The sequence below is a fragment of the Lipophrys pholis genome (genome assembly GCF_963383615.2).
Source record: "Lipophrys pholis genome assembly, chromosome: 2".
In the NCBI taxonomy this organism is placed as follows: Eukaryota; Metazoa; Chordata; class Actinopteri; order Blenniiformes; family Blenniidae; genus Lipophrys; species Lipophrys pholis.
This window is the reverse complement of record NC_137636.1, coordinates 10,101,212-10,242,731: the sequence shown is the minus strand read 5'-3', so window position 1 is coordinate 10,242,731 and position 141,520 is coordinate 10,101,212. Positions and strand designations below refer to the sequence as shown.

The following is a 141,520-nucleotide window of genomic DNA, read 5'->3' as shown; positions in this document are numbered from 1 at the left end:
ATTTTGATCTAAATGTCAGTTTTTTGTAAACTTTCAGTAAAAAAACTGAAAATTCTTTGACCCGACACAGTGTTCAAACAGGACGGGGAAACCCGTCAAACATTTTGCCTGGAAAATGTCAGGTTTTAATTCTAATCCTGTGTATTGTTGCTGCAAAATGAAGCCAAAAAAAACCCCCAGCAAGTATTTAAACCTTCAGGTATGAATAATAAAATGCAATATTAAAGTCAAAACAAGTACTTTCAACCCAAGAAGATTTGAAGAATGCACCCAGGGAAACAAACCATGTGCAACTGTAATGTGTAAAAACATAATTTGTTGAGCTTTACAGGCATTTCACCTTTTTTTTTTTTTTTTCAATTCTACTCTAATTAAAAGTGTCTTGAAGCTCACAATTCATCCAACGTGAACACTGAAGCAAAGTGTTTGTTTTCCCAAAAACAGAATATTGCCAATATGGCCCGAAGGACGTTTATGATTTCAGCTTCAGCATCTTGCCAAGCCAATATATTCTGGCATATCAGTCCGTTAACTTATGGTGTAATAAGTTGGGACTGTAGTTCTCTGGACTAAAACAAAAGAACAGAAGCAAATGGGTGTAAGAGACAAAGGATGTCATACATTAACGGAGGACACAGTCCAGCTTCAATCGGAACCAGAAAAGAGTTACACTTCAGGGACGTTTAATGAAAAGGCAAAAGCAAGGAAGCGAGTGCACCTGGCATCACGTCCTCTGCGATTTCATTTTAAATTTCCCCATTTGAACGTGTCATTTGAGTTGTTCTGCATGCGTATAAGCTAAAAGTCCCTGATTTGGCACAAGTGCGACCCAGTATGACGTTGGGTCCCGATGAGGCACTGATAAAGAGATTAACAGAGAACAAGAGCCACTCACAGCTTTCTTGCCATACTCGCTCTTGGGCACACTCAGAGAGCCTGACAGATAGCATCCTGGACTTGTCCCCTTAGGGATCCTGACATAGTGGGACAGTGCAGGGAAAGAAAAAGCAACATAGAAAATAAGGACAAACGTCACACAGTCTTAGACATCAAGATAGAACTATACAACATTTAAAACATCAACAAGTTTTTTCGTTTGATAAACAAAGATTTTCAGCTAAATTCCTTTTTACACACATAATCAAACTGTTTTACATTTCATCAGCAAGCAAACTTTCTATTATATTCTATCTCAAAGTAAATGTAATTTATGTAATGTAATGTAATCTCCTGTAGATCATTGAGAACCTGAATAGATCAACAAATTAAAAATGAATTGAAATTTCATATTTTCTGAAATTCAGAGAAAAAATGTTCTACTATTCTTTTGTAAAAACTATTCCAGACAGATTGACTCACTTGTCGTCTGGCAGAGTTGTGATGTAGAAAGGATGCGTGGCACCCGGACACAAGGTGATAGAGTTCGCCTTCTTTTTGGCCATGAGGGCAGCGCGGTGCGTCTCGTACACGTCCAGATTGAGGGTGGTGGACAGACGGTGGGAAACCACAAACGGCAGGTCCTTAAGGCGCTCCAGCTCGCTGGACTGCTCGTGGCGGACCTGCAGGCGTACAGTGTAGTCGCCCTTTTCCAGCTTCAGAGAATACTGGAGAAGAAAAACAAAACCAAAGGAAAAAAGCGTTTTGTTATCTGGCTTTCTGCACACCTTGATGGCGAGTATGACATTTTATAGGTGTGTTCCTGCATTTACAACATTTAAGTCTGTGGCCATCCACTGTGTTAGCCAATAAGATTCACACCAGACGCTTTCTCTGCTTCTGCATTTACAACTCCACCTTCTGAGAGCAGCTACAAAAGACAGATGTGTATGAACATGTAGAAAGGAAAAGACATCTGTATACCTGGTGTGGATAGGCATCGCCTGAGCCCAGCAGTCTCTTGTTTTGATCGAACAGCATCCAGAGCTGACTGTCGAACTCCGATTCGTAGAGCAGTTCACAAAGTGTCGGGCAGCTTGGTGTAACCTCTCCACTCTTGGGCTGGAGACGCAGAGCAAAACAGCTTTGTACACACATGCAAACATTGAAAATCGTGCTTTTTTTTTTAAAAATTTCTCATGTGTGTTTGGCTGTACCTGATGAAAACTGTAGGTGAGGACAATCTCATAGAGTTGTCTGTTATTAGGTAAGACATCTCGCACTCCCAAGGCTTTTATCTTTGAATTTAAAGGCCTACAACAACAACAACAACAACAACAATCAAACTAAAATCCACACTGTTATCAAAGACCAAAGTTTGTATGCGTGCTCTACTCACCTCAAGGGCTGCACCCACGACTTGAGAGTTACAGTCGGGGATACCTCCTCATATCTTAGAGGAGAGGACACGTCGAAACTCGTCACTCCTTCAGATGCGTGCTGGTTTAGAACAAATATCAGTCAAAGACAGAAAAGGAACGGAACTGTCCAAACACCTTTTCTAGTTTGTGTTGTTCTTACTATGTGCAGGGGGGACGGAGAAGTGTGGAGTCCGTGAAATGAGATATTGTAGTCCACCGTGACGTCTCCCAGGCTAGCCCACCAGCGAGCAATGCAGAACTCCACCACTCTACCAGACTGGAGAGGATATACACAACACGAAAAAGTTCAATCACCACTGTCTCAACTTTAAACACACACAGCATCAGTTAGTGCCTTCTATTCAACATGGTGGTGGATGGTATCAGCCCAGAAGTAATAATGACAAGATTTTACTAATGACTCGTCTTCAGATAAGTAAAATCAACAAAACATATGTACCAGAACAGGGAAAGCCTCAGTCAGTGAGCCTCTTTCCAACAGTGAGGAGAACTTGTAGAACTCATTCGCTCTGTAGGCTCTCTGTTTAACCAAGTGCACCGCGTGAAGAACAAACTTTGACGAAACATCGCCTGAGTGGGAGGTCAGCGTGATCTCTGCAGAAAAGGAAGAGAAGAAAAACTGAAGATTAAGAGAAACAAACCTTGTGAAATAGGTAAAGACATTTTGATAATATACAGCCATACTATTAAAAAAAAAAAAAAAAACAACATTCCAGTTTTTCAAGGTTTCCACCAATAAGTCCGTTTTAGTAACACACCGCTTAAGGTGACCTACATCTTCACTCATTAGATCAACATAGAAAGAACTAACGCTACCTGATACAAATTAGAAGATCACAGTGTGATTTTATTGGAATCCCTATGAAGAGAACATGCAAATCCAAACAGAAAGACCCCGGGCCTATTTGAACCCACGATCTTCCCGCTGTGAGACTAGTGCGCTAACCACTGCACCACCGTGCAACCTTTTTAAATGAAATCCACTCTGTATCAGATATCCTGTGGAAACTACCTATTCACTTTTATTTATTTTTAATTATCAAGAATAATTTCTAAATGATGGCTCTTTTTTGGAAGGAAACGCATTTAAAGATTTAACTGCAAAAGTAAATTATTGTATTTTAATTGGAGGCTACACACAGAGGTTTTGCAAATCTGCATTACATTTAATTTTTTCCCCAAACTGTACATATTGAACACGAACACACACTGACTATGATGTTACTGGCTAAACAAATACGGAAATATAAACATTGTTTCAGCTGTCGACGGTCCTGTAATACAGAGTGACACTAACCTGCCCAGGAGGCTCCCTGAGGAACAGTGATGAAGTGGCGTCTAATCTGGCCGGGCCTAAAGTGGACGTCTGTGAAAGAAATCTCCTGATTACGGCTATCTGTCACTCTGTCAGAAGAGAAGAGGAGAAGTGTCAACACCGGCACCTTTACAAACTTCTACTAAAGAGTTATTGTAACATGAACACTTACTTGGCCGGGATGATAACTGTGATTGGGACTCGGAATAACGGACCACAAGTGGGCGCCGCTGTATCGTACCCACACACCTGAAAAACATTCACAAACACATTAATGCACATGGAAATAACATCCACACACTGTTTAGGGACTACTCTTTGCCTCATTCCCACCTCCGTGTAGTGCACGCCTTCCCTCAGCCCCATAGGATCGATGCGGACGTTGACATGACGACACTGGTTCATCAGCTCTAAATGGGAGGGGCACTGGACCCAGGGAGCGGCACACGTGAGCGCCAAATGCAGCTGCAAGGAGATCCGCTCAGAGTTTCCTGTGATTGGTGAAGAAGTGAGGCTCAAAAACACCCAAGAAAAAAAAAGCCAACAGTGCAGTGAGGATGCTGTAATGTGACGTACCCGTGTTCTCTGGGAAGATGGGTTCAATTCCCACTCCGTGATCTGAGGGTGATAGAATCTGGGTTGGATCCCTGAGGTAGATGCCTCTCTGCGTTCCCACAGTTACTGAGAAGCCGAGTTGGCTTGTGGGTAAACAGGCGTGCTGAGTGAGGTAGTCTAATGCCCGGTCCACCTGAGAAAAGGAAAAGAAGCACATTACTAGATTATAAACACAAGAGCTTTTATCTATTTTTAAATGGCTATATAGGAGTGAATCTGAGAGCAAATGGACAGTCGTATAGTCGACTTACCTGGATTATTCCGTGGCCCTGTGCAAACACCTCAATGTCATCAACCTTCAGTGCTGCGTTTTCCAGCGCCCTCCTCACAGCAGGGACAGTGGGCTGAATCCCATTTTGTTTCATCCCTTGATCCGACAGAAATCTCATGAGTTGAAATGTACATTCACACTTTCACATCACATATTCCTTTACTGAACAGCAGCGGTGAAACTAAACTTACCTGCAAGTCTACAGGTTAAAGATATTTATCGACAAGTGATTAGTGCCTATTGTAATTCCCGTAAGTGACATCTATCGGAACATTTGTGATATTTTAATGTCTTTTCACACAAGAGGTTTTTGGATAACAAAAATAGAGAATGAGGAGGCATTCATAACATGTGGGTTTTTTATGTTTGTTTTTTTAATTCACAATAACTTTGAAAACAGGCACACAGCTACAATAAATCTTTTTTTTTTTTTTTTTAAACAGCTACTGTGGCTACACATTAAGAGAAATGGACAACGGGTCTGATTTTATGAATGCATTGTGTAAATAATGCTCATATAAAAAAACCTGGTGGCAAATACACTAAATCTAGATCGATAAAGGAAGACAAATATTGTGTTACTTCATTTTGTATCCTTATCTTTTGTATCCTATGAACCTTTCACAATTATAAAAGTTGATTGCATTAATTGTGCAGTCATTTGAAATGAATGAATGAATGAAATGTCATGATATTTATCTAAGTACTACAAAACCCAAAGTTTTTCTCTTTGAGACAGACTGTTGCATGAGAAATTTCATGACACCCAGACCCACCTGAGAGGACGAGTGCGATGCCTCCACAGGCATTGGGGGATGACATTGATGTGCCGTTCATCAGCTGGGTACCGCGGAGGGTCCAGTTGGGGACAGATGCAATGGCTCCGCCGGGGGCACTGATACTGACCCCCAGAGCCCCGTCGGTGCTGGGGCCCCTGGACGACCAGGTGTACTGGTTAGGAGGCAGCTTCTCCCTCAGGGAATACTCTGCTACCATCATGTCTGGCGTCACGTACGCTCCCACTCCTGCGGAGAGAGGATAGATGAGACTAGGCAGATGGATCTCAAAATTACATTTACAGTCGATAATCATATCACTTCAAAAATCAGAAGGCCTTTATTTGTGGCTGTATATAAACAACACAGTCAACTGTAAACCTTGTGTGATGTGGACAATGTTAGAAACTCCCAAAAACACATCAGTACTAAGTGCAGCAAGGTGCTAATGCATTACAAATTAGTCGTAGTAAATACTTATTGGTTTATTTTATGTATTAAAAAAAACCCCATCTGTACCTTGCATCGCTGTATGTTGTGAGCTACTAAACTACACAACCATCTTAGATAAAGTGTGACTACAGCTGATAATTAAATATAGATGTTCGTTTTAAAAGGTTTAAAATTTTAAATAGCATAAAGTTCAAAAGCCACATTTCTGCGCAGTTCATCCGAGCACGGCTAAACAGATGTGTTCAACTGAAGTGTGTACCTATGACACTGCTGGTGGTTCCTCCTGGGCAGCCAACAGTGGAGAGGCAGGGGCCGTTATTTCCTGCACTCGAAACAAAAATGACATTGTGCTTCTGCACGGCTTCTGTGATCACATCACAGATCCTCCTGAAAGACACAAGCGGCGACAATATTCAGTAACCATGCAGAACAAGGAGTAACCAAGACAGCTTTTTCAACCACTGCCTCATTTTACTCACCCAGTATTGGGCCAGTGGGTGGCTTCACCATAGCTGTAGTTAACCAGATCACACTTGTAGTTGATGACTTCAATCATCTTTTAGTGAGAGATAAAGAGAAGAAGAATAATCAGTTGTAAGAAAAACGTTGCACAATAATGGTCCCAGTTTGTTTACGTCTTATATATCCGTGAGGGCAAATACCGCTCGGATGAGTCCTGTTCCTGTTTCCATGGTGCTGAGGCGTGTGTCACCGATCTTCAGGGCCAGAATCTGGGCACCCGGGGCCACACCGTTGCGTTCTGGTTCTTCTGGGAAGTAACCTGCTGCTATGCTCGCCACATGTGTCCCATGAGCCCCTTTAAAAGTGAACAATGAGATCAGACTAAAAAAAAATACTCTGCAGACTTCTACACACTAAGCAGGTTCTATTGCATGAAATCCATTTTTGCCCAACACCCCTCCCATAAAATGTTTTTTGCTGAAGAACCTAATCATAATAGAAAATATATTGAAACAAACAAAAAAGAACAGTCTGAATCTACAGCTAAAGGACAGATATATTACAATTACAAACTAATATAATTTAATGTTGGTAACCAAGCAATTTACTTTTGGTTTAGCTTCTAGAGGCGACTACTTGAACATATCCAGGCTGTTAGGGTACATCACATAGAATAAATCAGTTTTCTCTAAAAGCCATATAATAAGTGTCCCCAATGATCCAATGGGCTCCTGATTCTACAACGATTGGGCTAAAAGCAGAACTTTACTTTTTCTAATGTATTTGATGTATTCACCATTATCGTTTTCACACATGACATACTGTGTAAAGATTTAGGCTTTCACAAAGCAGTCTTGAAGATTTTTCTTTTTTTTTTTTTTTAAATTGCAAAGTGCAGAATGAATTGGGAGGAGAGAAATCAGTATTTGGTGGGATCACTCCTTCAAGCAGCATCACTTCTTCTTAACACACGTGCAGACAGTTTTTGCAGGAACTTGCAAATTGTTTTGGTAGGTTAAAAAGATCTTAAGAGAATAAAGCACAGATGTAGTCTGAATCAGAAACTTCTGTCTCGTCATGGAAACCCAAATGGCCTTGATCATGTTAAACGTCGGGGCTCAGGGTGACTCACACATTACTTCCACTTATACTGAAGTAGTTCTTTATACGTGTGGGGTTGCTTTCCTCTGCTTCAGGATGAATTTGGAGCCAATCAGACGCGTGAGCAACATTTCATTACACTTGCCTAAGATTTTTGTACAATACTGTGCACGTCCAGAGCTGCATGGAGATGTAATGGGTAATACTGCCAGAGAGAGACAAATGACATTCTTTCTTTCTTTGAAATCACTCACCTCCACTAGTGACAATGCAGAGTGTGTTCCCTTCGTCATAAATGTTCACAGAGTAGTTCAGCATCTCAGCATTTCCTAACGTCGCATACTGTTGTGTCTCTCGGTATGAGCCAAGCACAGTGCACTGGGACAGCTCTCCACACTCTGAAGTGTCGACTACAGCCCTGGAAAGAACAAACATCAACAGGCAGTGAATGATAAATATAGTGTTGGCAAACAGAAGCAGACTGTGCGGAGGAAGGGTGAAACAATCGTATAAGTTTAGCTTACTTCCATGCGGTGTCGTCATGCCAAAGCACACAGTCATACACAGGACCAGGATCACTGTACTTCTTTTCTAGTGATGCCAGAAGTTCTGACTGACTCTGAAGCTCTTCTTTCTGCAGCTTCTCCATCTGGAGAGGAGGAAGGATTCATGTGGGAAAAAACAGAAGGTTTTTTTTTTTAGGAAACAGAACGTAACTGAGAAGAAACACTGTATGAAGACACTGGCCAGTTAGAGCTGGAGCGTTCACCTGTGAGGGTGTTGGATGAGCAAGGTCAAATTCTTCTGTTTTACGGCTGACCTCTGCCAGTGCAGCTCTGTGGGGCGGGTCCCACACTTTCTCCTTTCGCTCTTTCTGCAGCACAAACAAAACAGAATGGCAAAGGATGCCTAAAACCATTGAAGATGGCAGCATATTTCATCTCATTGCATCCATCTGATGCTGTCACTCTTCACAAGTGCTTGTTTGATTAGTCTGAAATTAATGGATGCACTATTAAAAGTGCTTAGAAACTATGGCAAGGATGTGAAATACCACTACACTCAAGCATGTTATCACTGCAATTGCTCTGATTTCATATTTTTGTATAGTAAATTAAATACAAAGAACAAAAAAGGCATATCAGACACCATCAAACTTTTTAACTTTGAGGACTGCCCGTCTATGTTTGGGCTAAGGCTGCAACATACTTTGGCTGTCTCAGACAATCATGACTTAAAATCTGTAGTCTTATGTCACACAGTGAAAATAGTTTGTGGAATGCTGTTGTCACTCTTGTCACAGACAACATTACAACAACCAATAAAAAAACAACAACAGAAAATGATGATCAGAAAGTAACAGAAACACTACAGAAAAACAGCAGTTTGCATATTCACAAGAAAGTACAAGGCTGGGCCATGTACACACCCTCCTATTCGCATACCGAGTACATAAATGCTATTTCAGTTTACTTTCTGAAGATGCGCCGTACAGGATGACATTGGTAATCTGTCATAGTTAATACACTGCTATGATCATCAGCTTCAATTCAGAGGAAAGCAGCATCATTATTTTAAACTCACTGTTTTACCTGGGTTTATGAAATCCTCATCACACAGTGTAGCACAGAAGTGTTAATTCATTTCAAGTCAAGGAGCACATGAAGCTCAGTTCGATCTCAAGTGGGCTGAACCAGTAAAATGACAACAATAATCGCTCCAAGTGATTTACCTTTGCTTTGGTGCAAAGAAATACATGTGCATTAAATTTAATTTTAAAATGATTTTAGAAATCCATTAAACGTTGACATTTAAAAAAAAAAAAAGTAAAATCTCAATATTATGCAGTTTAAACAATGTCCTGTGGTGTAAAATTCCACAAAACAATGCAACAACTGAATAACTGATTTTTAAGTTTTTCTTCGTAAAGTGTACATTTTACAGGGTCCTCTGACAGGCTGGTTTTGACACATGGGTTGTATGTTTGAATCCCCTAATGCAGCAGCTCATTAACTTAAAAGAATGTAAAAAACATTTGTCTGAAGGAGCCCTTATTTGTCACCATGCATGTATCAGCACAGCATTGAGCTATTAACACACAGCAAAAGTAGTTTGAAATCTATAAAAAGTCTCGTACAGTAACCGCGTCACACACCCCTACCTGTATTCTTTCTTTTAGAGCCTTAGGGAAGAACTCGTAACCATTTTTAACTCCAATGCGAAACTTCCCTGATGGATTGACCCAGGAAGGAGGGATCTGGAAGACATAAAAAGACACAGCGAGAGGCAGAGAATACGTTAGCATAAAATGACTTCAGATGTAGGACAATACCTGTTATGGGTTATTCCCTATGTGAGAGCTTTTCATCATTCACCTCATATTAATCTGAGTAACAAAAAGCTGTCTGCTGACCTTAAGCGTTCTACCAGAGAGGCCAGCGATTGTCCCATCTTTAGGCTCGGCCACTGTGGTCATGTTCACGTCACCGCTGCCTGTCGTGTCAATGATGTCGACGATCTTTGGCTTCCCCTCGGTGGTGACCTGACGAGACGGGAATCAAGGACATGATCATTAATGATTTGGTAAACATTTTATTACATTGCAATACTAGACTAAATATGACCCTACATTTCACAATTGTCATGAGTGTCTTATTTTCTTTTCAATTCCAGTACAATAAACAGAACTCATTTCAATGAACTTGAATGAGTATTTGATCTATTATTTGCATATACCAGCCCGACGGTATTCACATTACAAATGAAGATGCAGACAAAAACCTTTTTGAGTAGAATGAATAAAATCAACACTACTCTTAACAGCAGTTCTAAAGATTTGTGGTATTCGTCATTACACATTGCATCCTTTTCTACAAGTCACAATATCCAGACGTGTCAAAGACTTTAAATACACGAGGCGACCTGAATCAACCCTTTGCATATGTACCAAAAGGGCTGTGTATTCAAATAACTCAACTGCATAACATTAACTTTATGGCTACACTGTCCTAAGGTTTGGGCTTCCTCTTTACTGTGCATCTTCCTGCAGGTATATTTCAAATGCAACCTCATAATATGCAGCAGTAGATGGGCCCAGTTTAAATTTATTGTTTGTGTTTTCAGTGATTTAGCTTCTCCGATCCCAATCTGCCTGCTTCATCAAAAGTTTCTTTATTTTTGAAGGGATATTCACTCCACCAATGCTGCTAATGTGAAAATGGATCAATGTTGGGTATTTTTTCATACATGAGGATGACGCCTGATAATATTATGCATCCTAAGGCACTGTATTTCTAATTGTATTAACCATAACCGGCCAGGTTCAATCAATAGTGACGTACAAACCAAAAACCAGCCTGCAGAGTGAAGAGAGTGTTTGGTATCAGCAGAGTTCCGTCCTCCATGATTTTGTTTACTCACAATGAAGGAGTCGGATTCAGAATCTGCCCTTTACTGCATGACTAATGCAAGGGTGGCGGGTATAAAAATAAATGTCGGGGCTTAAATTAGCATGGAGCCAACAAGCATCGCCACATAACACATGTGAATGTAAAGTGTGGCGGTTTAAGCAAGCCACTATAGTTTTGTGTTGCTCTCTAACTGAAGTTTACTCCAGTGTGACTTAGCAGTAAACGCGCAGTTTCCGCCTCCACAAACTGATATATAATGTAAATACATGCGTTTACAGTTCGCCATTGTCAACCACAAAAGGACGCAATATCTGTCCTCAAACTAAACAAGACGAAATCACGTGTAAACACAGACAGAAGGAAAACACTAAGAAATTCACCTATTAGCTCCCAAGCTATCACGTTAGCACGCGAGCTGACTGACTCGCTAACGTCAAGTTGGTTAACTGCACACGCGCCGACATTGGGGAGATAATTTAACAGCATAGGATCTCATCTGTTATTAAATACTTTACGCTGATCTAGTTGTCATTGACGCTTTATGCCTGATTGTCACAGCTATTGTGTGTTTCGGTGGCCGTTAGCATGCTGGCTCGCCGCAGCCGTTGTGTCACTGTGTGTTCGGACGGCTCGGGCCTTTAGCCCCGGCTCGCCGCTATCACGAGGCAGCCGGCTGGATTTTACCTGCATGCCGGGGGCCCCGGGGTCCACGCCGGTGTCCAGGATGGCGATGAGCACCCCTCTGCCGTCATATTCGGGGAACCGGGTGAGGTAAGAGGCGGCGCCGGTTTCCTTCTTGGGGAGCAGCCCGTGGAAAGGGAACGGTTCCTCGGTAGAGTGAGCAGCCATGATCATAAAGAGCGACAATGAAAACAAAGCAGCGAAATGGGGAAGAAAAGCAACACGGTGGGAGAGAGACGGACGAGGAGGAGAGCTGGTTAAAGGGCCAGTGCCTGCACCTCTACACTTCTACACACACACACACACACACTTCCAAGCTTACAGTACTGTGCAAAGGATTTGAGAAAATAAAATAGCGTCCATTCATTTTTTTTTTTATTCAACAATGGTAAAAGTGAATGAAAAGAAAAACACAGTACACAGTCTGCCTTCTTACTTTGCACAGATGTTTTGAAATCAGCCTAAATCTTTTACTTTGTATTTTTGTTTTGATCACAGCCAAAACAATTCATTCAATCATAATAATATATTAGGCAGACCTAATCCAAAAATACCTTTAATCCTGTGTTGGGAGCTTATTGGAATACATTTGAGATAGGGAATTGTAACCCTTGAGTTTCATAATAAAAAATTCCTTTTGATGCTACAACTGTTATTTTAAGCCATCTAAATGAAAAGTGTGTAAAGCTTACCAAAATGACACTTATCTCAGAAATCACACAGATAAAATGTCACACTTTGCACAGACGTTTTGAAATCAGTCTAATATTTTGCTTCATATTTTGTTTTGATAACTTTGATGCTCTGCATGACATTTTCTTTTCATTTTGCACAGCATTTTGTGCTGGATATTTGTGAAGTTATTGAGATATTAATGTAAAGTAAGTTATTGCTATTTACAATTTTTTTTTTAATATGCATGTGATAAAATATTTCAACATTTTTCCATTAAAAAAAAAAAGAATTACTTTGTCAAAACAAAGGGTGAAATACATCTATATTCAAGTGATTTTGAGAAGCTTAAAGCTTGAGTGCCATAATTTATCATCAATTCCATCACGTCTGAAAACTCCTATCAAAGCTTTACCTTCTCAAAATGTGGCACAACTATTTAATCATGCCTTCATTGATTGTTATTAACTTGCCGTTGTTGCTGCTGTTTTCGAAAGAAAGAAAGCTTACTTTATTGATCCCCTTGGGGAAATCATATACTCGGAGCAGTGGGCTTCCATGATGTGGGCCCCGGGGAGCTCTGGGGTCAGGGGTCATGTCCAGGGACCCACAGTGGTGACCTGTCCATAGCAGGATTCAAACCTGCAAACTTCTAGGCCGCCACTACCACAAATGAAAGAAATGTGAAAAAAAAATGTGAAAGTACAAAATATGGTTATTTATCAAATAAAGGATTAATGTTACTTCTAATAGTTGACTGTAAAAACCACAATAAACCAGTGTGTGTGTGTGTGTGTGTGTGTGTGTGTGTGTGTGTGTGTGTGTGTGTGTGTGTGTGTGTGTGTGTGTGTGTGTGTGTGTGTGTGTGTGTGTGTGTGTGTCAGCATCAAAGTTTTATAAAAAGCTTGAGAACAAGCAAGTTGTTGAAGTTAGGCGTGTCTACGGAGCTCTCTGAGGACTAAAGAGAGAAGGTCAGGGGCTTCCCTAAAACAGGGGAGGGATTTACAAAGATGTCCAAATGCTTTGAAATAATCTATTCCAGGGTGAGAAAGTGTTTCTACAAGCAGTGCAGATTTGAAACAGCTGTCCAGAACTAACCCAAAATATTTAGCCTGATAAAAGACTATTAGAGATAACGTCACATTTGCTGATAGACACATCTGATAACATCCCACAGAATGTTCCACTGTCGGTAACACTAGTACAATTGTATTCTATTGAAATGGATATTAGCCAAAACTGATGGTGTACCCACAGTCTTGTGCATCATTAATAAGATCAGATTAAATCTGAACTTCTGTGACTTTTCTGAGGAGGCATCAGTGTGCATGCACCCATAATCCCTTGTTGTTATTTTTTTTAACAGTAGCTATTATACGTCCTGGCAGTGACCAGTGGACAATCATGTTATGGTTTTTGAACAAGAGTTGATCCAGTCTACAATGGGGAAAATAAAAGAGCCGACAGAGTCTATAAAGTTCAAGATGAGGCTCTGAAAAATAAAAAAAAGTTATCCGACGCCATGACTTCAAATGTAATACATTGGGAAGAGTACACTCATGTTGTCCCTTCATCATTTACAAAATTCTGTCAATCCAGCTGCATGCAGCACAAATGACGAGTCTCTCTGCCTGATGCCTTTTCCCCATGTTGGCCGATTTAAAGTCATCTGTGGGTGAGGTGGAGGTAAAGTAAAACAAAGACACATGGTTACACAATATGATCTGTGCGAATGTGGGGGTCGCTCTTAAACTAAATCCTAGTCAAGGCCTTTTTGGCAGCAATTGTCAATATTTCTAATGAATTAGTAACTTTAAGTCATCAAAACATGTTTCTGTGATCCAAATGTTCATATTTTCTATTCATCATAGAATTATAACCATGACATATTGGCTGTTTCACACTCTCGTAGATAATACCTGGCTGTTTGGTGATATAGTGGTTAGCACTTTCCGCACAGTGAGTTAATCCCCAGTTCAATTCTGTGATTGGTGGCAATTATGTGTTTGTTCCATGCAGAATCTGGTTTCTTCCCACAGCCTAAATACATGTGTTTGAGGCTGAGATTTTAAAATGACATGTCGATGTGGATATGAGTTCTTTGTGTGCTTACACTCTGATGGATTGCTTATCGGTTCAGGGTGTACTCTGCCTTCACTCAGCTGGGGTCGGCTCCAGCCCCCGTCTGCAACCTTGAATTGGATTAAGTGGTGTATCAAGCACCAAGAGGAAGAGCAGATGTTCACTTTTAGCTTTGTTGTTAGACAAAAACCTTCCGGCTTGTCGTCTGGGCCATACACTAAATGGCACATCAGGATATCTGGAATGTGGCTAACTATCCAGCTTTAAAACAGGGGAAAAGATACTGGATCAACATTTCTGGATTGGGTTGCATTGTCCTTTTCTCTGCATACATCCAACAAATTAAAGTGGAACAGAGTTCTATCAGCAGGTGTCAGTAGAAGTACAGGGTCTGTAACATTTCTCCTATACTCTCAGGTTCGCTGCATAAGTGCACACTTGGTGGTGCTATAATACCAACAGTTGAGTCTATACTGAAGTCAGTCATAGCTCTGCAGTGATGCAGGTCCAATTCAAGTTGATGGTTTTGTTCAAAATCATATCTCCTGTCAACCAAAAAGAAACAAAACAAAAACGACAAGAGTGTGAAATCTTCATGCAAATAGTCATTCTTGTAAACGGTAGCGTACACTTCATGACTCTTTTGCCTGTGAGAACCCTCTGAGCCATCTGAACGATAAAGCATGCATGTGCAGACATGGATGTTTTGAGAAAAAGTTGAAATCTTTCAGCCAGATTTATCAAAGCAATGATCTGTAATTTGTGACTTGATCTTTTGGCGTATGCTATTGCTTGGTTGACCTCTGTCTCAGGCCGGCTCTGCTCAGAACACACACCTTATCAACTGCTCATTGTTTGTTCCCCGACTGTGTTTATCTAAACTACAGATCACTTCTGACTGTGGTTTTTCCCCATAATCCCATGACACAGATTTGTTTATTTATAATCAGAATAAATGCTTGTGTCTGGATTTTTAATTCAACTGTACGGGCTGTAAATATTCCTGTGTGTGCTGCTTGTTAGTCACTTTCTATAACCTCACTCTTAGCCAATCATACGGAACAGTTTCTCTGTTGCAAGATGCGACATTGATACAGTATGGAGATCATAACAAACACAAAGAAATCTGTTCAATAGTAAAAGTTGAAGGCATGTGAGCAGGGTATGTTACGTGTACGTTTGTATGAGAGACAGTGAAGTTTTATTGGTCTTTGCCTCACCTACCATACTACATTCTGCTTTGATTTATGCTCCATTCACAGAGCTTTTATTTGTCTTGTCCATAATACCGGGATTAACTTTGCACATGTCAATCGCCATCTGTTCGACTCAATATTCAGAATCTCTCACATACAGTATGTCATATCCGTACACATATGTGCCTCATAGGTTAAAGAGTTGGGTTGTTGTACAGAAAAAGAACAAGCCACAGCTGGGAGGGTTCCATGTACTTGTACAGTTATTTTAAGTGTGCCAACACCCTCAAACCCCGTTCTGGTGGCTGGTTTGTGCTCAATAAACCAACAGTGAGCATCCTTTCACTAATCTTCTTACAATCAGCATCTGCCTTCTCTTCCCCTTTCTGTTTGTGGCTCATTGTCACGTATACACAAGCAGATACATGCACACTCCTCCCGCATGTTTGATGTGACACCAACATGGTACAATTTAATCCCTTTGTGTTTTCATGAAATATAACAGACGTCTGTTTTTCTGAGGGTTTTTTCACCATAGACACACACACACACACACACACACACACACACACTCACACACACGCACGCTCTTTCGGTTACACTCATGTACACCCACACTTGTACACTTGTGGTTTACCACAGGGCGTAGCCTTTTCAGCCAAACTGAACTGAATGCATGTCATAAACCTCTTTAAAGCGTCATTATCCCGTGTAATGCAGCTGCAGAAAACGGTATTTTCTTCTTTCTGACTGTGCCTATGCATGCATTGTTCTTTTGTTGCAATGTAACAAATGTTGTATTGCAGTCTTGCATTATGGGGCTTTATTATTATTCAGCAGAAATGTTTTTTTTTTTTCAATTATTCTGCTAAATCAGCTATAAATCAAGTTACAGCCCAAGTCACTGCTCGCCCCTTTTGCTACAAGCTGCACAAGCAAGCAGCTGACAGGATGTGGCCACCGTAAAGGAGCTATATTTTACCAACATTTGCAAGGCTTTCAGCATTTTCGTTTATTGAAAAATTGATTTTAAGAAGATGTTTACAGGAATGCCAGGGTTGCTATCTATGAAAATGGTCCCACAACTCTGGTGGAGATGGTGAAACACACAAACTGTTGTTAAATGTGTCTCTGATGTTCACTCATCTACACACAATGTGCACTTTGAATGGTGTTAGGCAAAATAAATCGTTGTAAAGTTAGCTAATAATGTATAAACTATGAAGAAATATCCATATGAAATTAAAAGTACATCTGCTCCTTAGACAGAGTAGCCAATTTTGATATATTTTTCAAATGACAAAAACTGTTATAAACATAATTTTCATTTTGCAGCCCAGTCTGTTTTTTGTTTTTGTTTTTTTGTTAAACCACTTTAGGCATTTTTGGGTAGTTTAGTGTGTTTGAGATTGTATCACACCATAAGCGTTAATTCTATTTACAATAATTATCGAAGGTTCTCTGGTTGGAGTCCAGTCTTGGGAGCCTGTCTGATTTGAGCTTGTATGTTCTGCCTACACTTCAGTCCTTTACTTACTTGAAACTGCGGAAAAATAGCTCCAGGGGTCCTATTATTATTATCACAGCTTTTTCCTATAGTCTGCCAACTTAGAAAGAATTTTATGGGTTTGACATTTACAGTTGAGCTTGCAACTTTCAATCTCGGTTCCCTTGTAAAGGTAACGACAGAAAAGTGAAAAGAATACATGGCATTGATGTTCCTGTTAAGCAAAGATCCATATGTTTAACTCCCCTTCTTGGCAGGGGTCGAACTCACAAACAGGGGCACTAAAGCATATAGTCTAATTAGATTTACAGCTATTCTAAAGGAGTCCCAGCTAATCCCACTGCGCTGGTCATGGTAAGAATACTGCAGCAGCAAACTAAAGACACTGTGACCAACTGTTCTTCAGCCCCACATCTCAGCTGGGCTGGGCTGCTGCAGGGTTTGTAGAGGTTCCAGACCAGACTGGGGCTATTTTGAGGAACGTGGTCATCGTGATCTCAGAGGCGTGGCCCAATAGGCTAGAGTGTGGCCTGATGATGCGTCTTGCACCTGAATGGCTTTTAAATCCTGTGCAGACAGCACTCCTGCTCCGCAGGCCAGCACCTTGCAGTCTCCCATCTGTTAAATTTGGCACAAGATCAGAGTCGACAGGACAACAGGGATCACTTACTCTTCCCAGGCTATTGCTGTCATGTTGTGACTCTCTTTAAGGACATTTGTCCAGCTCTTAATATTAACCTGGTCAGATTATTTGCTGTCATTTGGAGCTACTGCTATACCTGTGTGACTTTTAATCAGACCGAGACGGAGGATAACTCCTCTCCGTTCAATGGACATTTTTCACACTTGGCTCTTCTTCCTGAATAGAACAGTTTGAATTAAAGCACATGTAATGATTGCAGCAAAGGACATTAAGATAACTAAATGTCATGATAAGCTGATTTTGTTTATTTTAGGATAAGAAAGACAAATAAATGATGAGTTACTGACAAAGACAGGTGTAGCAGGTTGAGGATTAAGCTGTTGAGGACATTTGTTATTTTTATCTTATTTTCTGTGTCCTTTTTGTTACTACAGAGAAACTTGGAAAGGTAAAAAGATATTCAAACAAAACATAAATAAATTCATAAACTCCACTGTTTACTTAATTGTACAGTATACACTTGCTATACTGAGGAATACGTATACTAACAGATGATACATTCACAAAACTCAAAGGAGATGGATCACAACAAACAATAATGTGCTGGAACATTATGACTGAGCTTTGCCTGCAGCAGTGATTTCAATTATTTAATCATTCATTGAGTGAGCTTTTGACTGTTCAGTTCACCCATTCTTATAAAGCTGGAATAAGTGTATGAGGGGAGACTAATGCCACGGGGCAATGGAAAGAGGAAGAAAGGGCTCACTTGTTTTTCTTTCACATTAACAGAGCCTGCAAAAATATACATTCATCACGAATGCCTAAACACCAACACGTGTTTATAATGCTGTTAAAAGTAGAAATAATAAGAACTAAAGTACAGGATCTCCAATGCACCCAAGGTAAAGAATTAGTCCCATATTTGATGGACATTTCTAGCAACTGTTTTTGTTTCTTAGGTCAATACTTTTAGATATCCATCCATTCGTCATTATCATTTTATCCAATATCAGGCTTTCAAGGGGCTTTAGCTGATCCTTGCTGATTATATGCAAAAGCAGTAAACACCCTGGAGACGTCGCAGTCCATTACAGGGCAAATACAGAGAGATACACAGTCACAAACACAGAATCACTCCGATGGCCAATTTAGAGAGAGCAACTTGTGACCGGCGGCGAGTCCAGTGTCCCAAATTTGGGAGCGGAGAGGATGGGACAGTCTGCCAGCAATCCTGATCTCACCACCATTGAAGACTTGTGGGATCAGTCTGAACGTGCCCTTTGTGCCAGAGTGACCAACACAACCACAATGGCTGACGTTTGACAAATGCTGGTTGAAGGATGAGTAAGCGGGCTGAAGACCAACATGAGATGAAGGTGCCACTCTGTTGTGACTGGGCTTGGTTCACCCACACACTGTGGTTTATTAACTCAACACAGTGTTTAATCGCCAATATGTATTCGGAAAGTAGCTGCTGCGCCTCTCTCTCTCTCTTTTCTCACTTCATATTGTTTTCTTTCAATGAAGGGAACACTCAATTCTGGCATAAAGTTTCATCAAAAGCACTAAGTGACGTGGTGACAAAGCCCTTGTAAGATTACCAGCCATCGATGGAGCAACTGTAGCCCAGTGGCAGAATGTTGGGGTTTAAATCTTGGTCAATGTGACAGGTTTTTTTTTCAAGAATTCATTGAAAATATGTTCAACTGATTTATTATTATTATTATTATTATTATTATTATTATTATTATTATTATTATTATTATTATTATTATTATTATTATAATTATTATTATTATTATTATTATTATTATTTTCGATTGGCTATCTATCCCTGCATCCTTTTTAGTGGGATCGCCACCCATGGTGATGTTTATAAGATACGATAAGATAAGATAAGATAAGATAAGATAAGATATCCTTTATTTATCTCACATGTGGAGAAATTTGCAGTGGTACAACAGGAGAGTAAAGAGAAAGAAGTACACATAGCAGAAACTAAAAAAGCAGATAAAAATACAATATAATAAAAATATGCACACGGTGCCTATAAGTTTACACATATTAAAGCATGTGTGTCTATTCATGTGTATCTGCTGAGCACAAATGCGTCTTTACATTTAAGGTTTTTTGTATCTTCAATCCAAATGAATATTATTTTCCCTGGTGAGACACTATTATCGGTAGTAGCTCACAGCGCCGCTGCCGGGCACTGATCGGCCTTCATACCAGGAGTGGGCGGTGCAGTTCGGGGCCACGCCTCCTCTGGCGGTGCTGCTGCTGCTGCTGCTGCTGCTGCAGGAGGAGGAGGAGGAGGAGGACCGACTGAAGCTGAATCCGCTTGATGTGAAGCAGCTAAGCAGCAGCAGTGCTCGGGCCGGAGTATGAGCGCCGTCCGGAGCGCATAGATGTGCAAAGCCCCCTGGAATATCCGCGCGCTGGAGAGGCCAAAACACACCGCCGTGGAGGACTGTCTTCATCTGGTCGTCAGAAGGGAAAGAGCCCCGGTGGAAGCATGGCGGTAGAAGAGGAAGGTCTCCGGGTTTTCCAGAGCGTTAAAATAAAAATAGGTAAGAGGAGAGAAAAAAAACAAAACAAAACAAAAAAATCCCTACCCCCAGTGTGTGCGCCTGAATGGATGACTGTTCATCAGACAGGCATTGGGGGCTGGAGGAGACCAGGGGGACCCAGATCTGTCTTGTTCTGCCTGCTATTGTAATTCAAATCACACGCTTCCACTCTGAAGATCCAAACCGCAAACTGTAAAACTGAAAATGTAAGAAACGGGAGAGGAAAAGAAAAAAAAGAAAAATGGAGAAGCCTTGTGGGGAGATTGTGGGAATTTGGCAGCTGGTATTTGGATACAGATCATGTGTGTCCATGAAGACTTGAAGCGACCTGAGCAGGCTGTGCGACTGAAAGGCGTCAAATATCCAGATGTGTGTGTGTTTTATTATGTACATTTCTGATCAAACAAGCCTTGATAACACCTCTACTGCAGCCAGACGTTCATGTTAGCGCATCTTCTCTTTCGACCCCCCCCCCCCCCCCCCCCCCCTCTCTAACCCCCTCCACCCACCCCCCTTAAAGCTTGATGCATGACTGTCTCGCTATTGATTGTTCGCCCAGATTTCTATATTTAGATATCTAGCTGGTCTCCAGTGGGAACTCCTAGTTTGCAGGAGGCATGTGGTGCATGCATATCTTTGTGAATGGATCCACGAGGAGTCTGAGGGCAGATTACAAGTCAAGGCTTTAGTGGAGGGGGGGGGGGGGGGGGGGGGCAGTACCTGTACAATAAAACCATTAAGTCAGTCATCTCAACATTGTGAAACTGTTGTAATCACACAGTGACTGTTGCGTGAATGACAGTAAATAATGGCTGGGAATGTTGTTTATTACCATGGAACAGGCGGAAATGTCACTTTCAAGTTAAACAGACAATCATGCCAGTGTTTATAGTTTCATTACTATTTAATCTCCAGACTCTTATCTTGATTAATAATTAATTTGATGTGCAGTGAACAGTTGTGGTTTTCTCAGAGCCCAATGAAGTATTAAAATATATTTCTTGGCTCGTGTGTAGAATATTCTATGTGCTCCTTCAATAAAATCATCAAATCCTGCAAGTTGAGAAGTTGTATTTTTAGTTTTAAAAATACTTGTTTAGGCGTAATGAGAGTAGTGTTTTGTAAGGAGAAACAGTGTGAAATGCTGCTGCCTGCCCTGTTTGACAACACGTTCACGGTTTTCGCCTGTTTAATACAAAACTATTGCGAGCAGACAATAATTTCTAGCCGTTATCTTGGGTCAACATGGGAACTGTTTCCTCTCCTTTTTGCTGACATCTGGCACCCAGTTCATCCCGGCTGGGCTGTCCAGATTGTTTTGACTCCAAACAGGCGACAGAAGGGACAAGCCGAATGAGAGAAAACAAAAAAATGACAACAAACACACATCTGTGGGGCTGCGCGGCGGTGCCAGCCAGCACTGGAGAGCAAACCGTCGCCCTCCACTCTGCTGGGCAGACACACAAAGTTAGGCCGTATTTTTAAGCTACTTACGTGCCGTAAACAAATTGGCCGCAGAGTCACTGGAAAACAGCCGGAGAGAAAACCACCCCGTGTTGACTTTATCAAATAGTCCAGCAGCTGCGAGATAACATGGCCCAGACTCCAGGGAGAGTTGTAATATTTAAATCACAAAAGGCCCCATTAGTTTGCTGCACTTTCTGAATGAATGTTCAATCACCCCGCTGCTTTGAGTTCCTGTGAATGAAAAGCCAGTGACTCCTGGGCCTCTTTGCGTCACAGATGTATTTCCTAGATACAAACCTGTTGACCCGGCGGGTCCTTTTCTGCAGTGAGAAGTACATTAGGTCACATGGACAAGCACATTTCAGGAAAAAATACAAACATGTTTTATTGTTTTAAGAAAGGCTGAAATGAAGAGCTTGTGTGTTATCATACAGAATCCTATATTTTGATAGATAGTCATTTCAAACATATCAGATATAGCTGTGTTGCCAAGGGTTTTTTTTTTTTCATCATCATATTTTTCCTGTCTGCAGTATTATGCATGAATCCTTATTTGAACAAAAGGACAACTGAAGAAGCAGAACTGGACATTTTTTTGTCCTTACCTAAATTTTGATAAGGATTAGTTAATAAACAGTTAATTGCGTCGTTGTTGTTTTCTTTTGCAAAACACCAGTAGAGTGCTGAGAAAAAATGGATTATGTAGAGTTGCTCTGGCTTATTATTTACAGTATTTTGGCATTCATGAAAGCTTTCATGTTGTCGTCACTTCCAGGCCCCGACTTTCCAGACTTTCTGTAATCTCATGCAGTGACGGCAGTCGAGTTTACACTGTGTTGTTACCTAGCAGCAGTCATCGCCGCTGTCAGTGTGATCCCCCTGGCGCTGTGCTCCCAGTAATGTCGTTGTAACGCTTGCATCACATTGTTTTCATCCAAGTCTCGTCCTTTGGCATGAGACTGCGGTTGTGCTGATGACTCAGAGCTGAGGATCTGCCACATGTTTGGAGACGAGAAAGCGAGAGAGAGGACTTATTATGGTTACTCCCCGCCAGGTGATGACTCTTCTCAATTTCCTGGAGAAACACAGGAATATCGGAAAACTGAACGGTGGCTACATGGGGCCTGAGTACGCACTGTCTGGAGAATCCAGGAAACCGGAAACTACCCCCCCATTCACTTCCCGATTGGCTGGAAAAGACTACAAAAGAATTGTTTTTTCCTGCATGGCAACAAGCTAATACAAAGCAGATGTAGAGGGACGCATAGCGAGGGACAGAGGTTGTGTCTTACATACAGGAGCGGGCTGTGCTTCGTCCGTCAGCGGCCGAGTCTCGGTGCAGAGAGACGGGATGTCTCAGTGGGACAGCTGGAGTCGGGACTGTGCGCTAATTAACAACAACGACATATGTGCATTCAGCCTCACGTGTGGCAAACGCCGGAAAATACATCCTTTCCATCGCTCTCTGCAAATTAGAGTGTCCTCTTTTTAAAGAAATGTGGAAAATGAAATACCATTGGCGTGTTTAACACCACTAACCTATATCCTCTAAACTTAAAGGCACTCCGTGCAGTATTTAATCACTAGAAGCTCTCCGGTACGAACCTTTTAGAAAAGACACCTATGTTTTCATGAGTTCCAGCTTTCAACCACAACCTGCTGGCTTTACAGTTCATACGAAAGCAAAGCTCTGAAAAACCGTAAACAAGAGGAATTCCATTTGATTTAAGTTATTCCACAATGTATTCATCTAAACTCGAGACATCGGGGGGAATTTTGGAAGTTTGTGTGTTAGCTAATGACTTGCAGCACTGTAACTGTTAACAAGTGAGCCGAACAAGGCTTTGTAGAGCATTTGCAGTATGCTGCATTTACAAAATATTTCCTAACATTTATTGGAGTTTATATGATTGATTGTTATCTGCCACTTTCACTCAAAGAAAAGCCCAAATTCTGCCATATTTACTCTTTTCATGTCAATGTGATCATGTATAGGGTTTCACATTATGGCAGATTTGTCACCATCACAGTGTCTACATTGGTATATACATGTCACAAAAGGCAGACTGAACTACCCCACCCCCCACCTCAAAAAAAACCCCCAAACTTTATCAAGATATCAACATATATCAGGTGGAGCCCTACTACACGAGTTTTTGTTGCCCATAAATTGTATTTCACTTCATTATTCCAACTTTACATTATTTCGGGTGAGAACAAGTTAGGATCACAGAAATCAAGACAAAATAATAATAAACAAATGCAATGCAGTTTTGTAGGATTAAATGAAGAGAAAGACCACTGTTATTTGGAACCACGAATCCCAAGCAAAAACAAAGACATCCGCATCACTGCAGTAATTGACAACCACATATTGCCTATTTAATTCATATAGTGACGCCCTAGTCGTTAACACTTAAACGTTTCACCATATTGTTGTATGAAGACGATAGAATCAAAATGTTTTCCAATGAGTCACAAAGCAGGTGAGCGCTCTCTATAGGACAAACATGTTTCCCCACTGAAATACTGGGGATAAGATTTTGAATTAAACAAAGTCTTTCTTTGATATATTGTTGACATTTGTTGTTGCACTGGTCTAAAACACGGTCATCTGTGGAAATCGCTTCCTGCTTCTCTCACCAGCTGTCCACGACTTTGCTGTTACAGCTCAAATAATGCTAATGTGAACAGCGAAACTGAAACATGGTTGGGGGTTGTGAAATCACCCAGTATCACTTGACAAGTCATCACACCACAGAAATGCCCCGCAGGGTTCAGCTCAGGGGGAGCTACAACGCTCACATTGGGGCCGTCACTTGCAGTCGCCCGTTACCGATTGCACAGTAATTTTTAAAGCAATTGTAAATGCAAAAATGTGACTGCACCAGCTTCCAAAGCTATTTATGGGGAAAATGAAAGAGGAAACCACACATTCAGAGGTTAAAGGAAGTGCATTTGGTTTGCTTCGATCCGAAATTAGATACGTGTGTTGAACAATGGCATGGAAAATTAAAAAATGTTGTTTTTGTCATTGCAAACATTTAAACTTGACTGTTGGCAGCGTTGTCTCTTTGTATTTGCACTTGGTTGTTTTGTCGCAGGTGAAAGATTTAGTCGTTTTCAGAGTTCAGTCGGGGCCTGATTCTTTGGTTGACGTGGCCAAAAATAAATCGTCAGGTTCGCATCGCTCTGGCTTCAATTTTCCCCATAAGCTTCTCGGCCCTAACAGTTTTTATGGGCTTTGTGGTGTTGGCGCAGCGCAGCGTTCTTGCCATTTAATGACGTTGTAACAAAACAAGTGTAATTTTAGATGGAGTGAATACAGTGTTTTGACTCTGTGAGGACCACAGTGGAGGAAAAAAAAACTAGATTACACGTTGAGTCGAGGAGCATGTTGGAGGTCCAGGAAGCAGGAGTGGGCGGCTGAATTCAGGCGGCACAGGATGGATGACTCGAGTTGGGGGGGCTGAGTGGGTGGGAAAAGTCAATTTGAAATGACGGAGGCCCCCGTCCTTCCCCTGATAGCTGGCCAGCAGAGGTTCCCGGACTTCCTCCCGTCCAGACTGAATAGTAGACGCGAAGTGACGTGGAGGGAGGGTAGAAACACTTCATCAACGTTGAGGACTTCCATTCCTGTTTCACTGAAGGGGTTGGAGCCGATTTAGCTTGTTTGGAAAAAAGAAATACCTCTCATTCGAAGCCGGTGTTACATCACGTTCAAATACATTTATAAATATTGCTGGGGTTTTCCATTTTGTCCTAGAAGGCAAGCTTTCCTGGAAGCAGTTTGCTATAAACATGCGTGTTGACTGTTTGACGAAGACTGCGTTTCGGTCCAGGCAGCTTTAGGATGGTGGAACAACCCCGGTTGGTTGGCAACAACAGCTCTTCCTGCACTCAGTACCAGGAAAAAGTATGAGCGCTATCGCTCCCCCCCCCCCCCGATCCAGCATGCAGGGTCGGCAGGGGTAAATAAAGGTTTGAAGAGCTCACCCGCTCCTTCCCCGTGTCCTTCAGATGCCCCGTGGGAGAAGTCGACTGCGACGACCTCTAACTGTTAACAATGACATAAGTATGAAAACATTCAGCAGACTGTACCGTGGAACGAGGAGCTCGAGTTTCAAGACGTGTTAGAAGTTGCTTACGGTTCTTATGTTGTTCAGCATTTGTGTCGCAAATGAATAAACTAATCTTCAACATGCATGCTGTTTTTATAGCTCATCGTGACAAAAGAGTAACTTACTATACTGTAGCTACGAGCCGTATACATCTTAAACTCACCTTCAGCTAAACAATCCTAACCATAGCTAACAAAAGTATTGAAATAAAGACAGACACGTGTTAATGTTGTTAAAGTTTAGTGGCTATAGAACAACGTTTGGGTCTTGGGTCGCAAGGGGCATACACACACACACACACACACACATGCACGCCTTTTGGGGACAGTAAATTCACTTATATTCATTTCCTGCAGACGAAGCTCAGCGCAAACTACTATTTCACTACTCCTAACCTTAATGTTACCAGAGCCTGACCCTAAAACATGTTATCACCTGTTATTGACTCCCCAAGTCCCCATGGCTTATTGTGCGATCAGCATTGAAGGACACACACACACACACACACACACACACACACACACACACACACACACACACACACACACACACGTACAGATTAAATCAAGTTTCAGAATAGTGTTTTCCTCCTCCAGCAACACCCACAGTGTCAACTTGCCACACACGGAGACTCACAGCCACCACGCTCTCCCTTTCCTGTGCACACAAAACATTACCTATCTCTTCACCATTTTGTGTGCCAGGCCTGTTTGTGTCTGCTGCGGAAAATGTGTGGCGGTGAACTCTGAACACACTTCGTTTCACGTTCTCTTAAAGTCAGAAACTTCAGCGTAGAGCGTCGGGTGAAATATGTGAATGGACAAAAAAGCCTGGAGGAAATGTTGAGGTCAAACTGTTGTCCTGACCAGGATGTGGAGGTCATACTGAGCCATGAAAGCAGATCGCCATTCAGCCTTTTCTTCCCCTAACTGCACTCCGCTATCAGACCACACTGCTGCCAAACACTCTCACCACATCCTGAATGAACACACCAGTTTCGTGAAGCTGCTGCGAGCCAATTTCAAGCAGCCTTTTCCGACACTGTGTAACTATTGCTCACAGAGGTGTGTGTTTGTGTGCCTGTTTTTGTGTTCTTTACTCTACCCAAGTTTTCCATTGAGACTACCAAGTCCGTGTGAACATTAGCTCCGAGGTGTACCGCACGCAGAGCGAGTTTGATCAGTAACTGAACGCTGGCTTATCACAGAGGCGGCACTGTGCAGCCCAGCGAGTCTCTGAACATGAACTACTTTTCTTCCCACGTTGTTCCTCCTCATGCTGCTCCGAACGCCGTTGTGGCGACGCGGAAACCTCAGGACCGAAAAGCTCAGCTGGTTTTCACGAGGGGTCAGTTTGTCACGGAGGACAATTAGTGACGAGCAGCATGGCATGTAAAGGCGTTTGGTTGGAACAGTCGGCAGTAGGTGCTGATGCTGCCGTGACCAGCGAACAAACTGGATGCTGAATAAAAGAAATAAGCCTCGGCAGAGACACCATGTCAGTTTTTTTATTCTAAAAAAAACCCCACACACCTGAAATGTGACTTCCTCACTGAACAATTCACATTTTGTTATTTTCCTCACATCAAATATGCTAACATGGTGCATCGGGTCAAGTTTTGATTTGAGTTTGAACCTGCTTTAAGTCCTGGTTGCATCACGGAGGGCAAAACTATCAAAGTGCAAGTTGTCCTTTATGTTAGTGTTGTGGAAATTAAAGAAACAAGATACAAATAAAACTCCAAAGTATCTGTGATGTTTGGTACATGCAAGTGTCTTCATAAAAAAAGAAAAAAAAAGCAGTTACTTCTTGAATGAGACTGTATGAGACTGAAATGGATTTTATTCTCATTAGTTAAAATTGTAAGCTGAACACAGAATAGAAGTAAAACAAGTTAAATCTGCTCCTAGTGGATTAGGAGTGTTATCGCACCCAGATTATGGCTTTGACATTCGAGGTTCTTATCTGGCCTCTGTTTTTTCAAAGCTGCATCACAATCATGCATGTGCATGTCCAGACTGATCCGTTTTGACTTTAATTAGATATTTCGAGTTTCGCCTCACTTATGATTCATTTTTGTTTCTATTATTTTTGCAAATAATTTAGTTATTAGCGCCATCTCATCTTGCAGCGTAGACTTCCATATACTGAAACATGCTTCATTTGAAAGTGTGGCTCAGGGTCCGTGAAGTCAGTTCTTCTTAAACTCAGTTAAACAAACTCAGTGTTTACATTTATTGTTTCTAGTTGTCGTATCGTGGTGTCAGACTTCGGTGGGCTTTATTTCATATCTGATGGTATTTTCTTGAAAGCGTGGCTCCTTTCCCAAACATTTCCGAAATGGCAATTTTTTGGGGGGTTCAAAAAAACACAGCTGCTTCAGAGAATCTCTGAAATGTGGCGAAGCAAATCATGCTGCAGTTGTGCTCGTGTTTAGGTGTCCTCATTTAGAGCCTTTTTAGTGGGTGATGTTTAGCCACAAAGAAAAAAAAAATGTGGGGTAGAGGTTTAAACGTGAAACTCGATGCTTCGATGCTCACAGATTTTTTTTATTCTTTTTTATTGATTGTCGGTTTCACCGTGAGGTAGAGCAAGTTGAAAGTGGTAAATGTGGCTAACAGATGCTGATAGTGTGGCCTTTTCTCTTCACCGTAATGTCGTGTTTTTTCTTTTTTGTACACTAGTTTCGCATTATTGAACAAACTATTGCAGGAATCGCCTTTTGTTGCTGTAAAAGTCTCAAGAAGTCTACAAAAAAAGATGACCTTGACCATAACTTGGGATCTGATATTATAAAGTGTCATCCTGAGTTTTTCCGTTTCCTTTTTGTAAAACGTTTTGGGGAAAGTTTGTGCGTCAGCAGCTGGGATTAACAGCTCGGTGGTGAACTGAGGTGTTTTGAGAATCAAAAAGATAAGATGGACTGCCGTTTATTTTAATGAAACTTACTCCCTGCGCACGTGTACTGTGGAAAGTTTCCAGACTTTTTGCATTACAGATGCTTATTTTCTTTTTCTCATATGAATGGGGATTTCTTTGGGGGGGGTGGGGGGGGGCACGATGTCACCTGACCTGTAAATCAAGACTTTGGCCATTATGATAGAATTTTACTCTCAGTCCAGTGCTGATTTGGCGTTAGAGAGCCGTGGTGGTCTGCACATAGTCTGGGTCATTCTTGAATGAAGAAGACTGCAAAGATCTGAACAATGTTTGACATTTTACAGAAAAAATAAGAATAAGAATTTTTTTTTTTTTAAATATTAGCTTGTGTGTGTGTGTGTGTGTGTGTGTGTGTGTGTGTGTGTGTGTGTGTGTGTGTGTGTGTGTGTGTGTGTGTGTGCGCGAGCGTGCGCGCGTGTGTTTCGGGCCTTTTCAGAAGTGACATGCTTTATAGTTTTCTTTCTTTCTTTCAGTTCTTGTTTTTCTTCCTGAAAACATCAAAAGCCCCGAGAATGTACAGTGGCATCATATAAATGAGTTTCACTCCCTCTTTCCATTCTCACAGTCTCTCTCTTGCTCTCTCTCTCTCTCTCTCTCTCTCTCTCTCTCTCTCTCTCTCTCCATCCTCCGCACTCACTCTCTGGGGTAACTGGGTTGTTCGCTGCTTTTAAACCTCGTGTTGGATCCAGTTGAAATTCCTTTCTCGTCATCTCATTTCCTGTTGTAGCTTTTCTCCAAAGCTAACTACTCTCCAGTTTTCTATCTGGCTGACTTCTCTCTCTCTCTCTCTCTCTCTCTCTCTCTCTCTCTCTCTCTCTCTCTCTCTCTCTCTCTCTCTCTCTCTCACTCACCCTTGATTGAGTACACTGCTTGTATTTTTCTCAGTAACAGCCCCCCCCCCCGCCTCTTGTCTTTTCTTAAAGCCTGTGTTTCTGTTTCCCGGGCCTGCTAGTTTCAGCACACAGCCGCTGAAAGCATTCACGCGTTGTGTCTCCTGAATGTGTTCATGTCAGAGAGGATCAGAATAACGAGTCCAGCGGCGCGTCTGGAACTGTACACGCGTCTGTGGCCCACTCAAACGAGTTAGCGCAGTGGGTGGAGGAACAAAGCTGCACGTTCACTTTGCATTATGTTCCTTCAATCACTTGTGTTTCCTCATTTCTTCTGCTCCGGCTTCTTTTTCTTCACTTTCCTCCGCAATGAGGACTCCTTTTTTTTTTTTTTCTTCTTCTTCTTTTTTTTTTTTTTTGAGGTGTCGATTTACATGAATGTGCTCTTCCAGCTGTCTTTGGGGTCTTCTATCTTCCCGTCTCAGTATTTCATGCTATTTTGCTCAACCCCCCCCCCCCCCCCCACCCACCTCCACAAATGTTTTGCATGCACACAGACGCGTGCCGAGTGTGTGGATTTTCTTGTTATGCTCGGATGCGGGGGCAAGATATTCTCCAGGGGCAACAATGCTTGATGAAAAGAAAAGGCTGTGGCTGTTGTTGTTTTGTGTGTGTGTTTTTTTTTGTTTTTTCATTTGGGGGGGGGGGGGGGGGGGGGGGGGGGTCGGGGTGCTTATTTTGAGTATTGAGGAGAGAAAACACTCAGATCTGATGAAGGTGAAAGAAAGAGGGTTGAAAAAGGGGAACCGACACGAAATACAGGAAACTGAAATTAAGTTAAAGTTTATCATGCAAACAGAAAAATGAAAGCAGCTAAGCAGGATGAGTCCAACACACATCAAAAGCCAATAAGTCGGCTTCAGTCCAAGAGAGAAAGAGAAAGGATAAAAGAAGGCGGATGATGGGCAGGCTGAGACAGACGATTACACAGTGGATTTGTTATGAAGTCTTTTAATCTCACGTGTTGAATTGCAGGTTACTGGGAGGCTCGGCTTTTCCACTCGCTTCACATCAAATTGACGCGCTGGGCCGAAAAAACTTGCACCCACAAATTGGCTGATTTTACTGACCGCTGCTTATCAGCTCAAACAGAAATATGCGACACTCCATCACTTCCTTTTTCACTGAGCAGGAAAACAGGAAATGTCCTACTGTATTTGGAAATGTGGTAATGACTTGCATGTGTTTTGCACTGCCAGACTCCGTTTTCCAATGACTTGGTCTGAAGTTTGACAGACTGCAAGTTTCGGTTCATCCACTAATCGATCTTCTTTACCACTTCCACACAGAGAAGCCACCGAGCAAAGATTTGAACCAAGGTTTTTTTTCTCACTGTGAGGTGAGAGCGCGAACCGCAGCTCAGTTTTCAACTTCGGTGTCGTTCCGAAACGAAAACACTTTCAGAAAATGTGTGAACATTCGTAAGATTTCCTCTTATTTTTGCTCATGCATTGTGTAATAAGGAAGGCCGTTACTACAATTGAGCAATCGTACATCATTAAAACAGTCATTAAAACTGTGTCGAAGGCAGAAAAAATTGATTTAATAAACAGTAACAGCAACCTCTTTGTTGTTTTGTAAGATGTTGCTGTCCTGGAAGCGTGTTCCACATATTCTGTGCAGAGTAATGCAGAATCTGGGACTTTCCAGGTGAAGCATGCGGCTGCTCCAGTGGACTAAACATACTGTTAAGACTTAATTTCATCCACTCTTTGCTCACTTCTTCAGATGATTTGGAACCTACTGGCTTTGTTCGGAAAGTGGAGGCGGGGGAGTGAAAGGAAACACAACCCCTGGTCGTTTTGAGCGTGCTAACGTTTGCTACGGGCACATTGAGGTGTCACTTTACACAGTCGGCAGATGTGTGATCCCTGCAGCTGCGTGGAGGCCGGGCTAACAAGCAGACTTCCCTCCAGATTTTATAGGACTGATCTTTTTTTTTTTTTTTTTTCTGTTTTAAATAAAGAAAGTTCAAATTTGAGAATGTTGAAGTTTGTTTTTAAGCCACGCCTCGTAAGCGTTTCATTTCTTTTGTTCTCTTTGGTTAAGCAACCAAATTGCTTCTTCGGTGATCCGTGTGCTGAGTGGTGAATAAACATTATAACATGACACTTATTTTAAATAATTAAACTGCTTGTTTTTGTTTTGTACATCAGTTAAGTCATAAAACTACACATCAAGTGAAAAAAAAACATAAACAAGATTGAGGTGACTTCACACTTAAAAAGAGCTTTGAGTCTCGACAAGTTGATTTTCCCGCCGGACTGAAATGAACCGAAAACTCCGGCTGCTGTTAAAATCCACTCATCAGTCCATGAAGGTTTGGAGAAAGGATTGCAGTAATTTTAAACAAACACTATCTTGAGTAAAACATGCTTTAAACCTCCTGAACGGTCTCAGGAATGTATATGTGATGTACTGCGATGCCTTAAGGTATGAAGGTTGGGCTAACCGTGCGGCCAACTCCTTTTTTTTCGTAGACGTTTTCTGCTCTCCAGTAGCTCAGATTTTGTTTTCACATTGTAAGTTGAGTCTTTAAACACACACAGAGCTCAGAAAGCTGTGGTAATCCCATGATGTTTTGGTTACTGGGGATGGCCCGGATGGTGCAATCCAATCAAGGGACCTCAAGGGTCATGAATGAGTGCGGGAGGAAAACGGAGATTGGAGGGAATTCGGTCGAGCGGGGTGAATGAGGGGGATTAGAGGACGGAGATAAAATAGATACGAGAGAATAAACGAGAGGGAGGCAGAGGAGAAGAGGAGACCTGGGGGAGATCTAATAACAGTGGGAAGTGAAGGGATAAAGGCAGCGATAAGAGAGGATTACGTCATCTCACTCGAAAAACGCAGACATATCCTCGATCTGCAGCGAGTCAACGCGGTGGAGCGTGTGCCGTGTTGTGGTGCTCAGGTGTCTGCTTCGTTTGTGAATGAAGGTCTTTTGCTGTTGTGAATTGTTACGTAGTGATTCACACCTTCCATGAATCAGGCTGCAGTCTTGCAGTTATGACATTGTGTTGCGGTACAAACCCCACAGGGAGCACTTTATCCAAATTAGGTTGTGAAAAGAAAACCAAGATAAGACATTTTTGTGATCTAGAGCAGAACTGAATAAACTGCTGATTCCTTTTCTGTTTTGAACACTACAGTTTTTCGTGTCTTTGCGAGAGTGGTTGTGTTCGGCTTCACTGTGATGTTTTGGCAAATCGGAGATTAGAACGGGGGTTCACAACCAGGGGCAAGCTTGGAAGTTCTTCAAGGAAAGAAAAACATGTTTGGGAACCATTGTTGTAAGAGATCACAGCTCAGTTTTGTGTTCTATGCACGGTCCAGACAGGATTTGTTTTTATTTTTTTCTTGATCTGCTCAAGAATTTAATTCATGGCTCACAACGTTGATACTGCTTTACAACCCATTAAACCCCTAATATTAACCTTTAAAGACTCGTGGGAATGTTTGCACGTATCCCTTTGTGGTCGGGTGCGACGTTTGTGAGGTTCTCCCCTTTTCCAAGTGGAAATGATGTGATTCTCTTGCCTTTTTCTCAATGCTTTTTCAGCCAGCAACAGCCAGAGCCAAACCAGTGTGTAAATAAACCACAAGTTCTAACCAAACAGTTTAATTGCCTGCTGTGCTTTGTGAGTAATGTCATTACTCACTCCTTCTCCAGAGATGGCATGTAATGCAGTTTGGTTTGCTGCAGCGCCAACGTTGCTTCCTGATATATGCAATAACACTGGTTCTGTGATAAGATTCAGTTTAATTGTGTTCATCGAACATAGCATGTCAGAGACAGATGATCTCTTGGGTTTTGCACTCTCAAATCTTAGAGCTGTTCAGAAAAAAAAAGGTTTGCACCAGGTTTGCATGTTCTCCCTGTGTAGGGATGGACTGTTACTATAGGAAAAGATACTACTGTAATCTGACAGTAGATATTTGTTTTGCTGTTTCACAGCTTCTTATTCAGAGTCAAATGTCAACTTTCTACCATATTTTTGGTCTGATACAATCAGCATGTTTATTTATTTTATTTTTTTTTTGTTGCAGGTTTTCAAAATGAGAAATTGTGTCTTTAATAAATGCACGAACATGAAAGACAGTGGTGATGTAGTTTCATATAATGTTGAGATTGTCATGGTGAAAGATGAGGATGTGGGGAACGATTGTGTTCGGGAGAAAGTGACACTTTGCAAACAGCAGCATCCACCCAACCACGCAATCGGTCCCTGTGAAGAAGTCACTCATTTAAAGCCAGAAATAACAGTGCGAGTAATGCTCAGCAGCTTCAGGTTCCCCAATGGAGCGTTACTGGAGCAAACACTGACAATGTTGCTTAACACATGTGTAACTATAGACTACAGAGTCCGTTGGGTCCCTGGGGGAGAAGAGAAACAGAAGAAGCAACAGAGAACCGACTAATGTGGATTCACGACTTCATAGAGGCGAACATATTGGTCCTGTGGGGCCGGAGCACCACCTTTGTGGTTTGTGTGCGTGTGTGTGCGTGTGTGTGCGTGTGTGTGCGTGTGTGTGCGTGTGTGTGCGTGTGTGTGTGTGTGTGTGTGTGTGTGTGTGTGTGTGTGTGTGTGTGTGTGTGTGTGTGTGCGTGTGTGTGCGTGTGTGTATCTCGGTGGGTGGTTGGACTACATTCTTGTGAAAGGGAGTGCTATCTGTCACACATGTCCGATGAACAGATTGAGCTACAGCAGTCGGCTGAAAGTCCCACACAGATTCTTCCATTCACAGATCTGACAACGCAGACCCAGCGCACAAGAGCTGTTATCCCGTCTCGCCATGTTGTTTGCGCGTCTCCTCCCGAGACCACAGCCCGATATTTGTGTGTGTGTGTGTGTGTGTGTGTGTCCTAAAGTAGTCACCCTGGCAGACCTAAGCTCATTATAGGTGCTGTCGGATTTGGTGATGTAATGACAATGAAAGTGCGTGTTAAAGAGTGATACACCCTGATGCCCCCCCCCCCCCCCCCCCCCCCCCCCCCCCCCTCGATACACTCAAAGCTAAAACAGGTGTGAACTTACATAATGCTTTGTGTGCTTTCGGTGTTCTTAAATAAGTAATCACTTATAGCTTGTTTTTGCTGCAGCAGCACTCCTAAATAATAACTTGCTCACTCTCGCTCCTTCCTGCTCTTTTTTTTTTTCCTCCATTGTGCAGGAGAAGCAAAAAACATCCCTCCGTACCCGGGGCCAAACAGGATGAGGGACTGCTACTGCACTGTCAACCTGGACCAAGAGGAGGTTTTCAGGACCAAGATAGTGGAGAAGTCACTTTGGTATGTTTCAGGTTCTCTCTCATTCTCTCTCTCTCTCTTTTTTTTTTTATTTCTCTCTTTTTCTCTGCGTAAAACAATTTGCATGTGTGTTGCAATTGAATCAAAGAAAAAGCAAAAAACACTTTCACAGATCAGACACATTTTGACAAAAAAGGATTTGACAGGACTCATCAAAACTGTAAACCCTCAAACAAGTCAGGGGACACCTGGTCGTTTTCTTCACCACCTCAAGTAGTTTTAAAAGAAACTGACTGGGTTTTTAGGAAAGAGCGTTCAGAACTAAAAGGGTGAATCAAAAAGAAAACAGACCGTGGGCCCTTGGCCTGCTTCATGACCTGATGGTTTTGATTTCGGCGTGCCTCCACATGTGGTTGAAAATGGGGTAGAGAATGCAGGAGCTAAGACAATAGATTAAGTCAATAGAGTGCTTTAAAATGGGGAAGATCAAGGCAGAAAAGGCATCTAATTGCTGGTTAATAAAAATAAGTCGCACGAACCTTGACTCAATGTGCACAGAAAGTAATTTAGAATTAACGACTCAAATATCAAGTCAAACCAGGATGAAAAGATTAATCTAGAATTAAGTCCCAAGCAGACTGCAGATTGTCACACTAATACTTTAAGATTAAATGGTACAATACATATTGAAATCTATTCCCTAAGTTCGAGAGAATTTCAGCGATTGCTTCTGTTCACCCGTCCATCGTCTGCTCTGCACTCTGTCTTTAAATCTGCTGAGTAACTGAAGAAGCTGGTAATTATTAGCAGCAGCTCTGAGCTCACAAGATTCGCATTCCTGTGATTTCGTTGCTCGTCATTTAGGTGAAGCAGAAGGCGGAAGATGATGTTCAAAACGGCCAGCGGTCTCAAGCAGGCTTCTTGTTGCGGGCGAACAATCTGTCGGGTCTTGATCCACACGGTTTAGGAAACCAGGCTTCTAATGTCCGTGTTTAAAGGGACCTACCTTATGGAATCATTTGAAGAGGGAAGAATTGTTGTTCTTACACGAAGGAGAAAGTAGACCTGTTAGTTTGGTGAACATGGACATGCCTACTCAGACTACCTTATTCCAAAAAGAAAAGGGTATTTCAATTAATACACTTTTCATCTATTTATTGAAGTGGCAATATATAAAGAAACTATTTTCTGTGGTTCTCTGCAACAAAATATCTGAATATAGCTGATCTGTTAGTTGGATCTGTTCCAACTGTTTTGTCTCTTCAAGTTCCATTGGTGGCTGCTGATTGGTCGCCTCTGTTCTGAGTCACATATATGTAAGCTAATTATAGGTTTCCCTCTATCTTGTAACTGGTTGACTCTGTATTTGTGTGACAGCGAGCCCGGCTAAGACTGGGCCGATGGTATATTTGTGTCCGTGTGACATCACAAGCTTACATTAAACCAAACAGCTCTTTGTCATTTACAGTCTCTCTGTACAGATTGTTTTCACTTGTCCTTATCGCAAGTGTAATGAGACTTATCGGCAGATTTGGTCGTAGCTCATTGAGCTTATTAGCTTGTCCTTTTAATGTGTGCTTAAATAAATCAGATGACAGAGCGTTTCAGAACACACCGTGGAAACCTCCAGGGCAGATTTCGTATGGGAAAATATTGCATTGCATTGAAAAGATTTTTTCCGAACTTTGATTTAGTTCCTCAGAAAAAATGTAAATAGTATCTTACATACATGTGAACTCCCTCCTCTATTCCCCTACAATGTATTACGGTGCACCCTGTTCTCATCCTTCAACAATAAATATTCTCAATTGATGGATCTGAGTTTTACTCCCGTCTCCTCTCTCCTGCAGTCCGTTCTACGGAGAGGACTTCTACTGCGAGATCCCACGTAGCTTCAGACACCTCTCCTTTTACATCTTTGACAGGGACGTCTTCAGGAGGGACTCTAGTATCGGTGAGTAAACTCCAGAAAACCCCTCGTTTCATCCCCAACCACAACCCGGCTTAGAAAGTGAATCATTTGGAGCCGCAACAAAGTTGACTGCGGAATCCCTTCTGGTGACTTTTTTACATTTGTGTCCCAGCAGAAGCAGCCAGTATTGCAATGAAAACATCATGACTTTTTATTGGGCGGGGGGATTTATGCTGCATGTTATGTTTAAAGTCTCCTCAGCTTGTCTCTTTACATACTGACTAGAAATCTTTAAATCTGCTAACATATAAAGCCTCCAGTCTAAAGTCAAGCAACACAAGTCAACTTTGTCGGTTGTTGTCCATCTCTTCATCAACGCCAAGCGCTTCAACGTCTGTGGACGTCAACGGTGTGACAAATTCCGAACAGAAGACACAGTAGAATAACTAAGTGATAATTAAAATTTGAAAACGAGTTGAATAAGTCTTTACGCGCATAATATCTTGTGTGTAATTTATAGCATTTGTAACCACAGAAACGTCGTATCTCCTCATACATTTACCTGCCGAGTATTTGTTTGAGTTGTGGTCACAGGTTTGGGTTTTGTCACGTGTCACTACTTCCCTCAAACCAATCAAGCCAGGGGATGACGGTGGCCAAGAGGGTAATTACTCACGCTGTGCTTGACTTGGGTGCATGGCTGTCACCATTAACTGATTCTACTTGTTTACATCCCGACGGCCTCTGATTGGCTGGCAGTCTCTGTCTCCACGGCAACATGCTGAGTCAGTGGTGGTCCGTAGTAGAATTCGACTAAAAATAAAATCCCCGGCCAGCAGCATTGTGGCTTCTGGATGATTAAGCGTGGTACCCCCACCCGGGGCCCACTTAGGACCTTTTCTGAACAGCGGAGTCACCACCTTTTCTGACTACTTATCGAGAAATCACAAAACCCTCCTGGCATTTACTCATTTTCTCTGACTGAGCATGACTTGTAATTTCTTTAAAAAAAAATTTAATAAAAAATAAGGCCCCACTTACTAGCTCCCTGTTCTCCCCTATGTTGTTTCAAAGCCATTAATTACAAGTCACGTTGGCCATCGAAAAATGCAAGAATTCCAAATTAGGTATTTCTTTCTTTGTCGGTCTCCCGGGAACACGTTCTCCAAAATGCAGAGTCAGCAGGTTGGCACAGAACAGAAGACAGGTGCTGCAGATCTCACTGCAAGGTTTTATTTTTGCTCTAAAGAAAGCGATAGTTAAAGCTTCTTTCTGCCTCATTGTACATGTTAAACTGAATTAATGTTGTCTGGGATCACAGTCTATTCATGGGCATTTTTAGGATTTTGTTATAATTGTGCAAATTTTATCAACAGTTAACTGAATATTCACTTCATTTTTGACAAACTGTATAATGGCTGCTGTGTTATGACTAGATAGAAATGGTGGAAAGGTGTGTGTGTTGGTTTGCATGAGCGGATGCTTCTGCAAAGGGTGTGTGAGTATGAAACTTGGTGGTTTTCGATGTCTGTTTGATCACCAACCACAAACTGAAAAGTCCTGCATTTTTACAACAGCAGCTGTTTGTGTGTGTGTGTGACTGCCTTTGGGTGTGGCAAGGCACAGATTAACTGATTACGGTAGATTGGAAGAAGAAATGAAACAGGGGTCATCTCCAGGTCACTGTCATGCACACTGTGCACCACAGGCCTTACCGCCATTAAAAAGAGATCGGCGTGTGGATTTGCTGTACATGAGCAGACATGTGAGCGCGAGCGTCGCTGTTTGCCGATTCGCTCGCTGCAGATCACATCTGAACATGCAGGGGTTTTGGGGGGAGGAATGTAAAGTGCATTGTGTTCTGAGCTCATTTGTCTCCTGCGTGAATGTGTGCGTAGGCAAAGTGGCTGTAAAGAAAGAAGACCTGCAGAAGTATCACGGGAAAGACACCTGGTTCCAACTGCAACCTGTCAGCGCTGACTCAGAGGTGCAGGTCAGTACGGAGAGAACACACTATAACACTTCTTAAACACCAAGCTGCACCCCCCCCCCCCCCCCCCTGTTTAATATCAACTTGCTTCACTTTGTTCTGGGTTGAATACTTCTTGCTATATAACAACAGCATTAACATTTCAAGCACATCTGTGAATCATCAGGAGTTATCTCAGTGGTAATTTGGCACATAATAAAGTTACAGGTATACACGCTCTTCCAATTTCATCAATAAATACCCCAGAGTTTTTTTTTGTTTTTTTTTACCCTTAAAAATGTTATGCTTTCTTCTCTCGTTCAGAAAATTAGTTTTATTGTTGATGCTGAAATTCAGAGGATTTACATGGAAAAAAAAAAAGAATTGAACAAACCCCTGTGTTCATCCTGCATACAGGATATGGAGATGTACTGTATGTTTGATAAAGAATCTTCATGTCGAGGTCTGAATCGGGGCATAACCCAAACAAACACGCTTGTGTGTGCACCTGACACATTGGGCCTGCAGGGTCAAAGTCATCTGACTCATTGTTGACCGCAAAACAAAACAGTAGTTTCACCTCTGGTGCAGCTCCGTTTATGACCAACAGTGAACACACAGCCAATATTTTATGTTTCTCATGAATGATTAATGATTAAACGGCAGGTGGCTGTGTTAGTGAATGAAACACGTTTCAACTGTAGTTTTGATTTGCTGTCCAACTTATTAATAAGATCTCGGAAAGAAGTTATTCTTTGAATGAAGACGTAAGCAGACAAAGCGTATTTCTTCCCACCTTTCTGAGAAAGAATTAGAGACAGTGAAACGTTGATTTAAAAATTCACATTATGAATTTTTATAATTCACAATTAGGATGGCGCTTTGTTTGCGGCGGCTTTTTTGACGGTCGCATCTGTTTGCTTAAATTTCAAGCGTCATTATAAACAGTGGAAACCGCTGAAATGCTGCATAATTCATTTTCTTGCCAACTAGGGCGCACTGATCTCTGACACAGACAAGCACTTTTTGTTTGTGACGCAAGTGGAGAGAAACATTAAAAAGTTTGTCAAGCTTCAGTGATGTTTCATTGATTTTACTCTGACAAACACTAGTTTTACCTGCCACGTACCGCCTCCAATTGGAGACAAAAACAAACAAGCAAATGAGCGTTATTGATAAAAGAAAATGTGTTGTTGGAGTTTTGATCCACTAATTTCTTTGTGGAATTCCCAAATCTGCCGGTGATCAAATATGAAGTGCATTTTTGGCGTTGCTTCAACGCGCTTCTTCAACACATGTGCAACATTTTCTACAATTCACAATTCAGCAGTGTCACTCACCCACACACAGACGCGCACAGAGCGGGAGACACAGTGAACAGTAACATCTGCAGACAGATGGGTGTGTGTAGCCCCGGAGCGGCAATGTGAAACAGAGACACATTCATCCGGGGAGCCGGGGAGAGGAAGGATGTGTGTGAGAATGAGAGAAGAGAGAGAAAAAGCGAAGGAGAAGGATCAAATGAAGTAGGAAGATAGAGTGTCACTCTTCTCTTTTCAATAGAGGACACATTGTTTGGCCTGTGCGCACATGTATGTGTGTGTGCGTGCGTGTGTGTGTGTGCGTGTGTGTGCGTGTGTGCGCGTGTGTGTGTGTGTGTGTGTGTGTGTGTGTCCCCTCTGCTTGAATTGCTCAGAAAGAGCAACGCCTGTGAGTTTGCATACTGATGCTGTTAATTAATGAAGCTTTTCTTGACAGCTGCAGCACGACACTGTCATTATGTCATTAATCCAATCACTTCAGAGGCAAAATAACTTTGGCGTGACGTTCCTGCTCACAGCTATTTTTTCACAGTGTGTCTCTGTTGACGGAGGAATGCCACTTGTTTGTGTGTTTTTTTTCTCTGCTGTGCTGGGACTTATCATGTTCCTGTGCATAAATCAGGCCTTTTCAGAAAAAGCACTTCCAGCTGTTGTGCCCTAGTTAAAATCCACAATGTTGTTTCTGTATCTCTTGGGATTAAATGAAGTAAGGCGTGTGGTCGAACCTGTTGACAAGTTGCCAAACAAGGTTTGAGATTGAATTAGGTTGCGTGTCGTTTTGCAGAAGCCGCAAACAATTCACCACACGAGCTGACTCCGTTTCACGTGCATCCAGAACTAAAGCGAACACCTACGGTTTCCAGCTGACAGCTCCTGAACCTTTAATGCCTGTGCGCTCATTATGGAAAACAACGGATGCAGGAAAAAATAAATGTAAAAAAAAATGTCTGTGTTTGTGTATCCTGCAGGGAAAAGTGCACCTGGAGCTGCGTCTGAGTGAAGTCATCACAGACAGCGGAGTCATCAACCATAAACTGGCCACACGGTGAGGCTACACACACACACACACACACACACACACACACACACACACACACACACACACACACAGAGACGCGCGTATGCTTACGTCATATCGTTCTTTCTGCTATTTATTACTGAGTGAAACAGCAAAACAATAATTAGCAATTGTAGGGACGATAACAACAAAAAAATTGGATTTTCATGACTTGTTTCCCTAAAAAGAAAACAATGGGCGTGCTTGTCTTTAACTCACATCTTAGTGCGTTACAGGTTGGTGGAGGGGAAAAAAAGCAATCGTAACACATCTTACTTGCTCATCTGGAAGTGCGAAGACATTTTTCCTAGTGTGCTAACTCCAATTGATTAATAATCATTTATCTCTTTCTGAAAAAAAGAATTGAGGTCAACACTATGCTTATTGTGCTCAGACGCAAAACTTGAATTGCGAAGTATCACAAAACCTTTTGCTGGGTACTGACCGGCAGCGAGAGGTGAATTTCTGTGTATTTTGTCTCATTTGTAAACTAAAAATCTTAATCTGTGTTGTTGTTTTTTTGTAAAATAGGATTCAATAGACCATGTGCTAATTTCCGTGGTAATTCATAAAGTGTGCAGGGATGGTTTTGTGTGTGTGCGTGCTTGTTGGCTTTCCAGCTTCTGTAACTCGCAGCACTAAAGTCCGATGATGAGCCAGTGTGGCTTCGTTCCCAGAGCACATTGTGGGTAAGGAGCTTAAAGCGGAGAGCAGCAGGTCAGCTCGTCAGATTTCTCTAGAAAGACACGTGTGTGTGTGTGTGTGTGTGTGTGTGTGTGTGTGTGTGTGTGTGTGTGTGTGTGTGTGTGTGTGTGTGTGTGTGTGTGTGTGTGTGTGTGTGTGTGTGTGTGTGTGTGTGTGTGTGTGTGTGTGTGTGTGTGTGTGTGTGTGTGTGTGTGTGAGAGAGAGAGAGAGAAAACTGTGTCCATTCATCTCCGTTGGCCGAAGAGATCATACACTTCAGTCAGTCAAAGTTAAGCTGGTGTGAACTGCAGACTCGGCCTTATTCACATCTCAAACACCTGCTGAGTCACGTTCTGCTTCAACACAACACCTGAGTTATGAGTGCCGATGGGCCGCACAGTGGTCGGCACTCTCGCCTCATAGCAAGAATCTCCAGGGTTCAATTGTAAATCAGTAATCTCACATCCTCCGCGTTATTAAAAGACAAACAAAACAATAAAATGAAGTCCATTCCTAATGCCTCTCTCTAAGGACAGCTTTGGTTGATATACTAAGCGTCTCATCACTAAGATTGTAGGTTTTATTGCTTGTGGTTATAAAAAAAAAAGGCAGTGATTGACATTAAAATAGATATGCAACTACTTTTTTTGAAGGGAGCTCATGAGAAACTAGGACTGCTGTGGAGGACTGAGCCGTATGTTCTACCTAACTGCTCATTATGAAGATACCTCTTAGTAAAAAGCAGTACGTTGCACTAAAGCAAAAAGTCAATGTCTATTCCGACACATTTCCCTCCTGTACAATGGGCGGAAGAGCTTCTTTTATGTGTATGCACTGACTAAAGGTGAGAGATGAGTTGTGGTCTCGAAACCGACTTCTCAGTAAAAGTCGACACCCTCAGATTATATTCTAACCACGCACAATCCTGACTCACAACTGACTTCCTATCAGGATGTGTATCAGCATTCACGCCTTGCCTTGTCTTTATATATTCATTATGAAAATATAGGTTTCTTCTGTAGATATTTGACGGGGATATTTGATATTTATTTCAGATGTTAGAGAAGTTTTAAATTTTTTTAGATATCATCTGAGGAAAAGAAGTATTTTAACAAAACACTCATCTTCCTGTGGTAAGTTACAGTAGTGTTCAGCCGTCAATGACACTGACTCATAAGCACATCCTCTTCGTTTGTGTGTGAATGTTTCACGGCTGGGAGGGGGCCGCTGATGTAATTCATTCTCTTTCTATCTGAGTGAAATTGTTTTTGGCAGGAAAACGTGGGCGCAGAAGAGAGGCACATTAACCTAATATGAGTAACGTCAACTAAAACAAATAAGTCTGCCTCAGCACCACTGTCTGGCATGTCAGGGCTCAGAGCGCTGATGTGAGAGAGGAAAGAGAGAGGAGAGACCGGACGGACGGACGGACGGACGGACGGGGGTGCTGCATTGTAGGCCAAGCAGGGGTTATATAAACAAGCTTACTGGACAGGAAGTGCTCTGGCATTAGTGATGCTTAACCCAACCCTCTCCTTATTCCTTATTAGGGACCTGTGTGTGTGTGTGTGTGCGCGCGTGTGCGTGTGTGCGCGCGTGTGTGTGTGTGTGTGTGTGTGTGTGTGTGTGTGTGTGTGTGTGTGTGTGTGTGTGTGTGTGTGTGTGTGTGTGTGTGTGTGTGCGCGCGCGTGTGTGTGTGTGTGTGTGTGTGTGTGTGTGTGTGTGTGTGTGTGTGTGTGTGTGTGTGTGTGTGTGTGTGTGTGTGTGTGTGTGTGTGTCACTACAGTTTTGGGCAGTGCGGTGATTTGCTGTGTAATTCATCATGTGGTATGACCAGTGGTGCATCATCATGACACACAGGAAGTGTCCTGTTTGGGTGCTAATCCCCTTACAGTATGATGTCATGCGGCTTCGGGACACTGGGGACACTTGGATAGATAGATAGATAGATCGATAGATAGATAGATAGATAGATAGATAGATAGATAGATAGATAGATAGATAGATAGATAGATAGATAGATAGATAGATAGATAGACATTGTGGTTGTTTTCGTCCATCATTTTGGATATTTGGCCTCACTTTGTTGTTATTTTGTGGTCGGATTTGTTTGTTTATTTGTTTCCTTATTGGTCGCTTTATGTATTTATGGTCTTTTTAATGCCCGGTCATTTTTGCATAATTTCTCTTCTTTTGTTTATTCTGAGTCCTAATCATTTTTTCTGTCTTTTCATGGATTAAACGACCGTTTCGGGTTACCAAGTCTGCGGCAGGCTTGTTAATGTCGGTCCGTGATCTACTACTCGTTACACTGTTACACAAAAATAAAGACTCACTTAATCTAAGCTTGAAAAGTAAACAACAGTCTCTCTCGAGGCTGATTCTGACCCGTGATCTGTGTTTCCATAGTAACACGAAGTCACCTGTGAACAAATAGGGGGAAATGGTGAGAGTTTTGTCCTGCCGGAATGAAAGAAAGTCATGTGTTTGGTCTGTCAACTCTGTGCAAGAGTTTCATTTCGACACTTAACTACTGAGGAAAATGTTCCCACATTAGATCTGTCGTGCACAAGCACTTGTACAAAAGTTATCATATATAATAAGCGTGGAATAATGCGAGACAATGTTGAGACAGAGCTTCTTTTTTTTGTCTAAGAGGACACTGGGATGTTACGGAGGAACCACATTAGAGCAGGTCGTCGTTTCTCTTGAAGATATGGCACCCTTTGTGTTTTATTTTGTTTTGGCTCTCAGATTATCTGTGTGCTGCCGTGTGTGTTGTTTCTGGATCATGCCGGATTTAAAACTGGCGCAGGCATTCGCCAAAAAGCTCAAAGGGAATTACTTCCCTCTCTCCCTTCGTCTCTTCTCATGGGTCCGTGTTGTTGTTTTTGCCTTTCCTACAGTCGGACCCACACAGACGATTCACACAGGATGCCTCATTCACAGGGAGACCTGTGACAGAGCTCCTCACATGTACATGCCATAACATACCATACACAACGATCAGCTTCTATCTCACAGAGGAGCGGTAGATGAGATCGCTGAGTCTCATACTGGCTGTGCGTGCGGATGAAGCTAAAAGCTTTGCAGAGATGTCAGATTGGGTATCAACTCCCAGTGGTCTTGACAATATTCCTGACCCTTTCACGTTAGTCATTTGATTACATGGTAATAGAGTGTAAAGAGTCCCCTGAGAGCATCGTCCGTTGTCGTTGTTTGTTTTTTTTTTGCCCTTTGTATACAGTGTTTAGAGATGTGATTTTCATTTGAAATTGCAAAAATAAAACCGTGTGAGCTTGTGCTTTGAAATTGTCTGCACAGTTCAGCTTGTAATATTCTCGGAGAAACCTGGATTAACTCCCACCTATACCCATGCTTGGTTCACTTAATCCAGTGTTGCTCTGATAGAGATATTAGCATATAAGCTCGTGCAATAATGTGTCTGATTTGTGTTTCTGCAGAGTGTTGGAGTGCCAAGGTCTGCCAATCGTCAACGGCCAGTGTGATCCGTACGCTGCCGTGTCTTTATTAGGTCCTTCAAGGTCAGCTTTACTACATCAGTAAATACAAGCTTTTACCAGTTACCATATGGTGCTTTGCTTATGACATGTTTGCATTTCTTTGTTCTTCCCCCGTCTCAGGTCAGAAGCCAAAAAGACCAAAGTGAAAAGAAAAACCAACAATCCACAGTTTGAGGAGGTTTTCTATTTCGAGGTAATTTACCGTTAATTTAAAGATAAATGCCTATTCTTCATTAAAGGAGAAAGTACAACCTCATCCAGTTATTGACACAGAAGGATGTTTTATTTATTCATTATAGTCAAGGCACGAATGTGTTAGTATAATGTTCTAATGATATTATTTTTTGTTTTTATAATACTTTATTTGTACATTTTTAAAAATAGGAACAAAAACAAAGCACAAAATTACAACAAAAAAGACTTAGACATGTCTGGATAAATTAGATGATAGATGTAATGTTCACAGAGTCACAATGTCAAATTAATTTTCAATCATTCACCACAGATTTGTTTTTCAACCCATGAAAGTGATTTCAAATATTTTATTTATTTATTTATTTTTTTAATTTGGAGTCACTTAACAACAAATACAAAACTTTAATCTTAAAATTGACATTAGAAGTGATGATTTCAAATATTTTCACTGATTTCTGACAGGATAAATAATAGTTCTCTCCAGCAAATTATTTTTAGGAGTTTAATTCTTCATTCCTTTTTTTTCTATATATACTATATTTTTTTCTATATACTTTTCTATATATTCTCCCTGTACAAAATATCTATTGATTGTTATTATAATTAACTAAATACAATTGAACAAATCCACTTAGAAGCAAGGTCGAATTAGCAGGGGACAATTAAAATGTCTGACAGGAACGTTTTTCACAGTTCCAAATGGAAATTGATTGTTCGTTCCTTTAATGTTGAACACTGTTATATTTAACTAGATATAACTTTGAAAAACCAAACAATAGCTTGGGCTCACAAATGATCGATATTATGGAGTAGTTGATGAAGCCAGGTGGTGAAAATCTATGAATAGGAACGCTAATTCACTGAGAAAACCACGACATTTCTATTCAATATTTTATTGAACAAAGAAATATATATTACAGATTTTGATTGTTGACACTCAACACTTGATCAGCAGAGCTTCTTTTCTTGGAATGTCCTTCTGAAAGCAAGTCACACTTTGCATTTACCCTAATTAATATTTATTAGTTTATATTTATAGAAGTATCTCAGACACACACGCACACACACACACACACACACACACACACACACTTCCTTTCAGAGTGCCCCTGTTAACCGTCTCTCACAGCAGCAATGCCGTGACATTTTTGTTAGGCTCCGCCCCCAGGCCTCCTCGCTGCAGCACCAGCAGACAGCGGGACAAGAGTATGATTGATTCAGACAAACCAAACAATCTGGCCCATTGATTTCTGAGCGACAAGACCGTCTTATTTATTCCCAACCACCACATGAACTCGACTGGGCATAGCTTGTGGTGCTCTTCTGCCTGCAGCCCAGCGATCGTCACACAAATGCAGCCCCGTCCATTTGAGTCCTGTCATGTGATGCTTCTTTTTCTTTTTTTCTTTTTTTCTTTTTTTAACTAGTTTGAAATTTATTGTCTGGTTGTTCCAAGCTCACATGGACTGATTTCATTAAGACCCAAATTGGCTAGATAGTGAGCATCAAAGCAAAGCATTTGCAATTTTCCAACAAAACCGTTATTCAGTCTTCTGCTGTGCTCACTTTCTCCACGCTGAGGGCAACTGGAGTCTTTCCCAGCTGACATTTGGTGAAGTTCAGCGTACGGGCAGTCCATCGCATCCTAACAAGCAAGTGTATGGATTGTCTGAAGAAGCTAGAGTCGAATCGTCCGTCCATATTCAATCCTTCTTTTATTAAGCTGAGGGTGTAGGGGGGCTGGAGCCGATCCCAGCTGATGGGTGGGCCCGTCCATCACAGGGAAAGCAGAGAGCAGTTGGTTACCCCCAACTGCATGTCTTTTGACTATAGGAAGAAAAAAAAAAAAAAAGAAGAAAACTGCTGATCTATATTCAAACTGTGAGCTGACAGTGTAAACCTCTGCACACATGTCCCATGATGAATATTTATAGTAGATCCATTTTTTTCCTCATAGCAAAATGTCATATTGCCAACGGTTCGATTTTATCTCCGCTCTTAACTCCGCAAATCAATTCTAGGTGACGCGGCCACTGAGCTACACAAAGCGGCAGTTTGAAGTTGAAGAAGAGGACGTTGACAAACTGGCGCTGAGGTGAGTAACTAATTGATTCAACTATGTCCAGGGTCGGGACGAGAACGTCACTGCAGGCGCAAGTCGTGCTTTAGTGTCACACGTCACATTGGGTTCGTGTTTTTCAGGGTGGACCTGTGGAACGCCAGCAATCTGAAGTTTGGGGACGAGTTTCTGGGAGGTGTGCGAGTTCCTCTGCGGGTCCTGGGCCAGGCCGGGGTCCACGATGCCTGGTGAGCCGAATATCCCCCAATGGGGGGAGTGAACTGTACAGTCAATTTCAGAGAGAAATAATCGTTCACTTGAATGAAAAGTTAAAATCCATTTTTTTTTGGCAATACGAGAATCACAAACTCAATAATTCACTTTGTTGTAGCAGCTCTGTTTCGCCTCCTCTGACAGACTCAATTTGATCGCAATATGAAAATAATAACGATAAAACTCCATTATTTAGCTTCAAAACAAAGCTTACAAACAGCAATCAGGAAAGAGGTGAGCCAGGCCAGTTCCTCCACAAGTTGGAAAACATTCTTTTGTCATCCTCAGGTACTTTCTGCAGCCCAGAGAGAACGGAGGGAAGTCCGTGAAGGTGGAAGAGCTGGGCTCTCTGCGTCTGAACATCGTTTACACCGAGGACCACGTCTTCCCCTCCGCTCACTACACTCCCCTCAGAGACCTGCTGCTGCACTCTGCTAACGTAGAGGTGCATGTACGTGAAAGTATCTCTCTTTTGCCGACACTCTAAATTCACCACCGTGCCGCATGTTGTCGCGTTTGAACTGCTCCACTGTGTCTGTTCAGCCCGTGTCAGCGTCCACGGCTCACATTCTGGGCGAGGTGTGCAGAGAGAAACAAGAGGCCGCCATCCCACTCGTGCGTCTTTTCCTGCATTACGGCAAAATAGTGCCCTTCATCAGCGCCATCGCGCACGCTGAGGTTAACCGCACGCAGTAAGTGACTTGTCATCCGCGCCAAACACTTTATGAAAGAAACGTAACAAAATATATGAGATTCATTTAGAAAAACTGCTAAAATATCTGCTTTTAAGTCACTGTTTTGCTGACATTATTAATTGAAGTGGATTTAGAAATGCAAGTCGTCAAGTTTTATGTGAATGTCAGCGAGCTTCACAATTTGATTCGGCGGTGAAAATATGTGCTGCCACTGTGATATTATTTACTTTGGATATTAAATGACTCTCAGAAATCATTTTGTTTATTTACTTTGGCAGCCTTTGACACGCTTCGCCTTCTTTTCTAGGGATCCGAACACCATTTTCCGGGGAAACTCACTGACGTCTAAGTGCATTGACGAAACCATGAAGCTGGCAGGAATGCACTATCTGCAAGTCACGCTCAAACCAATCATAGATGAGGTATTTTTCCCTCTTAATTTGACCAAATCTCACTCTCGATTTTCTCTGAAATCAGTCCATGTCTGTCCCAAGGATATTTTGTTGAATCATTTTAAAATGGATATTTTGATACTCTTCTGAATTGTTCCAGATCTGCGCCGAACACAAACCCTGTGAAATTGACCCAGTCAAGCTCAAAGAGTCTGAGAACCTGGACACGAATAGAGTAAGAAGAGTGTGTGTGTGTGTGTGTGTGTGTGTGTGTGTGTGTGTGTGTGTGTGTGTGTGTGTGTGTGTGCGTGCGTGTGTGTGTGTGTGTGTGTGTCTTTGTAACCTCTGACCCGCCTCTCTCTTTCAGGAAAACCTCCGTCAGTATGTCGACCGCATTTTCAACGTCATCACAACCTCTGGCGTTCGCTGTCCCACCGTGATGTGCGACATCTTCTTCTCTCTGCGAGAGTCGGCCGCCACTCGTTTCCAAGGTAACTTCACCTCTTGAAGGACGTGCCGGCGAGTGGAGAACGCTGCTAACGAGGAGCCGGAAATGAATCACAATAAAGAACAGGATGTGCAAGATGTCCAAGGACACTTTGCTCCATTCGCTCTGGATCACAGAAAGGCCTTTTGTGCTCTGCTGTTTGTGTCAAACACAAGACCACTTACGCCTCCTACACACTTCATAAAGCTATGGGCGCTATGGTATGGAGCAACGTGTCTTGTACTGTGCTGCCATCTACTGGCAGCCTGAAGCCATTGCAGATCTGTTATAACCTGTTTGTTGACACTTGACACTTCGGTTTTATTAAAAAAAAACGGGAAAAAAAGCATTTTCTGGTTGCAAATATACTCAAACGGAATTTATTCATGCTGGTCAAATCAACACCACTTGCAAAACCCTACCCAAACACACACAATTGCAGAACTATAAAATCCCTGTAAGATTTTAGTTTACTTATTGCCGTGTAGAGCAACTTCCGTCAAAAAAAAGGAAAATAAAAGCTAAAGTGAACCTGTTTTTCTCTGTTATTTAGTTTGAATTTTAAGTCTCTCTGTTTTCTTTCCCCTTTTTTTTTCTAGTCGACCAAGACGTGCGATACACAGCAGTGAGCAGTTTTATCTTTTTACGTTTCTTCGCCCCGGCCATCCTCTCCCCGAACCTGTTCCATCTACGACCGCACCATCCAGTGAGTCTGATACTTAAATCAGATGGGCTTTTTTGTTTCGTTGTGGTAAAGTTGTTGACTGGCTGCACGGTGGTGTAGCGGCTCTCATTTCTAAATTGTTCTAAATTGCTTTTTGATTCTTATTTCCCTAATTTCTGCATTCAAAGTTGTTAAACGTTTTGTTTTCCTTTTAAACTTTACAGTATCTCACGTAGACCAAGATGATTTATTTTGATATCAAAATGCTTTTCTCACAAAGTTGGATTTTTGTTTTTACCTTATTTCTCTGTTTGCAGGATCCCGCCACATCCCGAACACTCACCCTCATTTCCAAGACGATCCAGACCCTGGGAAGTCTGGCCAAATCTAAATCTGTGAGTTTCTGACCTCAAAGTGCTTTTTTTTTTTTTTTGGTCAGTATTCTTTAGCCTCGACTTGACATATGTGACTTGCTGATCTTTGTTCTCTTTCTGTTGCTCTTTCTTTCCAAACTTTTCCTTTTTCCTTTCAAGGCCAATTTCAAAGAGTCTTACATGGCTGCGTTTTACGACTACTTCAATGAGCAGAAATATGCCGATGCTGTGAAGAATGTGAGTGTCCCATTTCTCTTCTTCTCACATGCGGTGAATCTTTGCCAGTTTGCCCGATGAAATACTCTTTTGTGAAGCTGGGAAAGTGGAGGCAAAGGAGGGTTTTTTTTGGAAGGGGGATGATGCAGTAAAGTGAACAAAAGTTGCATTCACAATCAATTATTTTGATAAATTGCATCTTTTCCTCTTTGCTCCACAGTTCCTGGACCTGATCTCCACATCTGGAAAATGGGATCAGAAGAGCATTGAAACACCCATCATGCTCAAAGAGGGGTGAGGAGTCTTCCTAACGTTGAACTCATGCATGTAGAAAAGAAACAGATGCAAAATCTGGCAGTGAAGCTCACTCTCTACCGACCACTTACACAGAGATTATGATTAAACGGTCCCCCTGTGGCTGCTTCCATTACATTGATCTTTATAACTCGACTGCTACTGTCTCAGCTTCAGTGTTTGTTTGTTTCCAGCTTTTTGAGGTTGTCCTGGCTTCTTCGTCGTCTACCTTTAGACAACAGACCAGGCAGGAGATTGAAAGACGACTGATAGCACTCAAACCTTAGTCATGAGTATGAACCCTCAGGTTGGAAAGGAAATGGTTAACTTATGCCCCGTTCTCATCGGATCATTTAGCGTCTGACTTTAATTCCAAAAAACAAATACTTCAGGACTCATAGGCAATGTCTCGCATGTGACTAAAGTTATTTGCAGAATTGCTGCAAAGGTAGATGTGTCAGATAACAAAGAATTAAGTAAATTGGACCTGTAATGTGATCAATTCTTTTAGCTAACTCTAAAAAGATTTCTGTGGACAAAAGAGCTAATCCTGGACCAAGGGGCCCTTAAAATAGCATGTTAACAGTTCAGTAGTGTCCAGAAGGTGAAAGTGAAAAGTGAAAAATTAATGTCCATACGTTTGAGGTTTTGCTGGAATTTATTTTCAAGTATATCAAGTCTTGGGCCGCTTCGGAACTAAGAAAGAAAAAAAAAAGTTTAAAGATTAATCAAAGTATTATGAATCAGGTTATAAGGATAATGTCATCTCATTTGGAAAGGTTGCAAAATTTGTTTGAAAGTATGGTGAAGTTAAGAGTTTTAAAAAAAACCAAAAAAAATGTTTGACCTGTTTGCAGTCCTTATGTTGAATAATACAAACCAGCTCGCACCGGTGGCCTCAGTGCACATTAACAAATGTGTGTGTGGCATCAATCTTTCCATGTAGCTACAAATAAAAGTCCTTCCTGAATTGACTGAATATCATACAAGGGACAACTTGTGTTCTGATCCGTTTCCAAACTGAACCGTTCCAGGAAAGTTACCTCTCAGGTGTTTAAACGCAGCCGCCTCTTGCAGCTCTTGTGCGGCTGTTTTCGATGATGTATGAATTTAACGAGGCGATAAAGCAGAGCACAGTTTCCAGGTAACGGTAGTTGTGCCGGCGCCTCATTTATCAATACCCCATCCCCCCTCCTTTCTCTCATTTCTGCTACCGGGCGTAGGAGTGTAAAACTCACTATAAAGAGGGTTGATGGGAAAGGGTCAAAAGGCACGAAGGGCAGGTAAGAGCTTCTCTGTGTAAAGGCTTTGCCCTTGTGACCCCCCCGCCCCCACTTCCTGTGTGTGCAATGTGACCTTCCCGAACCAAGCTGGCTATCTTCTCTCCCACCGACCTCATGCGCTGCTGTAGATGCTGCTGCACTTTACTTTATATCCCTCCTGCTCGCGAGCTGCTGCAGCACTGACACAAAGTGTGACGCTGAATGGTGGATTTATTGTTCGTCTCTCTGCATTTAAAGCATGCGGCGACCGTGAGGGTATAAAGTAAAGTGCCAACCTGCTTACCTTGGTCTACTAGTGCTGATGGGCCTCCTCGCTGTGCCAGACATGCTTGGTGTGACAGTGACAGCAGGGGTTGGTTACTGTACAAACATTTCTGGAATCTCATATTTGCCCACATCTTGACCCTTTAATACCCTTTCTTGCCCACACCGCGACCCGCATCATTTCCACACCGTTTCCTGCACAGCTCGTGCCAGATGTGAAACCAGCACCCTCTCCAACTCCATAATATCGAAAAAAAATTTAATAAAATGTTCCAGCTATGAAGTTTCAACCTTGATGTTCATAACCCTGGTTCTTTGTTCTCGATCCTTTGGCCCTCAAACCACTCAAAGCAGCTCCGAACATCCTGCCATGTACTCCCCTTTAAAGGAGCATACCGGTGATTTTACATGTTTTATCAACAAATTGTGTTGACCTCACATGTCACAAAGCATAACAAGCTTTCTACATATTGGTTCTGAGTCACAGGCAGCCATTGATTGGATTAATTTCAGTCAGACATCAGTTTGTTTGTAAACACCACCATATGATATGTATGATTCATATGATTCATTACCATTTTAGATATAGAACTTGCTTTCACGATAGTAAACTTGCACACTGAAAATCTTAAACCAATTTTTGGTTTAGCTTTTTATATTAAATGATTTAAAGATTGATCAATACAGTTCTGCTCTAATTTTGTGTCCTCATTAACGAAGCACAATAAGTAGACGATGCTCACAGAGCTTTTTGTAGTGCACAGATACCTGCTTCATGAGCGGGACTGCATTACGGTGCAACGTGTTATGCATGATATGGATTGTGCACATTGATTTGAATCAAATCAGAAAGCAGTGGCTGTCTGCAAGGCTGAAGAGAAGTTTGTCAGATCCTGAGCTTTGATTTGGGCAACGGTCACCACAGTGATAATCACACAATTTCTAGGTAATGGGTGGAAAATATGCAAAAACACTGGTACCTTTGATCAGCTGCCCCATCTCCTTATTGACTCATAGACAAACCTATGAGTGTGTTGTTTTTGTTTTTTTTGTTTTTACATGAACATTTCTAATTGCATTAAAGAATATGCGTTTGCATATGAATGAAGTTGTAAGTGCTAAATATTAGTGGACAAACTAAAATATTTTGTATTTATTTATTGTATTTAAACTTAAAGCACCAAACTTGCACTCCTAACCAGTTAGGCTGAGAAACAAACCTGACCTATTCAAGCTTTTTGTTCGAGGGGGTTCAGGAGAATCACGTCTCTTATTATTTCCCTTCAGATTTATGATAAAGCGAGCACAGGGGAGAAACCGGTTTGGAATGAAGAACTTCAAGAAGAGATGGTTTCGCCTCACCAACCACGAGTTTACCTACCACAAAACAAAAGGTATGATCAGCGACTTCACATGTATTGATTCCTTTTCTGTATGTCTACATAACGTGTTGGAGAACTGATAGGAGGGGGGGGGCTATTCGAGAACAGGATCTGCTGAGCGTACGTTTAATCTGCACGCTCATCATCCAGCACGTGACATAGGTGAAGTTACTGAGCAGGCAATATGTTCACAAACAAGTGCATAAGCAGATTCAAGTCAAGAGTATGTACAATGCTAACACACAAGAACGGGAAAAAAAACAACAAGAAGTAACCTAAAATATATGAATATATATATATATATATATTTCACAAAAAATGTTAATGAAATTCCAGCGAATTAAGTGGAAAATTTGCCTTGGAGTCACGTTACTATTATGTTAAACCTGCAACGACGAAACCCTATAAATCTAGGGGAATGCACGTAGCAGGATCTGCTATATACTGAGTCATGTCATGGCAAATCTCTCTAATGTATCGCACTGGTCCGATCATGAGACAGGCTATTTTTCCCTGGAAGTAGGTCTGAAAAAGTGAGGCTTCATGAGAAATGATTAGATTTATGTGAAGAATAGGCTGACACTGAAGACTGTATTCTGTATGTAAAGCTGAGACGTTCTGCAAAGCTGCACTGTTAAACTTGCAAGCCAATATATCTGCAACCATGCATGCATGCCTCCCTGCCTGACTACCTTTATTCAGAAATGTTAATTACAACCATTTGATCCCATTTGTTTTTAATACCTCATACAAGATTTGTTCTGCTAAAGATTTTTCAAAATATGAGCCTTGTGCAAGGGGTTGTGGGTTGCTTTTTTTATTCTGACCAATATGGTAATAGTCATTCTTCCCACTAGTCCTTTTTTCCATTTTTTTATTTTATTTTTATTTTATGTATGTTCTCTTGCTTCAAGGCGAGGGAGCTCTGTGCAGTATTCCCATCGAGAACATCCTGGCTGTGGAGAGGCTGGAGGAGGAGTCTTTCAAGATGAAAAATGTAAGGAGCCCACACAGTGACCCATATAAAATATTCACAAGGTTCATTGTTTGACTCAAAACTCTCCAACAATTATTTATGTTCTTCCATTTTTTTTTTTTCTTTCCCATTTTCCTTTCTACCAGATGTTCCAGGTCATTCAGCCAGAGCGTGCACTCTACATCCAGGCCAACAACTGTGTGGAGGCACGTGACTGGATCGACATCCTGACCAAAGTCAGCCAATGCAACCGCAAACGCCTGAGCACCTACCATCCTTCTGCCTACCTCAACGGACACTGGCTCTGCTGCAAGATGTCGGCAGACACCGCCTCCGGGTGCACGCCCTGCACCGGGTACGTCAACTTTCAGATCCATCCTGCATTCGATTGGTATTCCCTCAGTTTAATCCGTCTCCTTTTCTCATCTGCTGTGTGCCTCTGTTTTCAGTGGTCTCCCCGCAAACATCCAGCTGGACGTGGATGGAGACAGAGAGACTGAAAGGATTTATTCCCTGTTTAGCACATATATGAACAAGCTCATCAAGATGCAAGGTCGGACACTGACAGCAACTTTTGCAAATTTTTTACAAAATATTTTAATTTGACTTCTTCTTTTATTCTGACGATATTCTTTTCAAATTCGTCTGCAGAGGCCTGTGGCAGCAAGTCTGTGTACGACGGGCCTGAACAAGAGGAGTACTCCAGCTTTGTCATCGATGATCCCCAGGAGACCTACAAGACTCTGAAGCTGATCGTTTCGGCCGTGCAGACTTTAGAGCAGCAGCACACCAAGTACAAACGGGACAAGTTCAAGAAGACAAAGCTTGGCAGCCAGTATGTGCTTCATAAATTCATGTCTGATTCGAATGAGCAATAGAGGTTTTAGTCCCGGACAAGTGCGACTTCATATTCAGGCCAGCAGGTGGTGGAATTGTACAATCCACAGTTATCAACTCATTATTGAATTTAGGCACATTTCAACTATGTCTTTAATTTAGTTAAGTCTTTTGTTCTTATATTTTGGCTTCTTATGCCTCTGATATCAACAAATAAAAACCATCTCTGTCTCTTTGTGTCCTCAGAGAGCATCCCATTGGAGACAAGAGTTTTCAGTGCTACATACGCCAGCAGTCTGAGAGCTCCACCTACTCCATCTAGCCAAGGCCTGGTGTACTGTTTCTATGATGCCCCAGAACCAGCATATTTTTTTCTTGACTGCAGAAAGATCCAACTTTACCGAGCTCTGTGTCCTATGTTGAGTTTTGAATCTTCAGTTTTCCAAAGTAAGATTTCAGGTGGGATTTTCTTCACTTGTTTCCAACTCAGTTTGTTCGAGCAAAGACACTTTTCGAAGATGTTTCTGGAAGCAAAGCTGCTGTTTTGGTAACAAATATCACCTGATTTAGGAAAACAACTGTTTTTATCACTCACGGACAGACTTGAGGGATCTGTTGGCATGGAATTTATTTTTTTCTCTGCAGTTTCTCAAAGTTGCATCGCTCCAACTTTGGAGGAACAGACCTCAGATCAAGAAAAAGCAAGAAAAGCAAAGCAAGAAAAAAGGAACAGTTGAGGAGGAAAGGAAGGCCATGAATGAAGAGATAATCACACCGTACATCTGCTTAGGCCTCCTTTCTGTGGTGTGACGAGAGAACAAACGTTTTCACTGGACAGTTTTGACAGTGACCGACACGCACTTTAATCGCCTCCAAATCAATGGATGAACAAGCCTCGCAGCACACTTTCAAAAAGCTTCTTTTACCTGTTTGATTTGTACTTGGTTGTTTTAATGATTGTTGAGATGTTCCGTTGTATTTCATGTCTTACAGACCAAACGCGAGAAGGAAGGAGGGATGGTAATTTAAATCCTCTTTGGGTGGTGTTGTCCCCATGTACCTTTTTAATGTTTTAGCTTTGCCCCCAACCTCCTCAGGAAGGCTGTGAAGGAAACACAAGAAGGGATTGTCGGGACCAAGCACAGCCCAGAGCAGCTTATTAGCTATCAAAAATCACCCCACGCACAATTTTACTCCTCATTTTTTAAAATCTGTAACAGCGTGCTAAGATCTATAGGTCGAAATCTCCGTTTATAATTCAAAGCCATGTTCAGTTGTGGTTGGATTCTGTGCCACCAAGACTTTTTATTTTATTATTTTTTAACCTGCTTACAGAGAGTTTTTGCATGCTGTGTGACGGTATGTTGGCTAGACAGGATCAATTAAATCCAAACTGCTGTATCTCTGTAAAGGTCCCATATTGGAAAAAGAAATCTTTTCAATTATTATTTTCTTACAGATCAAGAACTACTTGTTATACAAACAGTGAAAGTATCAAAATTATCTATAGAGACACACACACAGCCCATTTTCCATCACCTGTGTCTGTAAACATGTTTGGTTTTATGTGACTTTGTGGTGTCACAATGACACTTGTGTGCCATCAGTCCACTGACATTAAGGCACAAAGTCCATTCTTTTTTTGCAGGAAAAACATGATAAAATTTTACATCTATAGAGATAAAAGATCCTTGACTTGTGTGTGCTCACTAAGATTGCCATATGAGGGAAAAAAAGATGCCAATGTCAATTTAATATTCATATAGTTCTTGGTACTTAAAACCACAAAGCCGTAGAGTTATGGATGTCAAAAACGCACGTAAGCAAAAAATACAAAACAGGGACCTTTAAAGAGAGACGCAACATCTCGAGCCTATTCACCTTCCACGAACAAATCAGTTTGAGTTCCACTAAAGAAGTAACTTATGAGATAATTACCCTGTGAAAATGTACTTTCAGTTTACACATAGCTGCCCCTTGAGTACTTTCCGTATCAAAGACAAGTCAATATAGGCGTTCAGCCTCATGATCTGCCTCTGGGATTTGACAGATTCATCAGAACTGTGTATACTTAACGCTATGCTCATTTCTGAAGTCACACTGACATGTGGTCTTCTGTTCTGCGTTATATTAAGTTTAAGAAAAAGTCCTATTGGTATGAAAAGGGCAGATTAGGGATTTACAGTTCAGGATAACATGCCTTTGGCTGCATGGGAAAGTCAACATGATGGGCATCACTAACAAAAGGCCTTATGGCAGAACAGCTGTGTAGATTATAAAACAGCTGCATGGATTACATAAGACTGTATAGGCATTACATCTGTGTCCTTCTGGCCTCTATACGTCTGGACCACATTTTGCTTGCAGACGATTGACCTCAGTTTAACATGCACAGACATTCATGGTTGAAGAATTTTCCAGTAAATGGTTTTAACTGTGTTCAACGTACCCTCAACAGCATGTACTTGCTTCACTCTGTGTTAGTAGGTAAAGGCAAACTAGTTCTCTGGTTAGCACAAAGCTGAGACTATGTATTAACAAAGCTCATTGAAGAGGATATTTTATTATTTTATTTTTTTTAAGCTTCGCTTCTAATTAATCCCGATACTAACATTTTAACCAGTCTTGTCTCAAGTATAGTTGTGAAACGGATAGCGTGTGACTGATTGTGTTGGCCTGTTGGCTGCCTAATAACGTGGTTCTCTTTGTCTGTGCGTGAGCTCTTTCTCACTTTGAAAAAGCTGCCCCTCCTCCAAACCTCCCACCCACCATCATGTAGTTCAAAACTTATTTATATGCATTCCTCTGGGAAGCTGTCTGCTGTGAATCCTGCACGACAGCGCCTCGATCTGTTGAAGGTACAGGACTTGTTGTTGTTGACCAGTTGTGTTTTGTTGTTTCATGCTTTCCAAAGGCAACCATTCTCATTGACATTCGTTTTCTTTAGTGCTCCAACTCGCCAAACCAGTGCATGTGAAGTATAGTTGTAGTCATACAGACAGTAGCCTCTGCAGGTGATCACAGACCACATGCAAATTTTGTATTTTCCAAAACCTAAGTACATGTTTATGTAGCCTCATGGGTGTTCCCGTGATCACAGGATCCCAAACAGTGCCAGTCATCACTTTTCTATAATTCACTTTTTGAAAAACGAAAAAAAAAATATCATTGTTTAGATATGTTTTTGTTTTTTTTTATATCTCAATACCTGTTTAAAAAAAAAAAAACAGTTGAGCAATTATTCCAGTGACATATTTTTCTTTGTCGAATATGTTGATCTACAAACTGTAAGGAAGGTTGTCAACAATTTTGACTCTGTTTTCTATCTGTGTCTTGTCATACAGAACTCTTGCTGTGTATGTGAGCTGAATGACTGCGCGGACTTGTGTAATGTGTGTGTGTGCGTGTGTGTCTGTGTCAGCACCAACGTGTGTGACTGACATAATGGGTTGTATTGCCAATTGATTGAACCCAGTGTTACAGGTCAGGAAAGGCAGAGTGTCTCTTGTTTGATTAATCCACCCGCTTCGAATGCTGTCGGTTCACTTAAATGGCTGTTGTAAGTTCTTATCAGTCCCATTGATATTGGGGAGTAGGTCCCAACTCTACCTCATTGCTTGTTATCACCAACCTGCATGGCATTGTGCACGAACTGCAAAAGCATACTGGATTGTCACCAACATGTCAATAATACATAATGATGCAATTGGTCTTTGATGAAAGTTAAGTTTAATCATGTAGTTTACTTATTTGTCACAATAGTAACAAAAATATATCTAATATTGTCACACAGTTGCTGTGTGATTAAATTCAGGAATGTCTTATACTTTAGCCTGTAATAACAAAGTTATGAAAAATGTGCTGCTTCACATTTGTACATAGCTATTTACATATTCTTACTCCTCCTGGTCTGCTGGATAACAGTCATAACCTCAATATCTTCTTACATTCAAAAATATTGTCACCTTCACCTTTGGCCTCTCACCATTGCTGTTGTCATATTTGCCACAGCCACTAGGGGTCACTATAAATATTCACTCATGGCTCCAGTAACTCCAGTTAGGACCTACGACCCTGAACCTATGAAAAAAGAAAGGAACAACAACAACAACAGCAGCCCTTCAGTTGCCCTGACTGCATTCGAACATGTTGAACAATCACTGCCTGTAATTATCCTGAGGACACTGTTACTCTACTCTGGCCTGATGTAGTGTGTCCCCTTCTTTCCTCTTGTATAGAACCACTGTCTCTTTTTTGAGAAGCATTTGCCAATATATTCTCCCCAAATGTTTTATTTCAAGGAACAACATTGAAAAAAAAAAAATCCTTAGGACAGCAGCATTGCTTTAACCTATGAACTTTGGCGAGTGTTTGTTTCCATCAGTTACTAACTCTCCTCAGGTTTATGAAGTGCATATTTATTATCATTTTCGACTTAAAAGAAAAAAATCCTTCCCAGAAATATCTGCTGACTTGGTGCAGGGATGTTAGTTACAGTAATGGCAACCTCCCCAGCCCCCCAAGCCCTCAAAGGAATGACTTATGCAATAATGGTGTTTCAGCATGCAATAATATTACAAAGTTCTCAATAAGCCTGTCAAATTATCACAAATTAACAATGCAGATGTGCTGACCTTTTTGCAGAAAAATGCCTCTTCAGATAAACTCATATTATAAAGGGAGAACAGTGTATTTTGTACAAATATTTTAAAAGTATTAAAATAAGCCTGTTAAATGTGTACATAAAACAGTTGAATGAATGGTGAAAATGTGATGTCTTTTTTTTCCCTGAATAACTAAATGAAACCAATATTAATGCGAACATGGTGTCTGTGTCTTATTTTTTAAGCTCTCATGCACAGCCTCATTTAGTATATTTTTAGAGACATAGCTTGTAGTTGTGCAAAATCTGTCATTTGAGAGAATAGTATTACAGGACTGTCACAAACACCACAGCATCAAGCGGTTTTGCACAATAAAAGTTAAACAAGCGGTTGCAGAGATTAACACAGTAACTGTTTGTGTTAGTACTTTGCAGAGCTCTGCCCCTGTCCTATATCTCCTCAGAACTTTTCTTTGCGCCGCCACAATATATTGAAAATGTGTTTCGCTTTAGACCGTACAACGAGCTCACCCACCTGGAGCAAAACCAGCCATAAGCTGAGCCACATTAACCCATCTCACCTTGTGGGACTTGGAAAGATACTGCATTTTGTTATTAAAATAATTTCAGATTGAAAAAAATCTTCAACCACACAATTTGATAACATAAGGAAAAACAGCTGTCCCCGCTCTGTTTAAAGTGAACAATTTACCATTGTAAAAGTAACTGATAAGTGAGTCCAGGCTGTTTTGGGGATTTTTAAGGTAGAAGTCACTGCTGTGTTTTCACTTGGATTTACCTACATTGCTGTAAAAATATTAAATAAGAACACTAACCATGGCATGGAAATGAAAAAGGGCACGCTTGAACATGTACTGCCAAGTCAGATTCAGTATTTATGCTAATTGTTGTAGGTTTTGGCTCATGTATAGGTTAGACATTCCTCATACAACTCAAATTCGACAGATGTTAAGACTCAATGTAAAATAAAAAACAGAAAAAACAACAACAAACAAAAGACCACAAAAGTCAGATTGATATTGCAGATAACATTTCACCCGAATTGTGACGATTGTTACTTGGACATTATGTCTGCTAATTTTATCGAAATATATATATATTTTTTAAATACTGTAATGACAGAACTTTTAGATCTGAAATGAGTTTCATATGTGGTTAAAAGGTCTGTATTTTCAATAACCTGAAAAACCAATAATTTGTCTTTTGAAATTGGCTCATTGGCCACAGAATGGGAATGAGGATTGAATGTGTCCTGCAAGCCACTTATATAGCTGATTCTTCAGTCAGTTTAGTCAACGACATTTATCAGGGGTATCAAAAACACTTAGGGGCCACATAGAGTCCGATTTCTTCTCGAGTCAGCCGGACCAGTAAAATAGTGCCATCAAAAATTTCAAATTTCAACTAAAGTTTTCATTAGTTGTGGTGCGGAGAGGATACACGACGAAGATGTCTATAATTTTACAAAACCAAATAATTCCCATGGAACGTGACAACAACCTCAACATACAGCTCATTTTAATGATACACAGTGAAATGTTAAACCAAAATGGAATATGATTGTTTTCACAAACTTTGAGTTTAATGAATTAATAAATCAACGTTTACTTTAAAAAAAAATTTCCATTTGCTTGGTGGTTTGGCAGACCGAATTGGAGCCTCTTGCGGGCCGATTTTGGCCAACGGGCCTTATGTTTGACACTCTGGACATTTTCAAATAATAATCTAGAATAATTATAAACGTGTTTACTTTTAAAAAAAAAAGTATCACATATCCAACAAATTACTTTTTTTTTCCTACATTTATTCAAAAGCAACTCTTTTTTTTCGGTTACCTAGCAACAGATGTCATCAACGTCAAATTGAAAACGACAGCCGTTACTGGGTCACTCTTCGGCAATTTTCTAACATATCAATGGGAAACATTTTTGAAATAAATCCATTAACGTGTGTGTGTGAGAGTCCTGCGTGGAGCCAGCGGACCTCCCGGGGCGGTTTGTACTGTTTATTATCCCCCCCGCCGGGCGGGCAGCATCATCACCACCCCCGGTGCTCGCTGAGTAAACAATGGCGGCAGACTACATGAGTGTGTCAGCAGCGCTCCCTAGCTGCCTGCCTCCCCCTCTGCTCCGCTCTCTCTCCTGGCAAGGCTCCCTCTGCGCTGCGCTCCCCCTCTCTGCCTCCCTACGAAAACACTTTCGGGAAGAATAAAGTTTTTTTTTTCTTGCTCCAGCGCTCAGCCAGCTCCTGCTCAGAGCCAAGCCGTGGCCTTAAAGGAGGAAGAACGGCTCGACTATGTGGAGAAAGAAGCGGGCTCTTGGGGAACTCTCGGCTTGTCTCGTATTACTGGTGACGCTCGTCGATGCTTATCGATGTAAGTATGTTTGGGGCTTTTGCGGTTTACGTGTTGAGCAGCTGAAGCAATTCACGGGGGAAAGAAAAAGGGGGAGAAAAAAAAAGCTATTTTCCAGGCTATTTGGTGTCAGTGCCCCAGTTTGAAGCGGACATCTTTCCAACGTGGATATGACGAGTTGGAATAGTTTTCAATACTTTTTTTAAATTTCATTTTGTCACTTTGAACATTCGTGAGAAGGGGGTCATGACTCCTTTCTACACAGACAGGCAATGCTGGGACAAACTTGTTATTACGACTAATAGTGATTTCTGGGAAATAAAGGTTTCGCAATGAGCCTTTTTTTTTTTTTTTTTTTTTTTTTTAAGGCCAAATTATAGAAGAGTTGTGAGGTTGGTCCATGCAGGCAGCGGCCACATGAGCCATCTGTCATGAGGAAAGAGAGGAGTTAAATTCCTGCAGGGATCAGTCATGTTTTAGAGTGATGTGGCTGCATGTGCCTGGTTGTATTATACATTCATGGTGACCTGCACAGCAGAGGGGTTTGTTCAGTCTTAAATGCAATCAATAACTTCACCCTGTGTCTGTCCTAGTCCTGAACCAGAACACAGCCTCCCAGTTCCTCAGCAGGCACAGGAGAGCCAACTCTCTGTTTGAGGAGAGCAAGAAGGGCAACTTGGAGAGGGAGTGCATCGAGGAGCTGTGCAACAAGGAGGAAGCCAGGGAGATCTTTGAGAACCATCCGGAGACGGTGAGAGCCATGCCCCAGCTGTGTCCTAGCCTCAACCGTCAGGCCATCTTCAAATCGTGCATTTGTAAAATGCAGGAAACCAAAGTGTTAAAAGTCCAATCAAACACAAGAGATGGAATCCTTTGTGGCTAAAATAGCCAAAGTGGTAAAAACAATGTTTGACCAGAGTTGAAGCTCAATTTTAGATTGACAATTTGAATAATTTTGTGTGTTGCAACAATTCTTTTAATTGAAAAGTGAACATGCATTCTGTTCTTAGCAGGCGGATGCACTTTTTATTTTTGGTTCTTGACGGTGTGTTGTGTCTTTTCCTAGGAGTACTTCTATCCAAAGTATGTTGGTAAGTTCATGAAGCTTATTGTGTTTCTCAATATGTATTGATATCATTTTTGTTTCAGCCCGTTCATATTCTCAAAGCACACTCTTCTTTGCAGCGTGTCTGGGTTCGCACCGCGTTGGCATCAACATCCAGAACTCCGACTCCGCCATCCCATCTGATCTTCGGACCTGTGTGAATGGTGAGAGGTTGTTTTTTTGTTTTGTTTTTGTTTTTTGTTGAAGGCAGTGTTTGCGGATTCATGTGTGTGTAGCTTATTTGTAAAATGCTTTTATTCCAACATCCTCTGTATCTGTGTGTGTATAAATTCAGAGATCAGTAACCAGTGCACGCCATACCCGTGCTACAGGGAGGGCTCCGAGCGCTGCTTGGATGGCCAAGCCTCATTCACATGCGTATGTAAGCCTGGCTGGAAGGGGCAGCGCTGTGAGGATGGTGAGATCCCACGTGTCACGCTTTACATGTTTATCCCAAACTTTAAACCTTTTGAAGAGATCAAACCTGTTGCTAATGCACATTTGCTGTGTGTCTTACCGGGCAGACATCGACGAATGCAGAGATCCTGAATTTCCCGCAGGATGTAATCAAAAATGTAACAACCTACCCGGTACTTTCCACTGCTTGTGTGAAGATGGCTACTTCCTCAATGACAACATTAACTGCGTGGGTAAGACTCTATGTTTTAATTATTATTTTTTTTATTTTTTTTACAGTTACTTAGAGTGATACAATTTATTCATGAGTCATTTAGGATTGAACTCAATTTATTTTCACTTAGTGTGTGTGTGTGTGTGTATGTGTCTGTCTGTGCGTTTATTGGCTCGTGACCCATATATAAAGACACTCAGCTGTTTCTCAGTCCCTATGGAAGAAGCACATTTCCTACGGAGTTTTGTAAAGCAGCTGAACAAACACACTAGATATTATTCTTTCTTCTAACTCCCTTTTTATTTATTCATATGGATAATGGAACCCTAAGAACCTCAAAACAAAAGCTCTGTTCCGCAGCTGCTGCCCTCAGGGCCCACACCATTTGTTATTTGTAAAGCTGACCTGAGATGACCCCTTATATAACCATCTGTAGAAAGCTTTTAACATTTAAAGGTCCTTTATGGTCCATCCGTTTTGATGTAAACATACAAACAGTTATATATCCCAGAGTTGTTTGACTCTTTCATTACTATCAGATGGTCGTTGTCTCACCTCAGAATATCGTCCTGTTTAATTTACTGTGAGCGGTTGGTTCATTCACTGTTTATTTTTGAGTGGGTCCAATACTTGCTGAGTACAAAGTCTTCACCAACATGGATTGAATCAGCTTGATCTATCTGCGTCCTTCTTTTCTAATGGGGTTTGTAGATTCAGAGGTTGGAACTGAAGGTTGTAGAGAAGCCTGGAAAAGATAAGCCCCATTCATGGATTTCTCATGTTTCAGTTGGTAAATGTTGACATTTATGCAACGTTGAGGAGGCGCTGGACAAACAAAACGTGTCACCATTAAGCAAGTTGTAGATTTGGGTGTAGTTTTTGAGACGATATGATGAATTTTAATTGTTTGGAGTTTACTAATAGTGTCCCAATTAATGATCTTGTTTACCAGTAAAGAACTCAAGGTGGCTTTTGATCATTTTTATTTACAATTAGCCTGTTGATTATTATAAATTTAAGTGAAATTATTAATTTTGGGACAAATCCGTGTCAAAAACTGTTGCAAAAACAATTAAAAAAATTCATAATTTCCTTGATTTTATCAGGAAAATATGTTTAAATAATGGATTTAAATGGACAAACGTCTTTTCCTTTGTAGCTCTGTAAATGTTAGATATCGACTTTTATGAAAACCGCTAAGCTCAGCAGCTCATAGTTGCTGAGTCTCCTGACATGCAGTGGGCGCTGTGCTAATGCACACTTCCTGCAGTCACAAAGAAAACCAGAGCTTCAGTCATCTTTTATGCATGTATCAAGGGTACACTTCTGTTCATATAATTAGGGCTTAGTTTATGTTTGTAATATCCATAATAATATACAAATCTCTGACTTGATACTTTCCAGATATTAACGAATGCCTGCTATACCCCAGCATCTGTGAAGAACCAGCCAAGTGTGTCAACACGCCCGGCATGTATGAATGCCAATGTCCTCTGGGATTTAAATATAATTTTACTTCCAGGACCTGCAATGGTGAGATTTCTTCGATGTTTCTGCCCTCAATTATACTGCTAAAACAACATTTAGATGTTATAATCCTCCTATTTTTTTTTTTGCTTGTTGTTCCAGATGTGGACGAGTGTGAGTCCAGCGTGTGTGACGACATTTGTCTAAACACGGTTGGGAGTTACACGTGCCACTGTGATGGTCGTCGGGGATTTCGTCTGGCAGCAAATGAGCGAAACTGCGAGAAGATCCCCGTTTGCGTAGACCTCCATGACTTCAAACACCCTGAGATGCTTTACCTGGGGGAGCAGTTTGCAGGACTTCCTGTCATATATCTGCGCTTCCGGCTGCCAGAGAACACCAAGTGAGTGTTTATCGCACATGTACACATTTATAAATGTAATGTTGCTTCACAAACTTCTGTAATGTGTGAACTGACACCTGAGCATCTACTTTGAACTAAATCCCCTGAGAGGTTTCCAAAACAGACATGGGACAAAATAGTTTATGACACAAGTTTCTACATCCTCTATCAGCTTTTAAAAGAGTATTAAACTTTTGTGAGAATCCTAAGTTTTACTCCATTTCATCAACTATATCTTACTTGTTTCTTTCATTTCATTGATTAAGATCAAGATGTATCGTAAATTGGTGTATGTTACCAGAAAACGAGGAACATTCTCTCATTCCAAGAGTGCATAAAAGTTAAAGGATTTATCTCAGTAGTTTAAAACACAATTTTGTAGAATGCTAAAACTGTATGGTTTTCTCTTTATTCTGAGGCAAGTTTGAGACTCGTTAGGAATAATCTTCAGAAATGCATCAGTTGAAGATAGGAACAATAAATATCAATTTCTTTACCATTCCATTAACAATGCATTTCCCTTTGAATAACCCTAACACTTCTATTAATCAGACAAGAATTGTTCACATCTCAATAAAAATGTACCCCAGAATTTATAGGTCAGATCTAGAAATGCTTTTTTTTTCCTACTGTGACATAAAACAAGTGTGAAAAAAATCTGAGTTTTTGGTTTTCTACTGTTAAGAGCAGTACATGAAAGAAATGTCAAGATTATGAAGTTGTTTTCCTTTTGTGCCGAGTATAGGAAATAAAGAGACGAAGGTCTTTATATGGGGGGGGGGTAAGGTCACAATCTAACGACTTATATCTGCTTCCTTGTAGGTTTGCAGCTGAGTTCGACTTCCGGACATTTGACCCGGAGGGAGTTGTTCTGTACGCAGAGTCCTCGCAGGACTCATGGTTCATGTTGGGGCTGAGAGGCGGCCGCATTGAGGTCCAGTTCAAAAACCAGCACACATTCAAGGTGACCAGTGGAGGAAAAGCCATCAATGATGGGCAGTGGCACGTGGTAAGAAAGTGCTTTAATCCAATCATTCCCTGCTTGAAATTATCCACTTTGTCCAGCATGGTGGCTGCTTTAGTGCTAATCGATAACGAGATTGATATGAATTGCATTAGTTCGCCATAAATGGGTCAAGTACAGTGGTATTATAAAACAAGCTTTTCCTGAGAAAATGCTGTGAAGCTGTTGTGTATCTTGCAGATCTCTGTGGACGAGTTGGAGAGCAGCATCAGCGTGAAAATCAGCAAGGAGGCTGTGATGAGCATCAACAGCCCCGAGAGTCTCTTCACTTCCATTAATGGCAAACTGGAGACCAAAGTCTATATCGCTGGTCTTCCTAACCGTACTGACAACGTCATTAAACCTGTAAGTTAGTCATCCAGAGGTTTTCACAAACACCCGATGAAACATGCAGACGTGCCAAATCGATGTGTAGGACTGTATTACACCGTGGTAGCGACCACAGATCCATGTTGCTGCTGCTCTCCTTCCATCTGTCAGATCAACCCTCGACTCGACGGTTGCATCCGCGGCTGGAATTTGATGAACCAGGGGACATCTGGAGTGAAGGAGGTCATCCATGAGAAGAAGAGCAAGCACTGCTTTGTGTACGTGGAGCGAGGATCTTTCTTCTCCGGGGAGGGCCTGGCCCAATTCAACATAGACTACAGTGAGTAAGTTAAGTCATACTTTATTGATCCCTGTGGGAAGAATTTGGCGCCTGCGTTAGATCCATCCTTAATGCTTAAAGGAATGAGTGTAATGCAGGTCGCAGGATGCTCTGTTTCCTTAAAAGCTGAGATGAGTGTTAACAGATGGAGGAAACATAGGAACAGGGAGCATAAGTCCAAACTATCATGGTTAGGTTTGGTACAAATACATGCTTTATGTAGTAATTTGAAACAGGACATACATTCTGTAAAATGATCCCCTTATTTCACACGTTTGAAAAGTTCCTTTAAGATATAGCTTGAAATGTTGATATGAATCACCGCGTCATTTCTCCACATTTGCCAGCTTCACGTTCATACCACACTCCTCCCAAAGATGTTCTCCTGAAATTAGTTGTATTTACGAATGATCATGGAGCGGAGTTGTCATGAGAATCGATACTTTGGTATCAAGATTGCACCGGTGGACAAAGATCATACTGACATGTCTTTTTTATTTTGGCATCTTGAGCGTGTAATGTATGATTCAGCTGATTGGAATGAAGGGGCACAAATTATTTCCTCATTCCTCACTATTGAAATAATTTCAGGAATGAGCAGGTGCACAGTTGTTTGTAACAGAGTATGCATATTTTAGGTATAAGGATGATCTTGAAAGGTGATTTTGAGAGTATGTAAGGCTTTTTGTAGGATTTCGAGTCTTGACTGAGTCACTACTATGTGACATGCCTCCATGCAGACACAAAATTCAAAGGCAGGATACTACTTTGTAAGAATAAACACTTTTAAACAGTTAAGTTTCCCTGATCAAAAAGTAAGAAGGTTATAACATTCCCCTTAAAGAAGTAAGAACGTTTTAACATTGCAAGCGTCAAAATGAGAGTTTATTGTGATGATTGGCAGTTGCAGGTAATATTAGAAATGTGTTTGTTTGACCATTAACCGGCTGAAACAGCAAGGTTTCTCCTTTAGGTGGAGACAGAAAACAGAGCTAAAACAAAATATGTATTCACTGCCGCTTGTATAAATGCAGAGGACAGTATAATCTTTTAATTTGTCCTGTTCTTTACAAATAGCAATGATGGCAATGAATATTTTCACTGATGCTCTTTTCTATAGTTTCTGTCTTGAAATCAGGTGGAAAACCTTGGAGATGCCCTTTGTGAATGTGAGCCTTTTTTTTTAACATGAGATGAAACAATGTGTGTGTGCATGTAATCAGGTGATTCGGGGAGCTGGAAGGTGGATGTGAAGATGAGTATACGGCCATCCAGCAGCACGGGGGTCCTCTTTGCTCTTGTACAAAACGACACCGTCCCACTGTCAGTTTCTGTCATAACAACGGGAGAAGAAGAAGCTGTGAGTGCATTCACGTTTGTGCTGGAAATGGGCTTGATGATGATATTACGCCTTTAAACCTCACAATGTATCTACCCTTCATTGTCCAGAATTTGCAAGTGTTCCTGGATGGTGTGTCTGTGGTGACACTGGATTCCCTGATGCTGTGTTACCCCGACCGGATGACGGTGCATCTGAGCGTGACGCCCAAAGAAATCCAGATCACGGGCAACATTTCCACTGTTATATACGTGACGTCTGACACTCTGCGGCAGGCCCTGGCTCGCCTCAATACCACCATGGAGAATCCCATCAGCACATATATTGGTGGAATACCTGGTTAGTCAATTCTGAAAGTACTGAGAAAAATCTTATTTGTCAATATACTAGGGGCTACAGACTGGAGACGAGGAGCATAGTTTTGCCACTGCTTTTTGTTTTCTGTATAATGGCCAAGACAGTTTTTCCACGGTGAAGCAATTCAAAATGGCTTTCCTCGTCCTTCTTGGTTTACAAAATGTGTTATTTTTGTCATTCTCTCTCTCACTTTTTCAGACAGCGTGCAGTTACCTGCCCACCCTGTGACCGCCTTTTACCACGGCTGCATGGACATCACCGTCAACGACCAGCAGCTCGACTTTGACGAGGCTCTGAGCAAACACAACAGCATCAAATCGCATTCCTGTCCTCCCGTCTCTGCCCCCGAGAGTCACCCTGATCTGTCACACATGCACAGAAAGTGACTTTAATTAACAACCGTGAGATATCAAAGAGCCCTCAAATTAAGCCACATCCCACCGGGGGCCACCCATTGAGCTATTTTGGAAAACGAAATTAAAGAATAAGAGGTGACAAGAAGAGAGGGCCCACAGGTAAATGCCTCATTTGAAATTTTGTCTAAAACTTTTCTTCCATACAGTATTATTGTGTCTGCAAGAGGAGCATGTGTTTGAGGGTTGTTTTTTTCTTTTTGTATTGTTTTTTTTTTTTTTTTTTTTTAATTCTTTCTTGTTCTTTGTGAGTCAAAACGAAAGCTGGCTTGCCTCTTGAGCGAGCCGGAAGCTGGATGACATAGTTTTAATAGCAATATCATTTGCAAATAACTTAAGTGTTTTCCAAGAATCGTTGAAAAAGAGCTGAGCTCTTTAGCACACGTGTAGCAATGTGTTGAGCAACAGATGGTTCTGTTTGTATCACCGAAAAGAAACAAAAACAAATGGTTACTGTTGACCAGGCTGTAAGACCACCTGCACCCTCATCCCCTGCTGAATAATCATGGCACTATCTTCAATTTCTAGCTGAAAGTGTGGTTTTGACAGGAAAAACCCGCAGCGGACGAAGCAGAACTTTCCGGCATTGTTGTCTGAATCATCATTCTGACTGGAACTCTGCTTTTCTAACACATTGCATTGGTTTATTCCCTTTTAAAAACATGGTTTATCGCCTCATACCACACCATACGTGTTATCTTCAACCCTCCTAATCTACAGCCCCTGTTGTTCTCGTGTTCAGAGTTCACTATGTATATAAAACAGGCTGTCTTTAATATATAACTTAAGTGTAGTTGTTCAGTGTTTGTTCAATTTGTTTTAATAAAAATGTATCAAAGCAACTTTTATTTTGATATAAGTGAATTGCAACATTGCATTATTCTGCTCTGCAGGATAACTAACACGCACATGAAGACGTCTCAGAACATAACAAGATATTCCACAATAGCACAATGATCAAGATTTATTAACGACACAGTGAAGATCATCAAGTCATTACTTGTTTAGTAACAAGTTGTCGTCAAACCTTGGTTGTATAACCATTTATAGCAACACTCTCAATACAGCCGTCATTCACAAAGTCTTGTTTGACCTCCGAATGTCAAATGACGATTTCTTCAAGGACTAACAAAGCTTTTAACTTATTTCACATTAAACTAAACTACTAATTCTATTGTCAGGCTCATTCAGTGAGAGTGTGTGCGATCACCTCGTGACAGAAAAGAGAACAAACATCTCAGTGAATTCTAAGATAATTTCACATCTCTTGTTGTGACGGTAGACTAAAAACTTCACAATGTCCCTCATGCATGCTATTTTAATATTTGACCTTGCTTATCCACTGTGTGGCTGACAGACAGTCAAAGCGAAAATGAGACCGAAGAGAATGGAACTGACCTGTGGAGAAGTGAAAGATCATCTAAATGTGGAGTTCGGTTGTTAATGTTTCATGAGAAATGAAAATGAAAGGAAAACTGCTTGGAAAGCAAGTACAGCGAGAACGTAAGCTGCAGTGACATGTTTATAAACTGTTTGATGGCACCACTGAAAGTAAGCACACGCTTCGACGTGAAGTTGTAATACGTCAATAAGAATCCTCCAGGGAACGTTTATACTTTAGAAATATAAACATGAGCAAGTTGTTCTGCACACATGGAAATACAAACTGACTGTTTATACACAGTGTATAGGATGGACTTGTGATGTGAAGACTGGGTGGAAGGCTAAGTTAGATACCACTGAGACCAAAATCCTGCACCAAGCAGGCAAAAGATCTGAGCTTTCATAAGGTATTAGGAGTTTTATAACTACATGACAAAATGAGTCCCTGTGAAATGTTCACAGCATAATCTGTAAAGTCACTACAAAGTGTTAGTGAAAGTACGAATGTTTTCCTTTTATACATCGACTGCTTCAGCACTTGAAGATGTTTGGATTTCACATACAAAATGTGACTTAAAAATTGCACTATTGCAGACCCCCAAAAAGAAGAATTTAAATGCTATTCCCAGAAATGACTGTGATTTAAACTGATATAGGAACAATATGTACCCCATTTTTACTGGAGCGGCTTGGAAATACATTTAGTTTGAACATTAACCAGGACGTGATCTTATTCTGTGATGCCTACATTTGTTGCTGTTGCTTTTGTCCCTCACAGGCAGGTACAAAATATATGAAACTAAAGAGTTGGGATTAACAGTCAGGTATGTGTTTTGGGAATTTGTACATTTATGACAATGACTTCTATTCAAAACATAAACAATGGTGTGTGTGTTTTTTTTTTTTCTTTTGCTTCTTAGAGGACCTCATTCAATCGTCATGTTTTTAACAAAATCTTTGAATGAAAAGACACAGATATAGAAAACACACACCCACACAATTACACCTTCGGACAATTTTTCAGCACCCAGAGAAAAGAAAAAAAACCTGCATGCAAAGGGAGAACACTAGGCAAAAAGGCTGCCAAGCCCAATCTGGACTCGAACTTGGAACACTGCACTTTGATGGTTTTATCACTTTATTTACAAATAACTCACAACATTGTTGAACAGTCGGACTCAGCACTGCACCACTGAATAACCTTCACACAAAAACATCAGCGTCAAATATTTGATGTTTACATAGTTGAGCTCAAAATTAAGAAAACTGTTTGATTTTAGGTCTTAAAATAATTCTTCAGCACCCCACAAAAACTTTTAATCTCCAAATATTTCTTTAGGAGTTACAGTAAAGTTGTATTTGTTCCTGATTCAGTTATAGTATTAACTGTATATTCATGGCAATCATAGAATATATGACTGAATAGATAAAACAGTTCAGAGAGGTGCCGCCTCTTGTGTGATGAGCTCTTTGCCCTCCTTATAGTCATTTCACCCACTTGATGCATTCAACTTGAAAATATCATAAATTAAAAGTACCTGAGCAAAGCATCTTATACATTAAACCAGTGTATATTTCCAAACAGATGTCCAATGCTGTTTGTAATTCATATTTAAGGAACATGTTTTGTAATAAATGCATTATATAGTCGAATGATGGTGCTATCTGGCATGTAGCCAATTTTGTTTTTTACATAAATCGAATAAGAAATGCATTGAATTTAGTCACTATTCACATTTATTCAATTTTTTTTAACCATGTGTAAACTGAAGATGAGGGTGATTTATACTTTAAAGAATGGAAATATCTTCTGGCAAGACTGAGGTGTGGCATGAACGCTTGGGTGTCCAAACTTTTTTTTTTTCTATTGAGGACCAGATTTGATCATGCAAGTGCCCGAGGACCACCTATCAATATTATATTAATACAATATTAATCTTACATATTAAATCCCCTCAAATTATTTATTTTTGTCAGGATTTCTTCTTTTCTCTGACTCCCACATTTGTCCTGGTTAACCTGTACAAGTATTTCAACCTCAGAACTGCATCCAATATAGCAAAATAACTTAGTGCACTTGTGCAACACCCAAATCAGAGTTAAAGGTATTTTTTTCTAGTGTGCGTGCTCTCTCTCTCTCTCTCTCTCTCTCTCTCTCTCTCTCTCTCTCTCTCTCTCTCTCTCTCTCTCTCTCTCACACACACACAAGAGGAGGAGGGGAGGAGGAGGAGGAGGGATGAAGAAGAGGTGTCTGGAGGGCTGCATCATTACAAACTCCGGGCTGCACTTCGGCAGAGCGACACCCCCTCCTGAACCAGCAGCAGCGTTTCTCCGCACACTGCCAGATAAATAAAAGTCCACGGCAGCTCCACAGTGATGGGGACGAAGTGACCGCGGAGGAAGAGAAAGAGGTCCGGGTTCGTGTTGAGCGGTGTGCGGCGGCGGTGGCATTGGCAGCGGGGTTGCGCTCGCGACGGAGACGTTAAACGGCCAAACGGTCGGAGCTCGTTTACCTGAATACCTGCAGCGTTTCGCACCGACGTTCAGAGGCTGCACACGGCGAACGGAGGGGGGGCGAGGACACACCGGAGAAAGTTTCTCAAGCTCTCAGGCGCTAAAACACGCAGCGGTTGAATAATGCGGCTGACCCCGACGGAGTGGCTCTCACCGGCTGCCCTGCTAATCCTGCTGCTGGTCCGCTGGTCGCACGGCAGTAAGTAAACATTACGTGCTAGGCGGCTAACGCTAGCGCGCTAAGTCCGCGCTGACATTTAAGTTGTGGCTGATGATGAGACGAGGCTCACTTATACTGACGGTGCTTGTTTCGCAACGTTTCTTTTTTTTTTTTCTTTCTTTTTTTTTCTCCCTTAGAAATATTGCCAAACTCCATACTTGGTGGACCTTTTCTATTTCTGTGTAGGTTAATTAATTTATTTTTTTTATTCCCCCCCTCAGTTATATTGTCTCCTCAAGAAGCGAGCCAGTTTCTGAGCAGGCACCGGAGGGCGAATCAAGTTTTCGAGGAGACGAAGCAAGGGCATTTGGAGAGGGAGTGCGTGGAGGAGAGGTGCACCAAGGAGGAGGCCAGAGAAGTCTTTGAGAACGACCCAGAGACGGTGAGTGTTTCACGGTCAAGGTGCAGAGCAGAGTCGTGTTTTTTTTTTTTTTTTCATGCAGCAGTCTTGTGCTTAAGCACTGCAGTGTGTGAGTCAACACAACACACCAGCTCTATCACAGCCTCAAACTTTTTGCAAGGTCTCCTTGTTTACATCATATTAACTGCAAATTGATGACGGGAAAGTGACAACCAGACTAATGATTCATAGTCTGGCGCTGCTGGTGTTCATGCCCCAATACATACTGATTGCTGTCAGTGCACATAATGATAATCCCATGTGAAGAACATGCCTCTTCTTTCTCGTCCTCTTTTTTTTGTCACAGACATTGAGTCAGCGTGACTAAGCTTCAGTTCATGAAATCCAGTTTTTGTGGTGACACTCCTTTTCATATACTACCACTGATCAATCAGAACCATCTCTCGAATATTGACATGTAATTGTGTATTCTGTGTCTGGATGAAGTTGACCATCAGTGAACCGTGGCCACTTGTGACGCCAACTGGTTCATGTCTTTCGATAGACTCTGCAGACTGGGCACACCCCACAAGAGCTGCAGTGTTGGAGATGCTTAGACCCGGTCATCTCGCTGTCACAGTTTAGCCCTAGTCAAATTTGCTGATATCCTCACAGTTGCTTGTTTTTACTGCTTCTAACACATAAAGTTTGAGGACAAGATGTTCACTTGCTGCCACCCACGAACAGGTGCCTTGATCAATGTTATTAACTAGCAGGATTCATAATGTTATGGCTACCTGGTGTCAAGACACTCTGCTACATTTGTGTGTTTGTATTGTCTAAGATTTGACTTGAGATCTGCTTGACTGTAGGTTTTGCAAGATGTTGGAAATACCTGGATGTTTTTTTTTCTTCATTTTGCTTCTCACCATCTGCACTACCAATTAGGAAGCGTGGCTTTGGCACGTTCCCTTGTAAATCCTCACTCTATGTTGCACATGCTTAGAGTTACATATGCATACACGCATGTGAGTGAAGCAAACGACCCCCTCGTGCTCTGATTGGTCTCCTCGGTCACTTGTGTGTTTCATTCAACACAGTCATGCACATTAACTCAGTAATCTGTCTTACAGTCACCCTCCCCCTTTTCCCGTTTGACATTTAGCACTGTGTGCTCAGGTGGAATATTTGCAGCAGATTAGTTTCCAATCTGCGATTGTGAATGCACAGATCCGCCTTTCCATCCATGTGAACACATAAGCCTGTTGAATATGCACCACATGTGCTGAATATACAGACAAACTCCAGTTCGAACCTGATGTGTCAGAAAAGGTGGAATAGAGACACATTGCATATGAGATAAGTTATTGTCGGCCATTCTTTGTTTGGAACACTCTTGAACTACTGCTTTATGTACCAGCATCAATTGTATCATGGCAGTGTTGAATAATTTGGATTTTTGTAAGTTTTCGGTTTTGATGGTTTGATATAAAGTCAAAGATCTTTGATTGAAAGGTTTCAGATCTATTTGGACACTGTTTTCAAAATAACGCTGCTCACATTGGCCTCGCCAAGAGTTGATCCTGTGAGTTGTAGAAGAGATGGAGTGAATGAGGCAATCAATGACTCAGAGATTTACTTGTAAGATTAGTCCAGTGGACAGATGAAGGAGGCCTGATGGAGGCAGGATTAAAATGAACTTGAGCTGGGTTCAGAGGAAAAGGTGAAGTCAGGCAATGTCTGAATTAGGTAGACGTACACCACTGGCATGATGGTAATCTTTGGCTCGTAGTTTTCTTATAGTGTCATCACACGAAGCCTCTGTCTCATTCATAGCTGCATTATTTATTCAGAAAGTGCTCTTCTCTGACTCTGCATTTTCTACTGCTGCAGCTTTTTGAGTCTGCAGAGGGAGAGGGAGAGGCCGGGGTGTTCCTAAGAACTCTTAGAAAATCTTCGTATTACATGTGATTTGCTAAGTTTCTTTTCTTTGATTTATAAGTTGACCTTTCCACGCAGGCAGAGGGTAAACCCATACCTCTTGGCATCATGTTTCATCTTAGCCAAACATGCCTCACCTTTACAAATCTGTCACCCAATCACTCAGGGTGGTAGTAAGGGATTATACTATGCAGTTTTAGATGGGGCTTTGCCTCAGTGTGTTCATCTCCTCAGTCTGCTGCATTGGCTCCTCATGGAGTAAGACTCTGTGCTACCTTTTCGGTGACATTTCATCAAGTTCTGACCTACATGTGGAAGAGTGCTGCAGCTCAGAGGCTTCATGGATGCTGCTGCCATCAGGAATGCAGAGAATTCTTCAGAAGCCCCTGGCAAAGAGCTGCACCCATCAGACAGAGCAGAACAGATTACAGAGCTTCACACCCACACAGACATGGACAACTGCCACATTTAATGATTGTTTATGATTTGCTTTTCCTACACATGAGAAGGAGTACACACATCATGCACCCAATAAAGCGATTAACTGAAACTCCCCACCAGTAATTGTAGGCATTTGTTTAAATGATCTTTTCCTGTTTAGATTTCTGTTCATGTGCCTTTAATTTTGTCTTGTCTGTTTTTTGCCATGTCGTCTTCCTGATTCAGGACTACTTCTATCCCAAGTATTTAGGTAAGGTGTCATCCAGCATAGAACTGTTCAACTGTCCTCCTCACTGCAGCCCTATTGACTGACTTCATGTTTATTGTCTCTTCATTTTCATTTATTTTTACACCTGTCCAGCTTGCATAGAGAGGTTTGGAGAGCCTGAAAAGAAAAATCCGGATCTGATCACGTGTGTCCACAGTAAGTGCCTTAATACATGCCTTCATCCTTCATTGTCACTTTTTCACTAACTGTCTCTCACTCCTCCTATTCTGTCTCTTTTCTCCGTGCAACTATTACCACACTCAGAGAGAGGTCATGCTGCACTGCAGTATCACTGTTCTGCAACACAGTCACTCGGGTGTGCACTCTCTCGTAGCATACATTTAAAAAGAAAAGATGAGTTTAGATGTCTTCATACTACTTGGCCAGCTTTGCTGCCTGACCCACGAATCATGTGACTGTAAAACAGTGAGTGTACTATATGTACGTGAGCTCAGGTATATACGCACAGTAGCATTGCAGCACTTTCTCACAGTGATGCTGCACATTGGTGAATGGGTGACACACCCCTTCTGTCGTCAGATACTCACTCGCTCTCTGGTTGAATGCACCAGCTTCTTCGTGGGTTGACTCGGTAGAGGAGTGACGCGGGAGTAAAAATCTGACGTGAGTGGAGCAGATGATTTCTGCTGCATCAGGATACAGGAGCCTTGGACCACCCGGCTTTGCTGCTATTGGCTGAGCGATCTCAAAGGGGGGGTTTCATGACTCAGCTGCAGCATCATGGCACTTAAAGATACGGCACTTGGTTTTTCATCAGCTGACGGTGCACCATCCCTCTTTCTCACACCCTCTCTCCATGTCAATATCTCTCAGTGCATTTTAGCGGTTTGTATTATTAAAGCAGACTATAACGTACCGTTTGTTGCATTTATACAATATCATAGCCAGGACGAATTAGAAACATGGCATATTATACACAGCAGATGGTGCCACTTCTGATTCACCTGCTTCGTTAATCCGCAGTGTGAAGCATTTGGGAAACATGCCAGCAGGAAGAAAGTTAAATATAGATGTAAAATAGGTTTTGCTGATCTGTTGGATGTCAAATGAATAATTTTAGTTTTGAAGACACCACAGTGTTTTACTTGCTGTTGAGGGATTGCCAAATTCTAAAGCAGAAGGAACAAGTGAGGCTTGTCCCAATGCGTTTGTTAACTGAAATAAAGGAGACAGAACTGAGTCGAGCTGAATTGATTGAAGACTGACACCGTTTCAGTCCTATACCTCTTGATACTTTAAACAATATTTTCAGGGGATGCTTGTTGCTAATTAAATTTTTTTCTTGAAGGTCACTAAAGTAGATGAAAGTGGAATACTGTCAAGCTATATCAGCAGCTTTTTGTTTGGATTTGTGTATTTCCTGCACGTTGAATTTAATCTAAAGTAATATTTTTAGAAATGCATTGACGTAGCTGACACCTAATCAGTTTGGTCATTGACATAGTAAACTTTATTAGTGCATTTATGAGCAAGTACTGTAAATGTTCATGAGTCAGTTTAGGTTTAATTAGGTTAATTAAGTGAAATAAAACAGAATCTGATTGTGCAACTTGCATGCCCTTAACCTACTTTCCGCTCTCTCACGATATTTAGTTGACTCACTTGAGATTGAAGAATTACTGAGCTCATCCCTTTACGGGAAATCATATAATTGTGTAATAATTTGTCAAACTGATGATCTTTTTAAAGGGATATCGCAGAAGCTGTTTGCTTGACCTAACCATTTATAGGGCCCACAATTTAAAATGGACAGTAGTTATACACATTTTAACATCGTAATACATGCAGATAATAGCATTTTTGTGTCACTGGACATGCTACCTTCAGGAAAAGGATTTAAAGAACAAATTATTAAACTAAATATGTTGTTCTGCTTGGTCATCGTGCAGAAATAAATATATTTAAAGTTAATCAGATTAACTTGAGCCATTTCTGTAAAGTATAATGAGTGTGTATATATATTCAGTTTAAGTACTTCTAATGAGACATGGAGAAACCCCATAATTCATCAAATCCCAGACGTGCGCCAGTGCAGAGGGAAAAACTCCCTTTGAACAGGAATAAATCTTTGACAGAGCCAGATGTGAACTTATCGCTCTCTCGCTCCTCTTATTTTCTGCAGGCACTGTCCTTTTCTGTTTGTCTCTGAAGTGAACTCCTACTAACATGCCCAGACTTGTTGAGCACTCAGACTCCACAGCTCGAAAAAGGAAACTGAATTGGGGGAGAAAAGATTCACACACGCTCGCACAGGCTTGAAGTGAAACTATTCCCAAGAAAAACAAATCAAGCAAATGTTAAATGTCCCGATGTTGTTTCTTCTTGAAAGACAGAGGACAGGTATGCAGTGAAGGAATGAATTATGGCATCTCCGGAAGGAAAGCTTTGCCAGCATTAGGCTATTTATACTGAATTCCTGATGTGCAGAACATGAGAGATGCCCTTCCTTTGCCTTCTATGAACTCTACAGTTACATTCATTGTATTTATATGGCTTCAGCAGACCTAGTTTTGAACTAACATTTACTTCTCTGTGTCTGTATATGTTTTTATTTAACTTTTAAGATATTCCGGACCAGTGCTCTCCTCCTCCCTGTTTTTCAAGAGGTACAGTTCGCTGCGAGGACAAAAAGGGGGACTTCGTATGTCATTGTTTTACAGGCTGGACTGGAGCCCGATGTGAGAAAGGTAAAGTCATCAGTGTGGTGTGAGCAGAAATGAAGTGTTGCACATTGTGTGGTGAAAGCTTAGCAGAGGTTGAATTTGTGCACTGTCATTCAGCGTCATACCAAGCATCTCTGGGTAGATGTCATCTTTGTGACCTTGATGCTGACAGCCACCTCCTCTGGTGTCACTAACACAAAGTCCTGGTTCTCCTTCACTTTCAATACAGATTTCTATACTTGAAATAATAACTTTAAATAATCTCTGTAGTGCTAGAAGTAAGTTGACCTCACCATACTCTATCTTTACATTAAACTGTTATTGATGGCATGGATCTTCATATGCTGCTGCCATATTATTAATGATGTGTGGATGTTGCTGTCAGGTCAATATGAACTGCATGTACGGGAACAAGAGTCACAGAGTCCACAACTGGAATCCATCTCTCTCTAGAGGTCACAGCTTGTTACTATGTATAGATCTGGAGGGAGGGCTGCAACCACTTTGAAAACAACATTAGGAAGAGATTGAAGCAAATATAAAATGTATAAGCAGGATCTGGAAAGCACACTTGAGTTAAAACACACTGTTAGGGAGAGGGGAACAAGTTTGTCTAATTTGTGGCACAGCCACCCTTCCACACATTTCCACTGTGACTCATTCTGCCACCTTACTGCGAGAGGAAACCAAAGCAGATTCCGTTTGAGTCGGACCGAGCCTTTTCCACTTGACGACCGTGCTCCCAAACACCCAGCTGAAACACTCCGACATATAGTGTCACAGTGTCTCAATTGTTTAATGGGTGTATTAAAAAGAACATCATTCACAGAACATTTGAGTAAGAGAAGTGCATCAAAGTGGAAATTCACTGTATGCGAGCCCATTTAGAATCCAAAAGTTAGTGAAATATAAACACTCCCTTGTCTTGACCTGAAATGTGAATTCTCAACCCAAACCGGACAATTTTTTTCTCCACGTGATGCCGATGATTATTTTTTTCCTGCGCTTATGTCAACTGTCTGTCTTCCTACTTGCAGATGTCGATGAGTGCAGCAAGAGAAATGGAGGGTGTTACCACCAGTGCAACAACACTATGGGCAGTTACCGCTGCTCTTGTCACCAGGGCTACATGCTGGTCGGACGCCACATGTGTAATGGTAAGCCACAAACCACAGATCCACCATTCTAACTACTGGAATCATGTCGGTGCTACAGCTGTACATAAACATTTGCTTGAGTTTGTATGTCGATTGGGAATTCAGTTTGAAATAAATAAAAAAAATAGATTTGCAAAGTTAGTATGTAAATATTTATAAATGAATGACATGGATTCTGATTATGCAGTTGAGTAGCAAATCATAATTCAGTGGTTATGTTGTTTTGCGTTAGTCTTAAAGTTTTCACATAGTTTCCTTCAAAATACAATAGTTTTGAATCTCTAACCATAATCCTACATTTCCCACCTGCCAAAGCTGCATTGGTTTGTTTAAATTTGTCCCCTTTAAATATGTTTTTTTTTGCAAAATGAGATCTGGTGTCAGTGAAGTGCTATAAGGAGCAGATTCTGTTTGTACAAGATGTGTTGTTGTCAAACAGTCTGAAACAGTCCATCCATTCTTGTCCTTTTCTCTTTTTGGAGACGTTTAGGGTTATGTTTGACTCAGCTGAAATGACCCGTCTCTGTCTCCTTGAATTAGACCAGTTCAGGCATGGGATGTGTTTTGTAAAGCCCGTAGGTGTTCTCGGTCTGTCAAGTTGTAAATCTTACCTCAGTTCAATGTTCTGGACACCTGGACCTGCAGAGTTGAACACGTGTGCTTTTGTCTTTCAGATGTGAATGAGTGTGAGGATGCAGACGTGTGTGGAACAGCACGATGTGAGAATAAGGAGGGCGGTTACGATTGCTTGTGCGATGTCGGCTATGTCTACGACAATGAAACGAAAACCTGCATCGGTAAGTGTGTGTAGAGTCACTTACAATAATACAGATGTACTCACACAGAAAGACAGACACACCTAGTCTCTCAAGAGTAGAGGCTGCAGTTGCTGCTTCAGCCTCAGCAGGACTCGATGCAGCTGTGTCTCGGGGTCAACAAAGGAATGCAGACATTTGCAGAAAATCTGTGCAACTAGGTAACAGGTCAAATCTACTGCTGTCCACTCCATCTCAAGTTATTTTCAAATTTTATGACACATATTGCTTCTGCCAAAGACCTTGATTGGTCGTATTCTGTCAGAATGAGTGAGATTAAACACGATTGTGACAGATGCTGTTTCTCAAAAATATCTCATCCACAAGAGTAGAAGGTTTCCAACTTTTAGTTTTCTCCATCTAAAGTGCACCAAAGTCATTTGAAGTGCCACAAAAAAAAAAAACATGTCCCCAAATAACAGGAAAAGGCAGCTTTAGCAAAATTAGCTTGTCTTGGAATTTGAAACGATAACACTGTAAGATAAAATAATCACAATGTGACATCTGTTGGAAACATTGCAGGCTTGAAACAAAGCCATTAATCTCTTGTGTTTTGTTCTGTAGCGGGAACCAGACTTTTCATAACCTCCGTGCCCCTCCTCCAAGAATTAACGTTTATTATAACCAGCCTCCTCATGGCCATCTAAGGTTATATATTGAATGAGAAGCCACCCAGTCAACGTCAGGACCATTCCACTCAAGTGTTGTTTGCATTCCTGAATATGTTGACCTGGAAGAACTTTTTGTTTTTAAATACGTACTTGTGTGATCTTTTTTTCTTATTTCTTAAAAGTTCATGTTTTGACTAATTCCTCTACTGATGTGAGTTTGATGTCCTCACCAAGCATCTGCTTCTCTGCACCCAGTCATCACCTTAATCTCTCCCTCTCTTTGATTCGTCCAACCTGGTCTGTCACTCTTCAGATGTGGATGAGTGTGAGACAGGTGTGTGTGAAGAGGAGTGTTTGAACACTCCGGGGAGTTTCCGTTGTTTCTGTGATGGCCGGCAGCGCTTGAAGCTGGGAAAGGACCTCAGGAGCTGTAAGGTGAAATACATTTGCTAATGATTATTTACCAGATGTTTTAACATTTTACCTGCTTTCTTCTTCTTTTCAACCACTTTGATCAGGATTTATGAAGGCCTCTTAAAAAGCATCAATTTTAATTTTGGACATCCACAATTAAAGGCCCTTAAGGATGTTTGGAAATATCTTTAATTACACTGTATTTCATATAAATTGCTATACAACATTAAACATCTATTAACCATGGGAAAGACCTAGGGTTTTTTCCTACATATTTTCTTAGATTGTATTTTATTAGCTCGTCGGTCTGATAAACGGTTGATAAATTGTATTTTATGGACGTATAGTCCACCTTCTGTGACAAAGTTTGATCTGTTTTTCTCTTTCTCTTTCTCTCTCTCTCTTCCAGCCTATAACTCCATGCATGTCACTGTCCCTTAAGAGGAACTCTCGGTCCCTTTACCTGGGACGCATGTTCAGCGGCGTGCCGGTGGTGAGGCTGCGCTTTCGCCGCAGGATTCAGACGGGGTGAGAAAATGCTTACTCACTTTCAATTTTCCAAAGCTGCTGAAATGTCCTCCTGAAGTGTGTATACTTTAGTTATCTGGGTTCCATGTTTTGGTGAGAAGGCTTTAGATCAGGTACTCTTTTATTGACAACTAAAAATGTATTGGATCTTTGGCCTGATTGCTTTGTGGAATCTACAGTAACAAAGTACCACTGATTTGTGCCCTATTGCCTGTTATAGAGCCGTTACTTTGCACTGGTGGTGTCGAGTGACAAAACATATTCAGCTGATTTTTCTTTTTTTTTCTTCCTTGTTTGTGTTAAGAATGAGTCACCACAATGACAGAGAAATTTGCCACCTGTTGTTTTCAAGGCAAAATAGAATGAAGTAGGTCATTAAAAGGAATTTTCTGTTTTTCTCCACCATCTCTTTTTTTCTCCCTTTTTCTTTTGTTTCTCTAAATCCTAGATTTTCAGCAGAGTTTGACTTCCGCACCTTTGACAATGAGGGGGTGATCTTTTTCGCTGGAGGTCACCTAAACAGCTCCTGGATTGTGCTGGCAATGCACAATGGGAGGCTGGAGTTGCAGCTGAAGTACGGCACAGTCAGTAGGGTCACCAGCAGCGGTCCTATTGTCAATGACGGCCAGTGGAGAAAGGTTGGAGATTGAGTCACGAGCAGCAATGCAGGTGATATTGGCTGCAACCCTCCTAAAATTTGTGTTTTAATTGCAGATCTCAGTGGAAGAGCAGGGCCGCAGTCTCGTGATTAAGATTGACAGGGAGGCCGTGATGAAGATCGCCGTCAACGGTGATCTCTTCACACTGCAGAAGGGCATGCATGAACTCAACCTGACTGTAGGAGGCGTTCCTTTCAAAGAGGGCGGCTTAGTCAATAAGGTGTTGTTTTTGTATTTCTCAAATAGTTATATAATTGAAGTTCCTACCTTTTTTTTTTTTTACATATTTATCAACTATCTACTTGACAGTTGAATCCCCGTCTGGACGGCTGTATGAAGGAGTGGCGCTGGCTGACGGGTGAAGACACCTCCATACAAGAAACCATTCGGTCTAATGAGAACATGCAGTGTTTCAGCACCGAGAATCCAGGGGCGTATTACCCCGGCACAGGCTTCGCTCTCTTCAACATCAGCTATGGTACAGTGGGCGTTTGCACTTGGGGGAGAGTTGTTTGTTGCATATTTGAGTATGATGTAACTTAGCCTGATTGCTCCTTCCTGAAGTAGTTTTTCGGTTTTAAATTTGTTTGGAAGACTGTAGATTGACTTTCGTCTCTCTGCTTACTCATCCGCTACTCGTCGCTCAACCCTGTTTGTTTATCCAAGTTCATGACCCGCAGTACTCGCTTTTCCTGTTGTTACAACAGCAGAGTCACAGAACCTCAGTGTCCAGCTGACCCTACGGCCGACTTCTGCTATCGGAGTGCTGTTTGCTCTTGTCCACCAGGACAGAGTCCCTCTCTCTATCTCTCTGGCTGATTATCATCCTACAGCTGATGAGTGGCGAGATGTGAGTCATCTTCTTCTTGTGTGGTTGTTTGCCGACTAAAACAGAGAAAATGGATTTTTATTTTAGTCTCGTTCATTTTATTGTCACAGCAGCATTTATAACATTTCACATATCAGTTAACATTTATAATTATTTCATATTCATTTATTTATTTTAACCTCTATGGACCGTGATAATGTCAGGCCTTTTCAGATGGATTTTTAGACTTTTTAAGTCAAACCACTCCAGACTTTGTTTTGGAGCAGACAATGATTTTATTTTATATTTTTTTTGGGTGCATAGCAGCATTGATATGGCTTTATTCAAACTCCCCTAAACAAACCACACAAACTGTGATCATACCATATTTTTTGGTTGTTTGTTTTTTTGCCCAGACCAAACCTGCAGAATAAGAGCTCACCCTTAGTTTGTGTTTTTGATAATAAATCTGAACAAAACTTTCTGTGTGTCTCCAGTTTATTTTGATATGTGTAGGTGATGTCATCATCGCCAGCGCTCCCGCACCCCTGTGTGATGGCGAAAGTCATGAAATCCAGGTGACAATCTCAGGCAATCAAACACTCCTGCTGGTCGACGGCCAACCAGGACGAAGTGAAGACGCCGAAGTTCCTACCGAGCTCCTGTCACAGTCTAGCACCTTTATAGGAGGCCTCCCTGGTGAGAGATCAATCTGGTGTATTGATATCGTGCAGAAAACCTTTTAACAGATCTGTAACAAATGTGTATAGAATTTGAGAAACTTGGCTTTATGTTTTTTAAACTGTTTGATTTCCCTCTTGCAACATATCAAAGAGAGTGCTTTGCATTTTTATGTCATTTATGTGATATTTTCCTCAAAACTCTTAACATTGTTCAGGCTGTGAATTTCTTTCTTTGTGCTCGGTCCGACACCGTCGACACAGTGACTGATGGTGTTTGCACATTGAAGTAAGGTCACAGTTGCGACACCTCCACAGTCTGAGTCATGTGTTGTTTCTTCCCCTCAGATGTTTCGCTGGTGTCCACGCCGGTGTCGGCACCCTACAGTGGCTGCATGGAGGTCAGTGTAAACGGACGGTCTCTGGACCTGGACCAGGCCATCCACAAACACAACGACATCCGCTCACACTCCTGCCCCCTGCTGGACTCCCACTAGTGACCGATGCTTTCAGTCAACAAAGAAAACTGATCCATATGCAGTTCATTGAGGCAATGGGCGGGGGGACATTGCCTGAACAGTGAAGATCTGAACAGGGGAGCATAGTCATAGATTGGATTGTATAAAAAAAAAAAAAATTATAATCTACACCAGACCTCCCGGTCCAGGTGATATCGTAACCCAGGTAGCCCAGGTAACCCCTCTGTCTGAATGCTGTGATGATGCTGCAGCTAAGAAGTGTTTGCACAAATCTTCACAGCAGTGTCAGTATTATGACTTGTTAAGTAACATCGCCTGTTCCAAGCAGAATATATGGGATTACATGCTGCACAACATTGCCTCAAAAACTGCCCATGTATCAACGCTTTGTAAGGCCAAAAGAACACACAGGGCCTTATCCAGGTCACAGGGCTGGTCTGGGGTCAGCCCACTTTGCCTGGAATCCCATGTTCAAATGAATCTGAAGGGTTCTTCGTAGGCAGACTGACCTCTGTGTAGTCGTGTTGCCTCCATCGGTTTCTCCTGAAGACCACGATCAAAAAAATAACTTAACAGTTCAGGCAGGGTCCAGTTTAAAAAGAAATACCCATGAGGATCAGATAAGCTGTCGTGCATCAGCTACCCCCACTCACACATAATGTGTGACCAGGTGCTTCGGTCTTGGGGGCTCTGATGCATTTTATTTGTCCTCATCTAAACGAGGCACAACTTTGTGTTCTGTAGAAAACCTTGCACATGGTTGCAGGTATAAATGGACTGCGGTACAAAGTTATTTTCGACAGAGGCGCTCCATGTCTGCCTGCAACCTTAAAAATCAACCGTGTGCCTACAAAAGAACAACTAACCCAAACCTGTCCACAGTTTCCCTCCAAACAGGTGAATCACTTCTTAAAGGTGCAGTACTGTAACAAACCCCACAAACACAAAACGTCTCTCCTCCCGATGAAATGTTGTACTTATTGCTCTATGCATTTCCACCTGTCGTTTCAAGAACTAGCTGGCATGTAGATTGTCAAACTTTAGACACCATCTGTCACGAAGGCCCCTTCGTTCCCTCAGAATCACCCAGTCACAGTTGAGACCTGCCATGCACCAACCGGAGGACAGTAGATATTAGCAACAGGAGCACAGGGAGACAGGAAGGGGCCCTCTCCACCATGGAGAGAAGGAGGAAGAAAGAATAGCACTGCATTGATCGCACCACACGAGCTACTGAGAATAAAAAGAGTGCGCTGTAATATACTGAATATGTAAATAATGTGACTGTACAATGCTTTATAAAAGACAGAGAGCAAACACTACCTTATGTTCCCCGAGGTTTTGAGGTGCACATTTACGTTGATCCGAGAAAACATCCCGAGTCTCTCAAGTTCACCTGAAAAATGTGTTTGAGACATTAACGTGTGATTCTCCTCTAAAAGTGGAAATCAAAAGACAAAGAGAGCAAAAGCGGGGATCAAAGTAGCATCATTCTTTAGGGACTCATTTTATTTAATAGGTGCTGAGCAAATCAAAATACAATAAAAATAGAGAATGTCAGAGGAGCATTGTGATTGAGAATGCCAAAAGGGCTCCAGTGTTATTTTACTTTCCATTTTATTCACTTTATAGTTTTCTGATGAGTGAATGCCAGAATATAGAGCTTGACCAGTTGTTTTTTTTTTATTCATATGTGTTGTATTTTGAACTTTTCATTAGTTTTTATTTTTTCACTTTAACTGCCAGTATGTGTATGATGCTGAGAGAAGTCTGCCTTTTGTGTTTTAACTTCCCTCAACAGTGAAAAACCTATTTAAAAATAAATGCAGCTAAATGAACAATATAGAATAAAACTGTATTTTCAAAGCAAGTGTGCTCTGTGTGGTTCTGTTAAACATCAACTTCTCATGTCTGTACCAAGTGCATACATGTTCAGCAACATGCACTTTCTGAAACATTAAACTTGGTGTTATAACTGATAAATCCTTGTGGTAGGTGCATTCAGTCCCTGTTTGGTCCTCTGGTATTGAAGATAAAATATTTGCAAAATAATCAAAGTTGCTGACAATTTGAAGGAGACGGAGAAGCAATTAAAACTGGAAGGTGTGCCGTCTCTATTGGACCACCCTGTCCTGCTCCAGTACGTCAGTACCTCAATGCTTCTATTATTCAAAGCAAACAAACGCATTAGTTTTGTGAACATTTTTGAATAATTACAGACTCGAACAGGCAGTGACGATTACTTCCTGCGTTGACAGCATCAGTGGTTGTGTCTGCATTTGTATAAGCAGCAATTAAATGGTGGACATTGGATTTCCTTCTGTTTTCCATGTGGGTTACTTTGTCCTTGAGTCCTGTACATGGGTCAAGTTAAAGGCTCATCCTTCTCTGGTAACGGCTGCCGGGATTATACAAAGAGAGTTTGGAGCAAAGTGAACTCAGCTGAGCAGAAGCAGGATTTATTGCTTATGAATTAAACAAGATAATGCAATTTCCTACCAACGTTACACGTTTACATTAAAATAATACCATGAAGAATACATGTAGTAACAGTTAATGATAATGACGGCGCTTTCCATACTTGTTCTCGTAGAAAAGTTACTTTCCATTATTTTTGAAAATATGCTTGTTAACCTTCTCAACAATCGATTGAATCTTCTCATATGTTTGTTAATAGAAAGTAGAATTTACTTGTAAAGCGGAAAATTGTTGTGAATTGATCACTTTTCACCGACAAGCAGATTTTCCAAAATGTCTCATCATGTCTATTAAAATTTGAAATCGGAGTGAAGCCCTTACTCAGCATGTATGAACTTTTTTTTGTTTAGTTTTACAGTGAATAGTTTTATGCATAATGTATTTGATGGAAGCAGCAGGTGTGGAAACCCCTCCCACGGCGGTCGGCATGCACCATCAATAATAGATTAAGCACACTGACAGCAAAGTGCACATTAAAAGGTTCACACACATAATTAACAGCAACACGAGCGTCGTTTACTCTCCACATTTCAAGAAAGCCCTTTGAATTGCTCACACAGAGTGGATAGTACAGTGAGACATTAAACAGACCTGCAGTCCAGCTTTACACAACAGTGACAACTACCAGATCACGATCAAGTGTACCACAATACACTGATTAATTTGAGGAAACTTCAGCGTCCAGAAGGCAGCCGGAGGCTGAGAAGAAGTTTGACATTTTTGGGAAGCTTGCTCATTCACTTGTCAGATCTCAATGTTTTCCACCAATATCATAAAGAAGTAAGTAAGTCGGGATTTAGGTCTTTCGACAAGTGAATAAGCATTTTCCCCTACTGGACACACAAGCAATAACTTACTCATGTCTATATATTCACACTAAATAGGAATCAATCTGTGTCTGTCTCCAGTTCAAATCCTTAAGACACACGTGAGATCAGCCGTGGAGCTCACTCAACATGGTCACCTATGAACCGTCCCGTGCTACAACCAGTCCGACAGGGGAGGACGGCACGCTCTCAAACTCCCGACTTCCGTTTATCTGTGGATTCAGCAGGCGTAGGGCGGCGGCTTCTCGAAGGGACTGTAGGGTCCGTAGAGGGAGGGAGCGTTGGGACCCAGCATGTATCCCCCTGGGTCCTGGTTGGTTCCCTGAGGCTGCGGCTGGGTGGGACCCTGGGAGGGGAGCTGGGTCTGGTTCTCCTCAGACGGGCAGGAGGCGGGAGCGGAGCCTCCCTCGGGGAGCGTCTGGGGAGTAGCAGGTGCCTGGTAGTTGCTGTTATGCTGGGAAGAGGAGACGGGGGAGTGGCAGTTTGCAAGTGTGTGTGAAGTCGTTCCTGACAGGTTTACGAGAAGTGCAGTGTTTATCTTCAACATGTGTCCCAGCTACACAAATATCGGCCGCATTGTAATCATGCTGCGATATGGAATTAAAGTCAAACTTGCCATGATATAAGCAAAACTCACACTCGTGATTCAAATTCAAGGTGATCATTATTTATATTGTTTATGGTGCCTGTTCACAAAGGATCATCCTGCGTCATCATGACTCCCCAAAAAAACAAAACTCAAATTCAGAAAGAAATGGAATATAAATAAAGTTTTTTTGACAATGGAATGACTGGAGATCAAGAAAATAAATCGAATACCAGTGAGCCTAAGAGTGATGGTCATTTTTTTTAGCCATCTTTTCATCAGCACCTGACCAGCTGAGCGAGACTGATGAATTATCTGCAGGTAATATGACCACCGGTGGTACAACGTGTGGCGCGCTCACATTACAGCGAGAAGACGTCACTTCCTTCCCCGTTCAGAGCCTTTCTGTGTTTAGGTTGGAATTCTCCTCCTGTTCACGTAGTGATTGTCTCTGGCTACTCTGGTTCCCCATCAGAGACATGCAAGTTAGGTTAATCTGGGGAATCTAAATTGACTGTGCCTATGAACGTCTGTACATGTGAAATACATAGTACCTTCAGCACACAGCAAAACAAGTTTGCTCTTCTCAGTAGAAGCTGTGCTGCTTCAACAAATAAACATCTGGTTGCCAAACCAGTCAATAATTGTTTATGGTGCCGTACGTGCCTGTGATGTTCCTGCAGTGTTTTCATTCAGACTGTGTGTGTCGGAGCTCCTACCTGCATGGGCATAGGATAGTTGGGGTAAGTGGGCAGAGCCTGTCCGGAGGGGCAGAAGCCGGCGTAGGTGATCATGTGCTGGGTGCTGGGGTTGTACACGATGTGTGGAGGAGGCGCCGGGCTGGTTGCCATCTGTGGAGTGGGCTTCTGCTGCAGGAAAAAAAATCAATAAAAAAAAAGTTTCAAAAAGGCTCATTTAGTAAGAATTAATGAAGTGTGAGTGATGCTCAGTGTGCTGGAAGAGGCATAATCGTAAAATCACAGCGAAAACATAGAGTAATATCAGAGGTTTTCATGTCTTAAACGCACAGGAGCAGACGGATACAGCATGCCGGAGAATTTTGATTTAACAGGTCGTGAAACAAAATGTATGTCCCGGACAAACGCGTCAATCAAAATGTTTTAACCCGAGAGACACAGGAGATATACAAACACAGTCCGTCAGAGCCTCTGGTTCTTTCAGCAGATCCATGTAGCTTCAGGTTACAGCTGCTTTTAGAGACAAATGAAACCTCTCGGTGATTATGATTCCTGCCTCACAGCGATTTCGTAAAGCTGCCGTTAAAACATTGTATTGTCGCACGTCCCGCAGAGGATCCTGAGTTCCAACTGGAACAGATGTCAGGTAGTTTACGTTGTTCAAAGTCACATCCTCTGCCTGGCCTGCAGGCAACGGTAAGAAAAGGTCAGAAGTGTAATAAAAGAAAAAAAACAAAAAACTTTTGTTGTTTCCTGAACATCTGCATCACGACAGCGTTTATATCTGCCTTTAAATTTTCTTTCCTTTGAGTCCCTGTGGCCCGTCGGCTCCGCTCACCAGATCCTTGTACGCCCCGAGGATGGCGGCGGCGATGATGCCGAGGAAGAGGCTGACGACGTTGAGCGCCACGCAGGTCCACAGCAGCCGGTGCAGGTGGATCACATCCCAGCAGCTGCTGACCCCGGTGAACTCGTAGTACTGCGTGTGGTACTCGATGCTGCAGCAGGGAAGATTTACGAGTTTCACCGTCGCTGCCATGAATCCAGAAACATGAATTATTTGTGTCTGGCATGAAAGTAAGGCCGTAGTACTCCCTGCTTTAAAATGACTTAACATTGTATTTATAGTTTGTGCTGTTGTTTCTGCTGCACAGCTCCCACTTTCCACTGAATGTGACGGGTTGTTTTATTTAAGCCCTGCTAATACGGGAATAAAAAACAAAGACCCGTCCAACATTGACACTCACTTTATCACTTCACTAAAGCCTTGCAACTGAGGAGCAGGACTGAGAGGCTTTTTGGAAAGCTTGCCTTCGTTTTAAAAGCCCCGATGAAAACCAACAGTCACGTGATCGCTGTCAACTTTCCAGCAGCAGCATCTGTTATTGTAATTTCTGGCAGCAGATACTGAGGGCGGCTTTGTTTCACACTGGAGCAGCGGCTCTTTGCCAGCTCGCTGACAAGGTTTGTAAACATAACAGGCAGAACGAGAAGTAATCTAAATCTCAAACATGGCGTAAAAATAACAAAAGTTAATGGTTTTAAAGGATGCAAAGCCAGCTGTAGAGTTTGTTCACTATATTCATCCCTTTTTCCTTTAATCAGCGGAGGATACAACTTCTGTTGAACAAGTTCATCACTACTGAGATGAATACATGAGTGGGTAAGTGCAATTTGTAATGTATTTATTAGTTGTTTTTTTCATGACGCCCTATAAATAACTTTGCATTTGTCTTATGTTCATGTGTTCAAATGTGTCTTTTCTTAACAAAGTACTGTAATTACCCTCTTATCATTTCACTCATTTCAGTCGTTTGCTTTTGCAGACTAAATACTTTCTAATTCACTGTTTTATACTCGTACGTTTTCTTATGTATTTATGTGCTTTTTCACTAGTTATTGATTGGTTTTAGTCTTTCTCTTCTACTGTAATACGTAACAGCTCAAGATATTTCAGTCACCGTGTGCTACATATAAAAAAAAACTGTCACTTTTATCTTATTAGTCTTGGTTTCATGTATTTTTAGTGTTATTCTTAATAACGGCACACCTCCGAAAACCTGTTGACAAAGCCCTGATCCTGCTCATTCTCACCCTGCAGTGAGATCAGCCCAGACCCTGTCAGTGTCTAACCTCTCACAGTTGTACAGATAGCAGCAGTAGCACGTGTTGCTCCTCAGTTTCAGCTTGCAGGCCTTATCGAACGTGCGGCACGTCACCTGCAGCATCAGAATTTTTGAAAACGTAAAGATTATTGTGAAAACCTGACAAAGCAGCCACACAAGGGGGAGTGGGACAAACAGTTTGGAGACAATGAAGTCCATCAAATTGAGAACACTTTCAGAAACATTGAGAGGGGAGTCGCTCCATTCAGAGATCTGGTAAATTATCTGCAGTAATACAACAGGTCCACTAGATGGCAGTGTATACTTGTCGAGATTTTCTATGAAACACCAAAAAGCTGTTTAGCAGATATTTGACAGCACTGACCAAACAGATTACACTCTTCATTTCCTATTTCTATGTGAGTTTGATGTTAGTAAAGCTACTGTCCTGCATGTTTCAGAGGATCTAAATGTTATTATGATAATCACCTCAGTGTAGTAGCTGTCGTAGGCGTAGCCCGATCCACTGGCGTAGAAATCACACATGTCCTCCTGCAAGGGCCTTATGTCCTGTAAGGGACGCAATCACATATATCCTGTGATGTTGACATGTGTTTAACTTGTCTTATTCTTTCCTCTTTCTTCCTCCTCTTCTTCCTCCACTGCGTCAACGCAGCTCTGAAAGTTTACGGCGTCTACATCTTCTCACACCTGGTCCACCGCAAACCAGCACCGACCTCGCTATACCTCACTGGACTTTATGCAATGAGAAGGCTACTAAAATCATTTCCACTTTCTAAAGCTTGAATGTGCGATAAATGGGACTTTTATTGTACCCAGAGCACAAAATATATGTATCTGCAGAGGTTTGATAACGCGGATCAATATTAATATCAGGCTCATTGTGGAAACAAACATTTCCACATTAAAGTCGGGAAGGAAGCGACAAACACCTCATGTGACCTTTGCTTTTCTTGATTCACATGGACATAAATTATAGTATCTGCTCGAATGAGGAGTCTGATTCATTGTGTGTTTGCTTGAATCAGAGTTATATATTTTTTTTCCAGAAAGGACACATCTAATCAGCCGTTACTCTGGAGGTTTCTTCGTCTCGCTGCAGGTCAGTCGGTGAGGTCAGTCTCATCCCTGATCCCACCAACGTGTCTGTGTCACAGTCCCGACCGGCAATTCTGTCGCGACTGTCTGTTGCCCTCTGATTAGATTTCTTCCTTGAATGTCAGATTTAGCTCTGATTGAATACTTAAAATAGTTTTTTGTTGTCGTTGTTTTCTGTCTTTATGCCAACACTTATGCTTACGATGAACTCCGAAGCGATGATCCCGTCTGCAATGGCACAGAAGAACGACGCTGCCACTCCGATGCTGATGACGATAATTGAAGCCACGAGCTTGAAGAAAGGTGAGGAAGAAAAAAAACAAAAAAAAAACAACAAGGTTCAGTGATGAGGAATTAATCTACAGCCAATTAAAAAGTTTCCCTATTTAAATTTCAAACAGTTTTCTAATATTTCATGACAACTGAGACAGGTCACCTGTCCATCACAGGACAAACAGATATAAGCAGCTACACACACTCACATATACATATATGGGCCATTTGGAGTTACCAATTAACCTCACGTGATGGGCTGTCTCTCTATAAGTACCCCGCGATAGACTTCAGTTTATAGTTTACGGGGATTGGTTCTACCAAAACAGAGAAGATGGATGGATCAGATCCGCAGAGGGTTCACTGCAGCACTGCATTACGAATCTGGATGTGAAATAATGGGCCATGGGCTTCAGATACTTTAGAAAAATCACAGTTCGTTCTCCTGCAGTCGTTCAATCCAAGGTAAAGCTGTAACATACAAGGAAGAAACCACACATGGTTTTTTTGCAACGGACGCGAATGGCAGAAAAAAAACGTTTCTGTTGTCAGATTAATCTAAATTTGACTCGAGGATCTAAGCGAGAAGCAGTGATCAGAGGCTGCCAATGGAGAGATGACTAGGATGATGTGGAAGCCACGAGATTTGGAGAGCAGATGAGGAAAAACAAAAAGGTTCAGTTATTCGAAGGAAACTCGTCAAAAAAAGGTCCTTGCCTGAAAATGTTGAATCATCTGGTGTATGAAATGGAAGCACTCAAAACTAAAAGCCATTATAACTGACATACAATCTAATTAGGTTTGAAGTTAACAAAGCGTGTACTTACAACTTTCAGTGTCTTATATTTATTATAGTCAAACTTTGTTCTATTCATATGTTGGAATTCTAAAGTATTAAGATGAGAATCTACAAGATTTGATCAAGACTTTATTGGAAATCCTCACGTGTGTTCGTAATCTTGGCATGTCGGCTGGATTGTGTCCTGATTGGTCGTCTGCTGTCTCTGAGCTGCAGGACAATAAACGAAATGTACGACGTCTCACTCTGCCGGCGCAGCGGCGCTTTGTGGCTGATTTACACACATAGAAGCAACGTAAAGGACAAAGAGGGAGGACTTTGTGTCGCAGAGAGGTCAATGTAATTCCTCTGATCCAACACACACAGACACACACACACAAACACACACACACAAACACACACACACACACGCTCAGACCCAGCTGGCTGATCACAGATGTTTGAACATAAACTTTATCGCTGAGCATCGGTTAGTGTCGCCTGAATCGCCCCTGCAGGACCAAACCTCCCGGATAGAAACATCCACTTCCTTGAGACTGAAATGGGGGCTGCGTCTTTCAAAAAACAAAAACTTAAACCATAGGAAAGAGGCAGCGCATCTTTTTACTCACAGAAACAAGCCACTTATCATTAGTTCACGTCACTTTGTTTGAGCTCTGTTACGGCCGGAGCACAAAAGAAGCTGAGTGAGTTCCTGCTTGGAGACTTTGATGCGCTCATTCTGTTCCGCTTCATCCAACTTGAGAGTCGTGTGGTGGTGGAGCTGATCGAGGTCATTACAGGTGTATAGTTCTACCAGAACGACCTGACGACCAGAGAGGCTCACATCCACATCTGAAGGCGACCACTTAGCCTCAGAGTTTTTAGAAGGTGGGAGGAACCGGGACCCGGAGAAAATGGAACCTTGCGGAGGTAGAACATGCACGCTTCACCCAGGAAGCCCCCCTGTCTGATGCAGGACAGCTAAAGATACAAACGTGATCAGGGACAAGTTACTGAATGTGTTCATGATCATTTATTTATCTTTTTCCAAAAGTTCAAGTGACAACAGAGAGCCGATGAAATCATAAAAAATAAAAAAAAAAGACCCTGAGTGGATGTTCAGTTTGTCCTCTCCAATTCCAAAACCAGTCATTTATGTTTCCAAATAATTAACAAGCAAACAAAATGAATAAAGTTTCAACGGACTTTTTTTCACAGAAAACATTTCTATGCATTTGAGTAAGAACCTTTATGAGTAAAGCAAACAGGGGCACATTTTATAAGAGATATATTTTTGTGAAATCGTCACAACATAAAAAGAGCCTGCTACTTTGTCATTCTAACCCAAATGGGGGTATCCAATATGTGAGAACCATGTAAACATACTACTAATCTTTCAACTGGACTTTTCATTAAAGCATTATAAAAAAAAACCATATAAAACTAATGTACGTATAATTGATGCACATTTTCAACCAAATGTACATCAATTCAAGACTGAATATTCACTATCTAATATGATATCAAACTGTTTTGAAAGTTGCTGATGATTTCTGGACTTGTGAACGACACTATATGCTTTAAAAATAAGAATGCTTTTGTAGTAGGAAACACTTCATGGACTCAAGAAACATTTTAAGAAATCAATGCCTGAGCAGAGAATTCAATACAAAATGCAAAAATCAAAGTTAAAGCCGCATCGACCAATGAAAATAAATCACATGTGAACAATTTTAAATGATGATTTGCTGTGAGGCGACTAATCGTTTTCATTCAATAGTTAATTTTTCCAATATATTTATGTTATAATGTACATAAAATGAGATTTGAAATTAAATGCATCTTATTTATTGACATTTTAATAACCATCCCTAACCTTTCTGTAACTGAGGTTGTAAATTTAAAGTAACTTGTTTGATATAATTCATAGTCTTGAAGCATATCCAGGTATAAAGGTGCTTGCTGCGCCACCCTAACAGGTCAAACAAAACTCAACATAGAATCACTTTTCTGAGATAAGACAGATTTAAAAACCTCTGGTTTAAGCGCGGCGCTAATCACAAAGAAAATACAGCGTTAACGTTTGAAACGGTCAGATTAAACTGTGAAATGTTTAGAATGATATATTTTTCCTTGTCAGTGAAGTGAAAAGCGTCAGGCTGACGTACAAGGGCCTTTTTTTTTTCCGGGGCGGGTTTTATCAGCCGCCGGTCCAGACTCTCCACTTCATTAGCGGCTTAAATGGCTTCGGCTTTTATGGGCTGTGAGCGGGAGACGAGGCTCGCCAGCGGAGACAATAGAGCCTGACAACTGCATTACTTCACATTACCTTAGCACCAGCTGCCTGCACATAAAACATCCGCTCCGCCCAAAAACCCCCCGAAAAACCTCCAGTGATACTGGAAAATCAAACACTATAAAAGATTTAAGACACACAGACACACTCTCTCTCAGAAGTGGACATCAGTGAGACAGAAATCATGAGAAGCCGATCCCTCAAACACTGCAAATGTACGTATAATAATTATACTCCTGAGGTATTTTACTACTTTTTTTTATTCACTAAATTCACATACAACCTTCCTATTTAAAGGCACTTGAATGTTATAAATAGCTTTTTTTTTTTTTTAAACATGGTGTCCTACCTTCCCTCACATTCAAGCTGGACTTTCAGCACCAGGGCAGACATACCAAAATGTCCTTTTTTAAAAGCTCCATGAAATACTGGACATAAAACTATATTTTGCTTGTTTTTAACCATGGCCCCAAGGCTTACTGCACATTTATCTCTAATTAGGTGTCAATATAAAGGATAAAAATATACACATTTCCTACTTTCTACTTCATTCTCGTATAAAGAAAATGATGGAATCTCATATTATTTATCTTAGATGCTAAAGGCTTTACAAGACATACATCCAATTTGAATGCATATGCGGCGTTGCAGTACCTTCCACCAACAGCAGGCTTCAGACAGACAGAGACGTGCCATCGGCTATTAAAAATGATTTTCAACTCTGAATCAGGGCTCCATGTGCTTTTAAGCATTTTTCCTGGAATGAATCCATTAATATGGAATCTAATATCTCTCATACGTTCGTTGAAAGAGTCAAACTTCGGGTCTACGGGTCAATTCCCAGCAGAAGATGAGCCAAAGGCATTGTAGATCCTGGACAGGTTAGCAGTCCATCACACAGTCACCAGCTGACTTCAAATGTGTGTTTTGTGGACTGGAGGATTAAACTAAAGTACCCAGAGTAAAAAAACAACAACCCACAGGGAGAAAATGCACAGAAACTTCACACAGCACGTCCCAGAAGCCTGAACTCAATTCTGGGGATCACCAAGAATACGTAACATGTTAGTTTGCTTTTTTTTTTTTTGCCTACAGCTTTATTTACACGTTTTCACAATCGTCTGCTCATGAAATATGATGCTTTGCCACAAACAGCTCAACCTTGAAACTACAAGCAGTGAATGCAGTTCATCTTTTACTCGATGATCTTCTATGAAACTTCTTGACGATGTTAACAAGGAAAAATCCTCAGTTTCAACTATTCAATGGCACATAAACCAAGTAAATATTTGTTAGATTAGATAGAAAAGTTTTTATTGGTCATGTTTGCATGAATTCTATGAGAAGCTTTTTTTTTTTTCCCTTTTGCTTGTAATTGAATCTTTTCATTCAGTATTGTTTTCATTCTTTGTCTTCAAATGGAGGATCTGAACACGACCAACAAAAGGAGAGAAGAAATGCATGGTGCAAATTTTAGGGAAAGAAAAGACATTAGTGACAAAGGAGATAAAGACACAAAGAGGGATTTTATTGCCTCGGTAAAGATGCCTATCAGCTTACGTAAGTAAAGTCGCTGACCGCCGCAAGGTCTTTCTCTCATGTTCGGTGGCCCAGCGTCCAATCACGACCACCACTGGACACACCGCTAATAGGAAGCGGTGGTCCAGCGGCACCCTGGGTAAAATATGGACCTTTAAAGGTCCAGTATGTCCGGGCTGCAAGGTGACCAGGAGGACGACGGCGGGTGAGATACAGGCGGGCAGGCGACTGGAGCGGAGACGCATTTTGTCATAAAGAAATCTTGCAGAGCGGTGAAGCCCGTTATCAGGGCGGCAGGTGAGAGCAGGTAGAGAGGAAGCTCTTCTTTCGCCTTTTACAGACGCAATTTCATGCTTCAGTCTCCTTTTAAGATATGGAGCGAAACGTGGCGGTAAATGGAGTTCTGAAGATTTGTACCGCTATTATCAACAAATGTCAACGACCGGAGAGGGCTCTACTTTCTGAAACACTTACTGAAAGGATCGCGGTGTTTTAACACGGTAAGCCAGCACCCGTGGTCCCGGACTATAACTCACCTGGAGCTATTACGTCACAGACAACCGGAGCAAGAAACCATCTGAACTCCTGTTCACGCAATTACTACATTTAAAATCTTCTTCTTCTGCTGTGGTCCAGATGTGGACAAATTGTGTAAACCAGCTTATCACACAGACCACACCACTGTGTAGTAGTCCAGAGGGCCATCCATTGTTCACTTCTGTAATCCTCCCGCTGTTACTGCTATATTATTATTTTTACTTCTCTGAGTGACTCAATACACTACCGTGTGGTGAAAACTTGTATTGCAAGATAAAAACTTGCTGGGAAAAGATTTTGGTCGATATATCAGACAGCAACATGTCACAGAATTGTGTTTGAGGTCTGCATTGCTGCTTTGTCTCCTTCTACTCAGTATTTTGTATTAAATTCCCTTTAACTAAGATTCATACTATATAAGCTGTAAAATCTGTACATGTTTGATTTGTCTGTCCTTGGAGCTCATATCTAATCTGAAAAACTGCCCTGAAAGAACATTTTTCCATCATTTAAACTCATCAACTCGAGCAGAAGACCTCAAAGTTTGGCAGCAGCTGACAAACTTCTCACGTCTTTGACCGTTTACTGCTCGAATGGCATCAAACCCTCCGTCTGCCGTTTTATGAGAGGTCACAGGACCGCAGAGGGTCGAGCGATCCAGGAAGCGAAACAACCTCCAGAGCTCTCGGGTGTCCGCTGCGCCGTTGGTCCGGTTAGTTGTTCTTTAATGAGCGGCATCGCCGTGCCGGCCAGATCTCAGGTTACCGAAGGAGCCATCAGACACAGGAGTGGGAAGAAGACACCTGTGCCATAGCGACTATCAAGCCACACGAGAGACACCGTAGACCGCCGTTTGTGTGGCGACGACCACGCCATTAAAGTTTAAAGAACAGACGAGGGAGCGATGCCAGAGAGGCAGCGGGGACTTGTGTTTATTCCCCGAGTTCACACGTTTAACGGCGGACACAGGTTTGGAATAAAGAAAACAACAACAACGCCGTTTTGGGGGAAAACGCTGCACCGGTGTGTCGTTAGAGCTTCACAGATGCGGTGACAGGACGGACGTCCCTGCGGACCGGATCGGACGTGGCAGAGTAAAATAGGACAGTGTGATCTGAACCAGGCACACGACACCCTGGACGCCGCATGAAAAATTCACAACAGACACAAACACACACACACAGGGAAACCTGCGTAGCGTGATAATGTCGACAGGCACAGGGAGCGTCTGTCTGGAACACAACCACTTCTTCTGAATTCTTATTTCGCTTCACAGAATCCGAGTTTGAGTCCAAACATGGATGGACGTAGTTGGGTTTCGTGCCGTTTCATTGATTTTCTCCAGACTAATCCTAAACTCAGCTGTATTTTAGTGCTTGACTGACCCTGATCTCGAAACTTGACCTCACAAAGTGCTTCTCACGGAAATGGGGCTCTTAATTTTTATGAATGAATCATGACCCCAAAATATTTGGGGGGGGGGGGGGGGGGGGGGGTGGTGAAAAATTAGAACTGTTTTGTTAAAACACACATTTTAACACTAAATGTGTTGTAAGTGTGATGGACAAATTACAATAGTAAAATACATTTCCATGCAAAACTATAATAGTAACAGTTTTGACATTTCTGTCAGGTTTCAAATTAAAAGCATATAACGCTGGCAAAAAGTTGTGTTTTGACTGGACGTGGATTCTAACAACTGTTTATTATAATAAGTTAAATGTTAAAAAGATTAGAGAGCAATCATTTTCACCTAAAACCATCACTGTTATCTGATTTTTAAGAATTCTTGTTCCTCCATGGAATACACGACTAAAAAAATAGAGTTGGAATAGAGTTAGAATGACATTTTCGCCGTCCCGTTGGGTCTCTTAGTTTGTCAACATTTTGAACGAGACACACATTACCGCCCCTGAGTGTGGTGTTTGACTCAATGTCCTATGAAGGGACACGTCCATCAAACGTTTTACTCGTTTTTTTGTGTGTTTATTTTACTAAGACTTGTCATGGGCTCTTGTGACATTTGAGTTTTTGTCTCAGGAGTGGAGTATATTCTCATCTTAATTTAGTTTTTTTCAATCCTTTATGACATGAAACCAGGTGTTTCGTTGCCCATGACATTAAAGACCGATTAAGGCCAGGAGAAAAGAAGGACTCTGATCTGATCTGCTGAGGTTTTCGGTGTCACTGGTGTCCTCTTCAGTCTTATGTTGGGCGGTTTCATGTCATGTGAACGTGATACTGGCGATACGACTTGAATGACAGAACAGTTTCTGGTGGCCGGCGGCCCTGAAGCAGCGTTGGACTTTCTTCTTTTGAGATCAGCTCAGACCGACTGGAGGTTGTTTTTAACTCTGAGGGTTTTTCTTTTTCTTTATTTTTTCTTTTTTTCAACAATTTTCAGTTCTTAATTTGGCGTCACTGTGGGGAGAAATGAGGCGGGAACCTGCTGAGCACAACGTGCAACAAACAAAACACAATCCCTCAGGAGAAATAAAGCTTTATACATACTGTCCTCTAGTTACACCTCCTAATGGTTTTTCTGTCATTATTTATTTTATTTTGAAACTTTGGTGTCACGTTTCCTCTTTCTGGAGTTTATTTTTATTTTTCCCCCCTCTGTCTTCTTCTCATTTTATTTTGTGTTTCTTTGCTTTAAGCTTTGAATTTTGAGTTTTTCTGTTTTTGTTACCCTTCCTTGTGGTGAAACTGTATTTTATTTATATTTTTCCTTTAAGTTCTCTTCGCTTCAGTCTTTTTTCTGGTCATTGTGCATCTTTCTGTAGTCGTCTTTGTGTTTGTCGTGATTTTGCAGCTCTTGGTTTCAATTTCTTTCTCTTTTTGAGTAAATCTGCACTCGTACGTGATCATTTTACATGCCTGTGGTCATTTTGAATGTCCCACTTTTAGATTTTCATAATTCCTTACCCATTTTACACACACTTGTTTAGTTTTGCATCTCTTTGTGGCTGTTTTTGTATTCTTTGTGTTTGTGTACACGCAGGTCTTCAGCCCACCTGTAAGTGGACTCCCCTTTGGAGTCGTTAACGTGATAACGTTTTGAACCCGGTTCGACATGAGAGGCACTTTGATGATATTATATCTGCGTCCCAGTATGAAATAAAGCAGCGCTGTCAGCAGCTGACCAATACTAATACGATTTCTGTTCCTGTCACTGAAGTCCAGAGACGAACGACCACAAATCCAGTCACGTATCCTGACCCGGGCCCAAGGACCAAGGACACATTATGCCACCGTGGAATAATCCGATTTGCTCCTTGCTCATGGCGGAGCAATTTCCTGTAAAACAGTTTAGTGAAGTTGTAAAGTCTGTAACATAATCCTTTAATTTATGATGTGTGTGTATTTATATATGTTCCAGCTTTCCAGGAACAACGGTTCATTTTTAGAGGATGAATAGCATGAAGAAGTCACCTTGACATGAAACAAACAGCAGACTGTGAATATAACTGCACATTTGAAGTTTCCACCGTGAACAAACGTTACTACGTTTTGTGACGAGTACAAAACTGATCGTGTCCAACGGAGGACGAAACATCTACGGCATTCTATTCACCGAGCACGGGGCACGTTTCAAACCCCCGCCGATGCACTTCGTCCTACTTGTAATTATGCCCGTTGTCAAACACCCAAACAGTTATCATTGGAACGTAAATAAAAAGTAAAACACATCATAATATGTGGCTGAAGTGAACATATAGAGTGCCTGGATAAAATGCACCAAAGTCAAAACAAACTGTAAAATGACCTCATTGTGACTCAAGTGACAGAAGCTGGATGCAAATCAAAACGTCGGCTGTCAAACTACAGTTACTACATTGAGTGAGCTGAATATGTCTAATCTAACATCTCTCTCATGTTTGTCCATGTTCACACTTTCTATTTATCAACTGAAGAAGCGGCACAAAGTTTATCACAATAATGACGGAGGGCAAATGAATGTAAACGTGTAACGCGTCACATTTTCTCTTGTATCGTCACAATTTAATTTAAAGGAACACGTAAACAAACGTCTATTTTCAAGCCATGACGACTGAAAACATTCTTCTTATGAACAGTTTGTTGGTATTTGGAATGAACTAATGAGTTATTCTGAATGAGAAGACAGTTTTTTTTTTTCTAATTCTGGGGAGCCGAAAGATGTCTGACGTTCTTGTAATCCAATTTTTTTCCCTCCACAGGATGTGAACCGCACCGATCAGATGGATTGAAAAAAGGAAACGATGAGAAAGTGGAAAGTTTAAAAAGTAGATTTAAGGTTAAAATGTATGTGAGAAAAATTTCACACGTCGAGGGATGTTGTTCGAAGTGTTGGAGCCATGTCTACAGCGGGTCATCGTCATCGTATGAACTCACCATAGGCCTTCGGTTTTCCACCAGGTGGATTCCAACAATACCCAGAAAAGCCCCAAAGCTCAGCTGGAAAACACAAGAAGAAACATCAGGGCTGAGCCTGACGAAAGAATCAAACAATAGACAACGTCTGTGGTCGTTAGAGTCTGAGGCTGTGGCTCACAGTGATGCCGGGGTAGTATCCAGCGACGGGCACGTTGTCGGTGCGAGTGGCCGAGATCAGGCCGATGGCGAAGACCAGGAGAGCCAACGCCAGCAGAGACACCGTCACCCACAGAGCCGTTTTCCTCCGACGCTGGTACTGAACTGAAGAGGAAACGGTTCAATCTCACTGAACAAGCCATATAATCCAGATACAATCCTCTATTTATGTCTATTTATGCCCCCACCCTTTGGATGTTTAATATGTTGGTAGTAGAATTACAATAGAATGAGACATATATACTTAATATGAACAACATATAGAACAAAAACACACGCTCACATCCTGATTCTTTTTTTTAGGTAAAATGCAAAAGATTTACATTTGAACTATTACTAAATTCATTTTTTTTTAGTACAATAAGTACAGTTTCTCTCCCCAAACAAAGTATAAAAGGATTAAAAGCGCTTTTATTATGCAGTGAAGACTATACTTTCAAAGTTTTAGTATTTTATGACACACTTCATTTCCTTTTCCAGCTGTTTTAGATCCTATTTGTTTCTTAAAAGCAAACAAAAAAAGAAGATTTTAATATAGAACCAGGTAAGAGATGGACTGCTTTAAATCCGCGGCAACCGAACTAACTGATGACCGTCAAATAATTGACAACAGTAACATTTAGAGTGCCGATTGAAATCTTATCTCTTGGGATGTAAAAGATTAATTAATTAATTTATTCTTTTTAACCAAGGTAGGATGGGACAGTTTGCTAAGGAGCTTTATCTAATGAAAACATCAAATACACTCCAATAAAAATGAGTTTAATATGAGAGTACCTGTCGGGTCCAGGATCTCTGTGGCTGTCTGCTGGGTGGGCTGCAGGGTCTCAGGCTGCTGCTGCTGCTGCTGCATGTTGACTCAGGCTGGGTGAAACAGCAACAGGACAGAGGAGCTCCGGGATTTTAATGAAGGCTATCTTTTCTTTTCTTTTCTTTTCTTTTTTCCTCCCCCTGTTAGTTTAGATCAGCTCTTCCCATTTTTCCTCTTTATAATCCAAAGCATTCACTGCACGAAGTAGAAGAAACACAAAGCCCAAAGCACAGAGAGTCTGAGGGACCAGGAGGGTCCAACTTAACTTTAAACCTGAGAGAGAGAGAGAGAGAGAGAGAGAGAGAGAGAGAGAGAGAGAGAGAGAGAGAGAGAGAGAGAGAGAGAGAGAGAGAGAGAGAGAGAGAGAGAGAGAGAGAGAGAGAGAGACCAATCAGTATCTTCTGTTACGAAATCATTAAACTTACCTAATTATTTTCATTATTGTTTGATGAAAATCTAACATATGACCATAATTACAAAATATTGTAATCATATTAAGATTGTTACGTTTTTTTTATTGAGCTTTGGTGAATCCAGACCAGGTTATGACGATGCAGTGTCAATTAATGTGAATGTGAGAGAAGTGCGCCCTCTACCGGTTAAAATATTTAAATATTAAACCACTTCAGGAACATCTTAAAATCTGAAAAAATAACTGTTTATCCCCGAAAAAATTTCAAATTAAAAAGAGTAAGAAATTAGATTACATACAAATTATGTATAGATTATTTATCTCCTGCCAGCAGCAGTGTGAGTATTTGTTGCAGAGGTTGTTAAGACAGTATAGTAAATAAAACTTATATTTATCCATCTTGTGTTTGTGTATCACTATTTATTTTTTGTTCGGTAGCAGACGAAAGCTTCATGTAACCTTAAAGTCGTGCACAAAAATAGAAATAAAGCCCTGATATATTGTTCACCAGCAACATAATTGCTTATAATAGGAAGTATCTTGATTTATTATTCTTTTCTTCATTATTGTTCTATAACTACAAGCCAAATATTTTTGAGATTTCTGAGTTCGGGTTGCATAAAGCATGAGAACTCTGGACTTCAGAATGAATTCATCGCTATTCTACGGAATGTCAGTGTTCAAATTGTGGAACGTTAAAGTAAAAACAATGGCAATAAAGCAAAGTGAAATACGGTTGAATTCATATTTTTTTCTTGGTGTTATCTGAGATATTTACGGCATCATTAAGCAGGGTGATCCTGGCAGTGGGAGGCAGTCGTTTATCATTCATCATTTCTTTGAGAGACACATTTTTGCACATTTGTGCGGAGGAGTGACTTCACCAGAACTCTTCATTACATACGCCAACAAACTGAATCTGTTAAAGCAAAACCCATGTTTGTAGTGTCACAACTACATAAGTGATTATTTAACCTCGGCTTGTCCGATTATTAGTATAATTAAAATATGTTACTGCCCCTAAACTAAACTGAGTTGTAAATAAAACACAAAACTCTGATATTATATGCAAAAGATATTTATTTAAATAGATAAACGTCTTTACAGCACCTTTTCGAAAATGCTCTGATACGCTTGTGAATGTGTGAAACTAATAAAACCTTGGGCAATGGGAAGTAAAACGTGGTTATTAATGATGATAATCTTTTACTTGCAGTTCACTCACACTGACTCATCTATTCATGGAAAAAAAAAGTCTAAAAGAATCTTAGAAATACAGTCAAGATAGAGGAATACCCTGCAGAAAAGTACAAGTGAAGGGAATTTACAGATAACAGGTTTTTAAATGCATTAGATAGATGTAAGTAATGTTAAGCTTTGGTTTCAAAAGCAACGAAACCGACAGACAAAAAAGTGTGATGATTCTGTGAATATGTTAATATCTTTTAAAGATTCACTGATAGTTAGAAATGAAAAACAAACAAAACAAAACACCGCATTCACTAAACTGGGACGATGTTTCACGGGGAAAAAGTGCTTCAGAAACCAGAGTTCATGTAAAATGATCCAGCAGCTCCTAGGACACGGTGCAGGTGGAGGACTTGGGCGGCTGCTCCAGGATGGATTCACGCCGCAGGTCGTTGGGCAGAGCGCCGGCGGGGCCCCACACCGTCAGCTCCCCGTAGATACCGGTCTCAATCATCTCCTCCTGCCAGGGAATGGAGATGTTCCCCGAGGCGAACTCGCTGAAGAAATCCTCGTCCTTGTCCTCCAGCTGCACCCCTTTGATGGTGGAAAAAGCCCCCACGTTGTCCAGATCCTTGGCATAAACCGTCTTGGAGTCGGGGACGAAGGGGGGCGTCAGGATCCCTGCAGGGGACCAAACCACAGGACGGTGACCTTTCTCATATCGCCTTCTTATTCTTGTTTATCAAATGATGAGAAAGCAAATTGAGTTCAAGAAGAAACCTTTGGCTTGTTTCTCCGGTTATAGAAGGTCAAAGGTAAAAGTGACTTTACCTTGGCTCGCTCACTAACAATAAACCATCCTTTTGGCGCAATTTCAACTTTTATGAAATTCTTTTTAATTTGGTTTATTGAATTTGTTCGCATATAATAACTTCGGATTGTTTTAATGTGTAATAGAAATATGTATTAAAAACAGCATTTCCAACAGAAATAAGGAATTCTTCTGTTCCCACTGCCCACTGTCTGCATAATAAGTAAATACGTCTGTATATGAATGTGTTTTATGTCTGTTATTCATGTTTATGGCTTGCTGCTTTACAGATTTCCATCACATTTTTTTTAGAATTAAAAACAAACAAAACAAACAAAAAAAAAAAAGCACAAAAACCCCCTGAAATATCAAATCAAGGGGAACCGCCGAGGAAAACACTAACATGCTGACTGAGAAGAGAACAAACAGTATAAAGCAAAACAGGGACGACGGCCTGCCGTGAGGAACCGGCCTGCCGTGAGGAACCGGCCTGCCGTGAGGAACCGGCCTGCCGTGAGGAACCGGCCTGCCGTGAGGAACCGACCTGCGTTCAGCTTCCTCCAGTTGATCTCGCTGAAGAAAGGATGCGCCCGCATCTCGTCACACGAGCCGTCCTTGAAGCCGAGCCTCTGGTCGACCTCCCTGCACAGCAGAGCCACGCAGATGGAGCGAGCGTTCTCGCTGAACTTCTCGGGATAAGTGACGGGATCATTCAAAATCCGCTTCTTCACCACCTTGTTCTCCACCTTGAACACACAAATAAGGTCTCTGGAATGTGGGCCTGAAAAATCCTCCTGCACAAGTATCTTTCCTGTACGGCTTCGTTTGATTGTGAATCTGCAGGAATATTCAGTGAAATCAAGTTAAATCAGGCTCATTTTGGACACAAAATAGTGATTTCTGAACAAAATAATATCTATTTTGGGTTATCAATATGGAAAAGAATCCAACAGGTAAGTGAGGGCTTTATACAACATTTGGCCACCAGATGGCGATACTGAGTTTATAAACTGAAGGCGAACAGCAAGAGAGCAGTGGACAATGACTCAACCTTATTTTATTATTTTTAAACTCTCCTCACAAGATACAACATGTCCCTTTATCATTTGTGTATTTATTTTGTGTTTCTTTGTGGTTCTTTTTCATCACTGAGGTCCGTGGCACCATGTGGCCCCCGGCTCTGAGCCTGGATGGTCCTTTCAGAAACTCCTACATATATATATATATATATATATATATATATATATATATATATATATATGTGTGTTTATTTACCTTCTCTCCCCGGGTCCTGAAAGGCCCCCTGGCAGCTATGAACTCGTACAGAGTGACGCCCAGAGTGAAATAATCTACAGAGTAGTCGTACTCCTCTCCTTTCAGGAGCTCCGGAGCCATGAAGCCTGCAAGTGACAGAAAAGAGGAGGCGACCCTTCAGTTAAAGAGCAGATGTAAGGGACCACTTTAAACCAGAATCTAAATTAAGCGCCTCTTCATCGCAACAAAACGGGTCTCTTGCAATCTGTTGCTGTGCTTACAGAGTTCAGACTTGAGGTCATTTCTGAGCTGGTTTCTGTAGATTTATTCCCGATGCTGGGTTAGGGTTACAGCAGCAACTCCTTAAACGTGTCAAATATCTATGTTGTTGTTTGTTTTTTTTCTTTAATGTTGTTGTATTTACTAAGATTTTTCTTTTCAACCTTTTGATGCGTACATTTCTACAAGTATACAAGCTTTAGGTCACCTTTATCTAATACACTTCCCTAATCGTTTTATGTCAGTAGTATTACCTAAGTAGTAGTACATTGTAACGTGAGAACTAAGAAAAGCTTGATATTCAGCTCCATGGCGTCAGCGTTATGTTGGCTGCACGGTTTGTTCTTCATTCCTTTCTTGTTGTGTCGCGTGCCCTCAAGGAAATAAGTGCAACTGTTGAAATTTCACACGGTTTAGTCATCTTAACTAAAAACACCATTGCTGATCGCTTCACGCACTGAAGTGTAATTTTTCGGGATGTAACAATGAGGGGGCTTGAGTAAAAAAAAAAAAAAAAATCAAATATTGTCATCATGAAATTAAACATTTACTTCTTAATCCAAATATATTTCTAAGCTATTTTGAGGAGAAGAAGACATGAAGTCAGTGTGTTGGATTTCCAGTGGACCCATGTGGGCCACTTGGTTTTTGTTGTTTCTGCTATCTAGATGCGACATTGTTACATTTATTTTGTATTTTATTTTGAAGTTTCAACCTGCAGGTAACAGAGAAGGTGATTAATCATTTGCTGCTTGTTTGATACATTTGAAACATTTCAAACCTGAAACACTTTCATCCACATTTCAGGGTCATGAGCCAAAAGCTAACTTGAAAGATCTTTTTATTATCTTTTTTTTTTAAGCTTTTTTATTTAGCAGGTTTGGTAGCAAAAAGAAATGAGACCAAAATGTATGAGTTTGTACATACATGCAATATATGACTCTTTTTAATCAAATAACCGAGAAATGCACGAATCACTACGGCCGTTACTTTTGTAACACAACCTGAGGACAGTTCATTCATTTGACTGGCCATGGCCGCCAAAATCTGCAAACACTTCAGCCTTTTGATATTTTGTGTTTGTAACAACTCCTGAACTAAAAGGATTTCCACTGAGGTTGGTGACTTATCTCAAACTCCATTCTTGCGGTCAACATCTACTGGGATACAGTTTTCTGATGCCAGAAAACCAAAAGAAATGATATTTGCAAGTGCAGCATGTCGTCAGGATACTCAACAATCAAGATAAAAAGAGGATCTCTGGGCACATACTTTTAAACTGCACATGATATTCTTTAATTAGATGTTTCATATTAATACAGGTCACATTTAAACATCATTTAGGCGCAGTTCTGATTTTGGTTTGTTTCCTTTTGTGCAAGTTTTTGGATGTTCAAAATGTAAATCAACATTAAATAAAAGTTATATAAGTATATATCATTCTAGTTATCCATTTTAAAAACAACAACAGTATCATTGCTGTTTAATGGTGATGAAATAAACGTTTATCTTGAGAAGTTATTGATATTTGTAATTCACTGGTTCTGAGTTATATGCAAAGTAAACACACTGCGGCATCACACACGGAAGCGGTGGTGGATTTGTTCTCACAGATCTTGTTGTAATATCAACAGTTATAAGGTAAATACCAATATAACTGTTGCTTTGTGTTTTTTGTTTTTTCTATACCTGGAGTCCCTGCGTAGCCTTTAATCTTGGATTGATCATCGGCCAGCTCCACCGCCAGGCCAAGGTCAGAGATGCGGACGTTTCCTGTCAGAACGAAGAGCAGAGGCGATGTGAAGAGCTGGACACGTCTCAGGTATGAAAGCTGACCTGCACAGATGTCCTCTCTCAGCCACGGTGACAGCTCAACGCCGCGCTCGTCTTAATGAGTACTTGAGTGTGAAGTACTTGAGACATTTACTCTGCTTATACACACCAGTGTGTCTGTTTGGATTTCACAAGACTATAATACTCTCCTCAGCCATCCAGGAGCAAACACTGAAGAATATATGTTTACTTATGCTTTTTTATTGAGTCTGACCCTGATTATCCAGCAGCACGTTCTCTGGTTTGAGGTCCCTGTAGATGATCCTCTTCTGATGCAGGTGCTCCAGGCCCTGGATGATCTGAGCGGCATAGTAGCAGGCCCGCGGCTCGTCAAAACCTGGGTTGTTCTCGTCCACGTTATAGATGTGGTACCTGTGGACAGTAGCGATGTCAATCCAATAAAAAGACAGAGCGCATATCCATAGAGATCCAAATGACATTCAAGACGTTTTTATGTGAAATGTGAATTCAAACAATCTGTTCATGATTAATCAGACATTAAAAATGGAGGTCAAATCATTCTTACAGGATCTTTTGTAAAAATGGATCTAACCTCAGGTCTCCTCCATTCATGATGGTCATGACCAGACACAGCTCTGTCTTCGACTGGAAGGCGTAGGCCAGAGACACAATGAACCTGCTGTGGACTCGAGCCAGAATCCTTTTCTCCACCATCGCGCCCTGCACACACACACACACGCACACACACAGAACATATGATTGAATCTGACTGCACTTAGCTCATACTAAGTGGACAGGGAACCTATAATACTAATTTACACGTTTCGTTCTGTTTTATCAATGGAACAAAAAAATCTCAGCGAGTGCAGTTGAAAACACTTCTGTTGAAGCATATTAACAAATAAAACTAGGATTATTTTTTGCAACTCTTGGAGGGTCTAAGACGGCACCTTATAAGGAGATCAGAATGTCCTAATGCTGAGGGGGCTAATCATATAAGCCAAAGGTGCCTAATATTGTCTCTCAGGGTTCATATAGTAACTGCTGAGAGTGGAGAGTATCCAGACAGTGTTTGTAAAACAGGAAGCTGACTCCATCACACAACACAAACTCGTGAATTATCCCCTGAGACAGTAGATGTAGTCCGACTCTGTACCTCATTGCCTTTTCTCTTCTTCAGTCTCTTCTTGTTGAGCTTTTTGCAGGCGTAGAGTTTACCGGTGGCCTTCGTCTGGCAGGCGGACACTTCCCCAAAACCACCTTTACCCAAAACACGGAAGTCCAGGAACCAATCCTCTCCCATGGGCTGCATCTCCAGCCATTTCCACTGCAGGAACCTCTTCAGATACATGCTTTCCAAGAAGAAAATGTAGGGTACTTCCTTAAGAAAGTCCATCACGTTTCCCATGGTCTCACTGAAGAGCTCATCTCCAGCTTCTTGGTGTTTCTCTTTGACCTTCGTGATGCCGTTTTCCGGCAGAAATGGACAGTAGTACTTGGCGTCAGGCTCCAAGTACCTGGACAAGATCTTGTTTGCTTTTTTGACTCTGTCTTGGTCCTCAGCCATGTTATACTCCTCAATGTCCTTCCAGAGGCGACAAGGACCTTTATACTCATTGACGGTGTCTAGGAACTCTTGGAAAAGACGTTTGCCGATGGGCTGGTCCACGCACACCGTCTGGAAGCCCAGGTCTAAAGTCTCCCTCAGACCCTCGCACACTGTAATGTGAGGCAGCTTCAGGCGGGAGTGGTACTTCTTGTCGCGATTGGATGCCGGGTTGGCGGTGCCATCGAAGCTTCCTCGAGCTGAGATGTAAGCAGAATTGGCCACGACAGTTGTCAGACCGCCAATATCCATGATATGGGAGATAGCAATGAGACGCAATAAAAGAGAGAAGGCGTCACAGAGAAGCACGAGTTAAGGCGAATACTTGCAAGCGTGAGACCGTGTAGGAACTCAATACGTCAGTAAGTTTGCTGTGGATTCGCTCGTCTTCCGGAGGTCCAGAGCAGGTTGTGCGGTTCGTCGGAGCGTCTGCTCACTGCAGGCAGCCGCTGGGAGCTCAGTGACCTGCCTCGGCGAGGCTCTCACTACTGCACACATGCAGACGCACATGCAGATCGGCCTGACTCATCACCTTTCCACAGAGGGGTTTATCCACCCGGTAATGCCTTATCCCGTGCGGACCAATGTGCACGCCGGAGAAGACGTCGGGTGACGAAGACTCTGGGAACATGATGGGGAGGCAGAAAGAGAAAGGGACAAGGAGAGAGCGAGGGGGGATAAATATGGCACACGTGTAGTGGGCTGGTAATGACAGGAATGCTGAGAGAGAGAGGGAGAGAGAGAGAGAGAGAGAGAGAGAGAGAGAGAGAGAGAGAGAGAGAGAGAGAGAGAGAGAGAGAGAGAGACCAAAACAAGTGGTGCTCATTCTTTTCTAGTTTGAATTCTGTATTTTAGTCAAAAAGAAAGCGTCACGCCATTCCTACCAAAACTCTCAAGCAGACTGTTGATATGATTCAGTTTTACTCTGAATTGATGAAGAGCTGCAATCCAATCAATCATGTATCAGAAGTTTTCCTTCATTTTCTTTTTTTTTCCTTTGCTCACTGAGTTATTCCAATTTATTTCATATTCTCAACATGCTCTGTCCTAAAGTCCCTAATTTGTTGGTAAATTCTGTGGTTTGTTGAGGACATAGTTTCTGTCAAGTCACTGTCATAATAACATCTATGTCATTATTAAAAACATTTTTTTCCTCATTTTCCAGTCAATTTTGTCAATTGTGATCAGAAACCAATCACCACCTCTTCAAGGTGATCCTGAGAATTGATCCAAAGATAATGTAGCCAAAAAAAGAAAATTCACCAGCTATTAGGTGGGACCACCTTCCCAACTGGCCCATTTTATCTTGGCTCAATAAACAGTGACGAGCGATAACACTTCATCGAGCCAGTTTCAACCCTGCAGACTTGATGCGAAATGTTAAACGATAAAACTGGAAAGGCCTTAAAATCTCCAGTGAGGGAGAGGAGGAAGAAAGAAAAAAAAAGTCACTGTTGAAAGTGCAGTGAAGAAAACACAAAGATCTACTGTGAGACTCTATCATGGCCACCCTGGAGGGGAAGAGGACTTGTGGGCAGCGTCGTGAAGACTTTGGCCGTTTTGTCTGAAACTCTGACAATGGGACATTTATGAGGAGAACATCGGAGAAATGCGTTGCCAATGAAATAACTTCATCACCGGCACTCTGTGCAACATTAAATAAAACTCTGAAATATGAAGCATATCACACTAAATCTTCATTCATCAGGTTACACTTTGCAGCAAAAACTAAAATTCAAAAAATCAAAAATTCAGTTTAGCATATAAGTGCTGTATAGCAGTCATTGAAACTCATCTTTACTTTTCAACAGATATTCACGTTTATGTTTTTTTTCTATAAACGACGACAACTTCAGCTGACTTATTTCCTCAAAAAATTTAAAATCTGAACACCAACTTTTTACTAAACTGGTAAAAAACCTAATTCTGTCGACTAAATTCAATTAACACATTTTAACAAGATCACACAAAGTGCTCAACACAAACCATAAAGGAATGCACAGCTCAGAAATTTAAGTAAGAATTAGATTTTTTTTCTTTTACGAATTGTTGACAGGACCATGATTCTGTTTGATTCTGGAGAAGGTCAACACTTCAGTAGCAACAGTTGAACTGAATCACACAGCTTTACAGTGGTATTTAAATAACGTGTTTAACTTTGAACAGCGGCTAACATTTCCTTACAAAGTCAGAATAAATGTGTCCGTGTGTTATGTTGCGTGAAAAATATAACTTGGACTTCTGTTTGTGGTCATGCATGTAACGGACAAACCAGTCAATTCAATCACTTCTGAAAAAAAATCAAGTCAAAAGCAGAAAACTCATCAAAACATAGTCAAGCTCTCGTCATGCTAAGAGGATGATGATGGTGGTGAAGAGGTTCCTGTGAAATGTGCTGACTGCAGCGGATATGCGTTATCAGCTTACACACTGCATGTGTGGTCGCATGCACACACACGCATACACACACACACACGCACACACACACACACACACACACACACACACACACACACACACACACACACACACACACACACACACACACACAAGTCTCATCCACAGCTGATTAATATTGTTACCAGTGTTTCGGCGACTGATTAAGGAAATAATGTTTTAATTAGAAAACATTATGGTGCTTAAAGAAGTGCATCCTTACGGGCTCACATAGTCAACTTGATATTTATGCAATAATATGCACTTTGGCAATTTGGTTGTGACTGATGAGCTGTAGAGGGTATTTCCTGCCTTTCACTGGATACTAACTAGAATTGGTTTCTGCCTCCTGGACTGTGAAGAACTGTGAGGAAAGACGGCTATGGGGGACAAATCTATGGGTTTCTGTTGCAACAGATATGGTATAATTGCATATTTGACATAATCCATGTCATATAATGGGAATTATTTATATCATTTTAATCTTATCTATATATTTTGTCACGCATACCAAAAACTGCCCGTCTTTGCTGGATGATTTCCGATCAGCCTGTAAACATCTCTCATTTGCGTCGTTTCCAAGAAGGCAGAGAAAGTACATTTTAGTTGTTAATGGATATTATAATGTTGTATGGCAGTTTTGAAATGGATTAGGGGATTTTTCTTTTGCTAGATGGAAATGTTTTTCAGAGAACTTCTTGTGCTTAAATTACTTCAAATTACTGTATACCTGAGTTCATTTCAAAGACAAATTATCAAAAGTATGCGTGTTGATTAAAATGGAAGAGATACAATTCATCCTTCTCATTTAATCAGCTGCTGTAAATCCCAGAAATACTTATGGCAGATGTGCTCAGTCGCATTTTCATCATTTAGTAGTGAGCAGGGAATCGTTTTTGCGTTTGTCACCATCACCAAAGTTGCCCATGTCCAGTTTGAAGGGTTTTTGGCCCAAATGATGAAAATTCACATTATTTAAAGAGTATCTTTGAGATTTAAGTATTTTAGTGGTATTCTTCTGATGCAGTCTTGTTGTGTAGTCTATATAATCACAACTAAATTACTGTTATCACCCGCTCTTGGCTCTAACTTCACAGGAATGTGTCATTATCATTCTTCTGCCCAGTTTTGATTCAAGTGCGCTGAAGCTGGGAAACAACGAAACACCGAGACAGAATCAGTTTTCATGCTCTCCTCGAGAACACACTTTATTATATATATAAAATAAAGTAAACATAGGACAAAGTAAAATATTTCCTTTTGAATTACATTTTTTGTTTCGCCAAAAAACCCCTAAGCAAAGCTAACGTCTGGATTGGAAGCAGCCTGTATTTGTGCCTCGGAGCATCACGCACACACTGCAGGGGAATGACACCGGAATATTTCTCATTAATAAGTGACTTTCACACACAAATGCATTGCACACCGTGACTTACAAGACAAGGACGTTTTCAGCGGGAGATGCGTTCTCTCACAGTGAGGCGACACTCCTCAGTCACGTGTTGAGCGCAGAGAAGTGCTGAGCAGGCACATACATTTGACATTCAGTGGTAACTAGTGCAGGTTTTTCCTTAAATGTATCTTGAGCGGATACGCGACTTTCTCTTCTAATCTTCGTTGTCTCGATCCTCAGTTCTATCGCGAAAGCGAAATGCACCAGGGTTTTTCCTAAAACTTGACGGGATCGTGGGAATTTCGGTGCAGTTTACTGCAGGTTTCCGGTAACAGCAGTGTGTGAGCTCACCTAAATTCACAGTAGTACATTTTACAACAACACGCTACACGTACCATTGATTAAATACAGCAGACCGATGTTTTTAACTTAAGTAAACCTGAAGTACCCAACGCGGACTGAAAAACAAATACAGGAATGATGGGAGTTTTTTTTTTTTTGTTCGTACAAAAAAATACAATCTATGAAAAAAGGGAATTCAGTTATATATAACATTGTAAACAGCTTGAGACAATTTAAAGTGTTGAAAGGAATGATGAATGGATTTGGTTCAAAAGTAAACTTATACATATAAATACTTGCACACTCCTGAAACGCATTAAAGCCGGAAGGAGTTTAGTCTTTTGTGCTTCTAATCTGAGGTGGTGAGCTTCCTACCAACCGCGCCACAAATGCTGTCAAGGGTTGTATTGTGGAGTTACAGTATCTTTTCTTAATCACTATTCCTAGCTATAGCCTAAAAGTATTTTGAGCAGGTCATATTCAGTACAGTACCGTATAGCTTGAGATGTAAAGCTCAAGGTTGTCAGACAGAAAATGTAGAAGAGTGATATAGAATAAAAGTATAAAAATCTGAATGATTTTAGATCTCAAGGCAAAAATGTAATAAATAATTTTCTCTTCTCTAAGTGACAATCAAGTATTAAAGAAAGAAGACCAGGAAGAAGCAAAATTAGAAGAAAAAAAAAAGAAGAAGAAGGAAAGAATAGATTAAGTTGTGGAGAAGAAGAAAAACAGGCGGTTTTGTGAAGAAATCAAGACTCGAACTATTATCAGCCTCAAAAAACTCAAAAACACACAAGAACCGTTTGGTCATGTGACTGTTTTGCGTTCGACTCGAGGAACCCAGGTATACAGAGTAACTCTCCAGAGCAGCGGCGCCAGCAGCAAACTGAGAGTTGTGACACTGAGGACCAGCAGGTACACCTGAAGCAGGAAGAGATTCGTCTATTAGCCTTGTGGTTTGGAAACTGTCACAAACCTGTTGGTTGACTATATTTTACACTCTTTTCATGACAATAGGACACATACCTATCATATAAGGGCTGTTTATTGCTCTCTACAGTTACTACCTGCCGTTAAATAATACCATATTGGTCCCTAAATACTTAAAACCAACATTTACAAGCAGTATTTTACCAAATACTATTATAAAACTGAAGTTACCAAGTCATTCAGAGACGACAGCAATAAAAAAATCGAATCAATTGATGGTGACGGACACAGAGCTACAGAAACCATAAATCAACAGACTGACGGGTGAAATAACTCATAAGTTGCAAACCAAGTCATCACTGACCTCTCTGGAGATGATGCCGGCTCGACGAGCGCGGCTGCCCAAGACGAAGGAGAACTCGCTGACCTGGGCGAGTCCGGCTGATACGATCCACCGGATGTGCCGAGAGCAAGGAGGCAGGAGCACCGACAGCACCAGTACGGACATCAGAAACTGAGAGGAAACGAAGAAACAATAGGCAAAGAAAGAAATGGAAAACAACCAGTGAAAAAATTTTATAAATATATATATATATATAGATATATTAAAAAAACAACCATAATCCGTACTTTCAGTATGACGAGTGAGAGCGTCAGCGAAATCAGGATGGTGAGTTCGTAGACCACGAAGGACGGGAACACGTGGAAACCTGCAGCGACACAAAGATGACTCAGTGAAGTCTCGCAGTAAATTACAGCACACGTAAGACACAATTGTAGATCAGAAAAGATCATCTGACCGATGGAAGCAAAAAAGATGATCGTGAGGAAATCTCTGATTGGCTCAATGCATCCCATGACCTCCCCTGTGGCCATGTGACCCTGCGAGGACAGAAGAGCTCCAGCCAGGAAGCAGCCCAGCTCCATAGAAACATTCAGAAAGTCAGTAACCTGCAGACACACACACACACACACACACACACACACACACACACACACACACACACACACACACACACACACACACACACACACACACACACACACACACACACACACACACACACACACACACACACACACACACACACACACACACACACACACACACACACACACACACACACACACACACACGTGACAAAGGGTCAGTAAATAGTAAATGGACTTCACTCGACACAATGCTACCAAATAATCAAAGAAAAGCAGAAGACGAACCGTCAGCATGAAGAAGACAAACGCTGCCGTCCCCAACACCAGGATCTCCTTGTTGCCTTTGCTCTCAGTGTGCAGCTTCTTGTAATACGGACCAATCAGGAATGATCTCATGAAGAAAAAAAGCAGCAGCACAGCAGCAAGAGACCCCAGGACCTGGACCAGGAGGTGCAGCACGTGGAGACTGCCCAAGAGAAAACTGAACGGCACAGAGGAGACAGCAGGTTCACACTCTCCGAGGGTTCGGTGGGTCTCCTGTGTGTTGAGGGGTTAAGAGGAATTTGATAAGTGCCTAATCAGTAACTGACCCGTCCAAGTCTCCACGTTGTGCCTGGATCAGAGTCGGCATGGTCGCTATGAAGAGGCCGAGCTGAACGTCTTGCATCACTAACATCCCGAGGAGGACGGTGCTGTATTCCAGGTCATCTGGAGTGGGAACGCACGGACACACGCACACGCAAGAAACGTGATGTGACTTGAAAAAGTATTCAGAAACAAAGTAAATTAAATCGCTAAATTGTCCGTATTTCTCTTTGGACTGTGGGAAATCTTATGAACGTGTCAAAACTCTGCACGAAGGACTGGGGACCACATGAGCAAGTCTAGGCTGTAAAACAGAAGGATGATTGCTCTTTCAGTTGGTGACACATGCTTGCATGCCAAGTTGTGTTTTCATGGTTTGCTTTGACTTTCTTACAGACTGTGACATCTTTGTTCCAAACTATAACTGTGACCATGAGTCTAACGTTAAAAACATCGCTGCACCTAAATGAGTAATCTATCCCACACAAGCGTGCTCCTCCCTCCCTCCCTCCCTCCCTCCCTCCCTCCCTCCCTCGTATTTGTACAGTATTACTTCTGGGGCCCGCCCATTGACATAATACCATGCTTTTTCAGTGAAATTACTTTTACTCATAAACAAGTGTGGGAAAACTTTGTATTAAACATTTCTCTAACCATTTGCCGTTAGAATCAGGAATATGAAACACACAGTTGTTATTACTGTTGAATGGAATCATTCACACAAACAAACACTTATTTGTCAACGTTAAAACAAAGTAACATGAATGCATGTGAAGGTGAAGCAGCCCGACACGTCCACATACCTTCCTTGTCTACTCTGCTCGCTCCTGCGAGGAACCGGGACACGAGTGGAGTGCTGGACAGTGACAGACATGTGGAGATGAAGACCGTCTGGGTGGGTCGGATTCGCAGGACTTGTCCCCACAACAACCCGGCCGCCACCATGAGCAGGCTCAGGTAGAAGGACCCCTGAACTGACGTCTTCCAGACCTTCACACAGGGACGTGTTTACGTCACTTAACAATCACAACCTCTACGTGTCGACGTCACCATTTTCCATTTCTTAACCCTGTGTGTTTTTTCTTTAACCATAGTGTAATTGTAAGCAAAGTCCACGTGATGATGATGATGATGATGATGATGAATTTATGAGGATTTGCACACATCTTCGTCCTCTAATGCACGAACAGATGTGCGCACAGAGGGAAGCTGTGACTGAAGTAGAAGAGCTAATAAGCAAGTTGATTTTCAGGTCTGTCTGGATCTAATATTTCAAAGCTACATTCCAATGGAAAGTATTGATACGGTCATATAAAGTGGATATAGGACTAATGTTAGGATGCATATGTTTAACAAAATGAAATTAATTTTCCTTAACTTTTTTCCCCATTCCTCTAATTTCCCCCAAATCACATAAAATGCCACCAATGACTTTTACATATTATGATTTTACAAAACTCTTGTGAGCCGGATAATCCTAAATAAAGTAGCCACATCCTGGAGGGACTGGATGGCTTGACAATGACGGTAAAGTCCTTTTTACATTTCAATGCCCATCATCACACTTTATTGGAATAAGCAATGACTTTATAGCAGCTATAAAAAAGATAAATAAAAAATTCTGGGTGTTATAAAAGCTGAATTCAAAGGCAATAATATCAATGTTGGTTGCCTTCAAGAGAACGTAAGTTAATAATTTCACGCTCTTTAGTAATTTGGATAGAAAGCAAAATGTAGTAAAGGTAACAACAACCGTGAAACCAAACTGTATGAAAGAGGCTGAACAGCCTGCAGTGCTCTCAACCCACTAACGAACTACAGTTAGTTATAGTAACACAAATAATTATGGTTAAAGCAACAATAGAAGTTAAATCTACCAACCAGATGGTTATTTAATGTTTATTGCATTAAATAGGTGCCTGCCTCATAGAGATAGAGTAAACTATGCAAGCAGAACATGATAAAAGTACTGCCTGGTCATCTAATTACATGCAGATGAATTATTTTACTTATATTACAGCTGCTGTATTATTTAAATTTCATAGTTGTGGGTGAAAATGAATTGCTTGTCTAATACGATAGTGGGTAATCCGTGCAAGAGAGCTTTTGAATTTCTTGAAAGATGTTTTAGAATTTTTCAACAACAGATTATCTTCTTGCCGTAAGACTCCGTATTCTGTATCCTCCTCAGTCCAGAAAAAAAAAAGCCAACATCCTCACCTCTGCCACTTCCAGTTGGATCATGAAAAAAGTTTGAATTCCTCTTTACCTTCCGAAGGCGTTCGGGTGAGAACTCCAGTCCGACCACGAAGAGAGTGAAGAAGACCCCCAGCTCGCCCAGAGTCTCAACCTGAACCATCGACTGCAACACAAAGAGACAGAAGAACTTCATCAATTAATCCAAATCACCTACACACCCCCACACCCCCACACCCCCACACCCACACACCCACACACCCACACACACACACACACACACACACACACACACACACACACACACACACACACACACACCTTCCCAAATTGTACACACCTTGACACTGTTGAGGCCAGAAGGACCGAGCAGGACCCCGCAGATGATATATCCAAACATAGGAGGCAGACCCACCAGTGTGCACATCCAGCCACAGGGGAGGGACAATATCACCAGAGACACAATGTCCTGCACATATACATGTTATAGGTGACTCAGAAACTGCCCTAATGGAAAGATTATCAAGCATTCCATACACGTGAAGATGGAGTTTTGTATTCAAAGATGAAACAGGATCTAAAACCGACCTTGATGAAATGACGGTCGGCTCTCGGCATGGTGGAGTCCCGAGGTTTGGTCAGAACATACTGGTTGTTCTGGGAGTCGATGAGTATGCTCAGACCGAGGTCGTCCTCAAATTCCTTCTGTTGGGACCTGTTCTTAATCTTCCCTATATTCTCCTCATCATCATCCACCCTCAGCACGGCCTCGATGTTCACTCCTTCCATCTGCACAACAAAGTCTCATGTGTTTCCCAACATTGTAGACAAACTACTACTAAAAAAAGAAGCTGATGATGATTTGTTGACCTCTCTGTTATTGTCGAAAGCATGTTCCTCGATCTCCTCCTCCAGTCGGTCCGCGGCCTTCTTTACATCCTCCAGGATTTCATCCAGCATAGACAGAGTTTTGTTTTGGGCCAAAAGGCTTTTCGCTGCTTCCTGCTGATGTTTCTCAGCAGCGACAAGCTCCTGGTACTCCTGCTCCTCCTGAATGGGGACAACACAGTGCATCAGCTGGACGCTTAACTTGCCGTAGAACGACAAGAACGAATTCAATTCATGATCACAATGTGTGTTTATGCCACGATATGCAGCAACAAACTACAACGTGATGATTTCTAGAGCCGAAGCCATTAATCAGAAACTCCTGGCACATGTTTTAGAGTCTACTTTTATGACAGAACATGTTGGTGTTTCTTACTACTGCTATGATACATTGACACAAATTGGAAATTTTTTTTACAATAAAACCTAAATAAAAAAAACCCCAACAACATTAATTTTAGTAGCTTCTAATGAAAATAACATTTCAGATACTTTAACAATATGGCGAGATTCTTCAAAAAAACCTCCATCGAAACTACTAACGTTCCCTTGTATCATCAACAGTTGTTTATTTCAAAAATATAACTCATTTAAGACCGACTGAATCTGACCATCGAAGCCTTTGACCTCACCCTGATGGCCGCCTCCCTGAGGGCCTCCAACCTCTGCCTGCTGCTCTCCTTCATGTGGGCCACGTCCCGGTAGTCTCCCTGCAGCGCTCGCTGCAGACTGTGCACCGCCTGGAACACAAAGTGCTCGCTCTCGTTCAGCTCCTTCTGGAAAACCTCCAGAGTATGAATCTGAAAGCAAAGGAAACGGCACTCAGTCAGCTCGCGAACTGTCAAAGTATCTGACGTCTTAAAAGTGGGACTGTAGGAGATATAGAGGAGCTAAACTGATGTCAAAAGGTGGGAGAACAGGAAGAACATCTGAAATGGAGTTTGCGTCCAAAAGTAGAAGCCACTGAACCTGTTATACTAGCAGGAAGTTTAACCTACATCTTTTTAAAACATTCATTGTTCTTATTCAGAAATTGACCGTTTTAATTTTTTTTTTTGTCTTTTTAACAAAAAGACTCAAGGACAGTTTCTATTCAAGAGCTGCTGACATGCACACACACACACTCCTCTGTGCACACACACACATCCTCCTCCAGACACATGAGCATACACATGGTACAGTAGGCATGCAGGTGACTTTCTGGTTCGACCTCACACAGCCAGGACAACGCACTGTGTTTGCACCTTTAGAATGTATATACTGTCTTTAGGTATTTTATTTAAGTACTTTGAATGTGCATAGTATCAGGGTTTCTTGTGTTTCGAAAGCCAGGACTTCCAATTGCTGATTCTTCTGATTCTGAATTGGTGATGCTGGTTATTTAGATAGCTTACTACCATCAACAGTTTACTACCATTTATGAGACCACGGGGTGAATATAAACACCTTCGCATCGAAAGTATATTGTGCCGGAGCTCTAATACAACCAGGCCACATATTAAATTAAAACATGTTGTTACTGCATTAACAATCAAAGGTTGACACACAAATGTAAACACTGAAGACATACTGTTTGATACATGTACTGATACAGACAAACTGTGTTTGACCGCCTCTAACAAATCCCTGCATGAGGCCTGTGCTCAGCCTGGTGTTTTATTATTATTCTGATACCTCAAAGAGTTTCTCCTCCTCCGAGAGCTTCTGGTTTGTTCCAACAGCGACAGCAGCCGAGGCCAGCTTCTTGACGACCACATTCTTCTGACGGAGGAGACCCACCAGCCGCTTGCAGTTGCTGTTCAGCCAGCTCCTGCCGTACGGGGTCACCTTGCCATCAAACATCATTCTGGCATCCTGGGGCACCTGGTCTTTCTGCAGCACAACAAGTGCCCGCACCAGGCCAAGGCACAGCAGCCAACATACAGCCTGCATCCAAACCTCTGCTTCCGTCTTCACCAGGGCGTGAGATCTGATGAGGAGTACAAGACCTGCAAGGAAGAGAACGCAATTAGAATGGATCACCTAAAACTAGTGCAATCAGATACAAATACATCAGTTCATATCCTCAAAAAGAAAAAAAAAAGGAGTCAGACACAGTTAAATCCAACAAAATCAAAAGAATAGACAACGACACATATAGTCTAACATGTACTGGCTAAACCTCATGCCATTGCTCAAAATGTATTTAAAGTACACCACTGAGAGACTTTTTACACGACAAATGTTTCTGCTTTTTAAATGTGAATCTTCTTCTTCTTATCATTATTATTATTCCAACCCCACATTCACCATCCAGCTGTCGGAAACACTGACCAGAACATCACATTTGCATTCGTCTGTATCAGAGAATAGTCCAAAACAAATTCACTCTATATCAAAAGGCACATTCATCTAAAATGACAGTACGTGGCTGTCTTAGAGCTCGGTGGAGTCTTTATCTAATTTTATGTTTGGATGGTCTTTTTAAAGAGCGAGGTCTGAGTAGTAAGACTTTCACTTTGTGACAGACAGGCTGGCAAAACAACAAGATGTGGCTCATTATTTTTCATGTTTGAGATTGATTTTATTGTTTGTTTTAAATAAAAGAAAACACTTAAAATTCCACACAATTTTCACAAAATGTTCCCGCAACAACCATTTTTGCACAAGTCGATGGAATTTCCTCCAGGAATGAATTAAATATTTGACATTCTTTTCTATTCATGTTACCTAGTACTTGTGTGAGCAATCTCCTCTTCTCTCCTGTCATACCAACAAAAGGCTGGGTGTGGCCACAGCTGTCCCTCCGTGTTAGCACACCTGTACTTGTAGCTGGTCCTGCAGGCTGCTCACTGGCTAATGCAATTTACTTGTCACTTGTCTAAATTCCACAGCTGTTAACTTGCCTGCTCCCGCCCACCTGCAATGTCACATATATTCACCACCAAGAAAAACAAAGACTGAAGAACAAAAGCCAACGTGGCAATAAGGATGTATTACAATGCAATCTATTAATGTAATTCAAACTCACTGTCAGGACCGTTGGTTCCTTTATGAGCATGAGTCAAGCGGAGTGAGCCTTAATTTTCCTAACTCCACCGCAGTCTTTCTTCTTGAGGCCAGATCAAGGCTGCTCTGCTACAGCTGCACAGACCTGCTTAAATAAGCACAGACACAGACTTTATAATCCAAAAGAATCCCATATTTGATTAATATACATATTTCAGCATTTTAGAACACAGTTGACAATAAAGTAAATGTTTATCCCTGCTTTTTTCTGATTCCATCTTGCATCCATAGATATTTCACAAAAGTAAATCTAACAATACTACAGTATAAAGTTTTCTCAAACAAACAAGAAAACTATCCAAAGTAGAGGGAGCTCAGTACTATAACACAGACTTAGTTGATGACTGATGTTGTCGATGATTGTTTTTTATGGCGATAGTTTTATCGCAAGCGAGGAGTTGTTGTCCATGTTTTATTTACATAAATACACATGATCTGTGTGGCAAAACCTTCTGTGATATGTCCATCTCTCAGTATCTGACCTGCATCGTGTCTTATTCTCACAATCATACACTGAATAAAGTGAGTAAAGAAAACAAATAAGCGAAAGTAGCAACACAGAGTAATAGTAATCAGTTACTCAATGTTAAACACTCCTCCGAAATATACCTGGGAGTGGTGCAACAATAAACAGATCGCAAAACCTTTAAAAGCCAACAAACGAACAGTCATTAGTCGAATCTCGGTGCGGGAAGGCAGAACAACCTTCTTCACATGTCATGTCTGATAAATATGTAGAGTAAAACTCCATGCAAGAAGGTGAATACCCGCACAAAACTCGGAGAGTCAGAAGACACACCAAGCGAGCGATCATCCCACACACAGATTAACCCAAACTTAATTACAAAGTGTCCAAACTGAAAGCAGGAGGACAAAAAAAAGAAAAAAAGAAAAGCAGCCAGTACCTGAGAAACGTTCGCACCACCCCGACTCTTAACTCCTCGACTGGAGGAGCGGCAGCAGTGCAGGAGGAAGAAGAGGGAGAAGAAGAAGGGAACAATCATGCTGTTGTACCGCACCACCATCACCACCACCGCCGACTCCCCTCCTCCTCCCCTGCTGCCACATAGCTGAAGCCAGCGTCGGAGCAGCAGGCGTTCACCGCTCCTCCACCACCGGCTCCATGTTTACTCTGACCTGCGGTGCCAGCGGCGGACGGGCCGGCCACACTCGCTCCAGGTAGGTATGTCTGACTGGCCGCCGACGAGCTCTCCCCCGAATCCCGGGGCGAATGGAGCGGAGCGTGTCTCCGCGCTCTGGGAGCCGCAAGTGTGCGTTAAAAGTTGTCCGGCGGATTCCTGGGAGCTGTCAGACCAGCTCCAGCCAGCTGAGAGCGCAGACAACACAACACCGGCGGAGCGGGGGGCAGAGGAAATCTGTCCGGCTGACAGCGGCAACTTCTCAACGGAAACACCTCGAAACATGCCGCAAATGTTAAACAACGTGACCAGCTCCGGTTGTTTCCCCGAATATAATCGCGCAGATATGATTTAGATCTATCTCCAGATTACTTCCGAAACATCTTTATCAGATTTGACATGGGAGTTGTAGTTTTCATGGTATGTTTTTTTTCTTATTTTCTTTAAATCTCAGTTGGGCAGCTCGTCTGGGGATGTATTTCATCTCGAAACATCTCATTTTATAATAATATTGTTTATCATGATTACTCACAATTTAGTTTAAACAAGTTTTATTGGGAGTTTTGTTGTCTGTGTTTTCTCAAAGGCTATATTTTATGTGTGGTGATACTGTATTGGGCACTTTAAACTATCTCTGAGGCCTTCTCTCTTAATATCTCTGGGTAATATCCACAATAAGCCATTGGAATTGTAATTTCTATTAATTTAAAAGCAAAACTGATGTCCAGCCCCGTTAGGCTAACGCCAGGCCTGTTGAATCAAAGGACTTCATTTCCCATAATCCCACGGGCCCAAACAGTAGCGCAGTTCTTTTGACGCATGCGCACTGCGCGTAATTGGATATCAAGTTGGCCAAAACAGCGGGTGATAAAATGGTAGGTAAGATTAAAAACGAGAAACCGGGAGAGTTGTTAAGCCCCGTTTAGGCCGTCCGTAGAGCGATGGCGGCTGCCGCTACACGTCCGGGGGACACCGCGGTGAGGGGGGGCCCGGGGTGTCCTCAGCCAAGTGTCGCATTGCCAGGGTGATGTGTGTCGGATATGAGGGAAATGGAAGGTCAGTTGTTGGTATTTTGAGATCGGACAGCCGCACTCGCTCCACGTACCTTTCCCTTTTTGGTAGCTCGCTGCTGCCGCTGCTGCCACGGCTCGGGAGAGCCTGCAGGATCAAACGCCCCCCTCCCGTGCCCAGGAAAACTGGGTCGCCCAGCACTTGGCCTGTCACGGTGAATTCGCTGTTTGATCATCGGGCGGGTCAGGTCTGCAGTTCTGCAAAGACATGCAACCCACTCAGCCGCCGTGTAGACACACTTACCAGGACCGGGCGTTTGTTGTATAAGAACGGAGCTCCGTGCATTTGCAAGTAGTATTTATTCTATTTTTTTTTTGTGTTTTTTTTTTTTTGTTGACACGTTTGTATACTCACACAGAGGTTGTTGCACGCTTGAATCACGTAGTTCTTAAGTATGTGCACTATGTCCGGCAATGCCCCAGACATGTGTGTGTGACTAAAACAAGGCTCGTGTCCAGTATCTGATCAAAGTCAAGGCTTGGATTAACATCTCTGATCTACTGCAACTCTTTGCAGTGTGTGTGTGTGTGTGTGTGTGTGTGTGTGTGTGTGTGTGTGTGTGTGTGTGTGTGTGTGTGTGTGTGTGTGTGTGTGTGTGTGTGTGTGTGTGTGTGTGTGTGTGTGTGTGTGTGTTACCTGAAGCATCTGGAGATGGGGAAACCTGCATTCACCTGTTTCTTGCCTCCATCACAGCATAAGTTGAAGTCATCGCAGAAGGACAAGGTTCGGCAGTTTATGTCCTTCACTCAGGCCGGGGAGAGGACAGCCGTGTACTGCCTGACGCAGAATGACTGGAAATTAGAAGTTGCTACAGACAACTACTTCCAGAACCCAGATCTCTATTACAAAGAATCCATGAAGACGTCTGTGGACCGCAAGAAGCTGGAGCAGCTCTACAACAGATACAAAGGTAAGTGGCTGAAAATAGAGACTGCAACACATCCTGAGTGAGATTTAAAACATTTTTGTCTATAATAATCTTTGCTGTTTTATTCCAGACCCCCAGGATGAGAATAAGATAGGCATCGATGGGATCCAGCAGTTCTGCGATGACCTGACTCTGGACCCAGCAAGTATGAGTATTCTTGTGGTGGCGTGGAAGTTCAGAGCAGCCACACAGTGCGAGTTCAGCAGGAAAGAGTTCCTGGACGGCATGGCTGAACTAGGGTGAGAATGGCTGACCATGACTTTTATCATTTCACGATTCTCTTGCCCTTACGGAATTAAAAAAAAAAAAAAAACTGTACATACAATACAGTGCAAAGGTTTTAAAAAACTTAGCAGAGAGTGAACTTCATTCCAGCCACTAAGAAGAACGAGGGAAATGACTGTGGTTCCCCCAGAGCCTTGACCTTAACATAGTGGAGTCTGTCTGGGTTTACATTAAAATACCGAAAGGAAGAACCAGATTATATTGACAGAACAACTCTCCAAGAAGACCTCTGTGCAAATAAACTATCAGCAAATGTATTAGGAACTGATCCTGCTTTGAATTTTACGGGTGTTTGCACCAGTCACTGATTTCTGTCACGCTAGATACTGAAAATATTGTATTTTTAAAAGCACTCGTCTAAAAAAAAAAATGTCTATATCTGTGTAATTAAAGTTCAGTGTCAAATGAAAGTTTCTTGTTTTCGTCTTCACGTCTTCTCTGTCTCCTGCAGCTGTGACAGCCCGGAAAAACTCAAAGCCATGCTTCCAAGATTAGAACAGGAGCTAAAAGACACAGGAAAGTTTAAAGACTTCTACCAGTTTACCTTCAATTTTGCCAAGAACCCCGGGCAGAAAGGGTTAGGTGAGCTGGATATGTAGCACAGCAACCTTTTTGTGTTTTTAAACACAACCAGTGAAACGTCTCCATTTAAAAGCTGCTGTTTTGCTCCTCAGACCTGGAGATGGCCGTGGCCTACTGGAACCTGGTTCTCACTGGTCGCTTCAAGTTCCTGGATTTGTGGAACCGCTTCCTGCTGGTAAGGGTGGCGAGTATTTTTCTTCCTCTTTGTCAGTATTCTTTAGGTCTGTAAAGCAGGTCTGGAAAGATGTATGAATTTCACATTCATTCAACAACATCCACTACTTTTACGTCGCCGTATAAATGAGGAATAGCACAAGTGTTTCCTTGAAGAAAGGAAAAAAAAAAAAAGAAGAAAATCACAAGTCTTCCAGCGTTTCATCTCTCACCAAAATATGTCACAATGTTGTTATTATGCGACTCCTACGGTTTATGTGTTTGTAATCTTCTCCCTTTTCTTGTTACTGTGTTGCGTTCAGGAACATCACAAGCGCTCCATTCCCAAGGACACTTGGAACCTCCTGCTGGACTTTGGAAATATGATCGCAGACGACATGTCGAACTACGACGAGGAAGGTGAGCCGTGGATCCGTTCATTTTTATTCATTAATCTTTTAGTTTCAAACCGAAGTATAAAGAAAAGTTGAAAATCTAGATTGTATGTGTTCAAAGAAAAATCCCCCCCCCCCCCCCCCAATTTATTTGCACTGCTTGTTTGCTTTTTTTTTTTTTTTTAAAACCTAATCACATATTCACGCAAAGAAAGCAAGTAAGTAGGTAACAAATAAATAAACATGTTGACCCAGTGAAAAGACCATATTCGCCTCTTCTTCGTCCTTATACCTTGTGAACACCATTTGTTTGTTCCGCTGTTTGAACTGCTTCATGGTTGGGATGATGACCAGGGACAGCATGAAAAATACATAAATGTCTGATTGACTGCAAGTTGCCCTGCAAAAGTCTATTTGAGAATATTCAGTTTTCACATATCTATCGAGGTAAATACCTCTGTAGTACTAATAACTGAAGGGTTTTTTTTGTTTAAAAAAAGATATATGTTGAAACTCATATCTCCAGTGTGGTGTACTCACAAAAGCAAAAGTTTTACTTTCACATGGTACGGGTAAACGGCACCATTGAAACAGCATTCATTATTATGTTTTTTTTTTTGTATAATTTTGTTCCCCAATACATGGAATCTCAGGTTTTTACGAATTATTTTTTAATGAATAATCTCATATGTTATGTTGTCACTTCAGAAACTTCCCACATTTAAATCTGACTAATGTTGTAACCTCCACGTCTCCCTAGGAGCCTGGCCTGTCCTCATCGATGACTTTGTGGAGTTCGCTCGGCCGATAGTGACGGGGAGTAAACGCAGCATCACATAATGTTTGTCCTGGGATATTGAAGTAGACTGGAGTTTGTGGTTTGTTTGTTTTTTTCCCCGATTTTTCGTTTCTGAATGAGGTTTTGATAAAAAAAAAAAAAAAAAAAGAGCCAAAAACAAAAAGAGACAAAATTCTCACTAAAGCCCGTCTGCAGCTTGTCATTACGATTGTTCTTCCAACTGCATACGACGGAGATCGACCTGGAAAACCAGTTCAGGAAGGAAATCGGCAAAGATGGGAAAACATTCTCTGGTGGTGTTCATATCATCTTGCTGCCACGGACAGACTCTGGAATCGCAATACGGAAACGATGGGTACGCGAAGACTCGTCCCTCAGATTACCAGTGGCTGTAGCTTTGAGCTGTGGACTCACTAACAATCAACTCGGGGGCACAGTGAAATTAAAGTGTGAGTATTTAAACACGTGCAGAGGATTGAGTTAAAGACGAAGTAGGACGTCGCCTCTCACAGTATGTTTAAAAGCCTGCTCGTTTGGTCTGCTGGTGTGAAACAGCGCCACGGATGGTAAGGAGTGGTATTGCGTCGTTTTTCACAGAGATTGCGAATGTGTTGCTCTCTAACAATCACATCAGAGAGAGAGCGCAAAGAAACTTGTTGTTTGTTTACGTGAGTGTGCGAGAGAGAGTGTGTGTGGGTGTGAGTGTGTGTGTGTGTGGCGGGGGATTCATCACTCTGCTTCCTCTGTGAGGTTTCGTCATTTTTGTTTTTAATGTAAAGGTAGGACACTACGATTCGCCTTTACCGAGTGACAACGATGAAGGTTCGAATCCATGTTTTGTATCCAGGCGGAGTGTCGGGACAGAGCAGCATGCTTTTAGAGCTCGGCACCAGCAGAATCGCGTTCGATACTGTTCTCATAGAAGTAAGGACGCGACATTTCGATGAGCATATAAAAGTGAACAAATGACGCCGGTATGATCATGGTCGGAAGGTGAAAAGCACTTGAAATGCTACAGCATTGCTTTTGTTTTCATTTTATTTGAACACGGATCAGAAAGTGACTGGCACGTTTTATTTTATTAGTTTTTTTTGTTTTTTTTTCAATGGTCCGGGTGACGGTGTCTTGTCGCCATTGCAAGCTGCACTGATTTACACTTTTTCTGTTTTAGGATTTTTTAAATTGTTTTATCAGTCAGCACTGTATACAACAGAGCCAATCAGTATACACGACGGTGGTTTTCACATACATTGTAGACCTTTTCAAATTACCATCTACATCACAGCCAAGAGTGTTTTATCTGTGTGTGTGTGGGGGGGGGGTTACACTTTTTTTTGTCTGATTGTTTTTTGTTTTTTTTTGTGCGAGTGCCTACAGAGCAATGATGGTTCTACTGCATAGTCAAACATGTGGTGCCATCTAGGGGTAGCTGTGGATCATAGCATTTCTCAGTGTACTCGGCCCTCTTGAGCCCAGTGTGGCGGGGCTTTTCACCAGGTTTAGTCTTTAAATATGATCATAAACACTGAACAACCCTGCGTCTGCTGAATGCAGTGTGGCAGGCGGACTGAAGAGCTCAGGTACCAGACATCCTCCCCGGGTGTCGGTGAACAGCGTGCAGCTTCTTGTGCACCTAGACATTGATCTTGTTTCACTAGTTGTTGTTGTCCTGTCAACGGCTACCAACAACCGCTTCTCATTAGGTGGACGGTCTGAAGTTGATGTAAACTTGTTGTTCACAACACTGCGGTGGTGTGTGCATGAATGTAAATTTAAATGAGATTGGGGATTTAGATTTGATCCCAGATGGAGAGGAAAAAAGAAGGACAGGTATGTTCTCCAGGTATTTCTAGCTCAGTTGCAACTTCTTCAACTTGACGTGAGAAAACAAATATATATTAAAAAAGAAATATATATATATACATCTTCAGGAGAGGTAGTGAGGTGTGGGAAAGCTATTCTCAGTTCACTGTAGTCCAACGTACTCTGTGGTTCAGGAGCCAGAAAACATCCTTCAGTATTCAAATATGTTACATTTGGTACGTTTTTAGTTGTCAAATGTGTGAACAGCTGTTTCATTCTTATCAAAAGTGTTATTTTTGCCAGCAGGGTAACCAATATTCACAAGATGTTTTGTCACATACCGTACATTGTTTTCTTGGAGAAAAAAAATTGTCAATAAAGCATGTTGTTTTTAACAGTCGTCTGCTTCTTTCCCCACGCCCACGGCCAACAACCAATGTTTGAGTTGAAAGCTACATTCAAATTTTGGGTAGTACAAGAAGTACAAGAATTCCTATTTTGAGCAATGGGAATGATTCATTTGTAGAAATGTAGTCATACATCAGGCAAATTTATGACTGCTGGATTATTTGAATAGTGGCGATGAATAAGTTGCTATGTCCAGTGGCCAATAGCTCAGAGCCAACAGATATTTATCGGAGGATTTCAGAGGTATACAAACTACACATGGAACCTGTTGAGCTGCCTTGAGTGTTTTTGGGAGTACGTAAAATGTCCTCTTGGTAACAGTCGTCCCTTATCAGGTTGCATTCCTGCTGCATATCCTCATCATCACTGGCTCTCCTGCTAATGCTTTGTCTACTGTTACCCTGTATATGTTTAGAGTGGAAGATAACGGGTGATGTATGAGGGGGGGGACAGATTTTTATACTTATGAGTACGAAAGAAAAATATTTTTCTTCACTTGTGTCCAAGTGAAAAAGTAGAGTTGTTAGGTTGTAATCAGATTGTAACAATATAAAGTAACTCCACCAGAAATGTTCTGTCCTTCATACAAACAATCCAACAACCTAAAATATGTGTCCGTTTGTGCGAGATTGTCTGTCTCTTTGTGTTTGTATTTATAGTCAGCTGGCAATGGCTCCAACCCCCATCAACCCTGAATCTTTCAAAGAGGTTTGATGGACCCATTTATCCAATATATCAGACATACCTTTGGCGTGTGATCCACTTTATTCGTCAATTCAAATTGGATTTGAGGAGATTCAACAATACTGCTGTAGGAAGTGGTAACAGTGAGACATGTGGCTCCAATACCCCTCGATGTGGAATTGAAATAAGACTTTTCATCAAGGCTGTTTGAAGTGTTTTGTCCTTATAGTGTAATTTTAGACAATGTGTCTTTATATCACAAACACTTTTACATATTTATGGCATTCAAACTAAACTCCATATCAAGAATTGTGTCTTCTGGCAACAGTTATCAAGATATCAGTTATCAGCTATCAAGATCTTTGATAAATTATGCCAGTTTAGTGGAAAAAGTGAAGACTCAAGCCATTTCTTCATCACTTCCTTTTTTGTTTTTTACCTTAGTACCCTTATTTCAAATTTTTGGCATAAAAAATTAAGGAAATTGACTGGGTTTCCAATTATAAAAGCTTTAAGATGGCAAAACATTTGACGGCTGTCTGCTTTTTCAGGAGCGCTGCAACTGGAGAGGGATTGAGCTGATTATCAAAGAAGTTTAAAACGGTGACATGAGGATTAGATTTTTTTTTTAGTCTATTAAAAGACAAGGCTTATGGAAGTTGGGGGTTCATCAGTTGGGATGATGCCCTATTTTTCCCCACCTCCCCCGGGATAGTTGGGATGTCAACAAGGTCCAGAACCAGCTGATGATTTTACAGTCCAGCCCAGCAGCACACTAACGTTTCTTCCAACATGTCCAGCCCCCATTACCATTCCACACCCGGCCGTCCAGCTTTTAGGCACTGGCACCATGGGGATTGCCTTTTTAGGAGACACCTGATCAGCTGAACCCTCCACCGCCGCCACCCAACACAAAGAAGCTGTTGCTGATAACGTGATGCTTTTGTCTGCCTGTGTGGGTATGTACATGCCCACCCTCGGTAATAAGAGTAAAGAAGAGGGAAACAAAAAGAGAGCTCTGAAGACGGGAAGGTTGTAGAGGCATTGTGTAGCACTCAGAGAGGAAAGGACGGAGCTGTTTGGCGTTCTTCGGGATGAGAGACCGTTTTTCTGTCTGTGATGGTCTGTGGTTGTGAGTCTCTTGATGTGAAGAAGATCTGAAGAGGAGTCTACGTTTTATTCACGAGCAGTCTACTCTAAAGCCCCGAGCAATCCTTTGGACGAGACAAACTGGTGATCCAACATTATGGAGAAATTCAAGGCAGGCATGGTCCTGGGAGCCGTTGGGGATGCCTTGGGCTATAAAAAGGGTAAATGGGAAAACTGCATTTCAGGCAAGAAAATCCAAGAGGAGCTGGCTTCTTTGGGAGGACTGGGGACCTTGAAGCTGGACCCTGATAATTGGCCCCTGAGTGATGCAGTGCGGATGCACATGACCACAGCAGAAGCGCTGATAACAGGTAGGTTCACATCGTGGCCGGGTGCAAAGAGGATAGTTGACTCTCTTCGAGGCAGATGTAAAATTTGAAATCATCTCAGGAATAAACTGGAAATGGCTTTTTTAATTCTTTTAATTTTCTATTCTAAAATGCCTCCAGCTTTTATTTGACTTGCTTGGGGTAATAACTTTTCGACCTTACAAAGACGCAACATTGGACCTGTTCAGCCAGGCTCTTAATCTTCCTACATTTATAGCAAGACCAGAATAGCCTCTTCTATACCGTCAATGGAAGCTGCTAATCACTTCCTGGCAAACCAAACCTAAAGGAGAAACCTGCTGACATACCAAAATCTATCTCACCACTGGGGCATTCAACAAAGACTTGGTGGGAAAGTTATAATAAATTATCTCACTCAAATGCCTTGTTTAAGCCCCGGCAGCATGGAGAGGAGTTGCCAGGGACAGAAGAATCGGAAATAGATTACTTTGGAAAGGCTGATCCTCAACTCTCTGTTAGGGAACAATAGCACGTCAAAGCCCCGTGTGATCAGCCAGTATTATGGTTGGCTTCAAATGGGGCTCATAGCCATTGGTGATGGTCTTGAGAAAAAAAGGTGCTGACATCTTTAGAGATTAGAGGCACCGTATTTAGCTCCAACAGTGGATGGCATGCAATGCATGTCGTTTATGTTCGTGTTTTTCAATTTTCCTGCGAGCACATAGAATCTCCTATGAGGCAGCATTAATAACACTATCAGGGACTTCAGCAGCCACTGGTGTTCTTTGGTCAAATAGATTTCTTTTACTTCATTTAATCATTTGAACATTAAGCCATTCCTAACTGGGAGAGAAAAACAGTTTAATTAAACCAGAAAGGCAAGAATCACAGTGGTCTCAACTCCTACTTTTCACACATTTATTAAAAGATTTGACACTCGTGAACAGTAAGCCTCTAGTGTATCCCCTTGTCATCCACCGTGAAATATCATTTCAACCTAGAGGTCAGTGAAAGTCCCAGATCCCGTCAGGATAAAGCATCTTTATGAACACAGACTCTCTCTTTCGGTCACACATACAGTGCACACACAAACAAACCAGCCCTGCCTGTGGGTCCCAGTTGACCTCACGGTGTGTGGAAGGGACTCCACTTGCTCTACAGGCATGCTGCTCCTAATCTGTGGTGTTGCAGACCGTGGCTAAACTTAGCTCATCACAACACCACTCCACTCGCCCTGCATGCCAGTCATGAATGACTCTCAACCACTGTGCATGTTTGTATGTGTGCAGATTATTGGTGTCTTGATGATCTGTACCGGGAGCTGGTGCGTCTCTACGTTGACGCCATGGTGTCTCTCCAGGGTAGAGTCCCTGATCCCAGCACAGTTGAGGGTTGTGTGCACCTCAAACCCCGCAACTACCTTCTCGCCTGGCATACACCCTTCAATGAGAAAGGTAATTTAATGGATGGTGAATTTATACGTCAAAACATGACAAAATTGAAAGCATCTCTGATTATGTGTGCATACAGGGTCTGGGTTTGGGGCAGCTGCAAAAGCCATGTGTGTCGGTATGAGATACTGGCAACCGGAGAGGCAAGAAAACCTGGTGGAGGTCAGCATTGAGCTTGGCAGAATGACCCACAACCACCCAACAGGTGATATTGTCTCAGAGAAATAATATGAATGTATCTGGTAAGTGTGAGCTGCCAGGACTCAGAGCTGGTGAATTAACTTGTGTTGTCACTCTTGGCGTCAGGGTTCCTGGGCTCGCTGACAACTGCGCTGTTTGCATCCTTCGCAATCCAGGGGAAGCCTGTCGTGACCTGGGGTCGCGAGCTCATGAAGGTCATCCCTCGAGCTGAGGAATACTGCAAGAAGACGATAAGACACATGGCAGGTCAGGCTGAGCGTCTTATCTGGAACAACTTCATCATAGCTTGTTTGATTTACATCTGAAAAAAAAAATGGAGTATGTTGGTTCTAGTTTCCTAAAAGTCCTTTTATGGTATAATGATGTCAAGCAATAGCAAAGTCCTATGACAAAAGGACAGTAACATTTACTGTAATCTTTTATGTGCTTCCAGTATTTCCCTATAAGGCTCTTTATCTGAGTGTTTTATGTCTTAATAATCAATTAGTTATTCTGATCTATTTCATATGAGTGATGGTTCGGTTTAGATATATTTTGTTTGTAGTTTATCCAGTCTGAGAAAGGGGTTTGTGTAAAAGAAAAAAAAAAAGTGCCTTTCATTAATAGTTCATTATGTTGAATCAAATTAAAACCCAAGCTACTATTTGCTATCCTGAGTTGTACAATAGAGTTGCACAGTACAAACATCAATAGGAAATTTGAGTTTGGTAACAATCGGGAGTGCTGAAGTGTGTAAATGTGTGCGACTGGGTTCATTTTTTTTATTTTTGCAGAGTACCAGGAACACTGGTTCTATTTTGAGGCAAAGTGGCAGTTTTACCTTGAAGAGCGTGAGGTAGAAAACGAGGGACAGAACAAGCCTGTCTTCCCCGAGCGCTACGATCCAGAGGAAACAGACAAAGTGAGTCCCTTTCGGCGGTGTTGTTGAGATTTTAATGCCAATAGAAGAGACCACCCAATAGTCCCTACCGTCTTTGTTTAAGCAGACGTACAAGCGTTGGAGCTCAGAGGGCCGGGCGGGACGGAGAGGCCATGATTGTCCCATGATAGCCTACGATGCCCTTCTGGCTGCGGGGAGCGACTGGACTGAACTGTGTAAACGAGCCATGTTCCATGGAGGTGAGAGCTACGGCACTTTGGAATTGGATGGTTTTTGAAATTGATGTTTAAAATGACCACATCAGATGCACATTGGATCTATTGAAAACCTGTTTCTTCAGGGGAGAGTGAAGCCACGGGCCTGATTGCAGGGTGTCTCTACGGCCTCATGCATGGTCTGAGCCAGGTTCCCTCAGGCCTGTACAAGGATTTGGACAAAAGAGCACGCCTGGAGGAGCTGGGCGAGGCACTGTTCAAGGCAGCCTCTTCAGAGAAATGCATAGACAAGTAAAACTGCTCTTCACTGGCCTGACCCCTACTGACTGTCAGCGGAACTGCACACGACTCTGCTTTACTCTGTCCTCACGCCGTCTCACCGTCCACTGCTCACAGACCTTCATGAAATATAAAGTCGCTTCGTCTGGCAGTGTAAAGTTTGGTACCAAGAATAATCTAATGAGAAGATAGTCATGTACTGAGATGACATTAATGTCAACTTATTTTACAGCGATGTAATGTTTTGGTCATTGACATGGAACTCGACATATCTGAAAGACCGCTTTAATGGAAGCAAGAAGAAAGTTTGGCCATCTGTACATTTAGATTAAGAAAACCACAAACATGCACACAATAGTTAACAGAAAGAAGGTAAAACATAAAACTGAACTTCTTTTTCTGGCTTCTTTGCCATTTGAGCCAATGAATGCATTTAAATGTCAACTAGTATCTTGGCTTTTTTTTTTTTTTTTTAGAATAAGATAGATAGATAGATAGATAGATAGATAGATAGATAGATAGATACACCTTGTTGGTGTTGTTGCATTGGAAAAGATCATATGGACTGATTGAGACTGAGATAGAAAGATGTGAGACAAGCACAACGGCTCAGAAACTTGAATGCTACTATAAACACCGTCGACAAATCTACTATTAATTCATAATTGCATGTCTGATGTAATTATATTAAGTAAAATTTTTCTGAAAATAAACATCAACAATTGAATAGATTCTATGTGTTCTGTAAGGAGTTGTTGCACTGTGATGCTCTCACTGCAATATAGTAAACATTAAAATGAGATGACAATTAAAATGAATTCAGACACAATGTGCATAAAAAGCCTGTCTCTTTTTAGCTTAAATATAATATTTATTTAAACAGACAGCTTCTTCTTGCTTCACCAGGTTTCGTCTCTATAATCCCCTGAACTAATCACCTGTAACACATTCACACTGCTTCACTTCAAATTTCAATATTTGATAGTCTCAAAGGATTACATGAGAAATACCCACTTTACGCACAAATGGCTAATATACAAGTACATGTTGTTTTTGGAATAACAGGCTAATGTGTAAAAAAATACCACTCCTATAAAACCCCTTCTTTTTCATTAATACCATTTTCAACCAGCCTTTCTGAAACGTTCAAGTTTCCCAATACCAACTTCTCTTCTCTTTAGTGATGCTTTATATTGGCTGCATGAGATTTAAGTTTTGTTTCTAATGGTACATTTAGAAAAGAAAAAGAAAAAAAAAAAACATGGCTGCCAGGATTAAGATTTGCATCTCCTCTATTCTCCATAGACCAGATTCTTGGAAAAGCAATATGAGCCCAGCTGCCAGCACTTTGAGGAAGCTGGTTAGAGACCCCAAATGCCGCCCGGTGCTCCGAGGGATTCTTGAGACGCTCCTCCATTACATAACACATGAACTGCAGAAGTGGGCTGCCAAAAGTAGAAACCTGGAGAAGCAAGTGTCCGGTGTTGCGGCACAAAAAAACACAGGCTGTCCTGATCGGAAAAGCGAGACGATAGTGAAACAGATTCAGCTTCAGATATGCCGTAAGATGATTAAGCTTCCTGAATTAGAAATAATGAAACAGAAAAAGACTGTTGAGGCCAGTTCCACTGTTTCTGAAAAACGCCGGTTGGATTCACAGAAAAGCAGACTTCCACACAAGTGTGACAGCGAGCAAAGGACGGGAGACTTGATAGCCCGCCGCATCACCACGTTCCAGCTCCTCCAGTCCAAATTCACGAGGTCCACACCCAAACCTCCCGTCACTCACCAGAGGGAGGTCGGGTCTCTGTCCTCCAGCAGAGGCCTGCCAGGTAATGTGAGCCACGACGAAGACGGTGAGCATGACAAGCACAAGAGGGACAGAGGTAAAAAACAACCGGGGCTAAAGAGAGAAAGCACCGTGAAGAACATAGTGGCCAAGTTTGCCATGGCGGAGCAGAAAGAACGAGGACTGGAAACGCTGAAGAAAGAACCGGTGAAACCGAGGCTCATTGGAAAGGGGATTCTTCTATCTTCCATAATGAAAAGGTTTGAGAACATGGCCACTGTTTGTAAGGGGAGTGGCTTAAAACATTCACATGAAAAGCCCTCTGGAGAAGTCAAAGTGGCAGCGAGCATCAAAGAGAGGGGAGCCTGTTTTAAAAGAGAGCAACAAGAGGGAGGCCGAAGCATCCGCAAACAAAGCAAACAAAAGCAGATGAAAAATAAATCTGTCGGAGTCAAGTTGAAAAGAGAACAGACGGAAAACGGGCAAGACCAGAGAGCTCATCGGGTGGTGCAAAGTTTAACAAGCACGACCTCACATATGGACGTGAAGAAGCACATGACAACTGAAGGAACAGAGGACCAACCTTCTGAACAAAAGACGCACTGTTCGGCAAAACATATAAGTCAATGTGGCGATATCCATGTTAAAGTTCAGGGCTCACGGGAATGTGGCGACATGCAGACGACAGTTGAGAGTCAGAGTCAATGCATCACCAACAGGTTAAAATTTGCACGTCCAGAGCATCTCTTTTTAACTTCTGCGACAGAGTGGTGTCTTCCACAGCCTCTACGGGGGTCTCAACAGGTAGAAGATGTACTGAGCTGGCATGTGGCAACCATCAAGACCTGTTCACCTGAGTGGGTTCTGTCTTCGCCTGGAAAATATCTGCAGGTAAATAAACCTGAGGATACAGAAGAGCTGGACAAATCATCCGGGAAAACTCAAGACAGTCCCTCAAAATGCTCCCACAGTGAACCCCCCTCTTCAACAACTGAGGAAAAAGATATGTATGAACTAAAGGGGATTTCTGAAGACACACGTCATGATCCAGTGGAAAACAGAGACGCAGATCAGTCTAGATCTACAACCATTCAAAGAAGGCTCCCCGGTTATGTGATTCCACGTATTTACAGATTTGCCCACCAACAAGATCCAGTTGAATCTTCTTCTCAATTAGCGACACAACCAGAAGATCGTCTGGATTCAGCTCCACCAGCACAATTGAATTGCTCCATGGCTGCTCTGGACAAAGTGTCGGAGGCAGTGGAAACAATTCAAGACACTGACCCAGGTCCTCCCGAAGACTTCAGCCTACATGTGAATTCAAGAAAGAAACCGGTGGAGGGTAACCAACAAGAGGAGGACAAGGGAGCCGGAGAGAGGAAAGAAGAGTTTAAACTAGTGAGCAGAACTGGTCAGCAGCAAAGTTTTGAATGTTCTGCTGACACAGCATTCGAAGACAAAGATACGTGTGCTGCCACACGACCGGAGAGCCAGCCTGAAGGAGACGGCGCAAAACACAAACCAAAGTACACAACCATCAACTATGGCGATCCTTCAGTCAAACGACCATATAAGCCTAAAATCATACGATTCACTGATACTTTCACTTTCTAGGTTGTTCGTACTTGTGATACACACTTATTTAAGTGTGAATTGAAGGTATTCTCAATGTGCCATCATATATCAGCATACTGTATATACATCGTGACAATGAAGCAGTAGCTTTTTTTTTTTTAAATAGGAATGATAGAAAATGAACAAGTGAGCCTCCACAAGTTGAGAGTAAAATTATTGTTCAGGGTAAAATCATATATCAACACTTATCTTCATTATATAGTATATGAATATATGAAGATAAGCACTATATTATACTGTATACTATAGCACAAAGCTGCTGAGAGAAGGATTATTTTAGGTTTTCACAAAGGGCTGGTCCGTTTATATTACATATACATATACAACGCTAACTGATAGTCTGCTTTGTTGCGTTGTGATAGTAAAACTTCAACAGGCTTGCAGATGTCATTACTGCTTTGTATAAAGTTCTGCTCATTTACATGTATATGTGCAATAATTGATTACTGTCGTTCTACTTTCAAGACTCACTGTGCTATCCCCCAAATATTTCATATGCAAAACTCTGTAAATGCAAGTTTTCACCTCTGAGAATGTGAGGCAACACAGTGCTATAGTTTATTGAATATTTGTAAAACATTTTTCAAATAAACTCCTCACAACTCTAGAAGCAAACTCCTACTGATGCTTATTCATTCTCTAACTGAAGAGAGTAAAAGGTTGATTTAAACAGATAAAATCATGTGTTTTCAGTGTAGACAAAGGGTCACAAAGGGGCGCCACACATTTCAGCAGCTGAAAGCTTCAT

The 141,520-nt window shown here is 41.6% G+C and overlaps 9 protein-coding genes across 17 annotated transcripts in view; 5 read left to right on the top strand and 4 right to left on the bottom strand.

Moving 5' to 3' along the window:
• Window positions 1-11,678, bottom strand: part of tpp2 (tripeptidyl peptidase 2) — a 14,413-nt gene extending 2,735 nt beyond the window's left edge. Inside the window, exons 1-22 of the mRNA XM_080489213.1 lie at window positions 11,406-11,678; window positions 9,725-9,853; window positions 9,473-9,568; window positions 8,081-8,185; window positions 7,836-7,960; window positions 7,566-7,729; window positions 6,411-6,565; window positions 6,228-6,304; window positions 6,008-6,135; window positions 5,296-5,544; window positions 4,500-4,615; window positions 4,210-4,381; window positions 3,967-4,124; window positions 3,806-3,882; window positions 3,616-3,722; window positions 2,758-2,912; window positions 2,458-2,574; window positions 2,276-2,376; window positions 2,094-2,190; window positions 1,861-1,998; window positions 1,360-1,604; window positions 896-974 (exon numbers count right to left, since the gene is read on the bottom strand). Coding sequence (XP_080345339.1) covers window positions 896-974; window positions 1,360-1,604; window positions 1,861-1,998; window positions 2,094-2,190; window positions 2,276-2,376; window positions 2,458-2,574; window positions 2,758-2,912; window positions 3,616-3,722; window positions 3,806-3,882; window positions 3,967-4,124; window positions 4,210-4,381; window positions 4,500-4,615; window positions 5,296-5,544; window positions 6,008-6,135; window positions 6,228-6,304; window positions 6,411-6,565; window positions 7,566-7,729; window positions 7,836-7,960; window positions 8,081-8,185; window positions 9,473-9,568; window positions 9,725-9,853; window positions 11,406-11,576 — 2,961 coding nt within the window. The 5' untranslated portion in view covers window positions 11,577-11,678. The remainder of the gene's footprint in view (window positions 1-895; window positions 975-1,359; window positions 1,605-1,860; window positions 1,999-2,093; window positions 2,191-2,275; window positions 2,377-2,457; window positions 2,575-2,757; window positions 2,913-3,615; window positions 3,723-3,805; window positions 3,883-3,966; window positions 4,125-4,209; window positions 4,382-4,499; window positions 4,616-5,295; window positions 5,545-6,007; window positions 6,136-6,227; window positions 6,305-6,410; window positions 6,566-7,565; window positions 7,730-7,835; window positions 7,961-8,080; window positions 8,186-9,472; window positions 9,569-9,724; window positions 9,854-11,405) is intronic.
• An 8,118-nt stretch (window positions 11,679-19,796) lies between these two features.
• On the top strand, window positions 19,797-60,417 carry rasa3 (RAS p21 protein activator 3). Its single transcript, XM_080490111.1, has 24 exons — window positions 19,797-20,075; window positions 34,669-34,786; window positions 36,595-36,698; window positions 38,555-38,649; window positions 40,916-40,992; window positions 45,153-45,233; window positions 45,333-45,405; window positions 47,429-47,502; window positions 47,610-47,714; window positions 48,028-48,190; window positions 48,283-48,431; window positions 48,742-48,856; window positions 48,987-49,061; window positions 49,194-49,317; window positions 49,913-50,019; window positions 50,295-50,372; window positions 50,511-50,588; window positions 50,788-50,861; window positions 53,696-53,802; window positions 54,705-54,787; window positions 54,913-55,121; window positions 55,216-55,319; window positions 55,418-55,601; window positions 55,850-60,417. The coding sequence occupies exons 1-24, from the start codon at window positions 20,021-20,023 to the stop codon at window positions 55,923-55,925; spliced, it is 2,508 nt and encodes an 835-aa protein (XP_080346237.1). The 5' UTR covers window positions 19,797-20,020; the 3' UTR covers window positions 55,926-60,417.
• Window positions 60,418-62,285: 1,868 nt separating this feature from the next.
• Window positions 62,286-70,320, top strand: pros1 (protein S). The gene is made up of 14 exons (XM_080492376.1): window positions 62,286-62,601; window positions 63,174-63,331; window positions 63,647-63,671; window positions 63,766-63,849; window positions 63,981-64,103; window positions 64,210-64,335; window positions 65,721-65,849; window positions 65,946-66,186; window positions 67,009-67,195; window positions 67,391-67,555; window positions 67,691-67,859; window positions 69,083-69,219; window positions 69,309-69,537; window positions 69,754-70,320. The coding sequence occupies exons 1-14, from the start codon at window positions 62,523-62,525 to the stop codon at window positions 69,939-69,941; spliced, it is 2,040 nt and encodes a 679-aa protein (XP_080348502.1). The 5' UTR covers window positions 62,286-62,522; the 3' UTR covers window positions 69,942-70,320.
• Window positions 70,321-73,547: 3,227 nt separating this feature from the next.
• On the top strand, window positions 73,548-87,884 carry gas6 (growth arrest-specific 6). Its single transcript, XM_080492388.1, has 15 exons — window positions 73,548-74,064; window positions 74,307-74,467; window positions 77,033-77,057; window positions 77,169-77,231; window positions 79,661-79,783; window positions 80,797-80,916; window positions 81,591-81,713; window positions 82,656-82,777; window positions 83,166-83,284; window positions 83,733-83,922; window positions 83,999-84,163; window positions 84,253-84,421; window positions 84,651-84,793; window positions 85,249-85,450; window positions 85,780-87,884. The coding sequence occupies exons 1-15, from the start codon at window positions 73,989-73,991 to the stop codon at window positions 85,926-85,928; spliced, it is 1,950 nt and encodes a 649-aa protein (XP_080348514.1). The 5' UTR covers window positions 73,548-73,988; the 3' UTR covers window positions 85,929-87,884.
• Window positions 87,396-104,775, bottom strand: tmem255b (transmembrane protein 255B). The gene is made up of 9 exons (XM_080492401.1): window positions 104,502-104,775; window positions 103,687-103,829; window positions 103,527-103,589; window positions 93,926-94,015; window positions 93,094-93,174; window positions 92,633-92,718; window positions 91,338-91,497; window positions 90,521-90,670; window positions 87,396-89,669 (listed from the first exon to the last, which is right to left on the bottom strand). Exons 1-9 carry the CDS (start codon window positions 104,575-104,577, stop codon window positions 89,436-89,438), a joined length of 1,083 nt encoding a protein of 360 aa, XP_080348527.1. The 5' UTR covers window positions 104,578-104,775; the 3' UTR covers window positions 87,396-89,435.
• Window positions 104,776-106,011: 1,236 nt separating this feature from the next.
• On the bottom strand, window positions 106,012-112,379 carry grk1a (G protein-coupled receptor kinase 1 a). The gene is made up of 7 exons (XM_080489440.1): window positions 111,430-112,379; window positions 110,866-110,993; window positions 110,527-110,684; window positions 110,169-110,252; window positions 108,222-108,346; window positions 107,491-107,692; window positions 106,012-106,816 (listed from the first exon to the last, which is right to left on the bottom strand). Exons 1-7 carry the CDS (start codon window positions 112,129-112,131, stop codon window positions 106,524-106,526), a joined length of 1,692 nt encoding a protein of 563 aa, XP_080345566.1. The 5' UTR covers window positions 112,132-112,379; the 3' UTR covers window positions 106,012-106,523.
• A 3,114-nt stretch (window positions 112,380-115,493) lies between these two features.
• Window positions 115,494-126,120, bottom strand: tmco3 (transmembrane and coiled-coil domains 3). Of its 4 annotated transcripts, XM_080489858.1 has the most exons (16): window positions 125,771-126,112; window positions 125,539-125,578; window positions 124,596-124,721; window positions 123,260-123,573; window positions 122,218-122,385; window positions 121,568-121,747; window positions 121,286-121,486; window positions 121,038-121,166; window positions 120,771-120,863; window positions 119,305-119,491; window positions 118,507-118,624; window positions 118,202-118,397; window positions 117,784-117,934; window positions 117,614-117,693; window positions 117,348-117,497; window positions 115,494-116,974 (listed from the first exon to the last, which is right to left on the bottom strand). In XM_080489858.1, the coding sequence occupies exons 4-16, from the start codon at window positions 123,515-123,517 to the stop codon at window positions 116,861-116,863; spliced, it is 2,025 nt and encodes a 674-aa protein (XP_080345984.1). In that variant the 5' UTR covers window positions 123,518-123,573; window positions 124,596-124,721; window positions 125,539-125,578; window positions 125,771-126,112; the 3' UTR covers window positions 115,494-116,860. The 4 variants fall into 4 exon arrangements, with proteins under 4 accessions (XP_080345984.1, XP_080345981.1, XP_080345983.1 ...); XM_080489855.1 differs by having other exon boundaries at window positions 125,539-126,120; XM_080489857.1 differs by lacking the exon at window positions 125,539-125,578 and having other exon boundaries at window positions 124,596-124,718.
• Window positions 125,595-130,157, top strand: dcun1d2b (DCN1, defective in cullin neddylation 1, domain containing 2b). Of its 6 annotated transcripts, none has more exons than XM_080489896.1 (7): window positions 125,595-125,812; window positions 127,537-127,753; window positions 127,842-128,010; window positions 128,508-128,638; window positions 128,731-128,813; window positions 129,115-129,211; window positions 129,947-130,157. In XM_080489896.1, the coding sequence occupies exons 2-7, from the start codon at window positions 127,579-127,581 to the stop codon at window positions 130,024-130,026; spliced, it is 735 nt and encodes a 244-aa protein (XP_080346022.1). In that variant the 5' UTR covers window positions 125,595-125,812; window positions 127,537-127,578; the 3' UTR covers window positions 130,027-130,157. The 6 variants fall into 6 exon arrangements, with proteins under 6 accessions (XP_080346022.1, XP_080346024.1, XP_080346020.1 ...); XM_080489898.1 differs by having other exon boundaries at window positions 125,717-125,816; XM_080489894.1 differs by lacking the exon at window positions 125,595-125,812 and adding an exon at window positions 125,971-126,192.
• Window positions 130,158-133,724: 3,567 nt separating this feature from the next.
• On the top strand, window positions 133,725-138,582 carry adprhl1 (ADP-ribosylhydrolase like 1). Its single transcript, XM_080458259.1, has 7 exons — window positions 133,725-134,340; window positions 135,609-135,773; window positions 135,850-135,975; window positions 136,077-136,217; window positions 136,745-136,872; window positions 136,958-137,090; window positions 137,192-138,582. Exons 1-7 carry the CDS (start codon window positions 134,127-134,129, stop codon window positions 137,359-137,361), a joined length of 1,077 nt encoding a protein of 358 aa, XP_080314385.1. The 5' UTR covers window positions 133,725-134,126; the 3' UTR covers window positions 137,362-138,582.
• The last annotated feature ends 2,938 nt before the right edge of the window (window positions 138,583-141,520 follow it).

Coding starts and splice junctions, on each gene's coding strand:
- rasa3 (XM_080490111.1), top strand. CDS start 20,021: ATGGCGGTAGAAGAGGAAGGTCTCCGGGTTTTCCAGAGCGTTAAAATA. Junction 49,062..49,193: donor AGAACCTGGACACGAATAGA/GTAAGAAGAGTG, acceptor TCTCTCTTTCAG/GAAAACCTCCGTCAGTATGT. Junction 50,589..50,787: donor ATGCCGATGCTGTGAAGAAT/GTGAGTGTCCCA, acceptor TTTGCTCCACAG/TTCCTGGACCTGATCTCCAC.
- pros1 (XM_080492376.1), top strand. CDS start 62,523: ATGTGGAGAAAGAAGCGGGCTCTTGGGGAACTCTCGGCTTGTCTCGTA. Junction 62,602..63,173: donor GCTCGTCGATGCTTATCGAT/GTAAGTATGTTT, acceptor TGTCTGTCCTAG/TCCTGAACCAGAACACAGCC. Junction 69,220..69,308: donor CAACGGGAGAAGAAGAAGCT/GTGAGTGCATTC, acceptor TTCATTGTCCAG/AATTTGCAAGTGTTCCTGGA.
- gas6 (XM_080492388.1), top strand. CDS start 73,989: ATGCGGCTGACCCCGACGGAGTGGCTCTCACCGGCTGCCCTGCTAATC. Junction 77,058..77,168: donor CTTCTATCCCAAGTATTTAG/GTAAGGTGTCAT, acceptor ACACCTGTCCAG/CTTGCATAGAGAGGTTTGGA. Junction 83,285..83,732: donor CGCCGCAGGATTCAGACGGG/GTGAGAAAATGC, acceptor TCTAAATCCTAG/ATTTTCAGCAGAGTTTGACT.
- tmem255b (XM_080492401.1), bottom strand. CDS start 104,577: ATGCAGCAGCAGCAGCAGCAGCCTGAGACCCTGCAGCCCACCCAGCAG. Junction 93,175..93,925: donor TCATCGCTTCGGAGTTCATC/GTAAGCATAAGT, acceptor CGTCCCTTACAG/GACATAAGGCCCTTGCAGGA. Junction 92,719..93,093: donor ACGACAGCTACTACACTGAG/GTGATTATCATA, acceptor CTGATGCTGCAG/GTGACGTGCCGCACGTTCGA.
- grk1a (XM_080489440.1), bottom strand. CDS start 112,131: ATGGATATTGGCGGTCTGACAACTGTCGTGGCCAATTCTGCTTACATC. Junction 110,685..110,865: donor ATGAATGGAGGAGACCTGAG/GTTAGATCCATT, acceptor TACTGTCCACAG/GTACCACATCTATAACGTGG. Junction 106,817..107,490: donor CTGGAGGAAGCTGAACGCAG/GTCGGTTCCTCA, acceptor GGTCCCCTGCAG/GGATCCTGACGCCCCCCTTC.
- tmco3 (XM_080489855.1), bottom strand. CDS start 123,517: ATGCAGGCTGTATGTTGGCTGCTGTGCCTTGGCCTGGTGCGGGCACTT. Junction 121,167..121,285: donor CCGACCGTCATTTCATCAAG/GTCGGTTTTAGA, acceptor GTATATGTGCAG/GACATTGTGTCTCTGGTGAT. Junction 118,625..119,304: donor GAGCAGAGTAGACAAGGAAG/GTATGTGGACGT, acceptor TTCCCACTCCAG/ATGACCTGGAATACAGCACC.
- dcun1d2b (XM_080489893.1), top strand. CDS start 126,800: ATGTGTGTCGGATATGAGGGAAATGGAAGGTCAGTTGTTGGTATTTTG. Junction 128,639..128,730: donor CCCCGGGCAGAAAGGGTTAG/GTGAGCTGGATA, acceptor TTTGCTCCTCAG/ACCTGGAGATGGCCGTGGCC. Junction 128,814..129,114: donor TGTGGAACCGCTTCCTGCTG/GTAAGGGTGGCG, acceptor TGTTGCGTTCAG/GAACATCACAAGCGCTCCAT.
- adprhl1 (XM_080458259.1), top strand. CDS start 134,127: ATGGAGAAATTCAAGGCAGGCATGGTCCTGGGAGCCGTTGGGGATGCC. Junction 135,774..135,849: donor TACACCCTTCAATGAGAAAG/GTAATTTAATGG, acceptor GTGTGCATACAG/GGTCTGGGTTTGGGGCAGCT. Junction 135,976..136,076: donor GACCCACAACCACCCAACAG/GTGATATTGTCT, acceptor TCTTGGCGTCAG/GGTTCCTGGGCTCGCTGACA.